Source organism: Pinus tabuliformis, chromosome Q (genome assembly GCF_031772625.1).
Source record: "Pinus tabuliformis cultivar Carrire ecotype Pingquan chromosome Q, CPIR1, whole genome shotgun sequence".
Classification (NCBI taxonomy): Eukaryota; Viridiplantae; Streptophyta; class Pinopsida; order Pinales; family Pinaceae; genus Pinus; species Pinus tabuliformis.
Genome location: NC_142296.1, coordinates 1,086,833,096 through 1,086,977,274, shown reverse-complemented (window position 1 = coordinate 1,086,977,274; position 144,179 = coordinate 1,086,833,096).

Sequence of the window (144,179 nt, the reverse complement as noted above, 5' to 3'; positions counted from 1 at the left end):
TTTGTTCTATTATCAGTTAAGAAAAGTATCTATAACAAAGCAAGGACTTTCTACAAAGAAGCATCTTTAACTCTATAACTGTCATCGAGAAACACTTAGTGAGTCAATGATTCTCCCCATCTAGTAAGCTTTCACTTTTTAGAGTGTAATTCTAAAATATTCTTAAAACTTAAAGGATAAGAGGTCTCATCAAGAGCCGACTTACCATGATCATAGGGAAGTAACAAGCTAACATTACCAATACTATGTATCAAAAACAGGGTAATGGCTTGAGATTATGTTAATCAAAAGACAAGGGATCTCATGACGAGCTAGCTTGTTCAGTTAAAGTTACAACCAGTGAATGGCGTTGTCAATTTTGGCCGCCAAACCAAGATAATGACCTTCAAGAAGAAAATGAAAATTTTAAGAAAAAGGAATTGTTTAGAAAAGAATGAGAAAGAAAGTAAGTATATGAATCTGAATTTATCTTTAAAAATTGTACTCTTATCTAGATGGGACACTGAATCATTGTTGGTTAAAAGGTAACCCTGTCAAGGCTATGGACGTCTGTTGGCAGCAGAGGCTCTACCTATGATAACTGAGTATATCTAAAAGCTAAATTGCGAGAGCCCCATGTTTTATCTTTAAAACCAAGTAATGACTGATGTAGACAAAGCAATTTTCATATTGAAGAGGATAATAAAATGGATGATAATTAGGTAGATTTTGTTTTTATTATTCATAGAAATGTTACTTATCTTATATTTCATGTATTTTTATTTTTGAACTACCTTTATTTTGGAAGTTTTTAGAAATTTCAAAAAATTGTCAGAGATAACTGGTTCTTCCAGCGAATCGCCAATTGTTGTGCTATTCAACAACCCCCCATTTATTGATATAATATCTAATATTCTATTAATAAATAGGGACCCTTGATAAAATCCTTCAAAAAATAAATTTAGCACTTAGACACTTTCTTTTAATTTTTTCAAGAATAAAGCAAGATATCAAGTCAAAACCCTTTGAAAACTAGCAATTCTTGCCTTTTCGCATACTGCTAGACTAGGTGTGTCAAAAGCCTTGATAACAAGGAAAACTCCTGAATTGCAATCAAAAGGATCACCACGCCTAAATTAAATATCATTAGGTTTTTCATTTAAACCTAGGACCTATGACATTTCCTATTTAATAAAGCCCATATCGCAATCGCACATCAATGCTCATAAAGGATGCAAACCTACAAAGCATGTTGAAAGGTGTGAAATGCGATATCACGATAGGACACGTCAACCTTACCGCATCGCGACAAGGTACTTAAAAAAGGACTAAAAATTACAAATTGTGCGATCTTGCGAAAATGCGATAGAAGCCCGGACCTGATAGAAGCCAATGTCATAAATGGTACTTAAATCTGCCACGTAGTGAAAAGCGCTTATAAGGTAATTACTCTTTCAAACAAACTATGCTCTAAGTAAAAAGAATATACTGCTTATCTCGCATCTCGCATCCCACAGAATTATAAAGAACTTTGAGAAAGCGCACAGACAAATATGTGATAATGCGATTTGCAATATTGCATCGCAATCACAAAATCTGCATTCTCACAACTTAAGTCTACCACCTTAAAAGTTGTCCTTCCCATTTTGCGATGTGGTACATTAATGAGCAATAAAGGCAGCGATAAGGGACCTGTTATCACTAGGAACTATAGTTCATGTATATAAGATTGTCCATAAGTTTTTATAAAGTCTTGAGGTCTTGTAAATAGGTTTATTAGTATATGTCAATTTCAAATTTGAAATTCAAGAGTTATTGATGTGAATTCGTGTAAAGGAAAAATCATTAGACACCCTCCATCATTGTTAGTTAAAGCATGTCATGTCATTGGTACTTTGCGCAGTTTCGCAGCGCGGGTATGATGTCTTTGGTACTTGCGCAGTTTCGCAGCGCGGGTGTGATTGGTCAGTTTAGCTGTGAAATAATGTTTTCGCGTTTTCGTAGCGCTCTGTTTGTCAGCGATTTCGTAGCGCATCCTGTTAAATTTGAACTGCCCGCGCTACGAAATCGGGGTTTCAGGGTTTTTTGCAGCGTTTTTCTCTGAATGTCTAATCCGAGAGTAATGAGTCACAAGTCCGTTCATGATTGTCATTTCACACCCTCTCCATGTCATGATAAGCCATTATTTTACCATGAGGTCCGAAGTCATGTAGTTGTGTGTCAGTTTAGAGGACGTTATAGGAAGTGGTCATTTCATAATGAGTCCTTCATATCATATGAACGTGTTTGCTATATGAAAAGCTTAAGCTTTGATTTAAACGGACTACTGCAAGCGAGCCTGCTCTACAAAGCTGAAGATTGTTTTCGTGTTGCAAGCCACCATCAGTCCCTTGTGTAAAAATATTCAAAGAAGCATGGAAAGAAAGGAACATCGTTCTGGTAAATGTGTGAGAACAGAGCCGGAGGGGTTAGATATTACTCTCAGGGATGAGGAGGTAGCAAAGGCATTTCGAAGTGCTGGCTGCTGGCGATTTTGTGAAAAATTGAAGGGTGGACATGCAGAAGTGACCAAGGCTTTCGCATTAAACTTCGCGGGACTGAATTCGAAGGTGGCCATGTTGGAGTTTCCGGTGTCCCCTGAAGTTATTTCCACTGTCACAGAAATCCCGAGGGGTGGCCAAGAATGGTTCAAGAACTTCAAGTTTGACATGGGTCCATGCAAGGAGTTTTTGAAGGCACCTTATGTAGATGAAGATCTCACTAAAGCTGTCCCAAGGAGCTATCTAAAGGAGAATTATGCTATGCTATTGACCTGTATCCAGAAGTATCTGACATGTGAGGGTAGGTACAATAAAGTTTACTCCTACCACTTCAAGCTTCTGCTACACTTCACTGGTAAGAGTTCAATAGACATACATTTTTACTTGTTCAGGAGTATTAGCAAAATGTGTGATAAGATTCAGTTAAAGAAAGATGCTTATGAAACATCCCTTTTTCATCATGGTTTAGTAAAATTGTTGGTGTTGGATAGTTTACAAAAAATTGGTAAAGACTGGGATTCATTTGTGTTTATGGCCGGTTTCCCAAGTAAAACAGGCCTCACTCCATTACCTGTAAGAGAAAGAGAAGAAAGGAGTGAGGAAACTACTTTGGCTGAAATTAGGAGAGAAGTAACAGACCATAAGAAGCCCAAAGCTAAAACAAAGAAATCAGAGAGGTTTGTAGCAGTTAAAGAAACACCTGAAGCATCAATGAAGAAAACTCCTAAGCCAGCAGTTAAAGAGATACTTGAAGCATCAGTAGATAAAACTCCAAAATCATCTAGAGTATCTGAAAAGGAAACCCCTAAGTCATCTCCTAAGGAAACACCTCAGTCATCAAAACAGAAGACTCACAAAAGAAAAGATGAAGCTAAATCCAGTGAAGTTGAAAGGGTTTCAAGGGTGAGAACTAGAGGCCAACTAAGCAAAGAAAAAGGAAAGTCAGTCCCTGTGGAAGAAAGTCCTATTTCAAAGGGTAGTTTAAATGACTTACTTGAAGCCATTGAATTGGAACAAGATCATCCAATCCAAATTGAACCACTTGAACTTGAGCAAGATCAATTGGTACCACCAGTGCATGTTGATCTAACACAATCTTCACCTGAAAGTTCTAAAAAGTCAAGGGCTTCTAAAAGGTTAAAGTTTGAAGAACCAAGTGAAGAATATGCCTTTAAACCACGTAGACCAGTGACTAGAAGGCAAATTAAAGAAGTGGAGAGAGCTCAGAAAGAGAAAGCACCTTCGGAAATGCCTAGGACAGAGGCACTTGAAATCTTCTCTGAAATAGTCCAAGCAGCTAACAGCAAGAACAAGGATAATAAGGTTGTTATCAGTCAAAGTGGAAATGTGATTGCCATTAAGAAACAAGCTGGAGCATCAAAGGAAGAAATACCTCAGGTTCAAAATGTTTTTAAAGAAAAGGCAGTAAGATATACAAGTTACAAGAAAGCTGTAATGAAGGGTAAAACAAGTTTGATCAGTCAGGCTAGCTCGGTATCTGATGCATATGTATGGACAGTGCCAGCTCTGAAGCAGGCAAAGATTATGAAACAAATGAATGCAAGTTTAAGAGCAGAGAACAAGATGTTAAAAGAAGAAGTCATCAGCCTGAAAGGGAAGCTAGACAAACTAGCTAAATGATCCAAGGAGGAATGTGCTTTCCAAATTTTGATATATTTTGGTTATCATCTTTTTAAAGCTTTTTGAGACTTTTTGATGTCCTTGCACCTGTATAGAATGACTGAAGAAATCACAGACTTGAGTTATTGTTGCTGTAAGGTTCATGTGTTTAATTTTGATGACCTACAGCAGTTTCGTAGCGCGCTACGAAACTGCTGTAGATGACTGTTTATATTGAAAACTTGAGTTTGAATGCTGAGGTCAGCAAATGTTTAAAGAGATGACTTAATGCCAGCATGAAGACTATAGAAAGTCAGTCAGATGTTTAAAAAAGGATGCCAGGTGTAAGTATTCGAAGAAAAGGTGAAGTTTTATCTTTTGTTGAAAGTTTCACTTTATGTCCGAATTTTTAGGGTTATGATAGAGCTGCCGAGGTGTTAAATGGTACACCTGTCCAGTTATGGGATGACCAGATCATTAGTTTTCTTCAGTCACACGGGACTATCAAGGGATTAAATGGCTTGAAATTGGATCATTAATGCATGAACATCAATGGGAGGCAAAAATCGTGAATATAGGGTTCATATTCTTATTGGTTGATGAATCATTTGTGCATCAGGCATCCGAGGCTGTTCATCCATTGAATATGCTTTCAGTTTGGATTGGTTATTATTGTAATGCTACAGGTGGCAAGCTCCAAGAACGCAGCAAAGTATACGAGGAGATAGACTTAAAGTGCCAATGTGATGGAGTCCTCTGTTTTCGTAGCATCATATCTCTTGTAATTAATTAGCTTGTTTATGTTATAGTTAAGGTCATTAATGACAGAATTCCGAGCTCCCTTCATGCTTGTTGAGGAGTCTCAGGCAGTAGTTTTTGATGGGCTATATATAGAAATAACTCATATGTAAAAAAGGTTGGATATTTTATAGAAAAACAGAGTTGTTTTGGGCCATTGTAAGACCTTTTTGACAGTAATAGTAAAACAGTGTTATTCTCTTCTCAAGATTCTCGATGGATTATGTTGTTCAAGTGTGATAGTGGTTTAGTTTCTTAATGTTCTTTTTACAGCCTTGTTATAGCACAATCACTCAGAATTCATATTATATGCTCTGACTTCCTGTGTGTTTGGCAAGCTGTGGGTTTTGGTGAAGCATGTCTGAACATCACTCAGAATTCATTTTTAATGCTCTGACTTCCTGTATGTTTAGCAAGCTTTGGTTTAGGTAAAATATGTTTGAACATCTGATGTAGAGAGCCTTGACTTCCATGAGATGACTGTGATTTTGTCTATTAAATGTGAGAGACTCCATAGCCCAATGAAGACTTATTTCATATGTGTCCAACCAGCTATATTTTCATAAGTGTGTGAAGAGTTAGCCCTCTGTTGTTGTGATTAATTCTCTATCAAAAGCCTGTGAGAGAGCCCTCTCTGATTAGGAAGGCTAATTCCTAGTCTAAAGTCTGGTCTGAAACAGTTACATGAAATCTTGCTTGGTTGCAGCCCCTCAGTAGTGATTTTGTGATAACAGGACCATTAGTGGATATTTAATATAGGTTGATGGAATTTATGTTAAAAATTGGCTCGAATGATATGATGTCTTTTCATCTGCGTTTCATTAAAACTCCTTTGTTGTCACCTTTTCAAGTTATCTATATCATTCATTCTCAATGTCGTTCTTACTTGTGTTTATCCAATAACTTCCGCTTTGCTCCATTTCAGGAAAAATTCACAGGGAGCATTGTTTGAAACAATGGGAAAGAAGGGAAAGGAAACTGCGTCTGAGAAATCAGAAATGATTCCTCTTTTCTCTGATACTACGTGTAGCAGAGACAGAGGAACTACGACCTCGGAGGCCATGTACAATTTGTTAGAAGAGGAGCACCCCAGGCCACTGGAAACAAAGGCCACGGTAGATTCCTAGGAGTCATCTGATGCCTCCTATTTCGAAACGACATGCTCTTTCTTGCACCGCATAATTGCACGACCAAAGATAATCCCATATACAGACATGGTCAAATGGGTAATTAACGAGGCAGACATTGCAGACCGAACATTCAGGAATCATAGGAAAGAGGTCATGGGGTCTTTTTCAACAGACAGGCTATGACTCATGTACCAGTTACTAGAGCCATAGAAGCTCTACAATAAACAGTTCCTTGAGCAATTTTCCAAGGAAAATGAAGACCCAGCTAACGTCACGCAAATATGGACAGCAATCGAAGGCAAGCTCAAACGGGATAAAATGAGTATGTACTCTACGACATCTATTTCTCCCCCTCCTAGTTTCGCAACAACAATGTTATGTAGATTGTTCGGTAAACCTGATAGCACCAAGTTTTCCCCATAATGGCTCCCATTGATAGATGCAGCAGTGAATGCAACAATAATGAATTGGGCTCAAATTCTATCAGACAATTTGGCTAAGGCTATTATAGAATATAGAAGGAAGAGAAATTCTTCTCTAAGAGTGTTTCCCCCTTTTTTCATGAGTGCTTTTGTAATGGATGCAATCTATTTTAGTTATAAATTTCCCAATATGGGATGGAAGTGGATTGTACAAGACCCACTTCACATCCATATGTACCATAATATTTTGTGGGAATCTCAATTTCAACCCCATTTTTATAAAATCTGTCAAGAAGTTATGTTACCCATCCATAAATAAGTGTACAATAGAACCACCCTAGGTTTTCTAAAGAGGCCGAGATAGATATTTTGCCAGTAGCCAGATGGTTTGGGGAAGAAACTTTTACCTACATCAGAGTATTCGAGAGCATCGCTTCACCGCATGTTCTCCCATATTACGTCCTCGACAAATTAATGGCCGGAGAAATAACCTACTAAACAACAGGGGAAGGTGGATTAAGTAGAGGACTGAAAGAGCAGATGAAGGCCATTTGGCCTACATTCCCATTACAATGTGGTGCATTTGCACTACATGATTTTGGACATGCATGCAAAGAAGCAGAGGTTATTAATTCTCTGAAATTAGCTACACTTCCGGGAAGGCAGTATGACCCAAACAACACTGTTAATAATTTCACTACTATGGTAAAATTAAAGTTGTTCACCCACGAAGGGGACGCCTTTGATGACCTCTTCCTACAGGCAGAAACATATTCACAAGTGTTTCATTTGGCATCGGAACGTTTAACCCCATATGATCTTAGGGATTTCCATGTATATAGGGAAAAAAGATTATTGAAGGTTGCATTAGGCCTATTGCAGATAGAATCAATGAGGGAGCCAACTCCCATTGTAAGCTTGGAGGACAGGTCCAAAGAAAACTCTAAAGAAGATACCCAAGAGAGATCTACGCATGAGTCAGAGCACTCAGAGAAGCATTCTCAAAATGGAGGAGGAAAATAAAGAGTTTGAGAAGGACACAATTGGAACTACAGAAGAAACGGCCAAGCAAATCTCAGCAAAGAAACAAGCAGAAATTGTCTCTACATCAACTCAGTCAAGTAAAAGCCCAATTGTTGATTTGGAACAGGAATGGGAACAATTCAACAAAAAACTTGACACAAATTCAAACCCTGAGAAAACATCTGAGATACAGACTCCTAAACAAACCCAGCACAAGTCAAATCTAGAAACAACAGAGGAAGCAGCTAAGGGCACTCCACAGGGGCTTCACTTGGGGAGAAATACAATACCACATGGGTTCATATTGGGGGATAAATATTGAGGAAAAAATGACATAATATATTGGGGGATATATAGGGCGTAAAGGGTTTTTATAATGACAAGTATAAAAAATGGAGCTCAAAGTTAATGAAAAGATATAAGGGGGTATACAAAATGTTAATGAAAAGATGGATACCTACAATATCTAGTGAAATTAGGGTTTTTTTAAATTGGGAAGGTGTTTTGGGTTTGTATTGTTAGGGGGTTAAATAATGTGACTTTTAGACGTATTTTCCAATATGTAGTCAAATTAAGGGTATTGTTTAACATGCCATGAATGCACGTGATATGTCGGAGGTTCATTGAGTGAAGCCCCCATGGGGCACTCAAGATGTTGAAATCATTCATGTTACTCCTACTTCAGAAATTGTTTTGAGAGTTGAATAAATACCTCCACTAGATGTATTTTATAGTCCTACCCACAAAGTTGTAGTCAAGAGACAGAGAAATAAAAGAAAGTTGGATGCTCTAACTGTTACAACTTTTGAAAATGAACCAATGGACATCGTTTGGAAGGACTCGCCCATGGACCCATCTGAAAACCTCACAAAATTGTTGCAATACGCAGGAGCCTATGCCACAGAAACTATTGACAAAGCTACAGAGGTCAAATGATGCTCAAGGAAAAAGAACAAAGAATTTTGTAGTTAGAACATCAATTAGCCTTGGAAAAATCTAATCAACAAGTATAATTACAAGTAGCCCAGCTCTAGTAGGAATTTGAACAGATGAGAATACAACATTAGGCCAGCTTAGTAGAAAGATGTGCGCGGATACAAGCCATGACAGACAAGTTTAATGAAAATACGCAAATAGATGAGTTCATAAAGGAAGCACTCAGTCTTAATTCACAACTAATGCAGCAGAAGGAAGTACTTTGCCAAAAAATCTCACAGATAAGTCCTTACTGTGAAACCAGTGATAAGATAACAAACCAGTCCATTGACATGAGACTTGAGTATGACGAAATCAATGAGAGGGTTTCCAACTTAATCACATGCCAAGAAACAGAGGATGGGAGAAAGGCTGGCCTACCAAAGCTGGAAGAATCTCATAAAGACATCTTGTTCACAAATTGGGATTCTCGGTTGAAACAAGCGGAAAGGTCAACGGCGATAGCAGCGACAACAGCAAAAAGCATAGTAGAAGCCACTAATGAAAATCTTCATGGTGCCAATTTGGTTAAGGAATGTATACCAGGATTTCTTCCGAATGTCAAATAGTTAGAACAGCAGTGGAGATAGGAAGCACAGGAAAAGGAGCCAATCAGACAGCTAAGCAGGCTGAATTGGGAAGCATACTGGAAGTTTTTAGTGAAACCATACAATCAGTGGATGACTTTGAGGTGCTTAACAACCTAAACACAAAAGATGGTGTCAGCACTAACAGATTCTATATTTGCGGGGCAGTTAAAATCTGCGATCGACCAACTGACCTAGCTCAAGCCAATGATTGATATTTTCGATCTTAGAGATCAAGTCAAAAGGAGTTAGTCATTTACTTTATTTTTCTTTTAGTTTTATTTTTTCATATTCTGAGGAAGGTCGTTTAAACCTCCTCAATTACTTTTTGTAATAATCTATTTTAGGACCTATAGTTTAGTATTTAAACCCCTCTCATGCATTTAGAGTGAGGTCCGGAAATTTTGTCAAAAACATTTCCCTTCTGTACTTTTAAGGAGGTTCTGATGGAATGAATGGAACGAGATTTATTTTCTTTCAAATATCTAGCATGCTCTACTGAAATTCACTTTTGTACTCTTAGAATGTGTTGGATTGATTAAGATTGGATTAATATTGTTGAATCACATGAGCAGGACTCGTCATATATGGTAGTTTTATCTTATGATCTTGTTTTAATTATGTTTCAAGCAATACTTCTTCTTAAATTGTTTTATGTGTGAAATTCTGAATTATAGTTTAGCATTATTGCACTTTTATATGATGTTAGATTTGACTCTATTCTGAATACATGAACGATTTTGTATGTTATATATCTTCCTCGATCTTTTTGTCTAACTATTTATCCAAAACGATTAATGGTAAAAGCTTTCACTTCTTATTGCAATTGAATGATCTTTATTACCAATTGTTGTAGGACATCATTGTAGATCGCATATTGTATTTAATTCCTGGGTATATTTATATCTAGATAGTGTTAAACTAGGATATATGCATATGTTTATTAGTTAGATTAGATTACACTTAGCTTAGTTATTTTCCCATTACATCATATATCACCCCACTAACACTATCAAAATCTTTTCTAGGAAATTGGTCCCATTATCCCCAGTCGAAGCCACTACACCAAACGGAAAAGGAGTTGCTACCCAAGGTCCGGATCAGGTGGTTTTCCTCCATGTTGTCACAACAATTTTCGAGGCTTCAACATAACTCCTAAGCGGGCCCTAACCTCATAATATCATCATGTACATATCAACAAAGCAAAAAAAACACCATTTGTTTCCCTCATAATAACCCCTAGGCAAGCCCACCCAAAGGCGCCTCAAGCCCAACTGACTCAACCACAAAGCCTAACCATGATGGACCCAAGGAGAATTGAACCAGCACCTCATGATAGAGGGCCAAAGACTTGGTAGGGGTGGGCTTCAACCGCTTGGGCTAACCATCAGGGATGTAAGCAAAAATACACAATCGATATGCTAATGTTTAAATGAGCTTATTTTGCTCTTACCCTGCGATTACTAACACACCAGGTAAGGTTGTTAGTTTAAATCAAATATTCAAAGTAGCCACCTCAACACCTCTTCAATCGACTATTCTTTTGCCTTGTGGTTGATCATCAAGTAAAACAGGGACACATTGAAAATCAAATGCTTGTGGGCTAGAATATTTATGAGTGCTAGGTTGAATTCTAGCCTTTTCGCATATCGCTAGACTAGGTGTGTCAAAAGCCTTGATAACAAGGAAAAATCGTGAATTGTGATCAAAAGGATCACCACGCCTAACTTAAATATCATTAGGCTTTTCATTTAAAGCTAAGACCTATGACATTTCCTATTTAATAAAGCCCATATCACAATCGCACATCAATGCTCATAAAGGATGCAAACCCGCAAAGCATGTTGAAATGTGTGAAATGCGATATCACGATAGGACACATCAACCTTACCGCATCGCGACAAGATACTTAAAAAAGGACTAAAAATTACAAACTGCGCGATCTTGCAAAATGCGATAGAAGCCCAGACCCGATAGAAGCCAATGTCATAAATGGTACTTAAATCTGCCACGTAGTGAAAAGCGCTTTATAAGGTAATTACTCTTTCAAACAAACTACGCTCTAAGTAAAAAGAATATACTGCTTATCTCGCATCTCGCATCCCACAGAATCCTAAAGAACTTTGAGAAAGCGCACAGACAAATATGTGATAATGCGATTTGCGATATTGCATCGCAATCGTAAAATCGGCATTCTCGCAACTTAAGTCCGCCACCTTAAAATTTGTCCTTCCCATTTTGCGATGCAGTACATTAATGAGCAATAAAGGTAGCGATAAGGGACCATTAGTGGATATTTAATATAGGTTAATGGAATTTATGTTAAAAATCGGCTCAACGTGATACGATGTCTTTTCATCTGTGTTTAATTAAAACTCCTTTGTTGTCACCTTTTCAAGTTATCTGTATCATTCATTCTCAATGTCATTCTTACATGTGTTTATCCGATAACTTCCGCTTTGCTCCATTTTAGGAAAAATCCACAGGGAGCATTGTTTGAAACAATGGAAAAGAAGGGAAAGGAAACTGCGTCTGAGAAATCAGAAATGATTCCTCTTTTCTCTGATACTACATGTAGTAGAGATGGAGGAACTACGACCTCGGAGGCCATGTACAATTTGTTAGAAGAGGAGCACCCTAGGCCACTGGAAGAAAAGGCCACGGAAAATTCCTAGGAGTCATCTGATGCCTCCTATTTCGAAACGACATGCTCTTACCTTCACCGCATAGTTGCGCAACCAAAGATAATCCCATATACAGGCATGGTCAAATGGGTAATTGACAAGGTAGACATTGCAGATCAAACATTCACGAATCATAGGAAATAGGTCATGGGGTCTTTTTCAGTAGAGAGGCTACGACTCATGTACTAGTTACTAGAACCATAGAAGCTCTACAATAATAGTTCCTTGAGCAATTTTCCAAGGAAAATGAATACCAACCTAATTTCACGCAAATCTGGACAGCAATCGAAGGCAAGCTCAAACGGGATAAAACAATTATGTACTCTATGACATCTATTTCTCCCCCTCCTAGTTTCGCAACAACAATTTTATGTAGATTGTTTGGTAAACCTGATAGCACCAATTTTTCCCCATAATGGCTCCCATTTATAGATGCAGGAGTGAATGCAACAATAATGAATTGGTCTCAAATTCTATTAGACAATTTGGCTAAGGCTATTATAGAATATTGAAGGAAGAGAAATTCTTCTCTAAGAGTGTTTCCCCCTTTTTTCATGAGTGCTTTTGTAATGGATGCAATCTATTTTAGTTCTAAATTTCCTAATATGGAATGGAAGTGGATTGTACAAGACCCACTTCCCATCCATATGTACCATAATATTTTGTGGGAATCTCAATTTCACCCCCATTTTTATAAAATCTGTCAAGGAGTTATGCTACCCATCCATAAATAAGTGTACAATAGAACCGCCCCTAGGTTTTCTAAAGAGGCCGAGATAGATATTTTGCCAGTAGCCAGATGGTTTAGGGAAGAAACTTTTACCTACATCAGAGTATTCGAGAGCATCGCTTCACCGCATGTTCTCCCATATTACGTCCCCGACAAATTAATGGCCAGAGAAATAGCCTACCAAACAACAAGGGAAGGTGGATTAAGTAGAGGACTGAAAGAGCAGAAGAAGGCCATTTGGCCTACATTCCCATTACAATGTGGTGCATTTACGCTACATGATTTTGGACATGCATGCAAAGAAGTAGAGGTTATTAAATCTCTGAAATTAGCTACACTTCCGGGAAGGCAGTATGACCCAAACGGCACTATTAAGAATTTTACTACTATGGTAAAATTAAAGTTTTTCACCCACGAAGGGGACGCCTTTGATGACCTCTTCCTACAGCCAGAAACATATTCACAAGTGTTTCATTTGGCATCAGAACGTTTAACCCCAGATGACCTTAGGGCTTTCCATGTATATAGGTAAAAAAGATTATTGAAGGTCATATTGGACCTATTGCAGATAGAATCAATAAGGGATCCAACTCCCATTCTAAGCTTGGAGGAGAGCTCCAAAGAAAACTCTGAAGAAGATACCCAAGAGAGATCTACGCATGAGTCGGAGCACTCAAAGCCACATTCTCAAAATGGAGGAGGAAAATAAAGAGTCTGAGAAGGACACAATTGGAACTACAGAAGAAACGGCCAAGCAAATCTCAGCAAAGAAACAAGCAGAAATTGTCTCTACATCAACTCAATCAAGTAAAAGCCCAATTATTGATTTGGAACACGAATGGGAACAGTTCAACAAAAAGCTTGACACAAATTCAAACCCTAAGAAAACATCTGAGATACAGACTCCTAAACAAACCCAGCACAAGTCAAATCTAGAAACGACAGAGGAAGGAGCTAAGGGCACTCCACAGGGGCTTCACTGGGGGAGAAATACAATACCACGTGGGTTCATATTTGGGGATATATATTGAGGAAAAACTGACATAATATATTGGGGGATATATAGGGCGTAAAGGGTTTTTATAATGACAAGTATAAAAAATGGAGCTCAAAGTTAATGAAAAGATATAAAAGGGTATACAAAATGTTAATGAAAAGATGGATACCTACAATATCTAGTGAAATTAGGGTTTTTTTAAATTGGGAAGGTGTATTGGGTTTGTATTGGTAGGGGGTTAAATAATGTGACTTTTAGACGTATTTTCCAATATGTAGTCAAATTAATGGTATTGTTTAATATGCCATGAATGCACGTGATATGTCGGAGGTTCATTGAGTGAAGCCCCCATGGGGCACTCAAGATGTTGAAATAATTCATGTTACTCCTACTTCAGAAATTATTTTGAGAGTTAAATAAATACCTCCACTAGATGCATTTTATAGTCCTACCCACAAAGTTATAGTCAAGAGACAGAGAAATAAAAGAAATTTGGACGCTCTAACTGTTACAACTTTTGAAAATGAACCAATGGACATCGTTTGGAAGGACTCGCCCATGGAACCATCTGAAAACCTCACAAAATTGTCGCAATACGCAGGAGCATATGCCACAGAGACTATTGACAAGGCGACAGAGGTCCAAATGATGCTCAAGGAAAAATAACAAAGAATTTTGTAGTTAGAACATCAATTAGCCCTGGAAAAATCTAATCAACAAGTAGAATTACAAGTAGCCCAGCTCTAGCAGGAATTTGAACAGATGAGAATACAACATCAGGCCAACTTAGCAGAAAGATGTGGGCGGATACAAGCCATGACAGACAAGTTTAATGAAAATCCGCAAATAGATGAGTTCATAAAGGAAGCACTCAGTCTTAATTCCCAACTAATGAGCAGAAGGAAGTACTTTGACAAAAAATCTCACAGATAAGTCCTTACTGCGAAACCAGTGATAAGCTAACAAACTAGTCCATTGACATGAGACTTGAGTATGACGAAATCCATTAAAGGATTTCCAACTTAATCACATGCCAAGAAACAGAGGATCGGAGAAAGGTTGGCCTACCAAAGCTGGAAGAATCTCATAAAGACATCTTGTACACAGATTGGGATTCTCGGTTGAAACAAGCGGAAAGGGCAACAACGATAGCAGCGACAACAGCAAACAGCATAGTAGAAGCCATCAATGAAAATCTTCATGGTGCCAATCTAGTTAAGGAATGTATACCAGGATTTCTTCCGAATGTCAAATAGTTACAACAGCAGTGGAGACAAGAAGCACAAGAAAAGGAGGAGGCAATCAGACAGCTAAGCAGGCTGAATTGGGAAGCATACTGGAAGTTTTTAGTGAAACCATATAATCAATGGATGACTTTGAGGTGCTTAACAACCTCAACACAAAATATGGTGTCAGCACTAACAGATGATATATTTGCGGAGCAGTTAAAATCTATGATCGACCAACTGACCTAGCTCAAGCCAATGACTGATATTTGCGATCTTAGAGATCAAGTCCAAAGGAGTTAGTCATTTACTTTATTTTTCTTTTAGTTTTATTTTTTCATATTCTGAGGAATGTTGTTTAAACCTCCTCAGTTACTTTTTGTAATAATCTATTTTAGGACCTATAGTTTAGTATTTAAACCCCTCTCATGCATTTTGAGAGAGGTCCAGAAATTTTATCAAAAACATTTCCCTTCTGTACTTTTGAGGAGGTTCTGATGGAATGAATGGAACAGGATTTATTTTCTTTCAAATATCTAGTATGCTCTACTGAAATTCACTTTTGTACTCTTAGAATGTGTTGGATTGATTGAGATTGGATTAATATTGTTGAAGCACACGAGCAGGACTCGTCATATATGGTAGTTTTATCTTATGATCTTGTTTTAATTATGTTTCAAGCAATACTTCTTCTTAAATTGTTTTATGTGTGAAAGTCTGAATTATAGTTTAGCATTATTGCACTTTTATATGATGTTAGATTTGATTCTATTCTGAATACATGACCGATTTTGCAGTTGAATGATCTTTATTACCAATTGTTGTAGGACATCATTATAGATCGCATATTATATTTAATTCTTGGGTATATTTATATCTAGATAGTGTTAAACTAGGATATATGCATATGTTTATTAGTTTGTTTAGATTACACTTAGCTTAGTCATTTTCCCGTTACATCATATATCACCCCACTAACACTATCAAAATATTTTCTAGGAAATTGGTCCCATTATCCCCAGTCAAAGCCACTACACCAAACGGAAAAGGAGTTTCTACCCAAGGTCTGGATCAGGTGGTTTTCCTCCATGTTGTCGCAACAATTTTCGAGGCTTCAACATAACTCCTAAGCGGGCCCTAACCTCATAATATCATCATGTACATATCAACAAAGCAAAAAAACACCATTTTCTTCCCTCATAATAACCCTTAGGCGAGCCCACCCAAAGGCCCCTCAAGCCCAACTGACTCAACCACAAAGCCTAACCATGATGGACCCAAGGAGATTTGAACTAGCACCTCATGATAGAGGGCCAAAGACTTGGTAGGGGTGGGCTTCAACTGCTTTGGCTAACCGTTAGGGATGTAAGCAAAAAAAACACAATCGATATGCTAATGTTTAAATGAGCTTATTTTGCTCCTACCCTGCAATTACTAACACACCGGGTAAGGTTGCTAGTTTAAATCAAATATTCAAAGTAGCCACATCAACATCTCTTCAATTGACTATTCTTTTACCTTGTGGTTGATCATCATGTAAAACAGGGACACATTGAAAATCAAATGCGTGTGGGCTGGAATATTTATGAGTGCTAGGTTGAATACCTGTAACTCAAGCATAGCATTTAAAGGATTAGGCTGGTAATGACTAATTCATAGCACGTTTATCAACTCTAAACAGGGTTTTTGTAGGCTCTGCCAAGCGCTATATTGTCTCCTTCTTCAAAATTCCTTCTTCACTTTCACATAAGAGTACATGATAGTGCTCCAACTTCTGTTGGTGCAAATCTATTGAAGTAGGGGGCTGAGATATCGACATGGTATATTCCAAAACAAACTTCTTTTTCTTTGGAAACATGGTATTACCCTTATCCAAATAGTCTAGTAACCTTCAAGTGAGACTACCTACCACAGTCAGCTCTACCAACTTGTGTATCTTTCTGGGAGATGGTGAAATTGATCTCACCCTTCAAAACTTGTAAAAAGGTGTGATAAATTTCATTCCTTATATTAGCTCCAGAATTCTTGTCTATGGTAGCTTTCCACAGTTATAAAGAAAAGTTACCAGCCAATCTGTGGAAGTCTTGTATGAGTGTTATTGGAAAATTATTTTCATCCAGCTTGCATTCATAACTTTTGATGGATACTTCAAGTCGCAAATTGGACTGTGCACCAAATTGAAAAATGAAATGTGATCCTAGAAATGTGGTGCTCTCCCAGAGCTCGATCAGACACAGGTGCCTCCAGTGGTAAAAGGCCATAGTTCATTATTATAACAAAGCTGGTGAAAATTCCATGTAATAAAAGTTAGTAAAGGAAAAATAATAACCACAATTGATGGGACACTTATTCCAAGTTGAATGTTGTGCAAGACATCCTAGTGTGGATGTTCGTTGGTTTATTATGGCTAAGGAAATTGGTAAAGGCAATGGTTAAGGCTTTGGAAAAGAAAAATGGAAATTTTAGCACATTTATTTAAGAAATAATGGAAATTAGGAGAAAAGGAAGGTGAAAGGTCACAGGTTGCATGTGAGGAGGAAAATGAAGAAAATAGAGACCTAATAGATAATAAGGCTTCTGAGGAATCATTGGTACATTTTGTTAGTTAGGTTTTGGATCTCTCTCATTATTCTCTCTCTCTCTCTCTCTCTCTCTCTCTCTCTCTCTCTCTCACACACACACACACACACACACTCTTAGACACTTAGAGTTTTCTTGGAGCACTTTGGCATTGGATCAAGAAAGGAAAAGAAGGCAAGAGGAAGGAAGGAGCAAGCAAGGAAGAGAAGGATCAAGCAGCTACAACAGGATTCTTTGCAGGTATCGATTTGCATGTGTGTTTTCCTTGCTAGATTTGGCATGCATGGTATTGCATGTGGTTCTTTGCTATTATGGCATGGGTTTTGCCAGGTGTGATAGTGTTTTCAGCCTAGCCTTTCCATTTCCAGATAGCCATGGTCTGATGGGCTTATCATGTTTTCGTTGAGTTGGATTGCCGAATGGATTCAAAGTTGAGTGAGGTTGATCTCTGAAAGAAAGAACACATGTCCTAGTGATCCCTGAAACGTACTGTGGATTGTGGTAAATCCATTGGCCTAGTGACCCCTGAACCATATTGTGGGGTGTGGTAAATCCATTAGCCTACTGACCCCTGAACCATATTGTGAGGTGTGGTAAAGCCACGTATTATGTGCCTTGGTGGGCCTAGGAATCTTTGACTTGTTAATGGGGGGGGTATACGGTAAAGCCTAGAGGTGGTTGCCCTTAATTAGGCCTAGGATTCATTGTCGATGAATGGCAGGATATACGATAAAGCCTAGAGGGTGAAGTCTCGGTTTAGGGCCTAGTGATCCCTAGATCAGACTGTGGATTGCAGTAAATCCTGAGAGACTAGGAGATAGGAAATTCCTCACGGTGTAGGTGGAGAAATCTGGTGGCATCCATGCTTGTTTTGGCCTAGTGATTTGGTGGAGATCATGGTAAAGCCTATTATTACATGTTTATTTTTTTGGCCTACTAATCCAGTGTGGATTGTGGTAAAGCCTGGTTTCTATTGATGAGGGTGAGGTTGTTTAGCCTCAGGATGCCCTGGTTGGTTCTTTTGGTTTGAGTCCCACATTCATGCTTGAAATATGTAACAGGGGTGATTGGCTCAAGAGAGATTTGGCTCAGCCAATTTGTGGTCGGGTGGAACGTGGTGGTCCCATCCCGAGTTGGCTTTTGAATTTATTAATAAGAGGTTCTTTCCTTGACATCTTATGTGTAAATGTATTGGTTTATATGTGGATTCTATGGCTAATGTATCCTTGATATTTATGTTGTTATTATGTTGGTTATAAGCATGTATTATGACAGTGATGATGTATGGCTCTCCTCATGTTTTGATTTGTAAATGAATGAACAATGTATATATAACCTAATAGATGATATTGCAGCTAATGATATAAGGGAACGATGTGTCTTAGTTATTCTTAGATAAGTATGAGACCCTTATGCTCAGATATGTTGTTTAAACCTACATATTACATATTTGTGGCATGTTTGACGAAATGCCTGTCATGGCTAGTAGGGGTCTAATCAAGTCCTTGTTCAAGTAGTTGCATTTGCATCCTTATTCTATTGTTATCTTTCAGTTTTGAAAGTGTCATTGAGTTTTATGCAGTGACCTGGGCTCTGGACCTAAAATGTGGCACAAATTTCAGAGTTGCAAGCATGGGTCTGAGGAGAAAAGTCCCCAGACGCATGCATACCCATGTCGTGGGAGCACCTAGAGCCTTTTGGACGCATGCATGTCCATATCAAGGGAGTGTTCAGGGGTTTAATGGTCTAAATTTTCAGTTGGTCTCAGGGGCTGGTTACCTAAGTGGTTGGGATGGCTCTTGGGAGTTTTGTTGCTGATGTGGAAGGTCTGTGTGGTGTGTTTTCATCGATTCCACTTCCTTAAGGTCACCTAGGAGGTTGAATTCCATTATAGTGTCCTCTTATCACATATTTACCCTAATTGGCTGGTTACTTGGGTAGATGTGGGACGAGGGTGTTACAGAGTGGTATCAAAGCATGGTTCATCCCTTAGATTGCATGGGCAGTGTGCGTTGGTCGTGCATTCATGTCGATTACTCATGTGTTAATCATCCTTGTGGTCTATATGCTTGTTGCATATGCATGGTTTCGGTCATGGTTGTAGTGATGTCACCATGTGAAAGAGGATGTTGTTTTTGTGAAGTTTGTCGTCATGAGTGTATGATTGGTTACATGTTGTTTATGCTTGTGTATTATTAGTGTACAGTGGTATGGTGGTTGTTTTCTTGCATGAGGTCATGGTATGTGTAGTTGATATGGTCATGAATTGATGATTGGACTCTAGCTAGAATGATGTTTATGTGTTGATACACCTATTTGTTATATGTATATATGTTGTCATGGTTATGTTATACATGTACTAAGCTGATTGGTTGATCTTGCAGATGAGATATCCTCCCCAAATTTTGCTAAGGAACATTGGTTTATTATGAATTGGTTTTGCTGACATAGTATGCCTTACAGGAAAGAGATCAAAATGACTAGCAAGATGGTACACTACAGATATTCTCCCTTGAATTACATGAGCATTGTGGTGTTGGGCACTCTTCTAACTTGGCCAACACATTGAGAAGCTTAAAGGAAGAAATAAGGAGTTGTAAGGTAGACAATGACAAAATCATGCAGGCACAAGAGAAATACGCATAGGTTAATGCAATACTCCTTCAGAGTTTGTCAAAATTGTAGCAATAGGGACCACTTTGGATCAGCCATGGGCAAGAGGACATAAATAATGGGGCATATGGCAATAGGTCTCATGGTGGTCACAGGTCAGATAGAGATGACACAGTGACAGATGGTAGGTTATTAGATACTCTAGATAGGATATGTGATAGACACAGGTATTATTCTAGTTCTGGTTCTGATAGGCATCATGAGTGTCATCATTATCACCCTTACAGGAGGAGTGATAGGGTATACTTGCTAGATGAGTTTAAGAAAGCAAAGCCAACTACTTTTGATGGATACTTGAAGAAACTAGAAGATGCAGAGGCTTGGATACTTGGGATGAACAAGTTATTTGAGTTGCATGAGTACATAGAAAACATGAAGGCCATAATTGCTATCTTCAGCCTGAAAGGTAAAGAAAATATATGGTGGGAAGATGTCAAGTAGCTCAGAGACATCAGGATGGAGGACTTGAGTTGGCATGAGTTCAAGAGGATTTTTAGGAAGAAGTACTTGTCAGAGAGGTACTACGATGGTAAGGCCAAAGAATTATATGAGCTAAATATGGGATCGTTGAGAGATGAAGAGTACACGACTAAATTCCTAGAGCTATTGAGGTATGTGTCGTATCTTAAATATGAGAAGGCTAAAGTTCAGGAATTTGTCAGTGGTTTTCCATTAACATTTAGACATTGGATTGAGTATGATGAGCCTCGGTCACTTGAGGAGATTATTGGAAAATTGAAACATTGCTATGAGCAGTAAAAGCATAAGAATGAATCTTGACAAGGATAGACAGTGAAGGATAAGGATAGAGGTAAGGGTAAATGGAAACTGAAAAGAGCAAGGCCTCAGAATCCAAAAGAGAAAGAAAATGTGGCACCACAAAAGAAGTTCAATGCAGCTAGACAGGGACATGGATCACAGCAACAGCATAGAGGTGATGGTACTATATGGTTGGAGTGTTGGACATGCAGTAAGGAACACCTTGAGAGAGATTTTCCACAAAATCAAGGTGGTAGGCATCAGATCTGTAGTGCACAGGAGGCATAGACTGTTGTGGGTGTTGGATAGAGTATTCCTAGGATCTATGTAGCATTGGATAATAGACAGTCGGACCATCATGAATCTATCATTGAGATGGACGGTAAGCTTTGTGATCAAGTTGTTTCTATTTTGTTTGACCCTGGATCTAATTATAGTTATGTTAGTCCTGATTTGGTGGATATGTGTGGTTTGAATAAAGAAGTGCATGCAGAATCTTGGTTAGTGCAATTTTCTACATGTAAAATAAAAGGGTTCACCATTGGGTAAGAGCTTGTGCATTTGAATTGAATGGCATGTCTACAACAACACACTTGAACATATTTCCATTGTGATCATATAATATGTTATTGGGTATGGACTAGCTATACCTTCATAGGACTAAGGTGGATTGTTATGACAAATCCATTGAGTGCTTGGATGACAATGCGGAACCAAGAGTCTTACAGGGAAAGAAGAAATCCACATAAGGTAGGATGGGGACAGCTATGCAGGCCAAGCGTAGTCACAGGAAAGAGTGTGTGTTATTTGTTTTTCATATTTCTAGCGACAAAGGTAAGGAAGTTGAAGATGTGGATGTTTTGAGCAAGTACTCAGTTCTATAGCAGTTTCAGGATGTGTTTCCTGCAGATATTTCAAAGTTGCCACCTCACAGGGAAGTAGACTTTGCTATTGAGTTGGTGCTAGGCGCAGCTCCAACATCAAAATAACCTTACAGGATGAGCACACCTGAGTTGGTAGAGTTAAAGTTGCAGTTGAAAGAGATGCCTGACAAGGGATACATTAGACTAAGTGTATCACCTTGTGGCGCATCGGTATTTTTGTGAAGAAGAAGGATGGTACTTTTAGATTATGTATTAACTACAGGAAGTTGAAAAAAGTGACCATCAAGAACAAGTATCCATTGTCGAGGATTAATGAATTTTTTGATCAACTGAAGGGAGCAGCAGTTTTCTCGAAGATTGATCTGAGATCTGTATATCATCAAGTACGCATTAAAGAGGAGGACATTTACAAAATAGATTTCCAGACCAGGTATGGGCATTATGAGTTTGTTGTAGTTCCATTCGGTTTGACTAGTGCTCCAACTACCTTTATGTGTTTGATGAATAGTGCGTTGCATCCCTATTTGGACAAGTTCATTATTGTGTTCATTAATGACATATTGGTATATTCTAAAAATGAGGAAGAGAATATCGAGCATTTGACAACAATGTTGAGGTTGTTGAGAGAGCATCAGTTGTGTTCTAAGCTCAACAAGGGAAGCTTCTTTCAAACTAAGGTACATTACTTGGGACACGTTGTCTCCAAGGAGGGCATAACAGTGGATCTAGAGAATATAGGAGCTATCATGGAGTGGGAATTTCCTCGGAATGTAGACGAGATGAGATCCTTCATGGGATTGACAGGTTATTCCAGGAGGTTCATCAAGAAATTCTCACATATTTCTTATCCTATTACATCATTGCGGAGGAAATTTAAGAAGTTTGAATGGACATAGGAGTGTGAGGCTAGTTTTGAGTAGCTTAAGCAGTTGTTGACACATTCTCCAGCGTTAAATATCATAGATCCGGACAAGGAATTTGTAGTATGTACAGATGCTTACAAGAGAGGACTTGTTATGAAACTAGCTCAAGAAAATATAGAAAAGATAGATCAACGCCTTAGAATTCAGCCTCTTCGAGGGGGCAACCTCCTTTACATTACATAAATGAACAATTCTTGGATGATACAAATGAAAATACCTCCTTTCTATATATAGGAGTCTAAGGGGTCATAACATAATCAGAGCCGACATAACAATAATAATGTAAGGGCACAATAATAACAATAGTGGGCTTCTATGGGGCACAATAGTAACAATATGGGCACTAAATGGGTACATCAATATAATAATTGGGGTATACTAATAACAATTAGGGGTTACACTAGTAGTATAGGGGCCTAACATGCCCCTCTCCTTCAAAAAGCGTTGTCCTCAACGCTTGAGTAGTTCTTGATGCTTATGTATAAAATTCTTGTCCTCCCATGTGGAATATTCAGTGGGTAAGTTCTTCCACTTGATGAGATACTCTGAAATTGATCGATTTCGTAGCTGTCGGGTTCTTGTTTCTGTGACTGCTCCAGGTTCCAATATGATTTTTCCTTCCTCTTTAATTTCTGGCAATATTGTTTGAATTGGGATCTTTTGCAACTTTTGAATAAGTGGCCATACTTCTTCGTCCTTCTTCCATTCATCCCTTGCTTCGTTTATCCATTTTGGTTGGATAATATAAATAGCACAAAACAATGCTTCCACATCCTCATCCTTGAAGAGTCTTCCCATTCGGTAAGGTCGCCATTTTTTAAGTGCCTGTTGTTTCGTTTGATTTTGCACCGAAGTGGCGTTATCCTTTAAAAGTTGGAGAACTTGTTGTTGATGCTTGATGTGATCTTTCACTACTTGAACCTTTTTCTTCTTGATATTTCCTTCTATCTCTAGAGTTTGAGGAGTGGTAATTTCTTCCAATCCTTTATGAGATATGGTCGGATTTATTTCTTGATGCTCGATGTGATCTTTCACTTCTTGAACATTTTTCTTCTTTAAATGTCCTTCTATCTTGATAGTTTGAGGAGTGGTAATTTCGAACAATGAATTACAAGATATGGTTGGATTAATTTCTTCTTTCTCGATGTGATCTTTCACTTCTTGCACCTTTTTTTTCTTGATATGTCCTTCTATCTTGAGAGTTTGAGGAGTGGTAATTCTTGCCAACGCTTTACAAGATATGGTCTGATTCATTTCTTCTTTCTTTGGGGTGGGGTCCTGGCGTATATCTTCTTCTTTTGTTGTTTCTTGATCCTTTTCTTCCTCCTCTTCATATTCTATGTAAAATAATTTCTTCTCAGCACACTTATGACCTTTAGTGCATTTGCTATCACAATTGTAACAAAGCCCTTTTTCTCTTTTTTCTTCCAATTGTTGTGGTGTAACCCTTGTAGGTTGTGGAAGGCTAGGAGAAACAACACTTCCATCTTTATAGTTGTGAGGGGTACACTTCCTGGTTTCCATAATTTTGCTTTCCACTATGTCACAAAGCCCTTTTACTCTTTCCAATTGTTGTGGTGTTGCTCTAAAGGAGGTGTTTCTCTTTGTATCCTCATAATGTGCTATCATTTCCTCCGTGAAAATTGACCACGTAACAAGTTGTTTACGAGAACAAAGCCCTTTGTACCATAAAAATTGATCTGGTTCTAAATATGAAGATGCAATACATACCTTTTGTAACAGTTGTACACCATGTATATCAAAATATTGCTCCATTGGAAGTATCCAATTTACCGGATCCTTGCCATCAAACTTCTTCATCTTGCTTTTTCTTGATTTTAGGAGCTCTACCTTAAAACGACTGTAACTCTGTAATTTCGGATCTTTAAGTTCTGAAATTGTGACCTGTAGTATCCCTCTGTGTCCTCTTTCCAATGCCACCAGTCTGATCCAAATTGGATTCTCCAAGAAAGAGTTATGCACAATCTCCCAAGATGACCTGATTATAGACTAGTTCAGTAGATCAAACTTGTACGACGTGCCACGAGTCACTGTTTCAACATTTGGATCTGAAAAATGCATACAAGAAACTACAGTCTGTCCTCTTTCTGTAACTTCTTACGAAATTTCAATCCGATCCCCAGAGAGAAAGTTATGACGATTTTCCCCAGGTCACCTATTTTGAATGTAATTCAGGAGTCTGGAAAAAGAACAACTTCCTCAGATCATATCTCCGCAAATATCGCGTGAAAAGCTCTGAAATTCGAACCCAAGGTTCAGCACAATTTCTTCTCAAATGGGTTTTTTTTGCGACTTCTGAAACATCACCGAAAAAACGTTATAGCGAAAATGCCACGATGACCTGTTTGGAGCAGCGAAACCCTAAAATCCAAAGCTCTGATACCAAATGTTATGAAACTAGCTCAAGAAAATATAAAAAAGATAGATCAACGCCTTATAATTCAGCCTCTTCGAGGGGGCAACCTCCTTTACATTACATAAATGAACAATTCTTGGATGATACAAATGAAAAGACCTCCTTTCTATATATAGGAGTCTAAGGGGTCATAACATAATCAGCGCCGACATAACAATAATAATGTAAGGGCACAATAATAACAATAGTGGGCTTCTATGGGGCACAATAGTAACAATATGGGCACTACATGGGTACATCAATATAATAAGTGGGTTATACTAATAACAATAAGGGGTTACACTAGTAGTATAGGGGCCTAACAGGACTTGTTGGAATTCTTATCCAGGAAGGATAGGTTGTGTGCTATGAGTCACAAAAACTGAATGAGCACGAGTAGAACTATCTAACACATGATCTTGAGTTGGCAGTTACCATTCATACATTGAAGATGTGGAGGCATTATCTTCTTGGCAGGAGGTTTGTGATGAGTGATCACAGTGGATTGAGGTATCTATTTGACCAGCCAAATCTGAACTCTAGGCAAGCTAGATGCTTGGCCATGATCAGTGAGTTTGATTTTGACATCAAATATATCAAAGGAAAGGAGAACAAGGTTGCAGATGCTCTTAGTAAGCAGATACAGGTAAATCATAAAGCAGCTATGAGTTCCTATGAGACAGATCTACAGGATAGGATCTTGTAGGTGGACCAGCAGGATGGCAGGTATAAAGAGCTTGTGCACAAGTTACAGTAGAGTATAGGTACATGTACAGGTATAGTTAGTGGTACATGTACAAGTGTAGGTATAGTTTTACAGGATGTGGACTACTGTCTCACGACAGTTGGATTGATCATATTTAGAGATAGGATATATGTGACAGACAACAATGAACTCAAGAAGGTGATATTGAGGGAGTTTCATTTGAACCATATTCAGGTCACCCAGGCTATCAGAAGATGCTGACAGCAGTGAAGAAATTCTATTATTGGTCGAATTTGAAGAAGGTTGTAGCAGAGTTTGTGGCTAGGTGTTTGAATTTTCAGCAGGTGAAGGAAAAATGTAAGCATCCAGGTGGACTGCTACACCTGATTGCGATTCCATAGTGGAAATCGGAGGTCATTTCCATGGACTTCATCACAAGTTTTCCCAAGACATCTAGATAGCATTATTCCATCATGGTTGTTGTGGACAGGTTGATAAAGGTTGTGCACTTCATTCCAGTGAATATTATGTATTCATCTAGTGATGTGGCATAAGTCTTAATCAAATGTGTGGTTAGATTGCATGGTGTTTCAAAGAAGATTATGGCAGACAGGGATGAAAAGATCACTTCAAATTTTTGGGAGTTGTTTGCAGGTTTGGGTACATAGTTTTCCTTAATACAGTTTATCATCCGCAGATAGACGGACATACAGAGAAGGTCAACAAGATCCTGGAGGATATGTTGAGGATGTACGTGATGCACCAACAGAGAAGATGGGAGGAGTATCTTCCATTGGTTGAGTTTTCATACAACAATGGTTATCAAAATTTATTGAGGATCAGTCCTTTCGAGGCATTGTATGGGTGGAGTTGTGATACTCTCGTCAGTTGGAGTGCTCCAGTTAACAAGGTGTTGATTGGACTGGACATGTTGGTAGGCATGGAGCGGGAAATGCAGGTAATCAAGAAGAATCTGAAAGCAACACAGGATAGGTAGAAAAGCTATGAATATCAGAATAGGGTTGGGCTAGTAGCATATCGACTTGCACTACCTCCGAAAGTGAAATTCCATGATGTTTTCCATGTGTCATTACTTAATAATTATGTTAAAGATGTTAATCATGTGATTGACTTGTCTATATTGCAAGTGGAGCCAGATGGAGAATTCCAGTCGGAGCCTTAGTGTATATTGCAGAGAAAGGTGCTCATGCTCCGGAACCGAGCAATCGAGCAAGTTAAAGTGTAGTGGAAGCAATTTGGGCCCAATGAAGCTCAATGGGAGATGGTGGATCAGCTGCAGGCTATATATCCTTCATTGTTTGTCAGTTGAGACAAGGTAGTTTTGGTATGATGTTTGGTATATGTTTTGACATATGTTTTGATATATGTAGATATGTATGTGGATGTAAATACCTCCATGAGCTAATTTATAAAGCTTAAATAAGTGGCATGGGTGTCATGTTATTATGATGTTATGTTGTCATGTTGGTTTGCTTCTCAACAGGGTGATCATTGCAAATACTACATCCAGCTATGTTATAAAGCTCCATGGGCAATATGTTTTCTTTTCAGTGGTTTTGCTGAGGTATAGGTGTGGTTGAAGACCAAGGACGATGTCCCCCAAGGGGGGGGTTCTATAATAGCCCTGGTGAAAATGCCATGTAATAAAAGTTAATAAAGAAAAAATAATAACCACGGTTGATGGGACACTTATTCCAAGTTGAATGGCGGGCAAGACATCCCACTGTGGGTATTCATTGGTTTATTATGGCTAAGGAAATTGGAAAAGGAAAATGGTTAAGGATTTAGGAAGGAAAAATGGCATTTTTGGCACATTTATTTATGAAAATAATGGAAAGTAGGATAAAAGGAAGGTGAAAGGTCACAGTTTTCATGTGAGGAGGAAAATGAATCAAAATAATTGAAAATGAAGAAAATAGGGGCCTAATTGATAAAAATGCTTTTGAGGATCCGTTGGTACCTTTTGTCGGTTTAGTTTTGGAGCTCTCTCATTATTCTCTCTCTCTCTCTCTCTCTCTCTCTCTTGGACACACTAATTTTTCTTGGAGCACTTTGGCATTGAATCAAGAAAGGAAAAGAAGGCAAGAGGAATGAAGGAGCAAGCAAGGAAGAGTGGGATCAAGCAGCTACAACAGGATGCTCTGCAGGTATCGAATTACATGTATGTTTTCCTTGCTATATTTGGCATGCATGGTGTTGCATGTGGTTCTTTGCTATTATGGCATGGGTTTTTCCAAATGTGACAATTTTTTCAGCCTAGCCTTTCCATTTCCTAACAACCATGGTGTGATGGGGTTCTCATGTTTTGGTTCATCTGGATTTCTGGATGGATTTGAAGCTGAGTGAGGTGGATCTCTGAAAGAAAGAACACATGGCCTAGTGATCCCTTAATCGGACTGTGGATTGTGGTAAATCCACTGGCCTAGTGACCCTTGAACTAGACTGTGGGTTGCGGTAAAGCCAGGTATTGTGTGCCTCTATGAGCTTAGGAATTGTCGACTAGTTAATGGTGGTATATATGGTAACGCATAGATTTGGTTGCCCTTAATTAGGCTTAGGAATCCTTGTCGATGAATGGTGGGATATACGATAAAGACTAGAGGATGGAGTCTCAATTTAGGGCCTAGTGGTCCCTAGATCGGTGATGAGCCTCGATATTGCAACAAGAATGCTACAACTCCCAACACTACCGAATTTAAATTATCAACCCGAGGTTCATACAAACTTAAGAGGTATCGGAACTATATGTGCAGCATACAATGTGTCCTTCCTTTACTGTCATGATGTAATGGAGTGGATGTACTGAAATCAAACCCTAAACTAATTGTAGAAAATGAATTGAAATGGAAACCCTAATCTATTGCAAGAAATAAAGTACAAGGAAATAAACATATTCTAATTGCATAAAGATTATGAACTAAATGTAAAAGAAACCTAACTTAACCATATTTATCACATGTGATGATTTAAGCTAACAAAGCATGAAATCTGATCTAGAGAGTGCTAACTTCTTGTGCATGAATAAATAAAAAATAAGTTTTTCCTTTTTATCTTTCTACTTAAAAAATCTAAATGCTAATCTTGCTTGGTTCTTTGGCAGGGGAGACAGGTGTGGAGGAAAAGGAGTATAATGGTTCAGATGGCTTGGAGGGAAAGTAAGGGCCTAATCCTAGCTTCTAGTGATGATTTTTCTCAATTCGGGCTCAAAACAAGCCACTACAGGTTTTCCTATAGGATGTCTATAGGAAGTACTAGTTCCTACAGGATGTCTACAAGATCCCCTGTTTTATTACAAAAAGCAAGCCGAAAGCTTAGGAAGTGGTCTATAAGGTGGAATGGAGCTTGGGAAAGGTGGATAATGGAAGAATAACACATGGAGGTGGTGGAAACTACCCAGAACTCAAGCAAGGCCTTCAATATGGGTAGATTTGCTCAATGGAAATGGCAATTTTTGCTTATAAAACAAGAATTCAAATTGAGACTTTAGTGGATTTTGGCGACATGGGTGGATGAGGAGAGATGAGGTCTCCTTGCAATGTAGAATATCTTGCAACAACACACATTATTATCTACATCTATCCACAAATTCCTCTATACATGGGAAAGATTTATTAAATAACGGAAAATTACTAGTCTAAAAATCAGAAATTCGAGAACTAGTGAGCTAGTAAATCTATCAAATGCCTAACTTAATCAAGTGCAAATGCAATCGGGTAATTTTTTTTATTAAATATAATGTTAAGGAATTTAGACTTCTGTGATCCATAACATTGTTTAGATAATCTTCGGCGAAATCACATAACCAATCTTTTGTCGACGCGTTTCGAACCAACCAGTGTGGTTCATCGTCAGGACAAGTTGATCTAACGCAAGTGGAACCAACTTGATTGAAGCTCGTTAGCATGCTCTAAAAAATAGAAGAAATTTACTATTCTTCACTACAAAGGAGTTCCAGAAATCTAGATTTTGGAATAAGAAGACTAATCAAAGTAGCTCAATGATTACTATGACCTTCCAAATATTTTCCAAGGATGAAATTATGTTTGTGATCCTAAAAATGAACTTACATCAACCATTTAACCCAATCCTACAACAAGAAATCATTAATACTAAATGCAGAAATAGAAAGAAACAAGAACAAGAGATGCATATGAATAAGAAGTGAAAAGAATAAAAACAAATGATACAAAAGGGATCTAAGGCTCCTAAGATGGAAAAGCCCAAGGAAACTCAGATACCTATGGAGGAGAACAAGATTTAGAAGCTTAACATGACACCAATCTTCATTATTTTCATCAGTACAATTACATCCCTGCAAGAAAATACAATGGAGCTGCAAAAATACGAGTTATCTTCACAAGAAGACTAATAAAAATCTATCCCTAGAGGAAAATTTGGCTTTCTACTTATACAAAATGATTAGAATCATTCTCCATGAAAGGAGGAAGCTTTCCCCACCAAAATCCCTTGATTAGTGGATCTGGTTCCCAATACTAGGAATCTACATTAAATGGTAGGGAACACATTCCTAGATTTTCTCAATCATTGGAGTTTCACAATTTGTGCCATAATTCCATAATATCTTGTTGATTTATTATTTAATATTGATCCTCATGTAGTAGGGAGCAAGTCCCTAAATTATCTCCTCCTCCAAATCTTCATAATCTGCCCAATATTCTCATAATATTCCACAAAAATAAATAATATTAGGCACAAATATGCAATTATTCATAAATGTTCCTAATGAACATATTAAAGTTAAAAATACATTATCTTATGCAAAAAGAGAGGTTTAATATGCTGAAGGATGGTTAGATGGGCCTTAATTTATGTTTAATTTAGAGGCATGGGTCTTAATTTATGTCTAATTTAGAGGCCCATTAATCTGACTATGGATTGCGGTAAAGCCTTAGAAACTAGGAGAGGAAAATTCCTCATGGTATCGGTGGAGAAATATGGTGGCATTCATGCTTGTTTTGGCCTAGTGATCAGGTGGAGATCATGGTAAATCCTGTTATTACATGTTTATTGTTTTGGCCTAGTGATCTGGTGTGGATTGCGGTAAATCTTGGTTTCTATTGATGAGGGTGAGGTGGTTTAGCCTTGGGATTCCCTCGTTGGTTCTTTTGGTTTGAGTCCCACATTCATGCTTGGAATATGGCACGAATTTGATTGGCTGAAGAGATATTTGGCTCAGCCAATCTATGGTCGGGTGGAACGTGGTAGTCCCATCCCATGTTGGCTTTTGCATTCATCAATAAGAGGTTCTTTCCTTGACATCTTATGTGTAAATGTATTGGTTTATATGTGGATTATATGTTTGATGTATCCTTTATATTTATGTTGTTATTATGTTGGTTATAAGCATGTATTATGACAACGATGATGTATAACTCTCCTCATGCTTTGATTTGTAAATGAATGAACAATGTATCTATGACCTAATATATGATAATGCAGCTAATGATATAAGGGAACAATGCTTCTTAGAAATTCTCAGATAAGTATGAGACCCCTATGCTCAAATCTGTTATTTAAACCTATAGATTACATATTTACGACATGTTTGACGAAATTCCTGTCATGGCTAGTAGGGGTCTAGTCAAGTCCTTATTCAAGTAATTACATTTGTATCCTTATTCTATTGTTATCTTTCAATTCTGAAATTGTCATTGAGTTATGGGCAGTGACCTAGGCTCTGGGCTTGAAAAAGCGGCACAAACCCCGGAGTCACGAGCACAGATCTGAGGAGAAAATTCTCCAAACGCATGCATACCCATGCTGTGGGAGCATCTGGAGCCTCCTAAACTAATGCATTTCCATATCAAGGGAGCATCTGGGGGTTTAATGGTCTCAGGGGTTATTATCTGAGTGGTTGGGATGTCTCATGGGAGTTTTTTTGTTGATGTGGAAGGTCTGTGTGGTGTGTTTCTATCTATTCCACTTCCTTAAGGTCACATAGGCGGTATAATCCCATTATAGTGGCCTCTCATTGTATATTTACCATAATTGGTCTGTTACTTGGGTAGATGTGGGATGAGGGTCTTAAAATTATCCTCTTTAAATATGATAATTCATGCCCAGATTCATTTGCAGCTGCAATGTTATCCTTTTTCTTGGAGGAATCTTCGAACTCACCCATTTTCTCATCACATTTTAAAGCATAGATCCACTTCATTGTGACAATCGTTATGAAAATCTTGATGTATATGTCAATTATCCTTATCATAGTCTCGTTTGGATTCTTCATTACTATGAGACCCTATATTCTCTTTGAATTTGCTCTCTATCAGGAAAAATTCAGGTAAACTTCAACCTCTAGAATTTGCTAAGAAGTTTACTCATCTTCATCAATTTGCGTAAAATTTGTACTCAATATATCACTAATTTCCCCACTATTTCTTTATGCTCCTAAGTACAAATCCAGGTTTCCGAGTGAATCTCGAGCAGAGATAAGATCTATAAAATAGCCGGCAATGGTCTCAAGTTCCTCAGAAAATTCCCTGTCTACATAGAATGTGTTTTCTCTATAGCTTTCATGAATTGTTCACCATCAACGTGGAAAGTTGTGTTATCCTCTTTATGATTGGAAAGGTTGTTGCCATATCCATTTTCTGCCCAACCAGCATGATGAAGTGACTTTTCAAAAAATGTTTGTATTCCAAACTCAAAAAGGGTTCATATTCCAAACTTGGGTGTCATCAAACCAGCTCACAAAAAGATAGAAAAGATAGGTGAACGCCTTAGAAATAAGCCTCTTCGAGGGGGCAACCTCCTTTACATTACACAAATGAACAATTCTTGGATGATTCAAATGACAAAACCTCCTTTCTATATATAGGAGTCTAAGGGGTCACAATATAACCAAGCCAACCTAACAATAATAATATAAAGGCACAAAAATAACAATAGAGGGATTCTATGGGGCACAATAATAACAATATGGGGACAATAGGCGCACAACAATATTAATAAGGAATACAACTACAATATTAATGGGGGCATCACTAGTATTATAGGGACCTAACATGCCCCTCTCCTTCAAAAAAGTGTTGTGTTCAACGCTTGAGTAGTTCTGGATGCTTCTGTATAAAATTCTCATCCTCCCATGTGGAATCTTCAGCGGATAAGTTCTTCCACTTAATGAGATACTCTGAAATGGATCGATTTCGTAGTTGTCGAGTTCTTGTTTCTATGACTGCTTCCGGTTCCAATATAATTTTTGCTTCATCATCAAGTTCTGGAAATATTGTTTGAACTAGGAGCTTGTCGCCTATAACCTTCTTTAAACATGAAACATGTAAAACTGGGTGCACTCAAGAAGCTGCAGGAAGCTCCAATTTGTATGCCATAGTACCAATCTTTTGCAACACCTTGTACGGACCATAATACTTTGGTGACAATTTGTTATCCTTCTTAGCTTGCTTAAGGACATTTGTTTATATGGTTGTTGTTGGAAATAATACTGAGAGGGGGGGTGAATCAGTGTTAGCAAATCAATAAAACTTTTTCATTTCCATACGTAGATACATATACGCTACTTCAGTTAATGGAACCCGCGTGTATACGCAACTGTGTCTAATGTAACTAGCGTATATCCAGAATACTTATGATTCAGTTAATCCATTAAATGTTGATCTTTAGTTAGTGCATCAAAAATTCATTATCCATATGAACAGTAAGCAAGTGTAGTAAAACAAAACAGATCATCACACACAAGAAGCACACATGAACACCATGATATAAGGTGGAAACTCAATGTGGGAGAAAACCACCTGCTACAAGTTGTCTCTATCTTCTTTTAAAACGAAACTTTTTACAATAGTTCTGTACTAGTGCAGTTTTATACCAGTACGCAGGCTTCTACCTGCAGAAGGCTACAACCTTCTCTCGTTCTCCAGACTCTCTTTGAAGGGAGCTACAACCCCCTTAGCTCTTGTACTAGCTGATCCATTTACTAGTACGTAGGTGCCGGCATACTGAAATGCTCCAATCTTTACTCGTCTTCCAGCTGCTACTGGAAGGGAGCTACCACCCCCTTAGCTCTTGTACTAGCTGATGTACTAGTACGTAGGTGCCGACCTACAGAAGGCTACAGAAGGCTACAACCTTCTCTTTATTACTCCAGGTACCACGTTTCATACATTTTCAGACTGCATACTCCTGAAGCACAACACAATAATCTGAAGACCACATTTCATCCAATTTTCATACTGGACCCATCAATATCATTGAAGCACAAAATAAATCAATACTAGCATCATCAATCTCTTAATCACTAAAACACTGAAACCCTGTCAACAACATAGTCACCAGAACACAGAACAAATAATAGAACTCTGCAACAATAACCAAATCCAACTGCAACTTCAAATATCATATATCATAATGTATACGCTACTATGACGAACCAAAACCGTGTACATACGCGCTTTCACCAAAGCCAACCCGCGTACAAATCTACAAATATTTTCTCATAACTTTGCAGATGTTCCAGACATCAGTCATACCCATATCATAACATTTACAGAACATTACATGCGTCAGTATACAGATCTAGACTAAACAAGATCAAACCATATAGATATGATTCATTCCAAGCCATTAGATCCCGATCGATCCTTAAATCTTGTTCTCCATCAACTGTTGAGATTCCTCCTTAGCTTAGATCAAGAAATGCATCATAAACCCATAACCTTCATACTGGATCTCATACTTCATCAGATATTCAAGACTTTCTCAATGCCTTTGCCTAATGATCTTCTTCTCCTTTTATAGTCTTAGGCCTTACTCAATACCATGGTCCAAAACCATAACAAATCAATACCATGGACCCAATACTTGGGATCAACACTTCTGACGAGATACCATGGTCCAAAACCATAGGTTCAAGTACCACGGACCAAAAATAAGTTCTCCCACATGTACGCGCATTTCCTTGCGTGAAAGTGCGTGTATACGCATACGCACCTTTTGATCGATGATCCCGCGTGTATACGCGACTTTGCTAAGAGGAACCTGCGTATACCTTATTTTCTTCATTCTTTGTACTCTGGTCATCAACTCTTTGCTACTGACTTGCTACACTATGATCTGTCATCCGTGTGAGTTTCCATCAAGGACAATACTTGTATCATAATGCCAACAATCTCCCCCTTTGGACTTGATGGCAAAGCTAGCTTGTCATACTGAGAATTGTCATCTGATTCCCATGTATTCTGTCACATCTGATATCTCTTTTGTAGATTCATATGTAAGTGAGCTGTTCTTCTACGAGTGGGTTGCCATCAAGTACAACACATGCATCATAATGCCAACAATCTCCCCCTTTGGACTTGATGGTAACAACACCAAATCGCTCTCCCCCTTTGACATCAAGGGCAAAGGGCAGACCAAGATATTCTCTTTCCTTGATAATCATTCCGTTTTCCATACTCCCCCTGAGTACCTGTTGAATTCTCTGAATGAGCTCCCCCTTTGTATATGCCAAGGTGTACCAATCTGTCCATGCTTCCTATGTTGAAGTCTCTGCTCTGCTGAAGAGTGATGTTCATGCTCCCCCTGACTGTAAGCAGGGTCTGCAAAAATATGTTCTATAAGAAGAGCATGACTCTATCATAAATGACCTTCCTATCACTAAAGACTCATACATACATCCATCTCCCATCCTAGTGGGGATATACCAATATTGACTCATCTACCCAACCAAGTGGGGATACACCAGAAGTTTACATATGACAAATAATTACATTACATTATTCATCCCAGGCATAGTGGGGAAACCAGCATAGGCCGTTACATGACCTTGATAAGAAAAGATATACATGACATAGAGACGAAATATTTAAAACAATTCTATGAAAGTCATCAGCAGCATCTGTCAATCATCATTCAGATCAGCAACCATGTTCTCCTTCTACACCTGTTCCACCTGAAATCAAATCAAACCAACATATACGCGATTGTATCCACAGAAACAGGCATATATACACGGATGTTCTTCATAAAACTCGCGTACAACCACTTCCAGATCAGCAACCTATAAATGTCCTGTAACAAGGTATGTCTGCATATAGATATCAACTCATCCTTTTGAACATCATCATAAAATCATTCACATTATATCATATGTGAAAAACACCATAGTCATCTCATCATCATCAAGATCTGCATGATCTTATATACCATCCATGTAACATTACACGGGAATATCCCTTATCTGACAATCATCAATCAACATATGTGAGTATCAACCTATCATCATATAGGTAAGAACTCATCATCATCATATCTCCAACAATGCAACTCCATGTATCCAACACTATGTATCTAGAGCTCAAGACTTCTTGATATCATCAACAGCCACAATCCTCATCCATGTGAGTGCCAGGAACTATAGTAATCCTGCATCATAACTGTATTGTATGATCTTTATGCATATGACAACAGCAACATATGAGTGGCTCATCACCAAGTACTTTGTACTTCTCCTTATCCTTATGAAGATCACCATATAAGCACCATATATGCATCATCAAAGAATCAACCACAAATATGATCTGAAAATCAACTATGTAACCCCAAGAATCATATGAGATGGACAACTCATAACCATATCATAGCAAGATATATCATTTAGCCATACAAGCATCATCACCAAGGACTACTAACCATAATGCCAACAATGCATTATTAAAGGCATATTCTCTCCCTGAACCTGTGCCAACTGTCAGATCTGATCATGCATATATCAGCAAGAAGTATCAAGGCATCATCATCAACAAGTTAGGATCAAAACACTTCTAAACATCTTTCAAGTATCAAGACATTTCCACACATCATCAGCAGATTGTAACCATTATTAAACAGAGCAAATAATGGACTGAATCGTATCAAACCCTTTTTCTAAGCCTATCCCACTGCTTTTCTTCAAACTGACATATACGCTACTGTGCACTGTCTAACTCACGTATATAAGCGACTTCCCTTTATGAAACTTGCATATGAGATTTAGGATACTGAAGTTTTACAATTTCAGCTCCCTTTGAGTTGATTATGTCTGTACATTGTGTTGTGCCACATCTTTCTGACTGTACTTCCTTCTTCTTCCATATCTTCAAGTGTGATGATGATGTTTTCTCCTTTTCGTATGGTGCCCATACTTTGTTCCTGCATTCCTTTGTTGTATGTCCAAGCTTGTTACATGCATAACATCTTACATGCTTCATATTCCTCCTGTAGCAATCAGCAACTTTGTGACCAAACATATTGCAAGAAAAACAATATCCCTTAAAGTACCTGGAACGTGATGATCTTTCTGTGTGATGGTCTTGAACCATTCTACTTCTGCATCTGGCTGCAACATGGCCAAGATAATAACATTCAACATTATTCATCGGAGGAGTAAAATATTTTCTTTCAAGAGTTTCTTTCCTTGGTTGTTGATGGGATTAACCTCTCATCTCCTTGTTGAGTATTTCAGATTGTGCATTAGAGTTTCTTGTCTTATTTTGAGAACTAGATTCACCCTTAACAGATTCATGAAAACCAAGACCAGTTTTGATAGCAGGAGACGTTTGACTAATAAGAATATCATCCAAGATCTTAGTACTATCTTGAAATTGTAAGAGCTTATCCTTTTCTTCTAAGTTATATCTTAGAATATTTACCTCAGTCTGATGTTGCTCTTCCTTTTCACGATACTGCTTCTTCATGTTTTCTTCAGCTTTTCTTCCTTCTTCCAATTGATGTCTTAATTCAAGAACTTCGTTTTCTTGTTTTTCAAGAGCTTGGAGTAGTCCTTTATTCTGCTTATTTGATTCTTCAAGATCTTCTTTTAGCGAGAGGATCGTAGCTTCAAGACTTACATAGTAACTGGATCTTTCTCTGAGTTTCTTGATTGTTGTGCTCCTTTCATTTACTTCATTTCTTAATGATGTCACTTCATCCTGCAACTTTTGACATTTTTCCTTGAATAGCTTCCTTACCTTGTTTCCTTCCTCTAGTTGTTCTTTTAGTTTGGTAGATTCTTCTTTGAAGGCACATTCCCTTTTGTTCAACAGATCTTGTTGATCTCTAATTTTGTCTGTAAGCCTTTTAAATACTGCCTCTATTTGATATCTTTCTTGCTCACCCATAAGAGCAAATTCAGTTGTTTCGCTATCACTTTCATCATCTTCACATGGATGGATAAATGTATCACCAGAGGATAAAAAATTCATACCTGATAGTTCTTGTTCATCTTCATTCTGAAGTGATTCTGAATCTGAAGTGCTTCTTCCACATATTCCCCAATCGATGCTCCCACTGTCATAGTTCTTCTGAGATGTCTTCTTTTTCTTAGGCGCTTTCTTCCTAAGCTTCTTTCCCATTGATCTATGGATCTCCTTCAAGCAATCAAGCTTCTACCAAAGGACCTGCTCTGATACCAATTTTTGGAAATAATACTGAGAGGAGGGGTGAATCAGTATTAGCAAATCAATAAAACTTTTTCATTTCCATACTTAGATACATATACACTACTTCAGTTAATGGAACCCGCGTGTATATGCAACTGTGTCTAATGCAACTAGCGTATATCCAGAATACTTATGATTTAGTTAATCCATTAAATGTTGATCTTTAGTTAGTGCATTAGAACTATCTTATCCATATGAATAGTAAGCAAGTGCAGTAAAATAGAACAGATCATCACACACAAGAAGCACACATGAACACCATGATATAAGGTGGAAACCCAATGTGGGTGAAAACCACCAGCTGCAAGTTGTCTCTATCTTCTTTTAAAAAGAAACTTTTTACAATAGTTCTGTATTGGTGCAGTCTTATACCAGTACGCAGGCTTCTACCTGCAGAAGGCTACTACCTTCTCTCGTTCTCCAGACTCTCTTTGAAGGGAGCTACAACCCCCTTAGCTCTTGTACTAGCCGATCCATTTAGTAGTATGTAGGTGCCGGCCTACTGAAATGCTCCAATATTTACTCATTTTCCAGTTGCTACCACCCCCTTAGCTCTTGTACTAGCTGATGTACTAGTATGTAGATGTCGACCTACAGAAGGTTACAACCTTCTCTTTATTCCTCCAGGTACCACGTTTCATACATTTTCAGACTGGATACTCCTGAAGCACAACACAATAATCTGAAGACCACGTTTCATCCAATTTTCATACTGGACCCATCAATATCATTGAAGCACAAAATCAATCAATACTAGCATCATCAATCTCTGAATCACTGAAACATTGAAACCCTGTCAACAACACAGTCACCAGAACACAGAACAAACAATAGAACTCTACAACAATAACCAGATCCAACTACAACTTCAAATATCATATATCATAATGTATACGCTACTATGACGAACCAAAACCGTGTACATACGCGCTTTCACCAAAGCCAACCCGCGTACAGATCTACAAATATTTTCTCATAACTTTGCAGATGTTCCAGACATCAATCATACCCATATCATAACATTTACAGAACATTACATGCGTCAGTATACAGATCTAGACTAAACAAGATCAAACCGTATAGAGATGATTCATTCCAAGCCATTAGATCTCGATCTATCCTTAGATCTTGTTCTCCATCAACCATTGAGATTCCTCCTTAGCTTAGATCAAGCAATGCATCATAAACCCATAACCTGCATACTAGATCTCATACTTCATCAGATATTCAAGACTTTCTCAATGCCTTTGCCTAATGATCTTCTTCTCCTTTTATAGTCTTAGGCCTTACTCAATACCATGGTCCAAAACCATAACAAATCAATACCATGGACCCAATACTTGGGATCAACACTTCTGACGAGATACCATGGTCCAAAACCATAGGTTCAAGTACCAAGGACTAAATACCACAGACCAAAAATAAGTTCTCCCACATGTACGAGATTTTCCTTGCGTGAAAGTGCGTGTATACGCATACGCGCCTTTTGATCGATGATCCCACGTGTATACGCGACTTTGCTAAGAGGAACCTGCATATACCTTATTTTCTTCATTCTTTGTAGTCTGATCATCAACTCTTTGCTACTGACTTGCTGCACTATGATCTGTCATCTGTGTGAGTTGCCATCAAGGACAATACTTGTATCATAATGCCAACAATCTCCCCCTTTGGACTTGATGGAAAAGCTAGCTTGTCATACTGAGAACTGTCATCTGATTCCCATGTATTCTGTCACATCTGATATCTCTTCTGTAGATTCATATGTAAGTGAGTTGTTCTTCTACGAGTGGGTTGCCATCAAGTACAACACATGCATCATAATGCCAACAGTTGTAGCCATAGGAATACCCAATCACCTACATCAAAACTTCTTTCGTTGCAATGTTGATCTGCCTGTTGTTTCATTCCATTCTGCGCCAACATGAGGTTATCCTTTAAGAGTTGGAGAACTTGTCGTTGATGCTCGATGTGATGTTCCACTACTTGAACCTTAGAATTTTCTCTTAAATATGATGTGATGGATGGTGGTTGATATCCATAAAGTGCCATAAATGGGGTCATTTTTGTTGCAGTATGGAAGGAAGTGTTATACCACCATTCAGCCAGAGGCAACCATTTGACCCATTGTGTCTGTTTATCAAATACAAAGCAACGAAGATATCCTTCAAAATATTTGTTTACTATCTCTGTTTGCCCATCAGATTGAGGATGATAAGATGAGCTATGAGCTAACTGAGTACCAAGACAAGAAAATAATTATGTCCAAAAATTTCCTGTAAAAATGGGATCTCTGTCACTTACATTAATCTTTGGGTTTCCATGTAGCTTTTGAATTGTTTCCATAAATGTCGTGGAAACTGTACTGGCTTTAAATGGATGTGATAATGCACAAAAGTGTGCATACTTGGTAAGTTTGTCAACTACCACCATGATGACACTATTTCCATCAGACTTGGGTAAACCTGTGATAAAATCCATTGAAACCTCCTCCCAACGTTGGCTTGGAATGGATAAAGGTTGTAATAGACCTGGTGTCTTAATTGTTTCAGTTTTATTTTGTTGGCATACCAAACATTCCGCCACAAACTTTTGAATATCCGATTTAAGGCCATCCCCAAAAAATTCCTTCTTAACCCTGTGGTAAGATTTTAAAAATCCTGAGGGCCCTCCTAAGGGAGAAGCGTGCAATTCCAGAAGAATCTTTTGTTTGAGTTGGGAATTCTTACAGAGGTATAAGCGATCTTTGTACCATAACGAATCATTTTTCCAGCTAAATGTCTCAGATGTACTAGAATCTTGTTGTAACTTTCGAATAAGTTCCCACACTTCTTCGTCATTCTTCCATTCCTCCCTTCTTCATTTATCCAATCTGGTTGGATAATAGAAATAGCGCACAACAATGCTCCCACATCCTCATCCTTTCTTGAGAGTGCATCTGCCACAACATTTTTCTTCCCTTTTTTGTATATGATTTCAAAGTCATAACCCAACATCTTTGTGACCCATTTTTGTTGTTCTTCAAAGGATAATCTTTGTTCTAAAAAGTATTTAAGGCTATCATGATCCGTTTTTACCTTCAAGTGTCTTCCCATTAGGTAGGGTCGCCATTTCTTAAGTGCATGTAGTATTGCCAACATTTCCTTCTCATCAATAGCTTTTTGTAAATACTTTCCCTTGATTGGACGACTTTCGAAAGCAATGGGTATTTCATCTTCCATTAAAACAGCACCAATTCCATTTCCAGAACCATCACATTCCACAATAAAGGTTTTTGTGAAGTCTAGTGTAACTAAGACCGGTGCTTGGCACATTGCCTCTTTAAGATCTTCGAAGGCCTTTGGTGCTTCTGGAGTCCATGAAAATGCATCTTTCTTCAACAATGTTGTTAGAGGTGCTACTATTTTCCCATAATTCTTAACAAACTTGCGATAAGACCCTGTCAACCCGAGAAATCCTCGCAAATGCTTTATGGATGTGGGGATTTCCCATTCCTTAATGGCTTTAATTTTTCTAGGGTCTACCTTAACTCCTTCATGAGATACAATATGACCCAAATATTCCATCTCTTGTACTCCAAATAAACATTTGGATCTTTTTGCATATAATTTTTTCTCCTCCAATAGTTGTAGCACCCTATCAACGTGTTCAACATGATCCTTCCAAGACTTGCTGTAGATTAGTATATCATCAAAAAATACTAACACAAATTTTCTAAGGAAGGGTTTGAAAATGGAATTCATCAAACCTTGAAATGTAGAAGGTGCATTGGTAAGGCCAAAAAGCATGACCAAAAACTCATAGTGACCCTCATGAGTTCTAAATGTTGTTTTCAGAATGTCTTGAGCCTTCATTTTGATTTGATGATATCCTGAACGAAGATCTAACTTGGTGAAGTAAATTGATCCATGCAATTCATCCAATAATTCATCAATGACAGGAATGGGAAACTTATCTTTAATAGTGAGCTTGTTGAGCTTCCTATAATCCGGACACGTGTGCCATGATCCATCCTTCTTGTGCACCAATACTACTGGAGCAGAGAGAGAACTTTGGCTAGGTTGAATTATACCAACCTCAAGCATTTATGCAACCATATGTTCAATTTCACTCTTTTGGGCATAGGGATATATGTATGGCCTTATGTTTGGAGGAACACTTCCTGGAATCAAATGAATAGCATGATCATGATCACGAATAGGTGGAAGACCTTTGGGAGTCTCAAATACCTTGGAATGATTGTCCAAGACTTTTTGGAGATCTGGAGCAATAGATGATTTCGATGTGGAAACATCTAGCGAACATAATTGTGCAATTACACCTTGTTGTTCCTTTTTTAGAAGCTTTGTCATACCGTTAAAGCTTATTATCTTTCCCGGTTTCCCTACAGTACCCCTTAATTCAACTTCCTTTCCTTCCGCATAAAATTTCATGAAAATTTCTTGAAAGTTAAAAGCTATTGTACCCAAGGATTGTAGCCATTGGACTCCTAGTACAACATCAACACCTCCCATTGGAATGGAAAGCATTGGGCTTTTCAATACATATTCTCCCATGGATAGCTTGATATTATGGCACTTTCCAAAGCAATTTATCGTTCCTCCATTTGCAACCATCACTTGACACTCTGGTGTTGGATATAGGAAGCAATTCAATTCTTTTTCTATCTTACAATGAATAAAATTGTGGGTACTTCCTGAATCAATCAACACTATTACCTTTTTCTTCTTGATTTGTCCTTCTATCTTGATGGTTTGAGGAGTGGTAATTCCAGCCAATGCATTACAAGATATGGTCGGATTCATTTCTTCTTTATCTAGGCTTTGTTCCTGGAGTATATCCTCTTCTTTTGACCTTTCTTGCTCCTTTTCTTCTTCCTCTTCACAATCTATGTAGAATAATTTCTTCTCAGCACACTTATGACCTTTAGTGTATTTACTATCACAACTGTAACAAAGCCCTTTTGCTCTTTTTTCTTCCAATTGTTGTGGTGTCAACCTTATAGGTTGTGGAAGGCTAGGGGCAACAACACTTCCATCTTTATAGTTGTGAGTGGTATGCTTCCTGGTTGCCATAATTTTGCTTTCCATTTTTCTTGTTAACCTGAATGCCTTCTCTGATGAATCAGGTTCCCAAAGGCGAACATCATGTTGGATATTATCCTTTAAAGTCCCTATGAACACATCAATCCTATGCTCCTCTAGAATATTTTTTACCCTTATGTTCAATTTTTGGAACTCCTCAATGTGATCCATTATTGAACCCTTTTGTTTGAGACTTATCAATTGGCTAAAAAAAGTGTTGCTTTTTGTATCCTCATAATGTGCTGTCAATTCTTCCGTAAAAATTGCCCAAGTGATAATTTGTTTATGAGAGCAAAGCCATTGATACCATACAAACTGATTTGGTTCCAAATATAAAGTTGCAATACATACCTTTTGTGTGTTTTGCACATTATTGAGATCAAAAAATTACTCCATCTGTAATATCCATGTTGCGGGATCCTTGCCATCAAACTTCCTCATATCGATTTTTGGAATATGGTGGGTCTTTGATTCAACATTAGAGTCTATGGAATCATGATTAACATTTCTTTTGTTCTCATCATGAGTTTCCTTTACTATCCTTTCACCATTAGTGACCATTTCTTGTAGCAACTTATTCATATTTATCTTCAATTCTTCCATCTTATCATCCATGCCATCCATTTTAGCATCAATGCCATTCATTTTAGCTTCCATGCCATCCATCTTAGCTTCCATGCCATCCATCTTAGCTTCTATGCCTTTCCTTAGACAATCCATCTTAGCTTCTACACCTTTCTTTAAACCATCCATCTTAGCTTCTACACCTTTCTTTAAACCATCCATCTTAGATTCTATTACTTTTTGTGCAAGTGGCACTTGTTGCACTTGGTCTCGTAATTTTGATATATCATGTTGCATTTCTTCCTCTTCTTCATGATTCATGCTAGAGCTTTCAAGTTGCTTACTAGGTGTTTGCATTTTCTTTCCTCGGGGCATCAATTACCGATAATAATGCTTTACTATGCCTGTTGAATTCCTTCAAACTAATTTTTCAAACCAAGCTTATGCAAAAATTTAAAAAAAACTACACACATTTTTTCACTTTGTAGCAGCTTGATATTGAATCTGATGTATCTTTGTAATTTTAGATCATCTAGTGCTGAAATTGCGACCTATAGTAGCCCTCTGCGTCCTCTTTCCAATGCCACTAGTCTGATCCAAATTGGATTCTCCAAGGAATAGTTATACACAATCTCCCAAGATGACCTGATTATAGACCTTTCCAGAAGATCGAACTTGTATTAAGTGCCACGTGTCATTGTTTCAACCTTTGGCTCTGAAAAATATATACAAGAAACTACAGTCCTTCCTCTTTTTGTACCTTCTTACAAAATTTCAATCTGATGCTCAGAGAGAAAGTTATGACAATTTTCCCCAGGTCACCTGTTTGGAATGTAATTTAGGAGTCTGCAAAAAGACCAACTTACTCAAATCATATCTCCGCAAATATAGCGCGAAAAGCTCTGAAATTCGGACCCGAGGTTCAGTGTGATTGCTTCTCAAATGGGTTTTTTTCGCTTCTGAAACGCCGCAGAAAAAAGTTATAGAGAAAATGCCACGATGACCTATTTGGAGCAGTGAAACCCTAGAATCCAAAGCTCTAATACCAAATGTTATGAAACTAGCTCACAAAAATATAGAAAAGATAGATGAACGCCTTAGAAATAAGCCTCTTCAAGGAGGCAACCTCCTTTACATTACACAAATGAACAATTCTTGGATGATTCAAATGACAAAACCTCCTTTCTATATATAGGAGTCTAAGGGGTCACAATATAACCAAGCCGACCTAACAATAATATATAAAGGCACAAAAATAACAATAGAGGGATTTTATGGGGCACAGTAATAACAATATGGGGACAATAGGGGCACAACAATATTAGTAAGGGATACAATTACAATATTAATGGGGGCATCACTAGTATTATAGGGACCTAACATTGGGATATTTTCCCTAGCATTGCCCTAGGCATCATTGACGTCATTAACTTAAGGGGTGCATCAAACCAACATTCCTCATCTTTAGACATGTTCAGGATGCAATTTAGTTAGATTTCCAACAAGATGACTACCATCTTTATCACCATGTACTTATTATGTACTTGTTATTTTGATGTAGCACTATCCTCCAATAGCTCCCCTTTGGTTGGGATGAGGTATGTTATAGGTATAGAAACATCCATAGTTTGTCCACATAACTTATCATCCATGTCATTGATTGGAGTGTCTTGATCTGGCTGTAGGAATTTATTTACTACAACATCCACTAGTACATTGCATGCCTCATATATCTCAGCCAACCTATTAAACATCAATCATGTGGGATTGTTTTAGTAGGCCAACCATGTGTCATCAAATCCTTTCCTCCTTTGAACACCAAGTCCTAGTAGGAAATATCTAACATAAAATTCCTCGAGCACCTACTCACAACCATAGAACCTACAAAAATATTTGATAAAATTTGGGATTGAACTTTTGCCTCTTTATTGATATTCATAAAATCACTTCTTTGCAATTCCCCTTAATGCGGGGAGAAATAATTTCATCATAATGTCTTCATGAATAGTACTTTTGTTTGTTATAAATCCATGTGGTTTTGAACATGTTGAATATCCTCATGAGGATGTCCCATGAAAATCAAGATTTGCCTAGGATATCCAAAAGATGGAAACCAATTCAGGTATCCAAATATTTTGGAGAATTCCAAATGTTCCCATGATCCATATTTTACAGATCTTCGATATTAGCAAATAAAATATGAAAATACAATGCACACTATAAAATACCATGTGAGTCATTAAGATGAGCTCGTTTCAATGAGTCTTCACAATCAATGTATGTGCTCACCTCTACATCCAACAATGTCTTGAAAATTTGTAAGGAACAAGGGCTTTATCCCTTTATGGAGTCACTATGTGAGAATGATATCTTCAATGAAAGACTCTCACAAATATATTTTCATCTTTCTTGGGAGAATGGGCTTTGTCTTCGACAACGACACAAAAAACTATTACCACCCAAATTGTATGTAATAATGAATGCCCTAATCCACAAGGTACAATATGAGGGGCAACATCTATGAAGTTCAAAACTATCACCTTAACAACCTACCCTTTGTGCTTTAGGTAGGCTCTACCTCAACTCAAGTGGGGGTATCCTTACTAGGATTACAAAGGCCAAGCACTGAAGCACAAGGTGAAGTTGAGAGTAACCTTAATAAAATGGGGTTTGGAGCTTTTTAGGGTTTTTTGAATAAGTGATGGATAGATATTAATGCCAAATCTAGCTAGGGAAATGGAGTCATGTTGAATCAAATGGAAATGATTCCAAGAATAAACCCTCCAAAGAGTTGGATTATTTTCTTCAAGAATCAAGGTTTCAACTAGAACCACAAGGCTAAATAATCCCTCACCAAATTAAGATCAACAATGAATTCAAGGTCTACAAGAAAGGGGCTTCAATGGAAAACAACCTTTATCATTCAAAAGCAATTATGACTTGATGAAATCACTTAATACTTTAGCCAAGGAACCATAAGGAAGGACAAAATCATGGTATCAAATACTCATCAAATCAACAAAGGAAGAAAGAGGACAAAACCTAAACTTGTTCCTTCCCAAGGATAAGTTTATCCTTCCTTGGATCGACCTTGAAAAGCTTATAGAAGACTCGAACATTCCACCATTAATCTTCATGCACCAAAATGAAGCCAAGTAGGGAAAGATTCAAGAATTGACAACATTCATCCACAAAGATAGAACCCTTTACATCATAAACACTCTAAGAAAGATATGTCAATTAAGCTCTAACGAAAGAGAGAAAGCTCCCCAACTATCCAACTATTATTAGATAAATCCCTCCTGCAGATAGGTGAGAGCTCTTGCAAGTGTGCCCATGACCCACAACAGACAAAGGTATGGAAAAATATACAATAACTCCTATACTTAAAGTAGCAATCAACAAAGCATGCAAAGAGGTTGTCTTCGGATAGTCTTAACAAGAGAAACTATGAGATCCTAGATCTATCTCATGCAACCTATTTCCTACACACTAAGAAACAATGAACTTTCCAAACTCCTTCCAATGATCAACTCTTAGTATCAATATAAGCCTAATATGTTCAAATGCGTTAGATTGACCATTAAAATATCACACATGTAAACAACATGAAATAATGAGGTGAAATTTGTACAAATCCATTTCATTCATTAAAGAATCAATAATACTACAATGTATGTATCAAGTTTTACCTTGACCTTGTTGAAGTTCTCCCTTGCTCCTTATCCTATTTCTTACTCGAGCCTCATAGTAAAAATCATAGCAATGTGAGTTTGCTTCTCCCTTCTCTCCCTCTTTCCCTTGGTATGGCCTTCATTATATATATGGAGGATATGTTATTTTGGGGTGAATGGATGAGCTTGAAGGCTTGAGTGAACTTGGTGAAGCTTGAGTCTGAAGGCTAGTTAGTGGTGATATGCACAAGGTGTTCATATTATCCCATGTAGAGTCTCCTTGGGATTGTAAATTTCAAAAGTTGGGAGGGTGATCATGGTCTAGCAGTAGTGCAAATAAGGATCATCACATGCTGCAGGTGTTGTAACCAATGACTAGTCACACTCTATCATAAAGGATGAGTGAAACTGTGCTCAAAAATAATTTGTCAAGGAAAAAAGTCATAATGTCTTAGTGTATGATATAGAGATCCTCAAAGATCCATTACGATGGTTTTAAGGCTATAATATATTCCCCCTAATATGTGAGGTCAAAAGAGAATCCAATTTCTGAAACACATTACAAATCTAGTAAGAAGAGGCAGCACAAGGAAGGAGTTAGGAGTCTAGAACCAAAGAGAACCTGCATCTAATCATGAATCTATATAATATATCATCCCCGAGGTACACATACCCATGCTCAAGGGAAATATAAAATATGGCATCCAATAATACAATAAAAAACAATGGGAAGAAGTGTAAGATCATAACTACAAAGGAATGCATGATGGGTCCATATGAAACTCAAATAGATCATATCCATAAAAAACCATGGTATGGATTGATGGAACAACAGATATCAGGATGATGGTTGGAAAGTATAAGAATGCCCCTATAGTCTTCATAGTACAACTCCATTACAATTTGGGGGGAAGAATGCATAAGTGATGTGTCCTTGTGATGACCCAAGGTCCTCGTCTCAAACATAATGGTATAATACCAACCCGCATGAAAGATGTGTTGAAGTTGAATATGGCAGGATTTTTCTAAGCACTAGTCAATGATGTAAGTTATTAATAATGCAAGGGAGTCCACCATTGAAGAATATGGATCCCAAGGTACCAAGCATAAATCAGTGAGTGAGTGAATGAGCTAATGTCGGACACTCGTAACATTGATCGATCAAGAACCAATAGTGAAAACCCATTGCTGGTCATGAGAAAAATTGCTAGTAAGGTCTACATTTCCCAATATATTATATGTTTTCTATACACTATTCCTATATAAAGAGTTTATGTCGGTAGGAAGAGTAATTTTGAAGGAAAGCATTGATGTACCCCCCATCAATCGACACAAAACATAGACTCAATGTGTACGTGAAGTAATAGAGTTGTAGTAATCAACTAATATAGAGATGGTTGATGGAGAAGGTCAATAAAAAAATAGATGGTTTACTCAAGCATAACTTTCCCTTGAACATATGAACGACTTTCCAGCAAGGCCCAAGAGAATGATTGTATAATGCAACAATGTGGAAGGCAGAGAAGCACTCTTCGTAGTGATTGGGAAGATGACTGGAAAGGAGGAGTAGAAGACTCATGAGGAAACTCCTAGGTAGGCTATAACCCAACTGTAAGATTGATGTGAACATATGTTGTGTTCAGGGGCAACATGATTGACTATGGTCATGAAATAGAAACAGAGATGTATGATTTCCCTCATTTTTTTGTGGGGAGGGTAGGGAGAGGTATAAGTCTCCTTCATGATTTTACAAGCACAAAAAAGAGTTTTAAAGTAAGCTCGGAAGCATATTTTTTATTCAATTTTAATGAACCTGAAAAAAGAGATAAAGGATACTTAATGGTGTCTTTTTCACAGTTTCTTAACAAGTGAGAAATAGAGATAAACCGATGATCACGAGAAAACTTCAACTAGGTCAAGGTTAAACTTGATACAAACATTGTACTATTATTGCTTCTTTAATGAATGAAATGGATTTGTATGGTTTCCCCATTTTAATTTCATGTTGTTTACATGCATGATATTCTTATGGTCGAAATAATGCAATTGAATAGATTAGGCTTACATTACTGCAAACAACCGATCATTTGAAGGATTTTGGAAAGTTTTGTTGTCTCTTTCTATGAAAGAAATAGGTCACATGAGCTAGAGCTAGGATCTCTAAGTTTCTCGTGTCAAGACTACATAAGGACAACCATTAGTGTAAAGGTACACCGCCTTTCTAAACCTCTTTTCATGCTTTCTCGATTGTTGCTTTAAGTCTAGGAGTTGTTATACATTTTTCCATACTTATAACTATTGCAGGTCACAGGATAGCCTATAAGAAGTCTCGCCTGTTTGTAGAAGGTTTGTGACTCCACTAGGGAAAGAAACTCATTTTCTTTCTCCAAGAGTTTGTAACCTTGTCCTTTCCTTTCCTAGGTCTTATGTGATTCTATCAATTTTCTATGTTCTTTTTGTTGATTGTCATATTTGATAGTCTTGAACTTGCATTTGTAGACTTCATTTAATGTTACATGGTAGCATGTTAAGTGTTCACACCAATGTGACCAATTGCAAGTTGCATAATTTTACAAGTGAAACCATCATCTTACGATCACTTGTGGGACACTATCCAGGTGCAACTACACATATAGGTCACTACTTAGGATCTATATCCCTCCTAGGTCTGAGATACAAGTTTGATGCTTTGAATACCCATCCCTTACCTAGTTATTGAGTTGTTTTGACTATCCCCAAACCATTGTTTCTTCCTTTTCCTAATATTTACTTTTGTGAACATAAGGATTTGTTTTAAGTTTTCATGAGCTATGGAAAATGATTCAAATTGCTTTGGCGTTACTTTCTTTGCTTTTAACAGTCTTGTGCTTTCACATTTATCTAACAAGTTCTTTTTTTCACAATTACTGTATCTTCAAGATTGATTTTAATATGTTTTTGAACATTGGATTTCTTATTATTGTCTTTATTTATTTTGATTCCTTGTACACCCGTTGAGGAGCTCTACATGCTATATTTTTCATTGTGGTACATTTGGAGTGGTTGCTTATTAATGTTTTTCAAATTTTGTTTATTTTCCCATTAAGTAAACATAAAACTTTCTACATTCTCGCGAGCATATTTTTTTTGAAAACAAAAAAAAAAATTGTATCATTGGAATTGATACATTAAGGTATATGTTCATTCATCACATGTTCATGCATTAAAGACATTTGGAGTAGTGTTGTCTTCATATTTTAAAAGGAAAGAAAAAACAAGAAACCTCTTACCTCCCTGTTGACAATGTTGGACCCGCCAACATTCAGGGGATCTCCCCGATATGAAGTCCCAACTAGACCTCACATTGTTTGGAGTAGGAGTCCCAACAGTGGGTGGTAATGTTATGCCTTGACTATGGAAATGCGCAAAGGGAAGTATGATAACTTTGGGTGAGAGAAAATGTGTGACCCTGCAGAGAGTCAAGTGTGATGCATGAAGGTTCCAACACACAAATGGAAGAGGAAGTGCACCCCTTGGAAGCTTGTAATAATACACAGATTTAAAGGAACACACGAGTGAAATGACATCACAAGCCAAGATGTTGAATAGTCCACAAGTTAAAATGATGAGTTAATACAACAACACACATTCAACAAGATTCATACAAATGCAAACGAAATAGTTCATAAGCATAAGCATAAGTTAAATAACATACATTGCAAATACAATAATAATAGTCCTACTATATTCACAACATATGCATGAAATTGTGTTGGCTCTAATTTTATTATTATAAGTGAAATTTCCATTCATACATACACCATTGATGACCACTAGCCCCAATAGTGGAACATTACAGTCAAGAACACCTGCTCCTCCAAAGAAGTATACTCACTCTACGCTACGGAGAAGCTAAGGCTCTTCACAATACTCCCGAGCTTTTTCTAAACTTGAGCCTAGCCAAAAGTTTGGCTCCCAAAAGCCCCTTACATGAGTTATAAGGTTATATTTATAATAAGAGGGGGGTGACTCTTCAACTCCCCTTTGTGACCTTTGGACTACCCTCATGACTCTTCAATGTATTTACAAAATGACTCATTACATTACATATCGACTCTTCATATTCCAATATTGACACTTTGAATTTCACTTACAACATAATTACAAATAATATTACAATTTACACATACCCATATAGGAAAAAATAGGGTAGAGACAACTTGACAACCTAACAAGACAAAACACTATGATTCTTGAGTTTGGGAACACTCTAGCTCGCCAAATACCACTTGATGCTTCTCGATCATGTATCGATGCCAAGCTTTGTACTGTGTGATGACATCCCCAAACTGCATGATGGTGTCAAGCTGGAAGCGGACTCTAGCCTCCATAGCATCTGGGTACAATGATTTGGAACCAGTCTTAACTTATTTCTTGAGCAGGAGCAACATGGTTATGATCTGGACATGACCACCAATGTAGTTTTGCATGTTCTTTTTGTTTAGCTCTAAATCCTCCTTGGTGGAAAATTGTCTCAGCTGCTCTAAGTACTCTTCAATCTCCTACCTAACTTGCTATTTGTGTTTAGCTTTGGTGAGTGAGCTGACTGATGGGATCTTGTGGGTTCTCACCATGAAATACAAATTGTTGTACAACTGTACATATGAGGCCTGAATGTTTGCAATGAATGAGGTGAGTTTCTTGTTGTTTCGAATCAACATTCAAACTCTTTCTTTCTCCAGCTCTACATGTGGCTTCATCTTCTTTACCAAAATAAGTGGTGCCCCTTTGTATCGCATTGTCCACTCTTGCACAATGGTGATGGAAGTTTCCACATTCCTAAGAGTCTTGGAAAATTACTTGCTTTACTGTTGGAAGCTATGCAAGTGGACAACTACCTTGTATACAGTCACGAGCTCCTCATAGAAGTCCCGTGTGGTCTCTTCGAGTGTTGATACTTGACAAAGTATTGTTGCTCTCATTTCCCCCAAGTAGACCTGTGTGGATATTGTGTTCTGTGTTGTTCCACGGATCTGTTTTATGTCTTGTCGGGAAACCTGTAATTTTTGTGCCAGTTTCTTATTCTTGGTCATCAAATACTGAGTGTTTGATCTTGTTGCACTTGCAAAGGCCAAGTTGGCTCCGATAATGGAATTTGGATTCTTGTTGGTGTCCACCACTATCACCCTTTCTCTAATGAATGCAGGGGATGCATGATCATCTGGAAAATGCTTTCTCCGCATTTATACAATTCTCATCTGAAGTTCATTATATGGAAAATTATACACATCCATTACTGGATCATCATCAAGGGGAAGTATGTCCCCTTCCTTGCTCGGGGCTAACTCTACAGCTAGAGGTAGTGGAGATTGAATGATGACCTACGAGGCATTCAACATCATATCAATATCTTCATCTTGTGGTTCTTATACCATCTCCATTTCCACAACTTCAATCAAATATTCTATAGGCTGAGCAAGCTCCCGATCCTGCATTTGTTTGTTCTTTCCCTCTACTGTTGGATGGTTTTGTTCTTGAATCAGTGTTGTTTCTTTTTTCATTGCACCTTTCCTTTCTTCTTCTTCCTTCTTCTTCTTCTCTTCCGGTGCTTTCATCCTTGGCTCTCATTCTTCCTTCAGTTCTTGTTTTGCTTGTTGCGCCCTCAGTTCTGCTTCCTGAAAGATCTACTTTTCTCTCTTCCTCTGTTCTACTCTCTGTCTCCTATGCTTCCTCTTCCCAAGTTGCTTACATAAGGATTGAATTTTCTTTCACTCTGTAGCTTTTCACTCCCTATATTCTACTAGCAACCTTTCTCTTTCCCTGATCTTGTACTAGATTGTTTCCTTCTGCTATTGTTGTTGGACTTGCTGCCATGTTAGTGTTGACTCCTTTTCTATAAATAGTTGAGTGTTCGAATATATTGGAAAGTTAACTGAAGCTTTTTCAACTGCTTCCCCAGTACTTCTTTCAATGGTTTCTCTTGAAGCAACTCTCTTTTGTGCCATGGTAACAATGACTGTTGGAGAGAAGTGCTTCACAAGTTTGGTACCTGTGGGACAAAAAGGACACTCATGGCAAGCAAATATTAACTTCAACAAATCAACTTTCAAGGCATGATCAAGAAGAAAATTGGGCATCTGATGGGAAGGATTGCGCAATTTTCATTGGAAAGAGGGATTCGTTGCCTACGAGAACTATGCATTCCACAGTCCCAATAGCCAAGGATGAAGCTTCTGGCCTGACACTGCACAATGTGCAGTCCTAGCCTAGGCAAAGATTTGGAGAGACTGCACATTGCGTAGTCTTAGTGGCCAAACTGACAGGCTGACCCATGGAAGTGCACATTTTACAGTTGGAGCCAGCCTATACTACACATTGTGTAGTTCAAGAGGCCAAACCTGTGGCTTGAGACTTAGGATTGCACAGTGCCCAGCTGGGCAAGGCAAAATCTGGCCAAGGGAAGTATAGATATTCCCGGTAGAAGTGTGAAAAAATAGCAGAATTGAATGATAATGTGAGATTGAGTACAAAAATTAATAAGTGTGAATGAATCAATGTGGATCAAGTGCAGAAACTGATCAAACAAAAGGAAAATCAAGTATGTGAGAAGAGTCACCGCAACGACAACCATTAGTGCAAAAATAGGAAAATCGATCTGACATTTATGAAAGGCAAGAGATAACTTGAAACACCACCTATACAAGATAAAACAAGTTGAAACACCAGCAACCATGAAGAGAAATAAGCAAAACATCACTCACACAAGAGAAACAACAAAAAGCGACAGAAAAGGTGGCAAAAGGCGATTAAAAAAAAACTCACCCAGAAAAGCGATGATGAGCCCACCGAAGGTTCCTTGATGTCTTCAGGAATGCTAGCTCTCCAATATCGAATGCTCAAATGAGCTTTAGAGGCATCGATTAACTAGATTTGAGCAAATGAGGTTTTATGACACGCATGCCTGAGATCAAGGACAATGGTGACACTTGGCAGATTAAAGACTACTCAATTCTGGGGAACCAGGTAACTTTTCGTCTCATTGTGCACTATGCAGTTTCTAAGCTTAGTTTCTAGGCTCAGTGTTGGGTTTCCTTCCATGACTGCATACTTTTTGGAGCTCAAGGCTGACTACCAGTCAGGACTGCGCAATTCCTATCATCGAGGTTGCTTTCCCTCAAGGATTACACAGTTTCTGGAGGCAAGCCCAGAACTGCTGTGAGACCAAGTTGGGAGATCAGATTGTGACTTAGAAACATATGCTAAGTGTGAAAACAAGAAAACACAAGCACAAATGAAAAAGATAAGTCTCAATCGAAGCATGAATACCTGGATCAGTGCAAGATGAGCTCTTGTGGATAAGAAGGAAGGCTCCAAAATTGAAGCATAGGTAACATTTTGGAGGGTGGTTGTAGTCGCTACAACACTCCCCTAAATAGAATTCATTGAAATGAAACATTTACATCAATTTCATTATTTTTAATTCTTATATTGTGCATCTTCAATTGCACAATATATCCCCTTTTGGTTAAATAATAACAACTAGAGGGAATGACAATTAAAGTTCATTAGACATTTTCATTTATAAAAAACCAACAAACTTCGGATTATAGGGCCTTAGAACAGGATTAGAGAGTAAACTCTTTAACTTCATAAAACAAAATATAGTTCTACTACTGACTGCAAAATCCACCACCATGTTAGATTCATGTTGGAAATCTCCTCTCACATAGGAGTTAAACATAATGTCTCATTAGAGGCTTGTCGAGTGACATCTCCACTCCATTGATTTCTGGTGCTTGTTGGATTATGTGCATTGAGGGTCTCATGAGGGCACATAGTTCATCGTGAACAATCCCCCTTTGATGTTTCAAGCTTAGTATCCTTACCAATGCACATGGTCCAATTTGATGACTGTTCTGTTGGACATTTGGTAGTGAGGTGGTAACCTTAGTGGTTTTTTTAAGGATATCCAACCTAGGTGACTATGGGAGGGAAGTCCCCATGGTACATGACGTAGACATCAATCACCATATCAATATTGTTGGGGGGTGATGCTCCATTCCCCCTAAGAGGTCACTTGTGTCGTTAAAGGAATTTATCAAAAGGGTGAGGTAATTGCTTCTCATCATTTGCTAGTTGGGGATCTTGGGGATTTCATCACCACAAGTTTTTTGGTTCTTATAAGGCCCTAGTATACTTTCCAATTTGCTAGTTGTTGTCTCAATTTTTTTTTGTTAGTCCATGCTCTTTGATCTAGTGTAACATCTTTTTTTTTGTAAGCTTAGTATGACTACATCTTCATCATGTCCATATTCTCACCTCAATCGGGGGGGGGAGCACAAGATTTGAACCCAAGACTTCTAGTTCAGTGAGACTTCATTTCCACGGCCATTGCCAATTGAGCTACCCCAAGCGGATGGTCTAGTGTAACATTTAATTTTCTCCTCTATTCTTTTTCACTCTCTAACTCCAACATCATGTCTAAACCAACAACTCATCAATCATAGATACAACATGGTCTCTCTCTCATCACAAAAGAGTAACCCGTTGTTCAAAGGTAAGAGTCATTACTAGATAATACTCCTTCAAACCACCTTAAGGCACACACCACCAGTTCAAGAGGAACTCCTAAAATAGATACTATAAAATATACTTCTTTACATCAATTCAGTCCTCGTTTGACTGACCCATTTGGACCCATATTGCAACAAGTTGACCACACAATTTCAGACTCTTTTTCCCTTTTCTATAATTTCCCTATGATGTTAGGAGTTTGTTGTAGCAACTGCAACACCCTCCAAAATGTTCACTCACATCCAAATTTCAGAGCTTTCCTTGGTTTTTCTGTTGATGGTTGCAAATGCTCGAGCTCATACTGTTGGGTCTAAAATGCAGATGCAAGTTAGAGTTTCATTTACTATCAACCTAGGAAATTAAAACTTCGAGGAACATCCACCGTATGTGGACTTAGAGACAAACTAAACAGAGCTAGGTGAAGAAATGCCAAAGCTCCCTTACAGAAGGTTTTTCATTGGGATTTCCAACATCTATTTAGTCATTTAACAAAATGAAATCTAAAAATTAAAATACATTGTGACAAGTGTAAGAAATATTAAAGCTCCTTTACAGGAGACTGTTCATTAATATTTCTAATCATCTTAATCAATAAACTATTTAAACTAATGAAATTAAAGCACTTAAACATAATTCTGATCGATTGCATGAAATATAAAGCTTTCTTACGAAAGACTATTCGTTTATATCTCAAACATATAAATCATAAACTTAAACTAATGAAATTAAACATTAAATAACAAATCAGATTCATTGAAGGAAACATTAATACTTTCTTACGAAAGGTCATCCATTAATATTTCAAACATATGACCCAATAATTTAATCTAATGAAATTCACAAACAAACATAAAATGAAAGTTTACCGAAACAAAATAAGTATGCAAGTGAGGCAATGGGGGCCCTCCATAGCTCCACAAGCGCACCTAGAAAGAAATCAAATGTAGAAGAAAATCCAATCCACTTTATTTATCATCAATTGCAAATTGCAATTACAAGCTCCAAGTTCTACATTCCAAGAGGTTCTAAACTCTCTATTACAATGATTCTAAAATCTAAAATTACAAATGAAGGACTAAGTTTCAATGAAGGAGATAACACTCCTATTTATACAACAAGATATGATAACAAACTCATAAATGTAGATCCACTATTCCCTCCTTTGATCCACATATTTCTCAACCAATGGTGACACATAACCTTATCTTCCATTATCTCCTCCATGAGGTATATCTTCTCAAATTCGAATTTAACCTTCGGAGGCTACATAAGAGGCTTTTGGAAGCTTCCTTTTAACCTACACATGTCAACAAACTCATTCCAATTGTTAGGTATAAGTATAAGCATATTATTTTCTAAAGTTTAACCACAAATTCACTTAAAAATACTAAGAATTAATAATGTTTTGGAAAACACAAAGGTAACCCATATAATGATGAAAGTGAAGTGGATGTGATGACATGGTGGTGGAATAGAGGTGAGAAAATGTGTAAATGGAGTGAAAGTGGATGTATTTTAAGGATAATTCTTAGGCCCAACATACCCCCAAACTGAAGGTATTGCATGTCCTCATGCAATCTATTACATTACTTTTGATACTTGAGCTTTGGCTTAAACTTTGCATGATATCATTTACTTAACTTTTGCAAAGTGTGTTTGTTGAATTGCAACTTGGTTGGTTCTTGTGTTTCAACTGTATTTTGTTTGTTGCATTCAAATTCAATGTATGATCTTTGCATAATGATAATGTGATTTTTATTGCAAAGTATTTTTTTGGAATGCATCATGGTTGGTTCTTGTGTAACAACCATGATTGTGTTTGCATCTAATTAGCTTTTAAGTAATTTTTACAAAGCCATTTATATGCTCATGATGATGTAATAGTAAATATATTTTGAAAGTATGTGGGTTTTAGAATGTGATATATGAATATGGAAAAATATGAATGTGACAAAGTATGAATGTAAATGTGTCACCCCCCCAAAATTATGGTTTTGGAAATTTTGTGCAATGAGAAAAGGAAGTTTTTCCAAAAATTATTGACTTCCCCCCCAGCCTTATTTATTGACTTGTCCTCAAGTCATTTACATCAAAAGCTGAAAAGTAATGAAAGTAAATCTGCTTCCTCTGCTACAAAATGATGGATCTTCAAGTCTTCAACACTCGTTGGCCTAATTCTTGTCATGTGAATAAATGTTTCAGTGTCGAACATAACAAGAAATTGTTAACTTAGTGGCCATTAATGGATGCCACTAGTCAACACAAGAGCTCCCATATTTGATGTGGATAAGAGTAAAGTTGACCCTAACACATATTTCTAAGTATGAATGAATTTTTTGTTGTCAAATACTTAGAAGATCCGATGAACAAGGGACATTGATGTATTCCCTTTGTTTATCGGCATGATAGATTTCCCTTAAGGCATGCAATCTTCAAGGTGTTTTTAGAAAAATATTTAGACTCAAGGACTATGGTCTCTATAGTGTATGGAAGCAAGGTTTTATTTGCAAGGGTAAGAAAATGGAAACTGACAATGAATATTTAAAGTGGAACAAAAAGCTTGTAAATGAGCTTCGTTGCTTTTATTGGTGGGTTAAGATTGAAGAAAATGTAATGAAGTGTATGTGGATAATGAGAAATGGATAATGAGTCTTGCTGGGAAAAAGTGAATTATGGCATGAAAAATCTCAAAAATAGCAAATCTGCTCATTAATTCTGGAATTTCTGCTAAAATAGCTGAGTTTGACCAACGTTGACCAGCCACCTGTAGAATTCAAATTCAAGTGTGGATAGGTATTTCACCATCCTTGGACATTTAGGAACAAACCCCAGATCTTTGAATTTGCTAATCTGTCATGCAACATGTCAAACCATTAAGCTATTACAGGAAGTTGCAAGAAATTGTAATTTTCTGGAAATTTCGTTTACGATCATGGCCTTTTTATTTAGAATTTCTCATGAAATTAGTCTTTTGAAGACCAATCGTCGGCACAATTTAATCTCCTTAATGATGAGTTGATCACCCAAAACCTATAAACAAACAAAAAAACTTGGCATAAAGAACATAAGTGTGTTCAAGAAGAAATGGCCATTCCCTTCCTGATTCTTACGCAAAAATTGTATGCCAAAATGAAACAGATTAAGGAAAATCAAAAGCATAATTTTAGTCCAATTCATGATGTTGATAACAGTCCATTTTTAATAAATATCCATGAAAAATCCCTATTTGTGTCAGAGGACTCATGGAATGTGCATGGCAAAAAGCTTGGCATTATAGATTTGTTGTGTCCTGCAGATTAGTACGTCACATAAAAGCATACAACAAGAAGAAGTTATAATTTTAATGCCAACTCTAAGCTGCAGGAATTTCATCTTCCAGGTAGTTATCCCGCAAGTATAATGCTCTCAGCTCTGTGCATTTGCCTATATTTGGAGGGATAAGTCCATGCTAATCTGTGCAGCTTTTAAAATATATATATATATATATATATAAAAAATAAAACCAATAAGAAAACAAATCCGAAATACCAAAAACAGGACTGGTGAAACCACGTCATGTTAACACAATTCTGATATCCTAAACCCTCGACCTTTAAGCAGCAAACAGAATACTAGACATAATATCTTAAATATGGTTTTGAAGTGAAAATTCCATGTAATATCTTCTTCCTCCCACAGAGAGCATGAACAGAGGCCGAAGATTGCAAAATGATTAAGCTCTACGAAAGAGAATAATCACACTCACCACAAACTGTAAAACCATTCACCGATCATCATATGCATAAAATTTTCGCTTGCTAACAGAAATAATAAAAGCATTTGTCTTGGCTCTTATTCGTCTGAGATTTCATTACACCAATTTCCAGCATCCGTGAAGGAGAATATGTGCAATCCCAGAGCTTTTCTTCGACCCCGCTATCAAATTTGGTCGCAGGGGACCTTTGCATTCGATTCACGCGCCTCACTTTTGTTTTCGAAGTGGAAAAGATTGAAATAATTTGAGTTGATTTCGATGTTGGGTGGCCGAACTCAACCTGTGGATAAAACTCAACCTCGGAGAGAGTCAATGTGCTTGACCTGTTGAGGGTCAATTCGGATAGCAATGAAAACAGAATATGTGGAAACCACTTGTTCCCCTACCGGAGAGACAAAGCCCTACCAGGGATTACTCTGATGGATGATGGCCCTACTGAATGGAGGTAAGCTTGAACTGGTCATGGTCGTATCCTTAGGTTTTCCCTCGACCTCGTTAAGAGATAAGCGCTCAACCCGAGGTCTTCAATAAGCACTTGACCACTTCAAGTTCAAGGGTTGAAACGCTCTCTATCTATAATGCTGAGAGGGTTCTTCCTGATAACAGCTTGAAATAAAGATAGAGAGCATACTTTTCTTTCTGAATAAGAAGAGCTCGGAAATGAGGATAGATAGGGGTCGGTTGAGTGTAGTTCTCAAGCTCTTTCACCCCCACTTGGATAAGGATAAGCGCTCCCTTAAGAAGGTTTCAACTTTTTGATTGTGTAAGTTGAATTTTTGGTGGAGCGTAAAGGCCAAGTGCACTTGTGAAGTACGCATAAAACCAAATTAAATACCTAAGCGCATAGATGCCAAGGGTGTGGAGTAAGGTAAGAATGTGAATTTTCCTAAATTGAATGCAGCGCGTTAGTATGACACGATTCTGTGCAGAGTTAGTATAAGATCTGAGAAACAAGTGCGATGGACAGAGTGTGTGTTCTGATTGATGGTGAATGTGACAATATGCTAGGAGGGTTCTATAGAAATAAAAAGAAATTTCTCAGTCGTTTGCTCCGCCAAATGATCAAAATGATTTCCACCACGATAGAGTGAACAAAATAATTTCCACTATGATAGGATGATCGAAATGATTTTTTTGTTTTCTGGTTATAACGACTGTCATATCCATGTGGACTACTCCGTTGGGTGGTGTACATGTTGTCCCCTTCACGTCGATTTTAACGATTCCACATCTGTTGTGGACTATTCCACTAGGTACTGGACAGTCTTTTCTAGTTCACATGTGTCTCTTCCTCGGTGGTACTACTATCTCTCATTTAGAGGATCACTTTACTCTCCACCTTTGTAGTAAGAGAACCTTGACACGGTTACATTATGCACTCACCAAGCACACGTACCTTGCTATTTGACGATACTAATGTAACACTCTCATGTGCTGACAGCTAGAGCCAAGGAAGATCTCTAAGTATATGGAAACTAGGCCTTCATACCGGATGGGACTCCTACACCAAACGGTGTGAGGTCTAGTTGGGACTTCACATCGGGGAGATCCCCTTTGTTGGTGGGTCCAGCACTGTCAACAAAATGGCACTAGAAGGAGGGCCAGACGATAGGTTGTGCCCGTAGAGTCTAGTTTGAATCTCTTATTTAAAAATGGCTCTTCCTGACATCATAATCTTGGGATGTCTTTCTACAAAGTTTGAATGTACCATCCCCGCGAAAGTTATCCATGACCTGTCCAAGTTAAATTTCAGTGGTGAGGGTGAACCATCTTTTCGTGCACATGTGCGCCAAGTTATAAACTTTTTCCTACACCACAAGATAGAGTACGAAGATGTTTGGACTGTATTACTCACCCTCACATTCGAAGGTTGTGCTCAACGCTAGTGTTACACATTACCCTTTGCCTCTATCAATTCATTTGGTCAACTTGTCGAAATGATGATTAAAACGTTCAATGAGTATATCCACCAGGATTTCCGTGAAAAATTATTATGTTTAAGTATGGAGCCTGACGAATCAGTTGAGGACTTTGCTAATTGCTTCCTTCACCTTTGTTATGAAATTCCTGAACATCTTGTGAACTTTGACTTCTTGAGAGGAGTTTAAATGCTTGGTTCATAGTTCTCAATACGGTGAACCTCCTGATTTCCCTTCCTCCCCAACTCTTGCAGATCATGAGGCACCTCATATTGCAGAGGAGGAGCCCAACACCCTATTTGTTCCTTGTCCTCCTCCCTTTCCGGTCCCAATGTGGGTGCCCCCTTGCGGTGATTGCAAAGCTAAGAAATCTGTGTAGCATGTCCCTAGCCCATCTTCTCATTCATCTCCCACTTCAATGGAGGAAATTCCAGAATGGCTCAGGAAGCCTACAACGAAGACCCACTCCTCCATACTGCAAGAGGACATCACCATACATAACTCAAGACTCGAATTTGATCTGCATCTCTACCATCCTCTATCATCTACAAGCCATGACTCCCTGTACCATGACTCACTTAATCAATCCACTTCACCAATCAGTTGTTCGCATTCACTTGATTCTCAAGATGTTGGCTCAAATTATGATCAATCGCAAGGCAGTCACATTACACAGGCAGAGGAGCAGAAAGGTGAGGACACTATCAATATTCCCTCTCTATTTCAAAATTGTGCACATCAAAACAATGAGCTTCCATTCTCGAATGATACTCAATTTTCTAATCTTGGTGGAACATCTTGTACAATCAATTCTTTCAATCAACCCCCAGCCTTGGGCAGTCATCACTCCCATGTTTCCATATGTCATGACGAACACCCAAGCACATCACATGATTTTTCGTTTTCTCGTTAAGGCTTTAACTCAAATCTAGATATGCTTCAGTCAAAGAAGACATTCGTATCGAAACTTCCTCTTCACCTCACTTTCCCTTGTGTCCTACCATTCACGACGCATCTACATGTGGTGGAGATACTCCATGTTCTCTTGCTTCTCCATCCGATGAGTTATCTCCTCGATTGACACAAGGCAGTGAGTTTATCCATGATGAAGTTGAAAACAACCTAATCACAAAGTGTTCTTCCCTTTCCTCATCATCTCTTTGTGTGCATTAAGATGACTCTTAAAATCATCTTGTTGAAGCTTAAAAATATGGTGCAACCTATGACAGAGATGGTTGCCATCTTGAGAGAAGTTTTTAAATCAGCAACAACAGGCATCCTCAAGCCATGCATGATCTAGTTCAAGCTTCAAAATACGATTATGCAATTCTGGAAAATTTTGGGACATGCCAGGGATTCGAGGCACTTAAACATCCATTGATGGTTATGTCAAGACCTCGCAACTCTGGTAAGCCCCCGAACCCAATCAGATATGGTTTCTCACACACAATCCATCTATCTGCATGGTCTCAATCAATGTGGATTCCCGTGTAAAAAAATTTTGGTATTCTGGGTGTGATCTTTCAAATTTTCAAAATTTCATTTATGAATGAATCCATAAATCTGTTACAGTGCACCCATCTTCATGCACATTTATTACATCAAACTTGGGTTGGGAGTGTCCATCCCTCATGAAATCATGGAATTGTGAAGTTGATCATCTCAAAGACTGTCTTTGCCTGCAATCATACTTATCGAATTTTCCCTCTCATGATCAGCTCCTTGGTCTTCTTGTGATCCTTGCACTGCAAATTTGTCTGCTCATCACACCAAAAATCTCCCTGGATGATGGGGATTGAACAAGCTATCACACGAATCAATTTCCTATCCATTCACCATGCCCCAACTAGTTTCACGCATTCACAGTGATGGAATCCTTTTTAAATTCCTGTGATGACCATGATGCCTACACAATTTTTCACCAGTTGCAGGAAGGTGTTCCGTCATGTCTAGCTCACAGCAAACTTGGTTCCATTGTTCAGAGCGTTCACAAGATTTTTCAAATAAATTTTTCTTTGTTCATTGCAAAATGGGAATCTAATGTCTCAATTAATTCATCTGGTCATTACTCTGCCTTGGGTGACTGTCATTCATCTTATCATCTTCCCATCAGCACACCCAATGACAGTTGTTCTCACACTCTAGTATTCATTGTTTACCATCTTTCTCTTCAGACTTATGTCAAGCAGGTGAGGCACTTCAATCTTCGCTGATGGCTATGACAGGTCCTCATTGTCTTGGCATGACTGATAAGAATGATCGAATTTATCTTTCCTTCCCAAATTCCCATCGTGTTCCTATCTCTCGAATCAGAAATCCATATTTTCAAAGATCACGAGTCTTTCCAAACAACCATCATGGATTTTATGATCTAATCGTTGAAGGGTTGAAACAATATTACTTGGCAAGCCATGTTGTAGACAACAAATTTCAATCTTTCCTTGTGCTTGCTAAGAATCTTGGTGCAGACAAGGACGCATCCACAAGAAGCTTTCGAGGTTTGTTTAGAAAGGGTATCCATAAAAAAGGTAAGCACATGTATTGGGTGGTTGTGACACATATTTCTTCCCACATGCAAGACCTTCCTTTCCATGTGCAGCTTGTTCAAGTTTTTGTATTTTCTGTTGCACACTACTTTTTATTTGTTTTAATCATTTGTATCTTTGTGGATGTAGGTCGGGAGCGACTACGGTGGCTTCACTAGAAATTTCATTTCACGTAACCCCGGATGTTTAGCTATTAGGATTGGAGTAGGATTAGTTGCATCTCAGTTTTACCTTCCTTGCACTCATCTTGCACTCGTAGTCCGTCATGGTTTTCTTATTCTTGTTTTACATCCTATTTGCATTGGTCATTTTGTTTTCTGGTCTTTTGGTTTTGTTTCCTTGTTGTGTATACCTTTCCTCTCATCTTGTTTTTCCCTTCGTGTTGAGTTGTTTGTTTTTTTGCACTACAAAATAAGTGTTGTGCCTGGACCTATGTTCTGGCTTCTGAATGCGTATGTGGGTGAAGTTTAAAGAGTCTTGTGACACTACAGCGCTTGGCCAGTCTTGCGTTCATCTTCTTTGTGCTTGGTTGTAATTTTTGGTCGATGAAGTCTTGACAGAAAATATGATCTGTCTGTAAGGAAATTTTTGGTTGAACCATGAACCCATGTCCAGTCTAGGAAACCTCATGCCTATACTCATTTTTCTGCTCTAGTGTGTTCAAGCTTATCCAACTAGTAGAAACGGAGAAGGGGAAAATCTAAACAAGCAACCCTGAATCATACTCACACAAAAAGTTGTAAGCGTTGTCGCGCAAGTGTCATCATGGTTGTCCAAGGTCTATCTCAAGTGTCACACTTGTCGCTTTCAACTCTAAGATAGTCTCACCAAGGGCATGTTTTGTCTTGTTGTACTAGTGCTCTGTGTTATCTTGTCATCGAAGTATGCTAAGCGTATGATCAAAATGTCAAGTCTACACAAGTTCACTTGCTCTCAACACTTAGCCATTTTCCTAAAAATCTGTCTGACCGGACAACCTTCTTCCACCGGATCCCGATTGAGTTGCACTACACAGTCTCAACCCTCAATGACCTTGCTCTACTGCACAGTGCTTGAGGTTGTCCTCCAGGCCAATTTCACTACGCAATCTCGGAGGTAAGCATCCTGTCTGCCTCCCAGAACTCCGCAGAAACTGCCTCCATGTCTGAACTGAACTGCGCATTTCTGAAGCATAGTCATCAAGCCTCCTTCTGGTTTTTTGGAACCTTATACTACACCAAGACTTGGGTCTACACTGATCTCAAAAACTACGTAGAAATGTCTTGTCGGTCCTCTACTGCTTTTATCTGCACTGCATTCAGAAACTGCGCAGACATGTCCAACAGGCCTCCTATTGCCTATCCTGCACTGTTCTCCAAAACTACGTAGTCATGCTCAGCAAGTCCCTTACAACCCTGTCATGCCTTGCTCTTGAAAACTGCACAGAATTTCCCAGTAGGTCCCCTGCAACCTTGTCTTTCCTTCCCTCTAGGAACTGCGAAGAACTGCTCAGTAGGTCCCCTACAACCCTGTCTTGCCTTCCCTCCAGGAACTGCGCAGAGGTGCCCCTCAGGATCCCACCTTGCAGTTGCCATTGGTGTCCTTCACTACACAATTCTGCCTCCCAGTGGTTACTACATAGGTTTTCTCGATAGTGCAGGTTGTCCTCCCTGAGTTCCTCATTCCATCCTGAGCTTCTCTTTGCGTTGTCTCAGTGAGTTTTCCTCCCTCCCTGTCACCCGAAACACGATAACAATGCATCATGCTAGACTAAGATGTTTTGGATTTGATGTTGTCCAATCATGAGTGAATTGCAAGAACGGGTACACTAATACATCATGGCAAGATGACGAACGAGATGAAGAAGGAGCGCACATGCTAGAAGACTTGCTTGCAGTTGGACGGATGTACCAAGCACATCAAGCAACAAGCGAAAGGAACATATGCATTGAACCATCATGCAAGACCAAGACCATTGAAGACCCTGCAACACTATGCCATGCGGAGGAGAAGACAAAGCACACCAAGAGTACATCCATCACTCAATAGCTCAACAACTTGACACAGACACCATAGTCAGCGAGTACATGTTAGTAGTTTCATGTCAAGTTGTGTCATGAGTTGCCTTGGCAACATCACCACTATGGTCCATATCCGTTGTAACTCAATGTAATGTAAAGTGAAGTCCAATGGACGCACACAAGAAGTTGAAGAGTCATGTCAGTAGAAAAGTCATTGGAAGTTGAACGGTCATGAGGGTAGTGTAAGAGCCCTATCATAGGGTCTTCTAATAGATCTATTTATGATGAATTTAAATGCAATTAGAGGCAATAGTTTACTTTCTTACAAGACTTTTAAACAAACAAAATTTTACCATTTACATTCTAATCCTTATAACTTATGGTGAACATTTCATTTTAATAAATTTACATGAGTAATCTATAGAGGAATACCTGTACCGGTGGTTGGTGGAGATGTCTTTGAGCTGTTGCACCTGTTGAACGCTCCTCTTGACTGACCCAACCGGATTTACCTCCCAGTGAACTAGGAAATAATTCCTAGCCCAAGAAACCTCCACAGATTCCCTAGCCCTCCGAGCCCAAATCCAACCAGATGTAGTGTGTGTGTGCAAGATGACTGATCCAGACCAAGATGAATAATAATTCCCTACTCTCAACAACCCAAGAAACCTCCACGGATTCCTAAGATCTCCAAAAATCACATCAAATCCTAAAATCACAGCCAACCCAAATCACAGTCTTTCCCAAAATCAAGCAAGACCCCACATGCCCTTTTCTCCCTTCCCCCTTCCCTTTTTATACCCTCCCTCTCTTCTCCATCTCAACCACCTCTCATTAATGTCATTAACTTCTCATCCATCCTTACTATTGACTTCTCTTCTCCCAAGTAAAGTTGGGAGTACATTTGGAAATGTGATATGAATATAAAATTGGGAAATTAATGAGAGAGGACCATGTCTTCTCCCAAGTAAATCTAAAAGTACATTTGGGAATGTGAGATATATATATATATATATATATATATATATATATATATATATTGATAATTAAATGGAGAGGACTATGTCTTCTCCCAAGTAAATGTGAGAGTACATTTGGAAATGTGAGGTGTAATTAAATGGAGGGGACCATGTCTTCTCCCAAGTAAATGTGAGGGTACATTGGGGAATGTGAGATGAATATATATATTGATAATTAGTTGGAAAGGACCATGTCTTCTCCCAAGTAAATGTGAGGGTACATTGGGGAATGTGAGATGAATATGTATATTATTTGAAATAATGGAAGGAGACCATATCCTACCTAAGATTCAATTTGAGAAGGAAAGTTGGGAATTTGAATAATAGAAATCATGAATTTTATATTAGACCAATATTTCTCAATATTTTCAGATAATGCAAGCATTAATAAAATTTGCAAGATAAGATTTAAGTGGGGCATTACATGTAGCCCAAGAATCACAAGGGTCAAGCATCACCCTTAGCTATATATATACCCCTCCCATTGTATGAGGGAGGACTTTTCACCTTGGCTCCTCCCACATAGCCTTGAGAGTCTATAGTCTGTTCTTTGAGGAGCGAGGAGTGGCTCCAATGTCCCACTATTGGGACTAGTGATGTATGATGTACAGATGTGTCTTGGGACTTTTTCTTAATTCAGAATCCTGTTAAGGCCAACACATTTTCACACATGTTTTGTATATGTTTGTAAGACTACTCTTTAAACATTTGTAATGCATGTTTGCTTTACTTGTACTAAGATAGTTGAACTACTTTGGTTGTTTTAGTACTTACATTATTAAAGATGTGTTGTATTCCTTATCACCGTTGTCTCATCCCCGTGGACTACTTCATGGGATACTAGACAACCACCTTTGTGTATTGACTATCACCACTATCACATCCTTGTGGACTACTCCGCAGGATACTCGACAGACCATCTTTGTTTTCTGCTTATAACGACTATCACATCCATGTGGACTACTCCACTAGGTGGTGTACGTGTTGTCCCCTTTACCTCGGTTTTAACGACTGGCGCATCCGTTGTGGACTATTCCACTAGGTATTGGACAAGCCTTTTTGCTTTGTGTGTGTCTCTTCTTAGGTGGTACTACTACCTCTCATTTAGAGGCTCACTTTACTCTCCCCCTTTGTAGTAAGAGAACCTTGACACGGTTACATTACACACTCACCAGGCACACGTACCTTATTCTTTGAAGATACCAGTATAACGCTCTCATGCGCTGACAACTAGAGCCAAGGTAGATATCTAATTATATGGAAATCGGGTCTTCATACCAGATGGGACTCCTACACCAAACGGTGTGAGGTCTAGTTGGGACTCCACATCGAGGAGATCCCCTTTGTTGGTGGGTCCAGCGCCGTCAACAAAGTCACCAAGTCATAAAGCATAGGAATGTTCCCCTTTCACCTTCAACCACCATGGGGGGGCCTACTTTTCTCCCTCCTATAGCGTCATTAAGTGGGATCAGTGCTTCTGTCTCTTTGTTGAGTGCTCTTGGATTCTTTATCTAAAGACAAATGTTGATATCTTCAATCATGTTTGCAGTTGTTCCTATGGTCACTACACCTTTGCCATTAATGGCATCTACCATGATGACCTTCTCTTATAATGGGGAGCCTCCTTTCACTATCACTGTTGGGACTAGAACTTCCACATTTTCTAATCCTTTCAATAGCAACCCATATATTTTTCTTAGTCCCCCCTCAACCTCTTCAAATAGTCTAGTAAGATCAAGACACACCCCACACAGCTAGAGGCAATACCACTTATCGAGGGAAACACTCTACAAGAACCCCAAACCTATATGGAAACACTCATCTCTTCGGGGGCACTTCAACAGCCAAAGGCGATTTCCCTTTCAATACCCTTCCAACTTACAATGAAAACTTGTTGGAAACTTTTCAAGATTCGGTAACCCCTTCATCCAAGGAGTTCCACCTCCCGGTGGGACGCTTCCCATTAGAGGTGTCCCTTGAGGAAACTTCTTCCCCTTTATTAATCATGTCATGCCTAGACTCTACCACTCTCGTATACAACCTCGACCCACCATCCCTTTTTCCCTAGACATTATAATGCCATAATACCACCAACTTCACCTAGGTTTCCCAACTCCCTGACTCAAACTTTTGCCTCATCATAGATACCTTTTATGGCATCTCTTGATTTTCCAGATTTGGGTAAGCTAACAAATTACCCTATTTTCCATAATACGTTGCGACCACCAATGTGATATGAGGTTCCTTTCAACATTGCCAAGTTCCACGACAAGTTGGGCGAAAATCCCAAAACACATATCACCACTTATCATTTGTGGTGTTCATCCAATTACCTAGTTAACGATAGTATTCACCTGCACCTTTACTAATTCACTCTTATCATAGATGTTGCAAAGTCATAGATCGAACTCACTAGCGATTCTTATCATGAGTTTGCAATATTAGAGATGACCTTCTTAACTCATTTTTAGTTGTTGATTCACTAAACCTTTAGGATGGATATCCTATAACACATCCATGAAGACACTTCCACCCACATATTTGATCACATCCATGAGCCGAGACAATGACAACATGCATTGCGCATAGAAATCCTAGATCATATCCTATGGGATTGATTTACCTAATCCTTGGAGAAATCCCTCCTGCGGATAGGTAAAACCTCTCACATGCATGCTTGTGACCTGTGTCAAATAGAGGTATTGAAAACTATACGATAACTCCTAGAATTAAAGCAACAATCAACAAAGCATCTAAAGAGGTTTAGAAAGATTGGGTGGTGTACCTTTACACTAAAGATTGTCCTCGTGTAGTCTTGAAAGAAGCAACTCATATATCCTAGCATTGGCTCATGCGACATGTTTTCTACACAAAAAGAGACAACAAAACTTTCCAAACTGCTTTGAATTATTTATTATTATCAGTAATATAACCCTAATATGTTCAGTTACATTAGATTGACCATAGAAATATCACACATGTAAACAACATGAAATAATGAGGGGGAATCATATAAATCCATTTCATTCATTTAAAGAAGAAATAACAATATAATTTATGTATCTGATCCAGGTGGATATTGGTGGCCACCTACCTATTCCACCTAGACCTCCAGTTGCTTTCATCATTTTCCTTGATTATAGCACAATTTACTATTTTTAGCAGTTTTTCGAGTCCTAAACTTCCAGAACTCTTTTGACCCCCCTAAACGACATGTTTTTTTCGAGATCTGCACCTACAAGGTTATAGGACTACTACAAATCCTGTAGTACTCAGAGATACCTTTCTAACGTGGTATCGTATGTGCCAAATGAAGATCATATGACCAAGTTAGGACCCCGGAAAGTTGGCTGCCCAACTAACCCCAACAAGACCCACAAACTCTTGGTGTTCCATCTCCTAGGGTTAGGGTTTTGGTTGTTTAGTGTTTACCTTCATTCTTTAATAATAAAAAGGCCCTCGAGCCTCATTGTAACACATTTCATAGGCATGCAACTGCCACATCTCTTCTCACAGATAAGCTACCATCACCTGAGCTAGTTTATTTCCATTTTGTATGTAAGCATCTTTCAGTTCTTTGATAGTAATGAAATGAAGATTTATTTCTGTTGCATCTCTATGTTTATGTTTATATCTATATTCCATCTCGTTCCTACATAATTCTGGATCAATGATATCAAAGCAGTCTTCCCTTTCTCTATTTTTTTGTGCATGTCCTTGTTATCAGCCCAAGAAACTCTCCTAGGTTGTATCTTAGAGATGCTCGGGAACATTACAAACTCAAAAAAATGTTGGAAATGGATGAATGGAAGGAATGATGCCTGTTCAAGCCAGATAACCACTTCTACTATGCTTCACTCCAGACATGGGTGAACACCCCCAGGTTACAAGGCTTTAGACCACCAATTACTCATAGTTTGAGGATTAGGTGAACATGGAGAACACTGACCACACCAGCAGATGCATAAGACCATGTGATGGCCGGCTACAACTAGTAAAGAGGTCTGCAAATCTATTTCCTAATGCACAGATAGGATGACAGCTCTCTGGCACTAAGTAAATAGAAACCTGCATAACACATTCAATGTTACATACTAGACTTCAACATAGAGGTGGGATGACAGCCCCTCTAATGCTAAATATCAAGAGCACATGGACAAATGCATAACAGGCACAACCTAGAATAGAGTAGAAATGGAAAGTGAGCAATTAACAGCAAAAGAAGCTTGTATTAGCTAAAAATGAAGACCAGACACTACAAGTATCAAAGTAGTTACAGTCTCCAGAAGTTGAACCTTACATCAAAAGAACAACCATCAACCCCGACTACATCTGTTTTTTGGGTATATATAGAGGTTGATTACAAAAATGCTCTACTATTCTATGCATGGAGGGGTCATAATGGTCCACCAACCACTTTAACTATCTAAAATGGGCCTCTGCTACGACCTGCTACTTCAATGAATGAATTTGACATTCTCTGGTACTCTGTTGTACTCCTCGAGCAAGTGAAGTGTTATATTGAAGAAGTTCCATAACTAATAAATGCCATAATATGCTTGAGGCATGTCCTTCTCATCCTTCGGCCATACTGCTCTTGAATCCAGAGGTTGAGGATTAACTGCGCAGAGCGCTAAATACGGGCCGCCTTCTTCCTTCAGATGCACGGGATAAGCCAAAGACATGAAAATTGCATGGGGAATGAATGGAGGGCAGGGAATAAATGTTAGTCGTTGGATCACATGGATGGACGGCGGAGATCTATCGGCGGAAGACATTGGGAGGAAGCGGGGCGCACTGCTTATGAGCCGTTGGATCACATGGATGGACGGTGGAGATCGGTTTACATGAATGTTGTGGGTAAAAATGCCTATGCAGGACGATCCTATCCACCTAAGGTGTGACAGTGCCTTAGCAACAAACAGAAATAGCTATTCTAGTATTCTTCCTTTATGAATTAAGAATGAAGAGAGATGGATGGACTAACCGGTGTCTTCCGTTTGTCCCTCGATCCGGTTTCTCTTCTCTTTGAGAGTTCCCAGCTACTTGCCTTCTCGCTCGCCCAGCTTCAACAGGTTTCTGCAAGATCACAAGAAGAGAACACTACACAAAGACACAGATCCATATTCATAACTAGTTCAGGATTAGAAATAAACTAAATACACTAATGTAATCATACATCAAAGACACATCAGCATATAGGAGAAACCAAGATAGCTTTATTGATGAATAACAAGGTTCAGGAAGAGATACAACCCAGAGGGCTCCAATCCAGCATCTCCTTCCCAGCAAATGAAATTCCTATCTTCCCCTTCCTTCAAAGCATTAAGCACCCAATGATTCCAATCTCAAACCAACAGCAATTCTTTGCAATAACAAAAATCCAGCCCCTAGATCTCATGGAGGAGAGATCCATATATAGATGTTTGGAGAGAGGATGAGTCATCTTGAGATCTGACTAGTGTCCTCTCCCTCTGTCAGTTCTTGCTTCCACTTGGAGGTTCTTGCTTCCACTTGGAGATTGAGAACCTCTTACTCATCACTAGTCGATTTCACTGAGGCAAGTGTCATTGAGGAAGATTCTGGAAGCTTCCAGGGTCTTAACACCTTGTTGAATGAACTTGCCATTTGTCAATTCCCGCTCAGCGCACCCTGGTAGTGCTTCTACCTGCGTTGCAGTGCAGGTAGCCAGTGTAGACTTTGCATTTCAGCGTAGACAGCTAGTGGAGCCTCTGAACTGATCCTGAATTGACTTGTTTTTGAGCAGTTTCTGGTGGAGAACTTATGTGAATTGCTGTGGTTTGTTAGCCTTGTTCCTCTAGGGGTAGGAACAACATGTTTAGGGACTTTGGATCCCTTGGATTATGGACATTTCATGCTCAATGCTGTAAGGCACAAAAATGTCTATAACAGTTGCCCCCTAAAGTATGAGGCCGTTTATCGGGTGAAATGCTTTATCAGGAGGATCCGAAGTTCATTCATTGTTGGGAGGAGACCTGTAATACAATACAATACAATACATTATTTTTCATACTGCTTTCATGATCTAGCTGAGGCGGGCATTCCCATGCTCAGCTTTATAAATTCATTTTTCTGTACATAGAACATACAATCGTCTGATGGTAGACTGATAATTTTGATGAAATTATCATCCTTTGGGTAGGATGATTATCTGCTGCAATGATGTACATGTCAATGTCTTTATCTTTCCTGAATATATATCGCAGCCCGGACGGATGAAACTAGATCCGGGGTCTTCCAACTCGTTCGATCTTCACTCTAAGTACAAGTCGATCCATGTGAGAAATGTTCTGAAGTCGAACATGGAAAGACATCGCTTGATTACCGGTCAATGAGGTAAACCGTTAACAAGCGCGAGAGGAATCATCGATAATGATAATGACCCTCAAGGTACTGCAGTACAATACACGTGGTGTGAATAAAGGACTTGGCGTCGAACACCACGCAAAATCTTTCGGTCGAAGGTCATTGATGTATACCTGTCGCGGGAAGTGAGAAACTTGCCATTGAGGCATGCAAGCTTCAAAGTACTGAAGGGATTGTTCCTAGATCAACTTCTTGGATAATGAGCTGATGTCGACAAGAAGCGATCCGTCAAAGGAGGGCCTTAATGAATCCCACATCAGTGACACGGAACGGAGCAAATGATTTTGATGGAGGTGAAAACGATCTGATGACATATGATTCAGGGTGGCGGTCATGAAAGGATGAAGGATAATGTATGGCAGTGGATGGGACACGGTTGACTTCTCTGAACGACTTCTCTTGAACATATGGCGACACTTATGCGATGGATCGGTAGCATTACCCCAAATATGGATGGTATGGCGAGACCATGGTGATGTGACCGGTGAATGAAACAACCCAACCCGACTGTGGTACGGAGGAAAAGTGTCATGTTCAAGAGCGACTTGCTACCATCAAAGTTTTCTTGAGTTTCTCCCAATTTTTCCCCAGTCATTGCTGACCAGTACCTCTTTATTTTTGTCAAGCTTGAGGAGGATAACATATGCTTGTTCTATAACTCGCCCTTCGGGCAAGCCCATCGCTATGTTTTAACGAGCCTAGCGATAGTGAAACTCGTTCTCGTCTAAAGACAAGTTTGTCGCCATTTAATGCATTTAACGAGTCTAACGACAAGGATAACTCGGTCCTTTTCATTTTTAGAGAGTCTAAAAAGGTACATAAAGTTAACTCCAAAAGTCATTTTTCGTCATCTAATCCCTTAAGTCCGAAAAAGTATAAAACAATACAGAAGGGATGAGTTTTCGATAGTTTTAACAAGCCGAACAAAACAAGCGCTCGATCTTTTTGTGCAATAATCCCTCAGGTCCAAAAAGATTAAAATCTAGAGGAGGGATAGCTCTTCCGGTCGCTTTAACGAGTTGGAAGGCCAAAACTTGGCCATCTTTTCATATTTTACGAGTCAGATGAAAAGAGCTTAAAGAAGACTCGTCTTTTGAGGAACGAGTGATGAAACGGGTTAGCAGCTGATTCCAGGTAAGGTTTGGAATTTTCCAATCACGGCAGTGTCACAAGGATGGCTAGTGAAATCACTCTTCGCAGTTGTTCCTCAAAATGGGTAAACAATCATATGGAGGTGAACGATCGGCCAATGGAAAAGTGGAGGTGACGGTGCAAACACGACCAAGGCTTTAATGGCTGATGATATTACATTCACTGTGGTTATTTACCGGGATAGTTCATTTTTTAACGAGCTTAAACGCGGGTGGAAACATTTGCTCGATCTTATGTTTATTTTTTAACGAGCATGAACTATGCGCTAAAACTGCTCGGATCTTGCGTTTATTTTTTAACGAGCATGAACTGTGTGCTAAAACTGCTCGATTATATGGTCAAATTTTGATTTTTTACCATGACTAGCTTTTCCCTTTTCAAAGATAGTACTGTATCCTCAATTGCTGCATCAAACTAGTTAGAAATGAATAACATTTACTTGAAAATGAGATTAAACCCTAATATTTCGCTTTGAACTACGTAAAAAGCAATTAAAAAGTGTTTTTACCTCTCATTTTACCATTTCATTTGAACTTGGTTTGTTGGAGCTTTGGAGGTGCCTCTTTCCCCTTGATTTTCATCAGCTGATTCCGGGAGATTCTGCGGACGATTTTCGGCGCCGTCTGGACCAGGTAGGAGCTAAACTTGAGCTCTTTCATTTCATGGTTTCTTTTCTGCATTCTATGCTTGTTTTCCTATTTTCCTGAGCTCCTGGGGTTTTATTGGGTCGCTCTGCCATCAGCGCACCTGGTTCACTCGAAACCTGCGCTGAATGTCAAGCTGCATGAAGGCAGTTTGACCTTCAACGCAGGTGGAACACTGGCTGGTTGCGCTGGGCACAGAAAAATAGTTTTGTTGCACAGTTTTTGATGAAAATTTTGCCAGTTTCTCATCAAATCCAGGATCTAACTCCTCTCATGTTTGTTTTTCAGAGATTATTGGAGCAAAATGACCCTTACATGGCGAGAACGAGAACATGAAGAAGAGGACATGATTGCCTTACATGACCCTGTCACGGTGAACGCGCTGCGGAACTGTGGTCTGCTGAAGTTCTTCCGTATCTCTAGTATGAGACAGCAGATCTCCTTATTGTAGTATATGCTTGATGCTTGGGATCCTATCAACCAAGTATTTCAGATTAGGAGCAAATCTATCCCTTTGACCGTGGTAGACATTTACTTCTTGACTGGCTTGTCGAGGCGGGGTGCCCCCATTTCTTTGTCAGGTTCGGCCCGAGGGAGTGACTCTGTGAGAGATTATGTCCGCCAGTATTGCAGGGAAGGATCTCAGCCGAGCAGAGACGGCAAGATAGTTATCCGTGAGATTGCTGACAGGTCTCTCAGGTCCATTCTGTATACTATTGGTAGGATGGCCGGTAGTGCATCTCTTCATGTTGCCAACAGATCCTATGTGCAGCACGCCTTGGAGTGCCTCCAACCGAAAATATTCAACTGGTGTGATGCAGTACTTCTTTAGATGAAAAGTCAGTTGACCAAGGTAAAGGACGGGAAGTTGAAGAACTTTGGATTTGGTTCTATTTTCACTGCCTTTGCCTTGGAGAAGATACCACTGATGTAGCCTCAGTACATTGCACTCGACTTGCCTTCTCCTACCGAGCCACGCATGCAGAGATGGGTTGACCACATGTCTAGGCATGTTGGTCATTCTCAGATTTCTTTTACTGATACCTTCTTTAGGTGGTTCGAGCGTCAGGAGATGGTCTATTCCGAGTATCCATATGTTGGCATGGATTTCCGAGGTGATCCGGATTTGGTACTGCCGGATGGCGAACAGTGGGGCGCTATTGGTAAAATCTTCGACCATATCATTGTTTACTATTTTTATTTGTAATGTCCTTGTGCTTTATTCTATCAAGACTTTAATCAAACTCATGTGTGCATGCAGATGTTGGTCCTGTTCGTCCAGCAGTTCGCCCGAGAGCGCCAGTCGCTGCCCCAGCAGGGGAGACTGCTGGGAGGGTTATTCTTCGCGACCTTGATGTGGCCGAGACCCTTACAGCTGTGCAGGAGCAGGTTGAGAGCCTTACTCTTGGCATTCCAGATGTGAGGATCGACGAGTTACCTCTACAGTTGCAGCGGCATACTACTGGTGTGCCTAGACGATGGACTCGTCTCTTACGCATGATCGCACAGGCTGTGACGTGCTATCATGAGCATCACTAGACTAGGGTGCCCCCTAGCATTTTTGAGTTTTTGGGTCATGTGACTGATTTTGTCTTGGTTACAGAACATTATATGTAAACCATAAACAGCTTATATATATATATTTTGATTTTTGGGGTTTTATTCTGGTTGAGTTATGTGATCCATATGTACAACATTGATGATGTGTTTCTTTTTATAAATGTCGCAAATGTCTGTCTAACACATAGTTTGCTAATGAGTCGGTTAATGTGTTTAAGTTTCTGGAAATATGTTGGTATTGAATTAAATCAAACCGTCTTTCCAAAATCTTAACCCTTAGGAACATACGATAAATAGCTGGGTTGCGGACGGAATATATACCATTGAGTTGTAGAATTACGAGTTGTGAGTCTAGCCTGACGATTAGTCAGCGTATACCATGGGTGATGGCATCAGAGAGTAGTTCTATCAACGCACTATACTCAGCGATGTTATTCGTTGATTGCCCAATACATACACCTCTGAAACTTACTAACTCGCCGCTTGGATCAAAAATGGCCCAGGCTGCGGAGGACAGGTTCCGCGAACTACGACTCGCTCCGTCGGCATATCCAACACATATCTCCACAGAGTTTGACATCTGCAATAAATGTGAAAAGGTGGATTACTCGACCAAAACAAACACTTTAGCGAAAACAAAATACAACAAAAGCATACAAGTTACTATTTAAGCATAGTAACGCTTGAGGTACAACCCATTACGGGGTTGCGTCAGTGGAATTCCATCATAATCCATTAACTCGTAGGCTCCTTTTGCTAACACTCGTTTAACAATATAGGGGCCCATCCATAAAGAATTAAATTTACCTGCTCCCAATTTATCGGATTCTTGGTCGTAAAGCAAGACCAAGTCACCTTCCGAGAAGACACGGGGTTTGACATTTTTGTCGAACTGCGCCTTGACTCGTTTCTTATGGGCTTCATTAGCCACAGTGGCATCACGATGGGTTTCATCCAATTGGATTAATTCCAAGAAATGAGCCTCTTCTTCTGAAGTTCCGGGGAGGAGATCAATTGCGAGTTTAAGAGACGAGATTTCACACTAGATTGGTAGGACTGCTTCCAGGCCATACACCAGTTGGAAAGGTGTGAACCCGGTCGCATTCCTTACCGATGTTCGGTAAGCCCACAAGGCTGAGTACAGGATTAAGTGCCACCTTCTTTTGTGAACTCCGATCATCCTTTGCAACATACGCTTCAGGACTTTGTTGATTGCTTCAACCTGTCCGTTGGCTTGCGGATAATACGGGGTAGAGCTGTCGTGAGATAGCCCTAGCTTGGCAGCTAATTCAACCATCATGTGATTGCGAAAATGCGATCCATGATCCGTAACTATAGCCTGTGGTATGTCGAATCTGGCGACTACATGATTGAAAAAGAAAAGGGCAGCTGTTTCACCAGTGTTATCTAATGTAGGCATCGCCTTGGCCCATTTGGTAAAATAGTCAACGGCGACTATAATATACCCATGTCCCCCGGTCGAGGTGGGGTTACATGTCATGAAATCGATGCCCCATTTGGCGAAAGGCCCAACAGCAACTATCGGTTGTAAAGGTGCGGGTGGTCTTCTGGTTTTGCTATCAAAAATTTGACAAGCATGGCAACTTCTGACTGCGGTTATGCAATCTTTGAACATGGTTGGCCAGAAGTATCCTGCTCGTAAGATTTTCTGTGTTGTAGCATATCCAGATTGATGCCCCCCACACGCTCCTGAATGACACTCATTCAGGGCTTTTTCGGCCTCCTCATGGGTGAGGCACCTTCACAGAACTGTATCGATACCACGACGGTAAAGCGTATTACCGACGATCATGTAGTCTTTTGCTTGGTATCGTATACGTTTCTGTTCTGAGTGAGAAGTGTTAGGACTGAATTTTTAGGTTTGGAGATAAACGATTATATCTCCATATCACTCATCGCTTGTGGATATCAGAAACAAACTTTCGTCCATGATTGATTCTTGGGATGTTTCATCGTTGGACGACGATGGGAGATCGCATAATAATTCTGCGAAAACCAAAGCTTTCTTTGATTTGGATTTTACAAATTCCAGATCAAACTCTTGAAGGATCGCTATCCATTTTGAATATTTGCCCCCCAGCAACTATCGCGACAATATATAAGTCATGGGGTTGCAATCTGATAGAATGGTAGTCTTCCGAAAGAGGACATAATGTCAAAATCTTTGTATCGCTTGAACAGCAGCGAGTGCTATCTTTTCAACGTAAGAATATTTGCTTTCTGTATCATTCAAGTTTTTACTTAAATAATATATAGGATTTTCAATTCCATCGACTTCTTGAACTAAAACCATCGCAATGGTCGTATCCGCTGCAGCCAGATACAAGTTAAAATCTCTTTGATAGTCCGGGGCATACATTAATGATGCTTTTACTAGAGAATCTTTCAGAGCGTCAAAGGAAGCTTGCGCCACCTGATCCCAGACAAAAGGTACATCCTTTTTCAAAAGACGAGTATAACCTTTAGCAAGTTCTGCGTAATTCGGAATGAACCTCCTCAGAAAGTTTGCTTTCCCTTGGAGTTTCTGAATCTGAAGAAAATTTGAAGGTGGAGGCAAATTTATGATTGCCTGAACCTTACAGGGGTCGAGACGAATCCCGTCCTTGGAGACTACAAAGCCAAGTAAACGACCAGAGCTGATGCAAAATACACATTTGTGTGGATTGAGTCGTATCTTGTAGTGTCGGCAAAGTAGAAATATCGCTCTTAAATGCTGCGGATGATCAGTCCGCTTTCGCGAATGAGCCGGAAGGTCGTCGAGGTATGGTTGAACGATGTTCTTGATGTTGTGGAAGGCATAATTCATTGCCCTCTGAAACGTCGCCCCAGCATTCTTTAAACCAAAGGGTAATTTTCGATATGCGAATGTGCCCCACGGACAAATGAATGCAGTCTTCGACTGGTCCTGTGGGCGGATATTTATTTGATTATACCCGGAAAATCCATCCATGAATGAAAAGATTTCACATCCGGCGCATTCATCAATTATCTGGTCAATGAAGGGTGTAGGGTAGTTATCTTTTGGACAAGCTTGATTTACATCCCTATAATCGACACACACTCTAATTGTTCCTTGTTTTTTCATAACATGGACAATATTTGATACCCAATCGGTTAGAGGAACCGGGTAGATGAAACCAGCATGGAGAAGTTTTTCAACTTCTGCCTTAATTGCAGCGGATTTCTTGGGGTGCACCTGCCGAAGCCGTTGTCTTACTGGTTTGACATCAGGATACATCTTAATTTCATGTTCAACGATACTCGAGTCGATGCCTGGCATTTCATCATATGACCAAGCAAAGACATCTCTGAATTCATGGAAAAGAGCGTTATATATTTCCAGTTCTGAAGGAGAACAACATTTGCCAACATAAATATTCTCTACAACATCTGCTTTGGTTGAGATATTTATGGCTATAGTCTCTTCAATATTGGATAGGTTCCGCTCGGAATCCACCGTATTTACAGTATTTGATAGGAATTCAAAGACTGAAGGATGATAAAGGTTATCCTGAGTATCTACCCAAACGCTTGATGAGCATTGATTTGGGTTCGCCTCCCATGCCAGAAACATTGATTGCTACAAAATTTCTATTGGGCTTGGGGGCAAAACCATTGCATGATCCATGTCGATATCGTCTTCTGAGATCTTCGTGGAAGATATCATATTGCAGGCTCCCACCAACGCTACTTCTCCTATATAGATTGGAGGTGGAAGTGCGAAAGTTCCCATTAATGTGGGGTCTTTCAGTAGGCCTACTCCAATATCTTGAAGCGAATGGTTGCTCCCATGGATCATTGGAATGCTTCCCGTAACTTGAGAACCATTAGGGAGGAAGTTTTGTTGGTCGACGATCGTAATCCCCCCTTGAAAGGGGAATGCGATCTTTCTAAAATAGGTCGACACAACAGCTGCCATGGCGTAGATCCACGGTCTTCCTAGTAGGATGTTGTAATCAAGATTCCCATCAATGACTTCAACATCTATTTCTACCGTTTTTCCCCCTAGTTCAACCTTCAAGTTATTTAGGATACCATACGGGGTATATATCCTTTCGTCGAATGCTTTTAATGTTGTCGAAGATCGCGACAAGGTTGGAGATCCTAAAGTTTTCCAGCAACTCATCGACATAATACATGTAGATGCCCCCTCATCAATAATTGTTCGATGAACAGTTTTGTTGAGGGCTTTCACTTGGATAAGGAAAGCTAGTTGAGCTGGTAACTGAGGATCGTATCCTTTATGGTCAAAGGATACAAGATTGGAATCCTTAGGATCAACCCCACCAATGGCTGATAACAAAGCCTGCCTTTGGGATGGGCAATTTTGCAGTACTTCGAGAGTCGACATAGCGGATGGCGATTGGGCCAGATCTTCCACTATGTTATAATGTTGCGCTGCTCTGGCATGAGGATTAAATGTCAACTTGTGTACTACTCCCTTTGGCGGTTTTATTGTTAATTCAGGAATGATGGGTGGTACAACTTCTGTCGAAGTTGTTGTCGAACTGCTCGGTTGATCTTTATCCTTGCCATTCGACAGCTGCGGATTCCCGTAATCTTTGTTCCTTGTCGAAATCAAAGCATCATTTTGTTGCTTTGAAATCGACAACATAAGCACTTGCGACGGGGAAGCATTTCCACTATCAACCAGATTTTGACCTGGATTTGGAAACGGATCAGTTAACACAGCTGAGGTTTGCGAACTTTTGAAGAATTTCTTCAGCTCAGCTTTGTATGGACATTCGCTTGTCCAATGACGCTCGTCACATATCTGACACCCTGTGGTAGGGGGTTTCCTATTTCCAGGAGGGTTTGAAGAAGTTTTTTCAGGGGATGACTCACCTTGTTTCTTCTTCTTCCCTTTGTTTTGCTTCTTCTTGCCTCCTGGTTGATTGGTTTCTTTGCCTTTATCTGCTGATACGGAATTTACTTCCGAAGCAAGAATTTCGTCTTTTGCATTTTGATCTGAAATCTTACGGGCTTTCTTGGACGAAGCCTTTGTCGATTTCGCGTTTGTCGTGCCAATCGCGCCATCGCCGGCATGAGAGTCATTATTTGATTTAGGAGGAGGAGGAATTGAGAATTCCGGTCTAGGGGCGTCAGGTATTTTGTCGTAGAGCGTGCCAGACTAAGTGTAGACTAAGTCTAGATATTGGGCACGAGCAATAACTTGCTCTTCCGTTACGACTCCCCCCTTGGCCACATCTTCTGTTATGGCAGGAAGTAACGACTTGATAAACCATTCAGCTAATAGCTGATCGGGAAAGTACGTTTTTACCATCCTATGACGATGACGCCACTCATGTATATGATCGGATATATGAGTGGCCATCGTCTGTTTGAAGTTGGTTAAGATTTCCGTTCCCGTTTCATACCTTATCGGTAATTGAAAATGGGTTAAGAAAGTCGTGGCTAGGGAGCTGAAATTGTCGAACGAAGCTCTAGGTAATTCAATATACCATTTTGCCGCTAGACCCGTTAACGTCCTCTGAAAAAGGTGAAGCCTTATCGAATCATCGTTTAGGGTGTTTGATGAACACCACAGATGAAAAGTCATCACGTGATTCGATGGGTCTTCACCTGTATTTCCATTAAATTTAGGAATGTCCGACGGAAGTTTGTGAGGAATCGCTGGCCACCAAGGGGCGTAAGCAATTGGATCGTTTGTTAACCGGTGTAAATCGGGTAATTCTAAAGTTGCCACGAATGGTAACTGTTGATTCAGGTTAGGTGAAGCATACCCAGGGTATGATGGAATTGCCTGAGCAGTTGGCCTTTGCATACCAGCATAATGCAATTGATGTTGGTATGACTGATACGGTTGGTGGACTTGACCACTGTAAAGTGGTTGATTTTGACCGTTTTGAATGTACGGTTGTCCACTGTTCGCAAAGATCTGCTGCTCAGAACCTTGGTATACTTGTTGGAATTGTGGTTGTTGATATTGCACCAGCCACGGTTGCGAAGCCATGTTCTGTTGCGCTATACTAACCGTTGGACCAAGGTGTGGGGTAATTGTACCCGTTTGGACCTGTGTCGCCCCACCAGTAGGCGATTGTGGTTGAGTCACAGGGTCAAGGGGCTGTTGCATTACAACCTGAGAAATCTGAGGTTGACATACAACAGGTAACGTTTGAACCTGCGACACTGTCACAATAGCCAGTGTGGTCGGGATGTTCGATATAGGTACACATTGTTGCATAGAATACACAACCCTTGGTTTTTGAGGTAGCATAGGTACCCAACCACTTGATGTAATTCCAGTATAACCTGAATACTGTTGTGAACTCCCGTATGGATATCCTCCCGAAGGGGGTAACGAAAATGCATACTGCCCCCCATACGGGGCAATCCAGAACTCAAGGGGATAGGTACCCAACCACTTGATGTAATTCCAGTATAACCTGAATACTGTTGTGAACTCCCGTATGGATATCCTCCCGAAGGGGGTAATGAAAAGGCATACTGCCCCCCATACGGGGCAATCCAGAACTCAAGGGGATTGTTTGTCCTTGGGGACTGGATTGCCCAAATTGACCTCCAAATGGATCAATCTGGCGAGTCTCAACATAAGAGTTGCCGGATATTATTCCGGAGGAACAAACTGGAACGGACCACACTGTCGAAATAGTCCCTGGGTGGACTCCTTCTAGCGGTTGTGAGCTAGTCGGGACAGATGGTATGCCGGCAAACATTGTCGGAGTGACGGCAGGGAGTTCTGCTGTCGCTGTGTCATTCGACACAGTCCTAGATGTTGACGGTTGTTCAGACATTTTGAGTCTATCCAAGAGATTACCTAGCGATTCTACAGGAACTTCCAGTTGTGGTAGACTAACTTCTGATGTCGAAGGAAATAGAGTGACCCCGCCTCCAAAATGTGTTGGAGTACTTGCTTGCGGATCTTCTACAATTTCCTCTATCGCAATCAAACCAGGTGGAAGGGGAAGACCGTCAGGTCCGTAAAATATTTCTGGTGCCGAAGAAGGGGTTGAATCAACAGCGACAAATGTTTGAAGAACAAGACTCTCTGAACCGGTTACAGATGGAACTGGTTCAGTAACACAAGTGTTTGTTCTCAGACTAGGATCAGTATCACTGTCCCTCTGTGATTGTTGAACTTCTTCTGTAGAGGCAGGGTTTCTAGAAATGTTTGGAGTAACCGGAATCTCAGATGTTGTTGGAACACCTGTTCTAACTTTGATAGGAGATTTCGAACCGGTTAAACAAGTTCGCTTTGTCCATACTGTTTTCGATTTCGGAGACAAAGACGGTTGACTCGTAAGTCTCCGCGAACGACGGGGTTTCAATTGACTTTCTTCCACGATTGCGGATTACTCGATCAACCAAAATACAAAAGGGGAAAGTATGTTTCCGAATTAAATGAATTTTTAGACGCTTTTAGACACAACTTGCTTTTTCAATTTTAAAGAGTCGAGAAAAAGCTAAAGATGACTCTAGTCTCCTTCGATGTTTTAACGAGCCCGAAGTGACAAATGCTCGGATGGACTTTTTCCGTTATAGAGTCTGAAAAAGGCCAAAAGGAACTGCTCTGGAGTTCTAGGTAGAGGGTGTGCCAAACTTTTCGCAAAACCGCAGAATATTTTTAAGGTACGGGCGGTCGATCTTCCTGAATGCTGTGTTCAGTGCATTGCGATCAGTAGGGCGGCCGACACGGCTTCCTAAGGATAAAGGTTTTATGCCTATAGGGGTCTCCCAATATATACTCGACGGTACGTGGGAGCACAATCCGTACTGGCACTATCGTCCCTCAGGAGGAATCACCCACCATCAATGAGATCGACAGTCACCAGGATTTACGACGCCGGAACACGTCTCTAGCCTAGACCTCTATGTTGTGCGTTAAGTTACAAAGCGTTGTTAAGTTCATTCAATTTATTTTAGGTTGATCTTTTTAGAAGTTTGCCTTTTGGGGTTCACCACGAGATGTATGATACAATTCCTAAATGCAGTCTAAAGATGATAAGCAAGCTTTTCTATCTTTTCAACAATGAAAATCCTAGCTACAAAGGGAAAAGAAAGACACCATCTTTTCTCAAAGAGCAATCAGCGCACTCTAATGCACTTTTCCTAAATCAAGCATGCAAACTATCAAGATGCAAATGCACAATGCAGGTGTTTGTTTTCCGCTTTCTTAATATTGATGCCTAAAAAGAAAGCTTTTTGTACAACTTTGAATTTGCTTTTAAATGACAAATACAAACAAGTTTACTTTTTCGAAATCAGAAAGGGTAGAAGAGATTACAACACTTAACGATTTTCGAAATGAATACTTGTTTTGACACTCAAAAGAGACAAACTCAAACCAAAAGCAAAAATGAATGTATAACCAACTGTAAACAGCCAATGAACTCTCTCCTAAGATCACAATCAACAGGTCTGAATCAAGGGCTACAGGATGATTATTTCACTCTTGCAAAGGAAAACTGTAAATGACGCCACAAACACATAAAAACACTCACAGTCTTTTTGCACAAAAGGAGGCGGAATCTAAGAAGAGAAAAGGGGTTATCAGACAGGTACCTATGCTGGTTACAGGCTGCAAAAATCAGAGATCAAAATAAGGCAAAACAGAGCAGAGAACCCCAGCTGCACAAGGCCTAACTGGATCAACGCACCCTCAACACAGAGGTTTTGAAATTCAGCGCAGGTAGCCTTCACGGGACCTGCGTTGAAATGCAGAACCTCTTCACAGGGTCTGCGCTGAAGGAGAAACGAGAGTTTCTCACTGGGCTCTGGGTCACAGTTTGCTATTTAATCTACAGTTTCAGGCCAAATCAAAGCAACAAGCAAGGTACAATCAAAGGGATGCTTTGAGGAAGGGCTAAGATCTATCACAAAGGATCATCAAATCATTTTTGAGTCCATTGTTCAGATCATAGACAAATCCAAGGATTGGATCAAAACAGCAGCTGTCTACTTTGCATCTGAGAATAGCAGATGCAGTTCGATTGTTGCTGTTGAGTCTATGAAACAAACAATGATAGAAACACAAATAAAATGACTAAACAGATGTCCCCAGTGGAGTCGCCAATTTGTTGTGGGGAAAAATACCTATGCAGGACGATCCTATCCACCTAAGGTGTGACAGTGCCTTAGCAACAAACAGAAACAGTTATTCTAGTATTCTTCCTTTATGAATTAAGAATGAAGAGAGATGGATGGACTAACCGGTGTCTTTCGTTTGTCCCTCGATCCGGTTTCTCTTCTCTTTGAGAGTTCCCAGCTACTTGCCTTCTCGCTCGCCCAGCTTCAACAGGTTTCTGCAAGATCACAAGAAGAGAACACTACACAAAGACACAGATCCATATTCATAACTAGTTCAGGATTAGAAATAAACTAAATACACTAATGCAATCATACATCAAAGACACATCAGCATATAGGAGAAACCAAGATAGCTTTATTGATGAATAACAAGGTTCAGGAAGAGATACAACCCAGAGGGCTCCAATCCAGCATCTCCTTCCCAGCAAATGAAATTCCTATCTTCCCCTTCCTTCAAAGCATTAAGCACCCAATGATTCCAATCTCAAACCAACAGCAATTCTTTGCAATAACAAAATTCCAGCCCCTAGATCTCATGGAGGAGAGATCCATATATAGATGTTTGGAGAGAGGATGAGTCAGCTTGAGATCTGACTAGTGTCCTCTCCCTCTGTCAGTTCTTGCTTCCACTTGGAGGTTCTTGCTTCCACTTGGAGATTGAGAACCTCTTACTCATCACTAGTCGAATTCACTGAGGCAAGTGTCATTGAGGAAGATTCTGGAAGCTTCCAGGGTCTTGACACCTTGTTGAATGAACTTGCCATTTGTCAATTCCCGCTCAGCGCACCCTGGTAGTGCTTCTACCTGCATTGCAATGCAGGTAGCCAGTGCAGACTTTGCATTTCAGCGCAGACAGCTAGTGGAGCCTCTGAACTGATCCTGAATTGACTTGTTTTTTAGCATTTTTTGGTGGAGAACTTCTGTGAATTGCTGTGGTTTGTTAGCCTTGTTCCTCTAGGGGTAGGAACAACATGTTTAGGGACTTTGGATCCCTTGGATTATGGACATTTCATGCTCAATGCTGTAAGGCACAAAAATGTCTATAACAATGAGGCATTGGGCGGAAACGGGCATGGACGCCTGTGACCCGTCGGATCGCGAGCAGACAGATCCGACGGCTATCGGGTGGAAGAGATGCGCGGGAATTGACGGTCGGGGACAGGCGAGTAGGCGGTAAGCAGTATTGCCCACACCGCTTTTGGAGGTGAGCGGTAATCGTACGCGGGGGAGCGATGCGAGTCAGCGGGCGACGCGTGGCGGACGTGACGAGAGGGAAACCACTTTCCCCGCGGGTTAAAGCGTGGGCATGTTTCAGCGGCAGGGGAAGTGGATGATGTCCGATCATTCCAGAGATGATCGGACGGTGGAAGATTAGTGCACATGTTTTCTGTCGGATGCGGCCGGGGACCGTTAGATCGGGGTGCAACGATCAACGGTTGCGATTAAAGCGATGAGTTATGAAAGCGCCAAGTTATATGGTCGGGTCTTAAGGTAGGTTTGAACTTCGCGCTTAGGACTGGGGCTAAAAAGGGGCTTTGTCAGATTTCAGAGGGTTTATTCAGGGAATGGAGAAGTTCTATGGAAGAAAACAGAGATAGTGGGGCTAGGGGAGTATAAGGGAAATGAAGGAGAAGGGAGGAAAAGACTGCTGCGATCTGCCTTCTGAGCGCAAACACACGGCCAAGCTGATATTTGGTCTTCCAAATGCTGAAGTATGTAGCAGAGCTAACAGTCCCCAACGAGGTTGGGGTATAAGGAGTTAGGGCTTGAACTATTTGAACCTTTTCAAGACCGAACTCGTCGACCCCGATGGCCTCCCATGATGGAAGAAATGAAAGACGAGGGAGCAAGAGATCCTTTCAAAATACTACTCAAAGAGGCCCTTGAGTGACAAAGTAACACGATGAAGGACAACTTTGCCCATATCCTTCGGTGGATACCCATAGGAGACGCATCTTCATCCAACAGCCACCCTGGAGGCTCCACTCCCTTTAAGGTACAAGTCAACTTTGACATTACCATATTTGAAGGCCAGATAGATGTAGATATCATACATAAATGGTTAAATCTATTGGAAGGATATTTTTCGGTTCATGATTTTTCCAATAGGGAGAAGATTAATTTTGCACTCCTCAAAGACGCCCCCCACATCAAGGACTAGTGGGAAACCTATTGTGAGTAGAGGGACAAGAGGGAACCCTAATTATTTCAATCACCCCCAATTGGAATTCTTTCCACGAGTCCATCAAGGAACTTTATTACCCTGTCGGAAGCTATTAAGATAAGTACATATAATGGATTACGTTGCGGCAACAAAGGGATAAAGATGTGCATGAGCTGATGAATATTTTCCATACCCTACGCACAAAGTTGGGTATCAAATATTCTGAGAAACATCTGGTGCTCAAGTACCACAGTTGTTTGCACAAATACATTCAGGAGGAAATGGAGTTCCTATACATCTCCTCTCTTATTTTAGCATACCGATATGCTTCCAAGATTGAGCAAAAATTCAAGCAGAAGAAGCGAGACTTTGGATCTGTGAACCCAAAGTCGAGCAAAGGTGCCCCAAGTCACCAAGGAAAGGGAAGAACCAAGCCACGACCCTCCAGGACAACTCCTTGAAGCCACAAGACAAGAATAATAGGAAGGCAAAGAAGGACATTGACAAGTGGTGCGAGTTCAATAAAATTCCCACTCAAAACATGAACGAATGTCACGCAAAGCAGGAACTGGTGGCCGAGCTAAAAGACTCAAAGACAAATGCATGCTTTGTTTTTGAGTCGAAACTTGAAAAGGGAACTTACAAGGAAAATCAAATCATTTTTGTAGAACCCACTATGATGGTAGCCACTACTAAGCTCCAAAAGGTGGAATGTGAGGATCCAAAGGAGGGGGAGCGCCTCTTCCACTCGCAAATGTGGGTAAAGGGTTCATCGATGCAGTTCATCATTCATAGTGGGAGCTAGAAGAACTTGATCTCAGTCGAGGTCGTTAATAGATTGAAGCTTCCAACAATTTCACACCCACAGTCATACACCATCTAGTGGCTCCACCAAGGGCAAGATCTCTGTGTCAACCAGTAGTGTCGCCTACCTTATAGCATCAAGCCATTTGCAGATGAGGTATTGTATGATTTTGCCCCTCTGGAAGTTTATGATGTTTTATTAGGTCATCCATATCTATGAGAGCTTCATGTTGTATATGAATCCAAACCTCGTTATGTTATTATTACTTTGGGTTAGAAATTGTACAGGATACCAAAGGTAGCGCTGCCTGCCGCCTTTTATTTGATCTCTCCTAAACAATGTAGTAAGATCATTTCCTAGACTCGGAAATTTGTCTTCCTCATGATTCACCCTTAGAGCAAGAGGAATATTTTGGCCACATCCACATCCTCCAGATAGGGCTCCTTTGCACGGCAACAACAAATGGATAAGGTTATGGAGTAATACAAGGACATCTTCACCTCATCCACAGGGGTACCCCTACACTGTTAGGTCTAGCACTTCATCAATATGACCCTAAGCACGTTGCTACCCAATGTACTGATCTACTGATTCTCTACTATGGATAACAATGAAATCAAGAGGCATATTCAGGAGTTGTTGCAGAAAAAGCACATCAGGCCAAGTTCCTCACCCTGTGGGAGCCCGATCATGTTGGTACAAAAGAAGGACGAAACCTAGAGGCTCTTTATTGATTATCGGGCGTTGAATAAGATCATTGTCCAGAATAGATATCTAATCCCATGGATTGATGACCTTCTGGGCTAGCTCAAGGGGCCCAAGTATTTTAACAAGATTGACTTGAAGTCTGGTTACAAGTACCGATCAAGCCCTCTGATGTGTGGAAGACTACCTTCAAATCCAAGGAGGGACTTTTCGAATGGTTGGTCATGCCTTTTGGGTTGACTAATGCCCCCACAACCTTCATGAGGTTGATGGACAACATATTGCACCCCTTAACCAACTCATTCGTGGTAGTATAATTGGACGACATCCTAATCTTCATACATAGTTGGGAAGAGCACCTACACCACATTCGACAGGTCCTCCAAACCCTACAATAACACCAATTGTGTGCCAATTTGGAGAAATGCACTTTTGGTATGACCCACATTCAATATCTGGGGTACATCATTGATGAGCAGGGTGTGCATGTGACCCAGCCAAGATAAAAGTTATTCGAGATTGGCCAGCCCAAACCACTCTAACAGAGCTATGCAGCTTTCTGGGTCCTCCAAATTTCTATCGTAGGTTCATGTTGGGATTCTCTAATATAACTTGGCCTTTGATTAAAATCACCAAGTGCAGAGCGAAAGAAAATTTCTTTTGGTCTGAATCCCAACAAAAGGCATTTTCTGAGTTGAAGCATTGCCTCTGCTCTGCACTAGTGCTCACATTGCCAGACCTACAACAACCATTTGAAATTGACACACATGCCTCTGACTATGCTATTGGTGTAGTTCTTACCCAGCAGGGGCATCTAGTGGCATATCACAGTGAGACACTTTCAGATACAGTTTGAAAGTATCTTACCTATGACAAAGAGATGTATTCCATTGTGTAGACCTGTCGATAATGGACGCATTACATTCTAGGGAAGGAAACAGTCATCCACACATACTACTGACCCCTGCAGTTCATACAAACACAAGGAAGTTGCAGAATGATAGCCATCATAAATGGTCCACATACCTACAACAATTTCATTTGAATATTAAGTACAATAATGGAAACACCAATAATGTTGCATACTTCCTCAATCGACCGTCGGTTATGGCATTGACTATCGTGCTCAACTCTTATGGACACAAGACTTTGAGATGGCCACATCTTTACAAGAGTGATCCAAAATTAGGCACCACATACCATATGCTCCTGGAAGGCAAGCAAGTTCCATACTTTCCCCTCTAGGACACACTATTATGCCACCTAGGACACCTCTATGCTCCTTCAAACGAGCGTGCCAAGATGATTTGGGAGGCACACTACAGTTGACTCATTGGACATTTTGGGGTAGAGAAAATAGTGGCAGTGCTGCAAAAGTATATTTATTGGCCGAAGCTTCGACAAGATGTTGGGAAGTACATCAGATATTGCATTGTCTATACCATTGCCAAACCTACAATCAAGAAGCAAGGCATGTATACTCCTCTACCTACTCCTAGCCGGCCATGGGAATCCATCTCCATGGACTACATGTTAGGCCTTCCTTCTACCAAGCATGGTAATGACTTTGTTTTCACGGTCGTCGACAAATTCTCTAATATGGCCATTATGGCGGCTTGCAAGAATAACATCACAATAAAAACCACTGCCAATCTCTTCTTTAAACAAGTATGGGTACACTTTGGGATCCCACAGTCCATTATCTCAGATCAAGACAATATGTTCCTAAGTACATTCTATTCAAGCCTCCATTCATTGTTGGATACCAAGCTCATGAAGTCCACAACCTTCCACCCCAAAATTGATGGGCAGATAGAGGTCCTCAACACGATGATCGTGCACATACTATGCATGTACAACTTGAAATTGGATGAAAGTCTCCCCTATGTCCAAGACAACTACAACAGAGCTCTCCACAACTCAACTGGCCACAACCCCTTTCGGGTGGGATTGGGATTCCAGCCATTATGTCCCATTGATGTTGGCATACCACTTACAACTTCCCAGGCAGATTCGGCTCATGTCCATTCCGAAGCGTACAAAGCTACCAACCTCTTGAGTGCATTCAGCACATCCGCTAGCAGTTCCATGACATATTGGATAGAGTAAATGCTAAGTACAAACAACGTTAGAAGGAGTGCCTCGCTGGGGCCCACTACAAGATTCATCCACTTTGATATGGGTCTTACACCATCACTAAGGTTGTAGGGGATAATTCTTTTGAGCTCATCATTCCACCGTTCCTTGGCATCCACCCAATATTCAATGTGGACTGGCCACAGCCATATTTTCCCCCGTTGTTGGACACATCTGACATTTCTGAGCAACAAACACCAACATAGCTCAAGCCAAGCTATATCGAATAGGCCACAAGTGATAGGATCATGGAAACACACATCAGGAACACCCTCCAGCAGAGGATACAACTATATCAAGTTGTCAAAGCAGGCCAACTCCTTCACCAGGGCAAGTGGTTCACTAGGGACTAGGTTAAACAGAGATTTCCTCACCTTATGGAGGATTTGCATGCAATGGGGACCATTGATTCCTAAGGAGGGAGGATTGATCCAGGTGCATATTGGTGGCCACCCACCTATTCCACCGTACCTCCAATTAGTTTCATCAGTTTCCTTGATTATAACACAATTTACTATTTTTAGAATTTTTTCAGGTCCTCAACTTCCAAAGTTGTTTTGACCCCTTAAATGGCATTTTTTTGAGGTCCACAATAGGCCCATAGTCATTGGAAAGGACCTACCACAATTTTGCAGTACTCATAAAGACCGTTTGTTATCAAACTAGCTCACAAAAAGATAGAAAAGATAGATGAACGCCTTAGAATTCAGCCTCTTCGAGGAGGCAACCTCCTTTACATTACACAAATGAACAATTCTTCGATGATTCAAGTGACAAAACCTCCTTTCTATATATAGGAGTCTAGGGGGTCACAATATAACCAAGCCAACCTAACAATAATAATATAAAGGCACAAAAATAACAATAGAGGGATTCTATGGGGCACAGTAATAACAATATGGGGACAATAGGGGCACAACAATATTAATAAGGGATACAACTACAATATTAATGGGGACATCACTAGTATTATAGGGACCTAACATGCCCCTCTCCTTCAAAAAGTGTTGTCCTCAACGCTTGAGTAGTTTTGGATGCTTCTGTATAAAATTCTCATCCTTCCATGTGGAATCTTCAGCGGATAAGTTCTTCCACTTGATGAGATACTCTGAAATGGATCGATTTCGTAGTTGTCGAGTTCTTATTTCTAAGACTGCTTTCGGTTCCAATATAATTTTTCCTTCCTCGTCAAGTTCTGGCAATATTGTTTGAACTGGGAGCTTGTCGCCTATAACCTTCTTTAAACATGAAACATGGAAAACTGGGTGCACTCAAGAAGCTGCAGGAAGCTCCAATTTGTATGCCATAGTACCAATATTTTGCAACACCTTGTACGGACCATAATACTTTGGTGACAATTTGTTATCCTTCTTTCCTTGCTTGAGGGACATTTGTTTATATGGTTGTAGTCGTAGGAATACCCAATCACCTACATCAAAACTTCTTTCACTACGATGTTGATATGCCTGTTGTTTCATTCTATTATGCGCCAACACGAGGGTATCCTTTAAGAGTTGGAGAACTTGTTGTTGATGCTCGATGTGATGTTCCATTGCTTGAACCTTAGAATTTTCTCTCAAATATGATGTGATGGATGGTGGCTGATATCCATAAAGTGCCATAAATGGGGTCAATTTTGTTGCAATATGGAAGGAAGTGTTATACCACCATTCAGCCAAAGGCAACCATTTGACCCATTGTGTCTGTTTATCAAATACAAAGAAATGAAGATATCCTTCCAAACATTTGTTTACTATCTCTGTTTGCCCATCAGATTGGGGATGATAAGATGAGTTATGAGCTAACTAAGTACCAAGACAAGAAAATAATTTGTCTAAAAATTTCCTGTAAAAATGGGATCTCTGTCACTTACAATAATCTTTGGGTTTCCATGTAGCTTTTGAATTGTTTCCATAAATACCGTAGAAACTGTACTGGCTTTAAATGGATGTGATAATGCACAAAAGTGTGCATACTTGGTAAGTCTGTCAACTACCACCATGATAAAACTCTTTTTCTCAAACTTGGGTAAACCTGTGATAAAATTCATTGAAACCTCCTCCCAACATTGGCTTGGAATGGATAAAGGTTGTAATAAACCTGGTGTCTTAATTGTTTCAACTTTATTTTGTTGGCATACCAAACATTCCGCCACAAACTTTTGAATATCCTATTTAAGGTCATCCCAAAAAAATTCCTTCTTAACCTTGTGGTAAGTTTTTAAAAATCTTGAGTGCCCTCCTAAGGGAGAAGCGTGCAATTCCAGAAGAATCTTTTGTTTGAGTTGGGAATTCTTACAAAGGTATAAGCGATCTTTGTACCATAATGAATCATTTTTCCAGCTAAATGTATCAGATGTACTGGAATCTTGTTGTAACTTTCGAATAAGTTCCCACACTTCTTCGTCATTCTTCCATTCCTCCCTTGCTTCGTTTATCCAATCTGGTTGGATAATAGAAATGGCGCACAACAATGCTTCCACATCCTCATCCTTTCTTGAGAGTGCATCTGCCACAACATTTTGCTTCCCTTTTTTGTATATGATTTCAAAGTCATAACCCAACATCTTTGTGACCCATTTTTGTTGTTCTTCAAAGGATAATCTTTGTTCTAAAAAGTATTTAAGGCTATCATGATCTGTTTTTACCTTGAAGTGTCTTCCCATTAGGTAGGGTCACCATTTCTTAAGTGCATGTAGTATTGCCAACATTTCCTTCTCATAAATAGCTTTGTGTAAATACTTTCCCTTGATTGGACGACTTTTGAAAGCAATGGGTCTTTCATCTTGCATTAAAACAGCACCAATTCCATTTCCGGAAGCATCACATTCCACAATAAAGGTTTTTGTGAAGTCTAGTGTAGCTAAGACCGGTGCTTGGCACATTGCCTCTTTAAGATATTCAAAGGTATTTGTTGCTTTTGGAGTCCATGAAAATGCATCTTTCTTCAACAATGTTGTTAGAGGTTGTAGTGACAAACCTAGGGTGCTAGATTAGGCTAAATTTATTATCGACCAGGGTAAGTAAACTTCGAGGCACGCGTCTAAAATCTATAGACATAAAGGATTCCTAACTAAGTGTTCATTGTGGTAGGTTACAGTACTTCTTTACGGAAGGTTAAGATATGTTCCCTATCACTTTAACACTCAGGTCACTCAACTCATCTAACTGTCCTAAAGACACTGTGTATTGCTTAGACCGAGATTTTAATCCCCTTACAAGGATGTTGTGCGTAAAAGCTCTGTCTAGTTAACACTCAGCATTTAACACTCAACATTCATGAAAGATCAAAAGCATACTACAAATTTAAATACATGCAAACAGAGTTTATGAAGATGCTTTAAAAATATAACGATGGATCAGATCTCTTACGAGATACGGTTCAATGATCTTAACGATAAATCCTTTAAGCTATCACCATAAACACCATTCATAAGGATTGCTAATTGAATCAACGAAATCATAAGCATAACTCTAATCACTATGCATGCTATTCAATATTCAAAAGCTGCTAATGAAATGGAAAATGACAGTATACTCATCCACGCAGGGCCCGTCCGCATTTCAACGGTATACTGGAATACGCTCAAGCAACTAAGGTATTAATGCATGAACAATGTTATAATGAAACACTGACTGTAATCAAGTTCTGGTATTAAGTTCTGAAGATCATACAAAAGCTTTGTTTTCAAAACGATATATAGAGATCAACAACCATGTAACTGTAACTATATCTATGTTTTTAAAAACAAATTATACATGGCTTTCATTTGGATTGAATGTACATTCATGTCACACGGAATAAGTCGATCTTGTGGACAAGATAGACCTTCCTAGAATCTAAAGAAGACCTAATGACAAGCAAACCAACCAGACACTATCTTTCTCTAAATATGCTTTAATAAACAATGGCAAACAAGTGTTTTTAGGGCCTACCTTAGGTCCAACGCAAGTTTGTAGATGCCCTCGCTCCTTTGATCCAAATGAGCTCCTTTGTCGCGAATCTGCAAACACAAACAAGGCAAACAAATTAAATAACACCTGAAAAGCCAAAATCATAAAACATATTTAACATGAAAGTCAAGGAGTCCATGAAACAAATAACATGAGATACTTGTTGAGAAAAATGAGTTTGATTGTATTAATTCAAAAGAAGAAGAACTTTACAACCTTTGACTTGACGTTGTACAAGCTCCTCCCAGGGTCCAGCAAGAAGTCTCCTCTACTTTGACAAGTTTCACTCACTCCCCAATGAAGCCAAAAAGGTATGTGATCTCTCCTCTTAAGCTCAACTAGGAAGTCTTGATTTCACCAGCATTTACCCTCAAAAATGTTCAGCTTCTAACCTCCTCAGCAACCAGCCCAATGCTTGTATTTATAGTGCAATGGAGGGAGGTTACTAAGTCCTCCTTCAAAGGGATAAAGCCCTCCTTCAAAGGGATAGCTCCTCTCATCAAGGGATTAGCTCCTTCTCTTTTGGGATGCATGAACCACCTCAGAGCGAACAATCCACGTCAAAATTCCTTCTAGAATCCTCTAGAATTAACCCAAAGTGAGTTTTTTAAGATAAAACTTGCGCCTTTTGACTTTCACAGGGGTCCGCACCCACACCGTTAGGGACAGAGTGGGCAGGTCCGCAGTTTTTTTAAACAGAAGGTGCGGGACCGCAGGTGATAGTGAGAGAAAGTGCGGAACCAGAGTTACATTGATTTTTAATGTCTTTCTCTCATTTCCAAAGCTTGACTTGAAGAGTTGAGGTCTGAGACTTGCTTAGGAGGATAGTACAAGTGATGATAGACCCATATTGAATGCAAATAATCATGGTCACGATATTTTTGTGTAACAGATTTCCCCCTAAAGTGCAAAGTCTGTAGTAGATGAGGATTTCATTGATCATTTAGGAAGAGTGAAGTACTTTATCATTTCGAGGATCATCTTGTGGAGAGCCCGGTTGGAACCTGTAAAAACATTCAATGCAAGATATATATATATGAGATCATATCATCGCTGAGGTAGGCATTCCCATACTCAGATCAAAACTGACTAGAAAAACTAACTACTGCTCTGATATAGGAATGATCTTGTAAAACATCACAAGTATAGACTCAGGTGGACACAGTATGGACGCAGCCATCTGTTTATGAATAGTCCATTATATAATGAATACAAAATTCCTCGCAGCCTGGATTATGGAAACTAGATCCAGGGTCTTCATTTCTACTTCCCGAAACAGTACGATTCTATCCATGAGAATGAATGTGTTGATGTCGAACATGGTAGAAACCACTTGATTACCAGTCAATGATGTAAACTGTTAACAAGTGTGAGAGAAACCACCAGTGATGTCAATGGCTCTCAAAGTACCCAGTACAATCCATGAGATGCGAATAAATGTGTTGATGTCGAACATGTCACGGAATCCTTTGATCGAAATTCAATGATGCAAACTGTCGTCAAAGGCGAGAAACCTGCCATTGAGGCATGCAGATCTCAAGGTACTGACGATTTCTAGATCATCTTTCTAGATAATGAGCTGATGTCGATAGAAAGCGATCCGTCGTAGGCAAGCCCACAACACGAAATCATAGATCAAGTTGAAGAAATTTAGTTGCAAGGACTGACTCAGGGATGGTCAAGATGGATGACAGATATTTTGCAGATGAATGGCTTATTGGCAGTGACCTCTTGAACACATAACGACACGACAAATTGTTTGGTGACAATTGACCCAAAGTTAATACCCAGAAACCGGTTGAAGACTTTCAATGTGGTTTGATCAATTGTTAGGCAAAGGATTTCCCAACCCAGGTGAATAAAAGTGTCGTGTTCAAGAGTGGTTACGAAGTATGACAAACAGGCTCATTTTTCTCTCTTTTCCCCCACCATTTCTGGCAAGTACCTCTTTATTTTTGACAAGTTTGAGGAGGATAACATTTGCTTGATTATAAGCTCATCCTTCGGATGAGTCCAACTTAGTTTAAATTCGAACCCTAAGAAGGAGTGGTTCGTTCCTGTTTGTAATTGAACAGGTCCTTTACTGTGAGATTTTAACGAGTCCAGTATAGGAGAAACTCGGCGTTTTTCAATTTTAGAGAGTCTGAAAAAACTTAAGAAGACTCCAGGGTTGACCTTTTTCGTAAATTTGTGTCTCCCAAGCCCGAAAAAGTATAAAATAATACTTGAGAGAACCGCTTGATCTTTTACGACCAAGGAGTACTTTTCTTCATTAGTGCCCTTGATCCGAAAAAATAAAAAAGCGATCAACGACACGTCGTTTTATAACCAATATCGAATTTGAAACGACAAAAATCCAGCAATCTTTTCATGTTTTTACGGTCAGAAAAGAGCTGTAAGTGGACCGTCTTTTAATTCCATTTTAACGAGTTAAAAAGAAGAACTCGGCAATCTTTTCATGTTTCAGGAGTCAAAAAAGAGCTTAAAGGTGACTCTAAATGTTTTTTTTTTCGTCGAAAATGATAGATTTCGCCTGAATAATCCGTTATCCTGCACAAAAACACAAACATTACTCATACCTATTTGAAATGGATAAAAATGTCGCAAAAATACCTTTTCAAAGTGAAACATAAACAAATTTGCAATTTATTTACTCAAAAAACTTATAAAAAGGGCCTTCGTCAATTCAATTTTACCGTTTGAGTTTGGGTGAGAAAATAGTGCTTTTGCTCAGAAAACTTCCCGTGAAGATTGCGGAAAATCCAACCGTCGGAATCGAATGCCATCTTCTCTAGGTAATCCACATCATCCTACTCTTCATTTTTAACCGTTTCATTTTTGGGAGGGTTTTTAGGCATAAAACCCGCGCGCGGGGGCCCGCAGGTTTACCACTGCTGGCCTGCGGACCCTGACTTTTTCTCCATTGGGAAAAAGCTCGGGGTCCGCACCTTCCATGTAGACAAAGTGCGGTCCCACGCACTGTGTCTAACCCGGAGGGTGCGGTCCCCGTTGCAAGGGTTTTTAACCCAAAAATTCTCAAAAATGGACCAATCAAAATAATTTCTAGCAATTTAATTTATCCTTATGCTTGATGCAGAGAGTACATCATGCTAGATTGGCGTGAACGAGAGCATGAGGACGTGGATGCCGCCGCATGGAATCATCAGCCTTCACTTGATGCTTTGAGGGCGTGCGGCTTGTACAAATTCTGGGCCATTCCTGGCATGAGGGCTCAGGTGGATTTCTTACAGTGGTTGGTTGACAGATGGAGCATACAGGACCAGTGCTTCTTCATTGGCGGCCACCAGCTCGAAATCGAGCCGATGGACATATATTTCTTGACTGGTTTGCCTAAGAGAGGTGAAGACTTGACTCTGTTTGGGGCTAGGGCAGGTGGCCAGTCTGTCGATAGCCTCAGGCTAGAGTACTGCAACAACCAGGCTAGAGAAAAGGAATAGACATAAAGACCATATCCCGCCCTGAATTCATGGTGATTGCATTTACTGTCACCAGACTTTGCGGGGTTGCCGCATTACATATTGCCACCAGATCCCAGATGCGTATGGCAGTTGATTGCTTTCGAGGCACCATCTTCAACTGGTGCGATGCTGTGTTGGCCAATGTGAAAGGCCAACTGACCAGGGCCAAGAACGAACAACTAAAGACCTTTGGTTATGGGGCTTTGGTTGTGAGTTTTGGCCTGGAGAGGGTTCCTATGTTGATCCCGCAGCACCTTACTGTTGGAGCTGGGCTTCCTCGAGAGCCCAAACTGATGCGATGGGTCACAGTTATGGCCCGTCACCCGGACGAGAGGACAGAGGTTGCTCGATTCAAACCTGAGTATTTCCAATGGTTGGAAAACCAGGTATTTTCTATTCAGGACTTCCCTTACGCTGGGATAGATTTTCGTGGTGACCCAGACATGGCTCTTCCACCAGGAGAGCAGTGGGATGATTCAGGTAAAATCATTTTCAACATTTTTCCTATTTTAATTTTTTTATTATTTTTCCATCGTCTCAAAACTGATAGCAAAAGTTCCAAATGCAGATGTGGGTCCACAGCGACCAGTTGCTCTCCGGCTTTACGAGAGGAAACAACCAGTTGCACCCGTGCCAGCCCCACAGGACGAATCAGCAGAGGTTTTGGCCGAGTTGGAGGGTCATCTCGAGCGCTTGACAGGAGATATTCCGGAGACCACTATAGATGACATTCCTCGTCGACTTCAGCGCTATGTGATTGGGGTCCCGGGACCTTTTAGGAGGTTCCTTTGCAAGGTGGCCCGTGCAGTGGTTTCTTATAGAGATCATCACCAGTGATAGGATGATCGCCTATTGTGGGCACATGTGACATTTTTGTTTTTTGTACTTATCATTTTTGCCGATCATAAGGTGTTTTTCAACCTATGATCGAGGACGATGTATTTTTTGACACACTCCTATATATATATATATCATTATTACCGGCTTATCTTGTAAATCATGTTATGGAATGGTTTTAAATTTACATGTATGATTATTGCAAATGTCTATTTAACATTCGAGAAGCAATTGCATCTGCTAATGTATTTAAAGATCTTGGAATATGCTGATATTCAATATAATCAAATTCATGTTCCAAGAGACGCACTCTCAAAAATAATCTTAATAACACTGGATTTCTAATGGCATACACTCTATTAAGCTGTAATACAACGAGTTCAGAATCTAACCTCACTATCAAACTCCAAATCCCAAATGAAATAGATTCAGATAATAACTCAATCACTGCACTATACTCGGCAATGTTGTTCGTTGTTTGACCGAGGCTTACCCCATGCATAGATACTAACTCGTCAGAGGGCGAATAGATAACCCAAGCTGCGGAAGAGATGTTCCGTGTATTACGACAAGCACCATCAGCGAAACCAATGTATGTTTGGAGAGGCATCGACATCTGCAATATCAAGAGTAAAACCAAGATAAGCAGGAATAATGACGAAAAAACACTCTCTAATCTAAGCACACTGTTTAAACTAAAACACACCAGCTAGAAAGAAAAACTATCCTAACTAAAAATCTCCATACCCATTCTTTTAAGCATAATACCTCTTCAAGTAAAGGCCATTTCTGGGTTTACCCAAAGAGTCCCCGTCAAAGTCTACCAATTCATAAGCCCCTTTTGCTAGCTTTCGCTTGACAACATAGGGACCATGCCACATAGGAACGAATTTTCCAGCGCCTAATTTATCATTAGCTTGATCGTAAACTAAGACTAGATCTCCTTCCGAAAAATTTCGAGGGGTCACATTTCGATCATACTGAGCTTTCATGCGTTTTGCGTGAGTCTCGATCGCCAATGCAGCATCACGTCGATTCTCATCTAATTGAGCCAAGTATAACAAACGCTTTTCCTCTTCGGAAGTGGCTGGAAGTAACTCGATGGCCATTTGCAGTGACGGGATTTCGCATTCAATGGGTAACACAGCTTCCAAACCATAGACTAGTTGGAAAGGAGTGAACCCTGTTGATGTTTTTACTGAAGTTCGGTATGCCCAAAGCGCTGAAAATAGCATGTTATGCCAATTCGACCGATGAATCCCAATGATTCGTCGGATCATGATAACTAAAACTTTGTTGATGGATTCAACCAGACCATTAGCTTGTGGATAATAAGGGGTTGAACTATCGTGACGTAAACCAAGCTGGCCTGTAAGTTCGGTCATCATAATGTTTCGAAAATGACGCCCATGATCAGTGATTATCGCTTGTGGGACACCAAACCTAGCAATTATATGATTGAACACGAAAATTGCAGCTGTCTTGTCGACTGCCTCAAATGTAGGCATCGCCTCGGCCCACTTGGTAAAATAATCTACCGCAAGGATGATATACGCATGCCCCGTGGCCGAGTGAGGGTTACATGTAATAAAATCGATACCCCATTTGGCAAAAGGACCAATGGCAATTATAGGGTGGAGAGGAGCAGGTGGAGCGCGCATCTTTCGATCAAAAATTTGGCAGTTGTGGCATTTTCAGACCGCCGTAATACAATCTTTAAATAAAGACGGCCAGAAGTAGCCAGCGCGCAATATCTTTTGGGCTGTGGCAAACCCAGACATATGACCGCCACACACTCCAGAGTGACAGTCATTTAGAACCCTTTCAGCTTCCTTGTGTGTTAAGCAACGTCGAAAAACAGAGTCCGCCCCACGGCGATAAAGAGTATCTCCAATAATCCTGAATTGTTGGGACTGGAATCGAATTTTTTGACGTTCTGACCTTGAAATTTCTGGCCGAAAGGATTGGGTCTAGAGATAAACGATGATATCCCCATACCACGGATCTAAAGTGCTGATTAGAAACAAGGATTCGTCCGCAATGGGCTCCTCCGCCACAGTTTCCGTGTCAGCACGCGGGAAGTCACACAATAATTCTGCAAAAACTAAAGATTTCTTAGACTTGGATTTCTCAAATTCCAAGTCGAACTCCTGCAGGATAACGATCCATTTAGAGTACTTGCCCCCTAGCAATTGCTTGGTCAAAATGTAGATCATAGGGTTGCAATCCGAAATTACTGTAGTTTTACGTAGTAAAATGTAGTGACGAAAACGTTGGACAGCTTGAACGGCTGCCAATGCCAATTTCTCCACATGTGAGTATTTTAGCTCAGTTGGATTTAAAGTTCGACTAAGGTAATATATCACATGTTCAATCCCAAATTCATCTTCCTGAACTAAGACCATTCCAATGGTGGAATGAGAGGCGGCGAGATACAAGAAGTAATCTTGGTTGTAGTTGGGAGGATGCAATAACGGTGCATGGGTCAACGCGTGTTTGAGTGCATCAAAAGATTTCTGAGCTATCTCATCCCAATAGAATGGAGTATTCTGCTTCAACAACCAGGTAAAACCCTTTGTAACCTCGGTGTAGTTAGGAATGAATCGTCGTAAAAAGTTTGCTTTCCCTTGCAAACTTTGGAGTTGGCGAAGACTCGAAGGAGGAGGCAATTTGATGATAGCTTCGACCTTCGAGGGATCAACGCGAATTCCGGCTTTCGAAACTACAAACCCCAGCAATCGACCCGTTTCTATACAGAAGACACATTTGTGTGGGTTCAAACGAATCCGATAATGCCTACACCTCATAAAGATTGCTCGTAAATGGACGAGGTGATCAGCTCGATGTAATGAATGAGCAGGCAAGTCATCGAGATACGGTTGCACAATGTGCTTGATGTCATGAAACGCATAAGACATCGCCCTTTGAAAATTTTCTCTGGCATTCTTGAGCCCAAAAGGTAATTTGCAATAAGCAAATGTCCCCCATGGACAAATGAAAGCCGTTTTTGGTTGATCGGCAGGTAGAATATTGATTTGATTGTATCCGGAAAAACCGTCCATAAAGGAGAATATTTCGTTGTCGGCACAATCATCAATAATTTGATCGATATAGGGAGTTGGGTAATTTTCCTTTGGACAGGCTCGATTAATGTCCCTATAATCGATGCATATTCTTATTGTTCCCTGCTTTTTGTTAACCGGAACAATATTCGATACCCAATCCATTAACGGGATTGGATAAATGAAACCTGCTTTCATCATTTTTCAACTTCTGCTTTAATTGCAGCAGCTTTTCGTGGGTGAATCTGACGCAAACATTGCCGGACGGGTTTAGCGTCCGGGTAAGTCTTGATCTCATGAACAACAATCACAGGATCAATTCCTGGCATTTCCTCATAGGACCAGGCAAACACGTCACGGAATTCTTGAAATAGGGCCTTATATAGCTGAATTTCGTCATCTGTACACGAGGCACCTATATGAATGTTCTCAACAATTCCGGGTTTAACCGAAATGTCAATAGGAATAGTTCGAGAGATGTTTCCCAAATTTAACTCTGAATCGGGATGTTTCATTGGATTCTGAGGTTCCTTGACATATTCAGTTGTAAAAATTGATGAGAAATCATTTTCAAAACGATCATCCTCGGGTAAAAACGAAGATCTGTGATGGAGATCTTCCCATGGTAAATCATCTACACATAGGATTTCACAAATTTGCTCATCAAAGTGAACAAGTTCAGAAAACGTGATTAAATCCGAGCTTGATGTGAAAATTGATTCCTCACGGACCACATTCATGAAGTCATTTTCGGTTGAAGATGGGTCGGCAAACGACTGCACGGCTTCATAGGCAATTTCATATGGACTCAAAGGCATGGCATTACCAAATGAGTCTGTCTCAGATTCAGAAGGAATGATCCAAGGATCATCATAAATAATGGTGTCTGATGTAATCATATGAATGGTTGCGAATGAGGACGATGCATTGATTGGAGGAAAAGGAAAAGTTCCCAGTAAACCAGCATCTTTAACTAGTCCTACTCCAACATCCTTATATGGGATAGTCATTTTACCGACATGCTGAATACTCTCAGAAGAGGCTGGGTCGGATGAAAAGTAAGCCAGCTAGTCTATTGTTACGATCTTTCCATTATGTGGAAACTTTATTACTTGAAAGACTGATGAAACGACCGTTGTCATAGCGTAAGACCAACTTCGACCCAAGAGAAGGCTGTAATCTAGAGGGGTATCAACCACCTCCACATCTAGACTAACGGTTTTTCCTTCAACCCCTATAGGAAAATCCTGTAGAATGCCAAAAGGATGAAACCCATGGCCGTCAAAGGTCTTTAGAATCGTCGGGGATTGATTTAGCGAAGGAGAACCAAGCGATCTCCAACACTGTATCGACATAATACACGTTGAGGCTCCCTCTTCAATTACAGTCCGATGAATAGGCCTGTTTTTTACTATCACTGGAATCTGGAAAGCCATTTGATGAGGCAAACATGGTGTACTATTTTCTAGATCGAAAATTATTAGGTTCGAGTCATGAACGTCAACAGCTCCTATAGCCGACAGAAGTGATTTACGTTGTGCTGGACATGATTGCAGCACTTCCAAAGCCGACATTGCTGAGGGTGAAACAGCTAAATCCTCAACAATGTTATAATTTTGAGCCGCTCTCGCATGTGGATTGAAAGCGGACTTTCGAAGTATACCCTTGGCGGGCGTTTTGATTACCAAGTATGGATTAGGTTTCTCGATCTGTAGTGGATCGGAACCGGGAGCTGAGGTTGATGGATTAGAATGAGAAGATTCTGCTTCTTTACCATCAACAGGACTTTTACTACCATAATCTTGCGATCGAGTTGCAATCCTAACATGGGACATCATCAGTATGGGTTCTTCATTGGCACTCGAGGACGAACCTATTATCTTACTGTCTTGAGCTGGAAAAGGATCCTTCAAAATAGCAGGAGTTTGGGAACCTTTGACAATCTTCGCAACCTCTACACGATGAGGGCAGTCTCTTGTAAAATGTTCATCGTCACAAATGAGACAAGGATAACGAGGTTTGCGCTTTTCATCATTGGATTCTGCCTTTTCAGGTTTCTCCTTTGAACTTTTGTCCGTTTTATTCTTCTTCTTTCCTTTCTTCTTCCCACCGGATTTTCATTTGGCTGTAGATGACTCTACAACGTGAATATCGGAGGAAATCTCTGCAGAAGAATCTCCTGTTGGGGAATCAGGCAAGGTTATGATAGGGGAAGAATTCTTGGAAGACTTCTTCTTACTTTTAGTGTTAACCGTACCAATCATACCATCGGTGGCATGAGATCCCGAAGGAGCTGCAGTGATTTGATTTTGCTTGGGAAGATCGGGGATTTTCTCGTGTAGCGTACCTGACTGAGTATAGACCAAGTCAAGGTACTGTGCTTGAGCAATTACTTGCTCCTCAGTAACAACTTCGGCTTTAGCTACATCTTCAGTGATCTTTGGCAACAAAGATTTTACAAACCACTCGGCCAAGATCTGATCTGGAATAAATACCTTCACTAAACGCCGTCGACGTCTCCACTCATGAATATGATCTCAAATGTAAGTGGATGTCGATTGTTTTAGCGAAGTTAGCAATTCCGTGCCATTGTCGTACAGACTGGCAACTGAAAATGAGTTAAAAACGAGGTAGCTAACTGACTAAAATTATAAAAAGTGCCTCGTGGTAACTCAATGTACCATTTGGCCGCGAGACCAATTAGAGTGCGTTAGAAAAGTCTAAGACGGATTGAATCATCTGAAATGGAGTTAGACGCACACCAGAGGTGGTAAGTCATCACATGGTTCAACGGGTCCTCTCCTGATTTAGCTTCAAACTTAGGAATGTCACTGGGCAACTTATTCGGCATTGGCGGCCAAAACAGAAGATAATTAATGGAATCGTTCGTTAGGCGCGACAAGTCAGGTAAGTCCAAAGTTGCGATAAATGGTAACTGCCGATTGGGATCCCTAAAACTCTGGGTCATGAGACCAGCCCCAGGAGGAGGATATCTAGGATAACTAGGATAGGAATTGCGTTTGGGATATTGTATCCTCCCGAAAAACCAGGATTAATCGGACCGTACTGGGGTTGTTGAGGTTGTTGATAAGTGTACCTAGGATACGGTTGATACTGATAGACTGGCTGCTGCACAGCAGGACCGAATTAGTACTGTCCCTGGTACGGTTGATAAGTAAATTGTGGTTGACTTGTGACAACCGTACTTGAACCAGGTTATCCTACAGGCATCTGAACCGAAGTTTGAATCGTAGATCCGGACGGTGGTAAAGATGTCTGAGGAGTAGATACAGGAACAGTAGAAACCGGAGTTGTCGATACTCCAGAAGTAGGTGAGGTAGATTTAACAGATGTTGCGGCAGTTGTAGCAGTCGTTTGAGGCGGAGTACAAGGTGTACTAGGCCCAGGCTGAGAAACTACCGAAGCTACAGAAGTTTGAATGTTAGACTGGACTGGTTGCTGGGGTGTACCAAAAACTAAGGGTTGTCCAGTTTGAGATGACAACTGTACATTTGGCTGCAACACCTGTTGGGTTTGCAATGGATCCCACACTATATTCATTCTGGGGTACTAACCCATAACAGGTTGAGAATACTGAGGACCATAACCAGGTTGAGGGTAGGATTGATAATTGAAAGGTACATTTCCCGTTCCTTGAACATACGTTTGACCGAAGGGTGGTTGGAAGTATTGACCTTGGGGTTGATACCCTTGAGGCACGTACTGATACTGGGGTTGACCTTGAGGTATAAATTGGTACTGGGGTTGACCTTGGGGTACATATTGAGTCTAGGGTTGACCTTGAGGAACGTACTGTCCCGTAGGTATGTATTGTCCTTGAGGTTGCCCCCCAGATGCAAATTGGGTACCTTGAGGTTGCCCCCCAGGCGAGAATTGAGGCTGCCCCCCAGGCGGTAACTGGCCACCTTGAGGTTGAGGATTGGGAATAGAACCTGACATCATGAGAATGTCTTCTACGCTCAACAGCTTAGTACCATTGCTTCCAGTTAATAACCCTTGCTCAATGGGTTGAGTAGATGCTCCCGAAAAAGTACCAAAAAGGGACTGATACCCGGAGGGAACAGAAGGACCGTCGTACATAAAGGATTCAGGCGATTGAGTAAACATGGATGACTGTCCTGACATATTTACGGGAGTATAATAACCTCTAGGTGTTGGGTGATAAGGAGCGCGAGGTGGTGAAAAACTTAACCCTGAGTTTTCTAAAAAATTAGTCAAAGAAAGATACCAAGAACTGCTCCTAGGTGGACTGTAAAAAATTGATTCACACTCCCTTAGCTCAACAACAGGTTGATTTTCAGGGATATGGATGCCTACTTCTTCTTCCGGAGTAGCAAGTTCTTCAATAGCAATAAGTCCAGAAGGAAGATCTTGGGTAATTACTCTTTCTACCCTAGGTGAACCAGGACCACTAGAAGTTGGAGAAACAAACCCCGATGTCGGAGTAGCAGCAAATTCACTTTCAGGCTCGGATATTTTAGGTTCCTCACCTATATCACTAGTAGATGAAAAGCTACCAGTAACTTCGGAAACAGACACTGACTGTGGATTATAATCTGCCACTAACGGTTGAAAATCAGGATGTACTATCAAATAAGATTCTCCTTCTTCAGGTGACCCAACTCTACTGTCTCTAGGAGTTACGAGGACTTTCAAGCCTTCAAGTTGGCTCGGTACTTCCTTAGGAGGTTGGCCCCGAAGTCTACGGGACTTCCTCAGTAACTCAGCCACATTTACAAACTCAGGAGATTGGCCCCGAAGTCTACGGGACTGCCTTGGTAATTCAGCCACAGTTAAAAACTTTTAACTACTTCACACGCAAACAAAGTAAAATCTCAATGAAAAGCACCTAAAGTCTCTAAAGAACCAAACAAATTTGAATCACACGCCTAAAGAATCTAGGAAATCAAACACACACAAACAGTAACTTTCCGTACTGAAAACACTAATTGGTGATGAAATCCAACGTCGCAGAGTTCAATACAGAAATGGCGGTTGGAACAGTTACCCCGGCAACCTGCTTAATGAATAGACTGGCACAAGTTCCTCCACTTAACCGTCTCGAGTGAAGAGAACCCCCCAGAAAATCCGAGTCTAGCCGACGCCTGCTCCAGGTACAGTGGGATCTTCCCACCACTGTCACCTCAGGAAGAGTCCTAAAGAATATGGCCACTAAGGTTACCAACTGAAACAAATATACCTGGGCGAACAGTCTACGATCCGATACGCACGCAAGGGCAGAGTAGCAAGCTCAATCCCCTTGAAGGCTCCTTGACATAATCCAAGGTTTACCAACAAGTGACCCCAGGCTCCTCGACAATGGTTAATCCGAGGTTTACCGTTTTTAATACGTGAATATCTGGCGTCGTTACCAATGAGGAAGGATTGATTCCCACACTGGTTCGGACACGATCTCGTGCTTCTCCTTTAAGAGGAGCTTTCCCAGAGAATAAATGCAACAATTGGATTTCTTCCCTACCACAAGATACAGCTACTTGTTTGTTTTTTACTGTCTTGGAGAGTTAATTACTCTCCTACTCCAAGACACTAGCCTAAGCTAAGTTGGTGTATCAGAGCCCTAGAAATAAAAAATGTTACTAGATGAATTTTACTTTAAGCGTTATTTTTTATTGTTTTTTCTTAAGTCAAAAGGTGTGGAGATGAAACTCGTGGTATGAAGACTTGACTCAAAATCACTAAAAATGCACCTAAGATGATTTAAACAATCTTTTTCTCTTCGATGAACTTCTAACTAAGAAAGAGTTTGAGAATGCAAATACTTTATAAACACAAATCTTTCTCAATCAAACAAATTAAAAGAAGAGTTTTTGGCTTTTCCAATGCACTCAAAACGAGACAACTAGTTATTTCACAAAAATTTCCCTTTTTCGTTTCAAAGCACTCAATCACTACAAAAAACAAACTTTTTTCAAAAGAGATTTTTTGTATTTTTTATAAAACACTCAAAACTATGGAAATGACTAACTTTGAGATCTATAAACTATAAAAACCTATTTGAAGTCAAAGCCTACTAGATGTCTTTTTTAAGGATGTTTTACTTAGCTAGATGTAAGCTAAGGAACAATTTATGCAGAATCACAAATAAGTCAAGAACAACCAATTTTGTTTTCTTTTTGAAAATGAGAATCCAAACTTTTAAACACAAGCTTTTCGAAGTTTTGTAAAGAGAAAACTCAAAGCGGATTCCTCAACAAGGGGAGATTTCATAAATGGTTAGACTCATAAGAAGGCTGGTAGACACTAAGGTGATCTGAAGTCCCTACAGCTTCTAAGCTCAGAGCCACTACACAACCAAAATCAAAAACAAACCCAAAAAGCAAAACTCCTAGGAATTTCACCTAAAACCCTAACACTAACGAAATCAACCTAAGGAAAGCTTCTGACAAGTTATATGCAGGTCTGGGCAGTGGATAACAATTTCTAAACAAAAACTAAGCTGACTAACAGAGGAAATCTTAGGTTTTTCAAAATTTTGACAGGGTCCGCAGGCCCACAGTTGACACAGGTGCGGTCCCGCTCTGTGCTAAAAGCAAAGGTGCGGATAGGTACGCACTGTGTCAAACGGCTAGGGTGCGGTCCTCTCCCAAAGCTATGAAAAACAAAAAATAACCCTAGATCTACAAACTCTACCCAATTTTACACACAACAAGCCAAAAACAGAAACAAAAACACAGTTTCTCAGGTCAAAGTAAAAACAAGGAAAACAATCAAGTCCCCAGTGGAGTCGCCATTTTGTCACACGGAATAAGTCGATCTTGCGGACAAGATAGACCTTCCTAGAATCTAAAGAAGACCTAATGACAAGCAAACCAACCAGACACTATCTTTCTCTAAATATGCTTTAATAAACAATGGCAAACAAGTGTTTTTAGGGCCTACCTTAGGTCCAACGCAAGTTTGTGGATGCCCTCGCTCCTTCGATCCAAATGAGCTCCTTTGTTGTGAATATGCAAACACAAACAAGGCAAACAAATTAAATAGCACCTGAAAAGCCAAAATCATAAAACATATTTAACATGAAAGTCAAGGAGTCCATGAAACAAATAACATGAGATACTTGTTGAGAAAAATGAGTTTGATTGTATTAATTCAAAAGAAGAAGAACTTTACAACCTTTGCCTTTACGCTGTACAAGCTCCTCCCAGGGTCCAGCAAGAAGTCTCCTCTACTTTGACAAGTTTCACTCACTCCCCAATGAAGCCAAAAAGGTATGTGATCTCTCCTCTTAAGCTCAACTAGGAAGTCCTGAATTCACCAGCATTTACCCTCAAAAATGTTCAGCTTCTAACCTCCTCAACAACCAGCCCAATGCCTGTATTTATAGTGCAATGGAGAGAGGTTACTAAGTCCTCCTTCAAAGGGATAAAGCCCTCCTTCAAAGGGATAGCTCCTCTCATCAAGGGATTAGCTCCTTCTCTTTTGGGATGCATGAACCACCTCAGAGCGAACAATCCACGTCAAAATTCCTTCTAGAATCCTCTAGAATTAACCCAAAGTGAGTTTTTTAAGATAAAACTTGCGCCTTTTGACTTTCACAGGGGTCCGCACCCACACCGTTAGGGACAGAGCGGGCAGGTCCGTAGTTTTTGTAAACAGAAGGTGCGGGACCGCAGGTGATAGTGAGAGAAAGTGCGGAACCAGAGTTACATTGATTTTTAATGTCTTTCTCTCATTTCTAAAGCTTGACTTGAAGAGCTGAGGTCTGAGACTTGCTTAGGAGGACAGTACAAGTGATGATAGACCCATACTGACTGCAAATAATCATGGTGACGATATTTTTGTGCAACAATTCACTATGTTGTTGTTTCCGCTTTTACTATGGAATGATTTTTGGGTCATTTCCATTCAAAACTGATTTCCAAAAAGAAACAAAACAAAACCGGTTTGGAAACCTATGGTTGTTGCTGCGTTTGTCACCAAAAGGCTGGGGCTTTGACCAGCGTTGACCACATAACAAGGAGTGTTGGATTCGTTGTAGGATCGATGTTTCTCCATGCTTGTACATTCTAGTTTTTGTTCCTATTCCTTGCTTTAGCTTGCCTGTCATGCCACGTGTCAGATGATGAACCATTTACAAGATGTTGTAACTTCTTGTAACCTTTTTATTAAAAACTCCTAATTTCTAACATAAAAACTCATAAACTAACTTTAATGCAAACTAACAACTATAATACTGTTAACTAATCAATTTCAAGGAATATAAGGGATCTATGGAGGGAAAAGGTAGACAAATGATGTGTTTCAAGAGGAAAAAGAAGGTCATGGAATGGTACCAACATCTCCCCCAAGCTTAATGAATTAGCATGTCCTCATGCTAATCCTGATGTTTTGCTCTAAACTCTGTCCCTGCTTGCACCTCTCCTGCTTTCAACAATGCATCCATGTTCTTCTTAGCTTGGGCATCTTTCTGACTGTGGAGCTCATGCTTTAAACTCTTGTACTTCTCCTTGAGGGCTTTCTTTTGGTTATACCATTTAGTTGCCCACTTGAAAATGTCAGTTTGTTCAGCCTCGAGTTCCTTGATTTGCTCCCTCAACTTCTCATTTTTCTGTTGAGTCTCTTTACTCTGTGCTCTTAGCATTTCATTCTCTTTCTTGATGACTTTTTCCAGCATGTTGGCCTCCATCAGTTCTTCCTTTAACTTCTCAATTTGCTTTTCCAGCTTCCTTTGTTTCTTAATGGCGGGTGGTGACTCTTTTTCTTACCTATTGTTGCTCTCAACCTCCATCTCAGCTTCTAGTCCAGGTTGTGAGTGAGCACTACTCTCAATGTCCATTGGTGCAGGTGCATTCGATTCTGGTTGGTCTTCTTGTAGCTGAGTCTTTTGTGCTCTCCTGGATCTTCTTGTATAGGTAGTAAAAATTTTATCTTGCTCTGCTTTCTGGGCATCCTCTTTTCTCATTTTCCTTGTCCTCACACTACTAATGGGTGGAGGTACATGGCTTGATTTGTGCACAGGAATCTCCTCATCAATGTCGTGCATAAATCCCGAGTGTTCTTGTTGTTCTTGCTCATCCTCTTCATCTTTAATTTGGTTGGCAGCCAAGAATTCCTTCCACGTTCTTCCTCTTCTCTGTAATTCATACTCAATAAGAATTTTAATTAGCCCGAAATGATATAAGCTCTTGTCCTCGTTACCTTTTTGCTTTTGGATGGTTTTCGACATTTTGGTTAGGCTCTGCAAGAGGAAGTATGGTAAGCTAATAGTGCACTGCCCTTTCAAATGTAGCAATAGTTTGATGTGGTATAAGTAAATGATGTTGTAGCGGCCCTCACAAGTTACAAATTTTTGGATGATATACACCATTTCGTCCCATCGATGCATCAGCCAGCTCCTATGGACACCTTTCTTCCAGTTAACGGATGAGACCCTCGATCTTGACATGAATTGGGTCCATGATTTTTCTTTGAACTGTTTTGTCTTGAAGTATTTCTCCCCTTCTGGGCTGATCCCTAAGGACTGTGCTATGGTGTATTATGAAACCCTATCAAGGCTTTCTCCCCATTGAATGTAAAGGCAAATTGTTTAGTGACTTCCTCATTGCTTCCATGAAACTTCTCCAAGAAGGGTAGCCATTGTTTTTCTTTTAGAATTGCAATGCAGTCATCGTGGTATTGAGAACTGTTGAATGTGCTTGGCTCTACCCTATTAGTCATTTTGACAGAGAAATTTTGCTCTAACCCTCTTCGTTTATGCCTACGAATTCAACAAAGGTATTTTGGTTTGTTACCTTTGTCTTTTGCTCCACACTGTTGACCTGATGGCGCCCTCTGTTCTTCGAAACTAGCTCCTTCAGTGAGTTAAGTGATGCCCAGATGACTGTCTTGTAATTATGGTGGAGGTCAAAACTTGTAAACCCAAATGACTGTGTTTTCCTTTCGTAGCACTTGCTACTCTCAGTCTTTGCTGTTGAAATCACAGAAGTCGAATTGCTAATATAGAACACTGAGAATGAAATGAATTTTTTTTTTTTAATAACCGACCCGACTCAATTCATAGCATATTCATATTTTATGACAGAGGAGTAGCTGTACCGGGTCGTATGAATACCATCATGAGAACGCTGGAAGGATATATGGAGTACTGGAGCATGATATCAGATAGTCGTTTGCATCATTCGACTTCGTCGGGTGGTTATGTTATAATTCGGCTGATTCAAACATAATGAACAAAACCGTATAGCATTTGGCTTTCAAACAATTCACCACATGTCCCTCGTTCATTGGTACCTGGCCGAATAGAGATGTTGGACCGGCAGTAGGGTTTGATTGGCCGATAAAGAGTTAATAAAAAAAAGGCTGGAAGGGTGATATGAGAGGGGATTGAGAAATCGTATGGAGAGTATGGGGATTTTAAAAATCGTATGAATATGGGATAGGTTAGAGTGTTGGGAGATGATAGGGATTAAGAATATGATAAGGGGTGATAGGTATGTAGGTGTTTTTGAAATTGATCGTAGCAGTTGTTAGCGCTTGGAATTCACCTAGGCTGAGATAGACAAACTCTCAAGGCTACATCAAACCATTTCACCTCGTAGCTAGCCCTACGAGGTATGAGAAGGCTCTCTCGGGTCAGATTTGATAGATCTTATAATATAATAAGCTGACCAATTAGGATCAAAGATATTAGGCTAGTAAATTGATAAGGGGGGTTGATTTAATGATTTTTGGGGTTTTTGGTGGCAATTGGAGGGAGTGCAATTCAGGGTGCGGGGATTGGGCTCAGTTTTTGCAGGGGGTTCTTTGGGGCAAGGTAGGAACTTGTGCTGATGCCTTTGGCTTGGATGAGTGATCAGGGAAGAAAGAGAGGAGGTTAAAGAGGGCAAACAAGGACTTTGAATCCTCTTTAAACAGTGGAAAACATAGAATTTAAACAAAATTGAAAGCTGAGCATGGCATGCATGAATTCAAACTTTATCACTTCTTTTGTTTAAATAGCAGCAAGAGATTAAGAAATGGAACACATAAACACACTTACAATAACAGTAGGAGACACACCATCAACATAATAATCCACAAGAATCCACAATGAAGTCTGCAAAATCCTGGCCTTCCTTTTCCTCAAATTGCAGAAAATACAAGTCAATAATACAATAGCACTTCTCCCTCTAGAGTCCAACCATCAAAATGAGAAAGAGAAGGCATAATATAGAAGGTCAAACCTCTTTCCCCACCTCTAGGGGTCGAGCTCAGCTTCCTAGGAGCTGTTGCAACTAATTCTAAATCAGTCACTAGATAATAGGCCAGCTCAACAACCTACCTCTAAAACTTAGGAAGCTTATCCATGCATTAAATATTTACTATTTACATCAAAGAAGCTTCTAGAAGTGGTAAAGAAGAGTAAAAGTATCTAATGCCATGAAATTTACACAATAATCCATCATTTACATTCCCAAATAGTCAACCAAAGTGAAAATAGTGCTTTTCTGGCCGAACTAGTCAAAAATTGGCAAATCTGGAGGTTTTGGTCGCGCCCCTGGAAGTTCTGGTCGCGCCCCTTTGCAGCTACTTTTGAGTGGGTTCCACTGATCCAAATCAGGTGCAAGATGGCTCATTGGAAAGCTTGGCCTGTCTACTTTCCATCCCAAGTGGAATTTCTGGATTTGGTGTTGATTTGACCCCTCAAAAACCATTTCTCCCAAGGTCACTTTCTGCAACTCAAAAAGTGGGCAGAAAGTCATTTTTAAGGTGTATTTTGAGCTTTTGGAGGCTCAAAACTCAAAATTAGGCTGCCCCCAAGTACTGGTAATTTTTCTTTTTGCATGCCCTTTCCAAAAATGCCAAGTTTGCAAAATTCCGAGCAGCCCTTCAAAATGGTCTCACCCGGGGTGAGACCAAACCGTGGGCAAAACCTGTAATTTTACCAAAAATTTGCAAAATGCTCCAAAATTCTCAAAATTTTCAGATTTTGATGTTAGATCAAGGCTGATCAGTACCATGATGAGTGAGGGATGCCTCAGCCAAGATGCGGAGTGGATTTGTCCTTTTCTTCTTCTTCCGGGCCTCTGACAGCTCTCTTTGGAGAATTTTCATTCTCGCCTTGCAAACATGTAATCTTGCCCAGTAGTGTGTCTTCATGTTCCGGAGCAGCTCTTTGTCACGGTTTGCCTTCTCTAACAGTCCCTCCAAGCGCCAATTTGCTCGGATGAGCAATAACTCTCTATCCTTGGGCAATGGGTCCCCAGGCCTCCTGCGGTTGATGTCTCGGTCGAATCGAATCCTCCATAACTCATCCAACTCCTTCTCGGTCTCCAGCTGTTTGGTCCGCTGCTCTAAATAAGTGATAGTCCACTGAGCCATCTCAAGCTTCCGCTGCAACACAAGGTTCTCTTCCTTGAGCTCATAGAAATCTGAAGAAGGAGGAGAATGAGCATCACGACCAGTGAAATCATCATGTGCCTCGCCAACTGCCTCATCCTCAACCATGGGCTGCTTGCCCTCTCGTACTGCCTGTGCCGATGAAGAAAGCGAGGCCCCTTCCACCTGATGTGGAGATAACACTCGCTGCTCTGATGATGAAGACGAGACCCCTTCCACTGGCTGTAGAGAAAGTACTCGTCGGGCTGCTGCAAATAAGGTCCTGTGACCTCTCTGATATGTGACCCGAGGAGAAGAAGCCATGTGTCTCGGGATGCTGGTCTCGGGCTGATGTGATGGCCCTCTCTCCTCATGAACTGCCACAGGCCCTGAATGTGGCTGTGTGAAAACATCTCGGGAGATGAAATCCGCCCAAGGGATGCCCTGCTGGCTCAGCTGATGGGAAACTACTAGCTGAATAAGACCATGATGGCATAGGCTCCGGAGCTGCTGTACTGGAGTCTGTCTCCGAAAGGTAGTGGCTATCCTCTGAATGTCATGAAATAAGTATGCCGAGATGTTCATCATCCTCACTCTGGTGAAGTGCATCATCATGCGGATATGACAAGAAAATACTCGTGAGAATCTCCCCTCGCATGTGAAGTAGTGCATAATGAGTCTCATGGTGTCTATATATTCTGCTCGGAGGAACTTGATAGGAAAGTTCCTTGTCAAGTGATGCACATAGGCAGGCCTAACATATGGCTCATAGTATACCAGGTCTACCCATTTGCGCTTTGGCCATACCTCACCCACATTGGGTATCCCGGTAGCATCTGTGATAGCCTCTGGAGAAAACACAAAATTTACCCCTGCAAGGGTGACCTGCCTGTCATGGAGATGGAGGACAAACAACCGGGCCAAGTCTCTGTGATGCTGGATGTGTGATAGCCTCTCACAAAATTGAAAACAAGCCATATGCTGAAAACAAGACACTGCCAATGGGCAAGCCTGCAACTCTGTCAATGATGTGGGCTCTTCCCTCCTGTGATGACCACCCTTGCCTCCCCTACGAGGCCTCTGCTGTGTATGAATCTCAGAAGATGATGATCGGTCATCACCTTGCTCATTAGTCTCAGTGGTTGACATGGTGTTATTGAGCAAGGTGGAAAAAACAAGTCAAATTGACCGCTGCCCTGCCTGCAAAATGCTGTGAAGTATGCTGTTTTCAAGGGGAAACATCATGAGGGATATGTTAGGGGAGGGAATTTACATATAGGAAAGGGAAAAAATATATATATAAGCAGGGAATTCTGAAGGAAAACATCACATAATGTTAAACATGCCATCTCATCTTTCATCATTTGCAAATCAATACTTTATTTAGGGAAACTGTGATTTTTAATCACCAAGGGAAAGGACAATATAGAATTTTCATCATGATGGAAGGAAGGATGTCATGGGCATAGGGGGATAAGGCAGCATCAAATATCAACATTTAACAGGCTGCTCATTTCATTTTGTCTTTGAATGTCTATTAAGAGCATACTCTGTTTTTTATAACTTTTAGAATGGCCATTCAATGCTTTTGGGAAACAGTGATTTTGTATGTTTGATCACCAAGGGAGGGAAGGGTTACGGTGATAGGTTTGCAATGGAAATAGAGTATGATGTCTTGTGAGTTAGGGAGATGAGGGGATATAGAGAAATAGGTTTAAGGAGACAATAAAACCCATCACCAAAATCTGCCAAACAATTTTCATAACAGCAGTCTTTCCATGGTGCTGGCAGTTTCCATCATGCTTTACCATAGGGAATTAGGGTTTCACTATGTGCTTTGATCATAGGGAGGGACATTCAATTGCATAAGGAGTTTTAATGAAGGGAAATGCAATTGAATTAGGGTTTTAATATAAGGAATGGATAGGGAAAAATAGAGTTTTATGGATAGAGAGATGATACCATGCTAATGAGAAACCCTAACACAACAAAACTATTTCCTTTGACAATTATGCAGCTGTATTTTTGATGAATTTTGTGATGACTTTAACACAGCTTTGAATCTTTGACATATACACAGCAAGATGACACTTTTCTTTATTTTTTTATAAGGCTATGCAAATGACATTTTCACTGTTTTTACAATTTCTTATGTGCATGCCTTGTCATCACTTTTCTTTTTGTTTTTTTTTTACAATGTTTTCTTTTTTACTTTGCTGTGTATTAATGTATGCAAATTTGTTGTGTAGAGAGGGTAGGGTTTTAATCATATAACATGGGGAAAAGGTAGGGTTTGTAGGGTTTGAAAGGACTAGGGTTTGCACATGATTTAGGGGTAGGATTTGATAGGATTTAAGGGGCAGGTTTGGTATGACTAATTTGCAAATGAGATTAACAAATATAACATGTTAACATATGTAATTTAATTTTGGGAAAATGAATGGAGGGATATAAGGAAAAAAAATTGCCTTGAAAAACAAACAAACTGTCATACATATTGCTTGCAAAACATCAAGTCATTTAGCTTATTCTCTATTGATTCCTTGCATAAAATCATGAGCATTACCTTCCTTTGCAACCACAAAACCATCACACAACACGTGGAAGAGACATACCTCAACAAAATTGAGCAAATTTGAGGGAGATTTGGCGTTTGGGTGAGTTTTTAGGGCGGGCAGACTTTTTGGTCGCGCAAGCTGCCAGTTTGGTCTCACCCCTCCGTTTGGTCGCGCCTGTGTAATTTAACACAGCGCGTTGGCCTTTTTTTGGTCGCGCCCACCCACGTGGTCGCGCAACAGAATTACCCTTGTAATTTGCAGAATTTTGCCCGAGTTGCCTCCTCTTGCCTCTAACATGAATTTTTGACCTTCATATGCACAATAAGAGTAACTAAAGAGGGAAAATTGCTTTTATAGGTTCATTTCAAAAAAATTTAACTTTAGAACCCACTTTCTAATGTTTCCACTTGGACATTTTTTTTAACACTGTTTTGGAGTCATTTTGTCCTGAAATGAGCCTTTTGATGCGTTTGACTCCTTTCTTTTTGCAGGTTGACCGCCTGAGGGACTGTAGTGAAGGAACCAGGGTTATTGCCGGCACTTTTACAAATTTTTGAGAATTTCTTTATTTTTTCAAATTTCCACATGGCCTTGGACTTAAAAACAGGGTTTTTAAACCCAAGGCATAAAATGAGCTATAGCTGAAGAAAATGATAATGAAACGTATGTACAAGACTCCTTCCGGCTTGCTGGGCACCTACTGACCATGACTCATGACCTTGAAATGATTTTGACTCAAAACCCTAGACCTAAGACCATGGGACCTTAAGACAAAAACAAGAACAAGCCTGACTCAATTACATTGTTGTATGACCTGATCCAGCAAAGCCAAGAAGACAAAGACCAGCTCCTCCATTCAGTGTTATGGCATGCCTAGCGGGATGCAAAACTGACACTGATGAGACACCTATAAATGCATATGCAAAGAGTTATTGATCACTGATGGAGGGCTCAAGACCGACACTAACAGCAGTCATAGTCATCACATTTAACATTAAAAATTAATCTAAGAATTTAAATGTTAAAAATAAAGAATACATTACACTTTTATTGGTTGATCAAGCGTTGAATTGGCATGCTAGGTAGGACTAGTCTTTCTTGACTAATCTTTGTTGTTCATGACAGGTCCCTCTAAGATGGATTTGAATGCAACAGGTCCCTCTGAGATCTGGAAAATGTTTGTGCAGCTTCTTTGAAATCTGGAAAAGAATTATATGTGTGCAGGTTCCTCGATCTTTGGTGTTTGATGAAGCCTCGGTGACAAGCAACCTTTGAATCTCTGTTGAAACTTTGTTGAAGCTTTGCTGAAGTAACTTGAGATAACAGTCTCTTAACAGGTCCCTTTTATGTATGTTGAACAGGTCCCACTACTGTTGGTGCTGGTAACATGGTCTTCTGGACAGAACAGGTCCCACTGCATAGTGTTTTTAAATAGGTCCCTCTGATTAAAACAAAGACAAAAACAACTTCTTTATTGAAATCTGGAGTGCTGAAACAAACTCTTTGGAAATTTACAGTGAGGAGATGAGATAAGAAATCTTTGAGAATTTACAATGAGGAGATGAGATAAGAAATCTTTGAGAATTTACAATGAGGAGATGAGATAAGAAAACAAAATGTTGATGCTTCTCCCCCACTAAAGCGTTGACTTGTCCTCAAGTCATTATTCAATTGATGAATCAAACAGGAAAGAAAAAGAAAAGGAATTCTTACCAGCCAACGAATTGGTTTTCAAGTAAGAATTCTGGGTTAGAGTGTGCCAGAGTCTGGTTTTCACATCTAACCCATTTTTATTATTATTATTTTTTATTGTTTTTTTTTAATTATTTTTTATTTTATTTTTTAATTTATTTTGAATTTCTGAATTGAAATGAAATGAACTAAGGCAGAGGTACTACAGCTGAAGGCTTCAATATCTCAACCTCTCTCTGTTGAGATACAGTTTGAAGAAAATTTTGCTTGCTGATGGGCTTATTGTAAAGTTTCAAGCGATGACCATTGACAGTAAAGGAGTGGCCTTCTCCGTCAATAGTTATGAGCTTGACTGATCCATTGTCATAAACTTTAATGATTTCGTATGGGCCCATCCAATGTGTGGTAAACTTGGCTTTATGATCTCTGAATTTAGAATCAAAGAGTAAAGCCCAGTCTCCTTCCTTGAACTGCTTCTTCTTGATATGTGCATCATGCCACTGCTTCCTTTGTTTTTGCATGAGGATTGTTGTTTCCTCTGCTTGCTGCCTCATTTCATCCAGCTGGTTCAACTGCTGAATTCTTTCTTGTTGTGCTTCATTCAGATCAATTCCCAAATCTGCAGCCATCTTAAAAGTATGTATTTGAAACTCAATAGGAAGCATTACCTCTTTGCCATACACCAACTGATATGGTGTAAATCCTGTAGTATTCTTCCACGTGATTCTATAAGCGCAGAGTGCATCTTTGAGCTTCTCTTCCCAATTCTTTTGGTTCATTGCCACAGTTTTAGTGATAATTCCTTCCAAAGTTTTATTCCACCTGGCCATTGGCCTATGGATGGTAAGGTGTATTTCTTCTGTGCTTGATTTGACATTTTTCTGTGATGCCCTTAACTAACTTTGAAGTAAACTGAGTACCTTGATTAATCACTATCTTCCTTGGTACTCCATACCTTACAAAAATCTCTTCAAAAAGGAAGTTTACCACTGTTTGTTCAGTTGCTCTAACTAGTGCTTTTGCTTCAGCCCATTTTGTTACGTAATCGGTACATACTAAGATGTACTTCTTACCATTGGAGGTTGGATTAATGGGTCCTATGAAATCTAGAGCCCATTTTTCAAATGGCTCTAGGTGCACTTGGGGCTGAAGTGGCATCTCATCTGTAGCTGTTGGCCTGCCCATTCTTTGGCAGCTATCACAACTCTTCACGTACTTCTTGGAATCCTTAAAAATGGATGGCCAGTAGTATCCAAGACTAAGAATCTTGAATGTTGTTCGCTTAGCTGCAAAATGCCCACCACACGGCTCATCATGGCAAGATTTTAAAATATCAATTATCTCATCATTTCTTACACATCGTCTAATAATCATATCATAACCAGTGTAAAATAAATCGCCATTAATCCATGAGTATCGAGCACTTTGTTTGACTAGCCTCTTCTTTTCCTTTGGAGTAAAGTATGGAGGTGTTCTTCCTGTAGACAAATAATTGGCCAAGTCAGCATACCAAGGATTCACTATTGAAATTGCAAATAGATTTTCATCTGGAAAAGAATCTTCAGCCGGAACAACCTCACCTTTGATTTTGCAGTCTATAAAGAAAATTTGCCACCTGATTCTCCTTACCTGGTCTATCTAACACTGTGATGTTAAATTCCTGCAACAATAATAACCATCTGGTAACTCTGCCACTAGTTACTAGTTTATTCATTAAATGCCTAATGGCAGAATGGTCAGTATGTACAAAAACTTCATAACCAGTTATATAATGTCAGAATTTATTTACAACATATATGATGGCAAGCATTTCTTTTTCTGTGACTGTGTAGTTTAATTCTGCAGGTATTAGATTTTTGCTAATGAAATAGATGGCATAATGACAAGACTCCTCTTTTTGGCCCAATGAGGCACCCGCTGCAGTATCAGATGCATCTGTAAAGATGTGAAATGGTAGGTTCCAATTAGGTCCTTTTAAGACTGGTGTGGTTGACAACTTCTTTTTGAGTGTTTCAAATGCTTACTGGCAATTCTCATTCCAGTTGAAAAGTACATCTTTGGCTAGAAGTTTAAACAAAGGTGAAGCTATTTTACTAAAATGTTCAATAAACCTTCTGTAATAGCTTGCATACCCAAGGAAACTTCTCACCTCTTTTTGAGTCTTCGGAATTGGCAAATTGACAATGATCTGGATTTTCGATGGATCAACTTCAATGCCTTGAAAAGAAATATAGTGGCCTAATACTATCCCCTCGTTTAACATCATAAAGCACTTTTCATTGCTCAGGGACAGATTAGCTTCAATACATCTCTTCAAAACTTTTTCAAGATTCTCTAATGCATGCTCAAATGAATCGCCATACACTGAAAAATCATCCATGTAAACTTCAACGCAATCATGAACTAAATCAGTAAAAATAGCTAATACAGCTCTCTGAAATGTAGCTGGAGCATTGCAAAGTCCAAATGGCAAAACATTATAAGCATAAGTGCCCCAGGGACAAGTAAAAGTGGTTTTGTCCTGGTCCTCTAAGGCTATCCTGATTTGGTTGTAGCCATTGAAACCATCAAGAAAAGAGAATGATGATTTCCCAGCTAATGTGTCTAGCACTTGGTCAATAAATGGTAGTGGGAAATAATCTTTGAGCGTTGCTTCGTTCAATTGTCTGTAATCGACACAAATCTGCCACTTGCCATTTTTCTTGGGCACTACTACCAATGGGGATACCCACTGACTGTCTGAGATAGGATAGATAAAATTAACTTTCAACAGTTTTTGTAATTCCTCTCTAACAATATCCTGGAGCATGGGGTTCATTCGTCTCTGCGGTTGCCTCACTGGTTTGATAGTACTATCGGTATAAATATGGTGAGTGCATGTTTCAGGGTGAATCCCGTGCATATCGGTGTAGTCCCAAGCAAATGCTTTCTGGTATTTTCTCAATAATTGAATCAATTTCTCTTGCTGAGATGAGTCTAGGTGAGTGCCAATATTCAGAGTTTTTCCTGGACTAATCTCTATGGTCTGACTCTGTGTGTTTGTGATGGATTGAATGGGAAAAATATTATGGAATGTTGTTTGTAAAGATTGAATGGTGCATGTTTCCTGAAAATTTTGGGCTAAAAGTTCATCTACAGCATGATATTGGTCATTCCTCAAATTTTCGGAAATATCAGGTTGAGAAAGGAACAATTCTATCAAATCATCATTATTATGTTCTTGAAAATCGTAGATTTGGTTGATGCTAAAAACATACTGTACTTCTTCTTTATCATTGTATTTATCGTCAAGCCATAAATTGTGTGCTACTGCTGGTGATTGTGCTGATGGGTAAAGAGTGAGTTATTTTCTTTCAGTTCCTCGTGAAATGATCATATTACCCGATCGACATCCTATGAATGCATCAGTAGTTGCTAACCATGGTCTACCAAGGATGATAGGGTTCCCTCCTAAATTGGATTTGGGTTGAAGAATTAAAAAGTCCACTTGATACTCCCAAGAGTCCAGTGAAACAATTATGTCCTCCAGAATCCCTTCAAGAATCACTTTAGACCTATCAGGAAGTTCTAGAACAATTGTTGTGTGTTGCAAATTTGTGAGCTGGGGTGTTTTCATGGTTTCAAGAGTCATGACATTTATTGCGGCCCCAAGATCTATTAAGGTGTTTGGAATATGTATGTTGTTAATGATTGTAGTGACTCTAGGAATACCAGGATCAACATACTTTTCCATTGAGATGGTGTTTGTCATAAGGCCAGCTAAATGTCCAATAACATGAATGGTTTGTGGATCAACCCTTTTCCTAGTGGGCTTCTTAAGGCACAGTTCTTTGATTGCTTTAGTATATATGGGAATGTCTTTTATGGCTTGTAGTAGTGGAATTTTTATATAGACATTCTTGAGCTCGTCTAAAACATCAAACTATGGTATAGACATTGGAAGTTTTGTTTGAACCAATCGGTCTGGAAAAGGTGGTGGATGCAATGGTTGCATTTGTTTATTTTTGGTGTCATCGTTTTGTTTTCTTTGATTTGCAGTTTCATTTTCATTTTCTTCGTTTTCTTCTTGTTTATCAGTTGTTGGAGATTCTTTGTGAAGTACCTTACTAGACCTCAAATTGATATTTTGCAAGGGTAATGTGGGATATGAGGTTCCCTCATCTACATTGTAGGCTGGCCTCTCTGCTCTGTTATTTGGATTTGGTACAGGTTGAGCAGGGATTTGAGTAAGTCTGGGAGGTTGTGAGTTAGATGGAAGTTGTAATTGTGTTGGATTTATTGGTGGAGGAGCAGGCAATGCTTGTTGAGTGGGTTGAGGTTGATGTGGGTAAACAACTTGCTGCTGAGGATATTGCTGATATGATTGAGGATATGGCGAGTATGGCTGATGATATTGTTGATATGGCTGCGAGTATGGTTGGTATGATTGAGGATATGAATGATATTGTTGAGAGTATTGTTGAGATGGTCTCCATTGTTGTTGGGGGTAATTTTGGTGCTGCCATGGCATGGGTACATTCCATGAATTCTGAGCATACATCTGATCATGTACAGGAAATTGCAAATTCTGATTTGGGAACATACCTTGAGGTGCTGGTTTTGGCTGCCATGGTCTCTTTGCGCCCATGTAATACACATTTTCCATATCTGCATTAGCTGCCACATTACAATTCTGCAAAACCTTGACTTTAGAGCAATGAAATATATCATGATTTTCAGTACAAAAGGCACAAACTTGAATGTTTTCTAATGGGCAGTGTTTTAAGGCATGTTTCTTCCAGCATTTTGGGCAAAAGATAGCCATTATCTGAACTTCCTCTTCTTGTCTCTTCTTAGCTTTTAGAGTGTCAATTTGGGTTCCTAAGGTACTTAACAGATCTGTTTTGAATTCTTCTAACAGGTTCCCTATTTCAGCCCTTGTGACACTTGCTGAAGCAGATTTTGTGGCTTTGGATAATATGGTTTTTTTTCCAATTTTGGCTTTGCTCCTAGAATACTTTTCACATAACTCAGCAATTTCTTCAAAAGGTAAAGTGGAAATATCACCTTTGCCCATCAAGTTAAGATCATCTAAGTATTCCTCTCGAATGCCTTTCAAGAATATTGTTCGAATCAAATCAAGAGGCATGGTTCGGTGTTTTGATTTTTGTAAGTTGTAAACAAATCGTTCTAAGTATTCCTCTAAATTTTCATCCTCTTGTTGGTTCATCCTAAAGATATCATCTTTGGAATCTTTCGATCTACAATAAGGTTGGTATTTCTTTAGGAATATTCTTCTCATGCTATCCCAATCAGTTATCACATGTTCACCAAGCCCCATGAACCATCTTAATGCTGATGCTTTTAATGTTGCTGGGAAGAGTCTAAGCCTATGGGCATCATCTGTGTAACCATATGTTTGACATACAATGTCAAACTCAAACAAGAATGAATCTGGGTCTTCTGAAGCCATGCCATAAAAGTTTGGTAGCACAGATGGAGGTATGTTTTTCATTTTTATTTCATCATCTTCTTGTGGTTCTGTTGTGGCCACCAACAACCCCCCTCCTTCTTTAAGTATTAGCAATAACACTAAAGAAGTGAGGACCCTTAGTAAAAAATTCAAAAAAAATTATAAAATTTTTTGTATTATACTCCTTAAAATATATCGCACGGAGAAGAGTAAAACATTTCTATGAGCACAATAAAAAAACTGCGAAGAAGCGACGTGAAATTCATCGCATTGCATACATTAAGATGCGCCCATAAATGAAACAAATCTCTGATAGCCGATATGCGACATCGCATATCGCAACATCGCATAAACAACACACAATAACTTAACAAATTGCAACGATCTGCGATCTGCGATCTTGCGATAAGCGTGATGCTGCGATTCTGTGATAAACTGATCAGGAAACTCTACGATGACACATCTTGATAATGTGATCCGCGATGCTGCAATGTGAGTCGCAGAAATCACCCATCGCAAATTTTCCTTGGCTCAGCATTCAAGAAAAGCTGTCCCTAAACCAAAAATTGGGCGCGCGCCTTAAAGGAAATTAATGAATGTACGCCAAAGTATTCATGAAGGATAGTTTTGTGTTTTTCGAAGAGTTAGTTCACTGTGGGTGTCATGATTTTATACATTCGTAGAGCTTAAAGCTTTCGTGTCAAAATTTATTATCATTACTCTTTTCCTTTGCGTGAAATGCAGGAATAAAAAACAGGAAACAACATGAAGCAATGTGCAGGAAACATCTAAGGAAAAAGGGAAAGCGTCAATGCTCGGAGAACAAAGAAGAGATGCCCTCATAAACTGATACCGCATGCCACAGAAACGCAGATTTCAGAGTATTACTGAACAGATGTTGATATCAATAGGCGATTCGACACTCAAGTTCAAAAGCTCACAAAAGCAACATGTTTACAAAATTCTGAAGCTTATGCCCAGTAAAGGAAAAAGCGCTAAAGACGGAAAACACATCAGAAAGGCCCGGATCAAAGAATGGAGGCATTCATTTCTAAGAAAATTGTTCAGAAAGCAAAGTCCCTAACTTGCTTAGTCTTCCACGAGTCTGGAAACCGAGATAGCAAAAGCATAAGCAATTTGAGAGAAATTTGGGTTGTTACCAAGTATATATGCAGTAAATTCGCCCAGCCAGAGGATGATTCCCAAAAATATCTTCTAGTTTACTAGAAAGTGGTGCCAGCGCTTGCCATTTCTATTTGCGTAGCTCAAGCAAAAGCAGAAAACAACCAGCCGACTCTTCCTAGGCAAATGTTGCATGCTCGCAACATTAAGGAGAAAATGTAGAAATAGTTAGGAATTAGATTCAATTTTTAGAAATAAGTTTGTTTAGGTAAAGGGCGGTCATTTAAACCGTATCCTAAATTTATGTAATTAAGTTATTTAGTTAGCAGTATTTAAACCCTTCTCATGCATTTAGAGAAGGGTCCAGAAATTTGTCAAAAACTTGTCCTCAGAACATGCACTTCTGCACCCTCAGAGGAGGTTTTGATGAATAAATGGATCAAGGTTTATTAATGTTTGCATTTGATATCTGCCACTGATGTTGCACTTCTGTACTCTTGGTAGATATTAGAACAAGTAGAGATAAATCATTGTTGCTTGAAGCTTATGAGTAGGACCAGTCATAAATGGTACTTTTATCTCTTGGCTATTTCTGCTTATATTCCTAAAGTGATATACAGTTTTAGTTGTTTATATGTTATTGCATGAATGTTTGAGTTACCATTTGGCACTTTTGTACGGTGGAGCTATTTATTTATGTTTGATATATGAATAACTTATTATGCGATATGTTGTTCACAACTGTTTTGCCTAACTTTTTATGCAAAGTGGTTCATCTTCATTGATTTCCATTCTTATGATAGCTGAATGATCTTTATTAACAGTTATTATTTGAAATCTCTTTAGATCGCATAATAGAAGAAATACATCTCGGGTTAGCATAGATTAGATGTGTTGTTTTCATTAGATTACAATAGCATAGAATTAGATTAAAGTAGCTTAGATTAGAACTCTTAGATCAGCATCATCCAACTCTGCACACACACACACCCTTAGATTGGGAAACTGGTCCCATTATCCCCAGTCGGACCCGCTATACCAAACGGATAAGGAGCTGCCAACCAAGGTCCGGACCGGGCGGGTATCCCCCTTGTTGTCGACCCGATTTTCGGGGCTTCAACATATTTGGTGCTAGAAGGAGGGCCTGAACTATGAATGGCACTTAAATCAAAATCTAAATACCATTCTGAGAGTAAAACGCCCTCATCATCTCCCCCGACTTCTCCAGTATATTTAAATCTAGAGTCAGAAGTCGCTCGAGTATCAATCGCTGCTACACGCCCTGATAGTTCAGACCAATCTACCATTAAACCTCCTGGAGTTGAATCTCTGATTCACAAACTTCAGGGATTTTCCATTTCTCCTCAGAGGTTTGATAAATCTCAAAGCAGTGTGACTTCGCAGTACAATCCTGCTCATCCCCTAACCAGGTTAAAGAGTGAAAAATTTGGCATCCAGCCAACTGAGTTGCCTCTTCCCACCAGGAAAAGAGCGAGGAAATCACCACAAGAGTCTGACAGTGAGACTCTTTCGTCTACATCGCCCATTTCAACTACCTCACCGCGAAGTCAACCACCCACACCTCCATTCCAAACCATCATCCATCCATCTACCGGGACTCCCACAACCCCTCTTCAATCATCTACGATCATAGTATCCTCATCTTCCCAGCCACAGAGATCATCTTCTGCACTTTTCTCTACTAGCAGCTCAACGATGGCCCAGTCTCCATGGAACAACCCTGGGGCAGTTTTAATGCCCGCGCCCTTGAGTCAAATACCGGCCCATCCTGAGAAATGGCTGCCCAAATTCAATCCAGAAGCAGGCATGCTAGCGGAAGAGCACATAAACAATTTCATGCTTTCTATCAATCTCAACGGAGTTACTAACGAAGATGTTGTTGTTTGGCTTTTTCCCTATACACTGCAAGGGACAGTCGGGTCATGGTATTTTTCATTACCCTCCGAGTCTATCACAAGTTGGGATATCTTCCACAATCAATTCCTTATCAAGTTTGGTGATGACAGATCAACGGCAACATTAATCAATGACCTATCCAATCTTAAGGCCCAAGCTAAAGAACCTATCAAAGATTTCGATTTACATTTCAATAAAATTCTCAACAAAATTCCCACTGCTTCCCAACCCAGCGAAGAAGTACGATGTGAATGGTATATTACTGCTTTACCATCAAACATAGCAATCTTCGCGGATAGAGCAAATAAAACAACCTTAGTTGAGAACATGACAGAGGTGATAGCAGTAGAGAAACGCGTAATAGCCCTGAAAAGAGATCTGCGATAGAGGAACGCAAGTCTAAAAAAGTCACCTTCAAGGAAGACTCCAAGAAGAAACAAACAAAAGACCCTTTCGATTTGGAAGGATTGCAGAAAGTATTAAATACCATGTCTAATGAGATGATTGACATAAAAAAACAAGTAGTAGAAACTTCTTTAAAAAAGCCCTACAGAGCTTTTAAAAGAGGTCCTTCAACGGATGCAAGACCACCCAATGCCATCTCCAATGCTGAAACTGAAGAAGAGGAAGAAGAAGAAAGTGCCACTGAAGGGCAGACTGATGACGAAGAAGTTGTGGAATTACAAGGAATGTGGGATTTCATCCTCCCACAAGAAGAAGAACAAGAAGTATTTCCGGTTAGCACACGAAGCAAAAATCAACTTGATCCTTCCCAAACTACCCCTAAGCAGAAGAGCGCAAGCCCTACAACAAAAGATAAAGTCGCAACAAAGAAGACAACCACTAAAGCGACTCGATCTAGCCCAGTCCAAGCAGATCAAACAACTCCATCAAAAACACTGATAGTGTCGGATGAAATGGAGTACAATATTATTGATGACATGAAAAAGACTAGGGCTAATATTACCCTTTATGAATTGAGAAAATTGAAGCATCAACAGAAGATAATGATGAAAGAATTACACGTCATGCCTAGTGTACCTTTGCCTACCGCTGTACTCTCTCAAGCTTCCCACAACATGGGAAGACCTCCAACTAACGCGATCAATAAGATTGATCCAAATGATATCGCCTTGATTGGAGGAAGATCAAGATCTCACACTCCCCCGTTTCTTCTCACTTATGAAATTTTCAATAAAAATGTGCACAATTGTTTGGTAGATTCTAGTGCTTCATCGAATATTTTACCCAGATCAATATGTGCTAAGTTAAATGTTCAACCACAAAAATCCGCAGTACACATAGTTCAGCTTGATCGATCTCAAGTCGAAGTGATTGGTGAAATTAATCAAGTAACCATAAGATTGTCATCTAACCCGAAGGTATGTCAGGTTATTGACATTCTAGTGGCTGATATCCCAGAATTCTATGGCTTAATTCTTAGCAGGGATTGGTCCGAGAAACTCCATGGATACTTTGCAACCGACTGGTCGCACATGTGGTTACCCTACAACGGTAAACCGAATCAAAGGTTGAACGAGAGTTACACCAGAAGTACATATTAACGGAATTAGAGGGAGAAAATGAAGTGGTATCGTATAACAGAAGTATCATAGGCAATTACTTGGTAGATTCTTTTCTCGGTAATTTCAATGCTCACCCATCACCTTACTTAGAAAATTCAGTTTTGTCCCAAGACGAAATTTTTTCCCAAACTGATAGTTCAAAGTGTGTTAATTTTGTAGATGAACCTGTAAATACATCTTTGTTTTGGAAATTATATTTCGATGGCTCTAAATCTAACGAAGGAGCAGGAGCAGGATGCGTTCTGATTAGTCCAGAAGGAAACAAGACCATGCTTACGTGTAGACTCGAATTCAATTGCACAAACAATACAGCAGAATATGAGGCCTTGGTGCAAGGTCTATACAAAGCAATCGGGTTAAACGTCAAGTATCTTCAAGTCTTCGGAGACTCTGAGATTATCATCAAACAGGTACGTAACACTATACATTGCCTATCAGGTCATTTAAAGCACTATCAATCTTTAGTACAAGATCTGACTGAGCATTTCATAGCATTTAATATCTCTTCAATCCCGAGACTCCAAAACGCAAGCGCAGACCTTTTGGCTAACGTAACCTCTAGGCTTATTCCCTCCGAAGATTTTAGTCCAGATAGATTCTCAATAGAATTAATCTTTAGACCATCCATCCCTGACAACATTACAAATTGGAGAGTATTCAATGACGATCCTAATATTGTAAATTTCCTCACTTCTGAAGGATCCTACTCCAATCAGATAATTGACGAAGACCATCACGATCGACAAATACAACAAAATAGCACTGATAATGCTATACCTAAATCGGTGGTTAAGTTAGAAGACTTATACGATTTGAAAAATCGGTTTAAAAGGTCTACCAATTCAAAGCTCTATAGTTCAACTCTGAACTACGAATTAGTAAACCTAGGAACCGATGATAAACCACAAAATGTTAATCTAGGCATCGGCCTAGTCCCTGAAGAAAAACTAGCGTATATTCGTCTTTTGAGACAATATAAAAATGTTTTTGCCTGGAATTACGATGAGCTGAAGACGTACGACACTTCTATCATTCAGCATACTATTCCTATGATTGACAATGAAAAACCTGTCCAACAGAAACTGAGAAAGATCCACCCCAATTTAGAAAATCAGATAAAAACTGAGCTAAATAAGTTATTAAGAGCCAGAATAATTTTCCCCGTCAGACATTCCAAATGGGTCTCCAATATGGTACCCGTTAGAAAGAAAAACGGAGATATTAGAATCTGTATCGATTTTCGGAATCTTAACAAAGCCTGTCAAAAAGACAATTTTCCTCTTCCACCTATGGAACAGATATTACAGGCAGTAGCAGGCTCAGAACTAATGTCTTTCTTGGACGGATTTTCAGGATATAATCAAGTGCTGGTGCATCCCAATGATCAGTTGAAAACCACATTCAGAACTAAATGGGGCACATATGCATATCGGAAGATGCCATTTGGTTTGATTAATGTCGGCGCTACATTTCAAAGAGCCATGGACATCGCATTTAAGGGTTTAGTCAATAAATCTGTAGTAATTTATTTGGATGATATAACAGTGTACTCCAAGAAGCGAAACGACCATCTCAAAGATTTAAAACAAATTTTTCAACGATGTTTAAGGTATGGGATTTCACTTAACCCAAAGAAATCTTTTTCCGCATTAAGTGAAGGAAAACTTCTAGGATTCATAGTGTCAAAATCCAGTATTCACATTGATCCTGACAGAATCAAAGAAATCTCTGAAATATCTCTACCTCATAATAAAAAAGCCATGCAATCTTTCCTTGGTCAAATCAATTTTGTAAAGAGATTTGTCCCAGATTTTTCACGAATTGTGTCTCCTTTGCAAACCATGATTAAAAAGAATTCAAATTTCAAATGGGGTCAAGATGAACTTGAAGCATTCAACCTAATCAAACAAGCTATTATTAATGCTCCATCTTTAGCAACCCCGAATTTTTCAGAATCTTTTGTTTTATACACATTTGCCTCAGAGAAATCATATGCTGCAATTCTAACTCAAGCAAATCAAGAAAAAACAGAAGCTCCAATTGCGTTTTTTAGCTCAAATTTACAAGGTGCTGAACTCAATTATTCAGATGTGGAAAAACAGGCCTATGCTGTTTTCAAAGCGGTCAAATATTTCAGACCTTTCTTACTTAAAACCCATACTAAGATCATAGTACCGTTTCCAGCGGTAAGAAATCTTCTAATACAGAAGGATATGGGCGAGAAAAGAGCAAATTGGATCACTGCTTTACAGGAATACGACCTTGAAATCAAACCAGCAAACATTGTAAGAGGTCAAGGCTTCTGCAAAATGTTGGCTGGAGCATCGCAAATCTGTGAAATTTCATCCGAAGAGATACAAATGTATGAGGTAAGCCTAAACGATGTAGAATCATTGTATGCTGATATCATTTATTATCTTAAGAACGGGTATGCTCCATCACACCTAGATCACACTAAGAAAAGATCTCTGAGATTGAAAGCTAAACAATATCAGCTCATAAATGATATTTTTTTAGAAAGAATTATGATTCTGTTCTTCTTAGATGTCTTGAAAAAACTAAAGCTGAAAAAGTTTTGCAGGAACTCCACGATGGACCAGCAGGCGGACACTATGCTGGAGATGCTACTGCACATAAAATTTTACGTGCAGGATATTACTGGCCTACGCTATTCAAAGATTCACACAGTTACGTGAGGAAATGTCAAGTCTACCAAACTACTGCTGGAAGACAAAAGAAGCCGTCCCTGCCACTACAACCGGTAAACATCGAGCAACCATTCAGTCAGTGGGGCTTGGACATAATAGGTGAGATCGTTCCTCACTCTTCTAAGCAGCATAGATACATCCTCATGGCAACAGATTATTTTACTAAATGGGTAGAAGCAGTTCCTCTCAAGACGGCTAATTCTGAAAATATTATCGAATTCATAGATCAATTTATAATCACTAGGTTTGGATTGCCAACGGCTTTAATGTTTGATAATGCATCATACTTTTCTGGAAATGCAATGACTGAGTTTGCACTTAAAAGAGGGTTCAAACTAAAATATTCGGCCAATTACTATCCGCAAGGTAATGGGTTAGTTGAGTCAACAAATAAAACCTAATCAGGATTAACGAAAAAAGCTTCGATCGGCACTTCCCCCTTTAATTTAGTTTATGGGAAAGAAGTGGTTCTTCCAACTCACTTAGTCATTCCCTCTTTGTCTTTAATACAATACATTGATGAAGTACCTACTTCCTCCATACAACTAAGACAAATGGAAATAATTAAATTAGAAGAGCAACGAGAACAAGCTAAGAACCCATGCTCATCATCAAGCGCTAATAAAATCCTCTTTTGATTCAAACATAATGACCAGAAAAAATTTTCAGATGGGAGATTTAGTTTTAAAATGGGATAAGGCTCACGAAGAAAAGGGCAAACATACAAAATTTCAAAAGATGTGGCTTGGTCCTTTTCAAATTGTTGAAGTCTTAGGTCCATCAACGTTTGTCTTACAGGATCTAGCAGGTAGAAGGAATTCTTTGCCTGTTAATGGTCAAATCCTTAAAATATATTTTCCATAGAAGATTATTCTTCTATTTTGTAGAATAGTTTTGTTTTTCTTTTCTTTTTCATAATAAAACCAGTTGTAAATGGTTACTACTGGTATTCACGAAAAGACACCAATTCTCTTTCAGACTTTTAGCTTTTTGCTTGTATAAATAGAAATTTTTTGAAAATCTGACCTTTATTATTGACAGATACAGTTAAAAACTTTAGCCTAGATATGATACTAGTTTAAACTTCAAAAAATTTGATGAAAGCAACCTTTAGCGAAGGAATTGTTTTATATCAGCACAATGAAAGGTATCAATAACAAAATAAAGGTTCATTGTAAAACTGTTGTTTTCAAACTCTATTATTGTCGTCCAGAGCTTTCTTAAGGAAAACAATGATTTCCTCCCTGTTAAAGAAAATCCCAGCATTCAGAGGGACAATCCAAGAAACACTATATCTCAAAGAATAAAAGGTCTCATCACGAGCCGGCTTATCATGATCACAGATATTATAACTTTGCTGACTTTGCCAAACACTGTCCATCAAAATAGGGCAATGACTCAAGATTGTTGAAATCAAAAGACAAGGGGTCTCATCACCAGCCAGCTTGTTCAGTAAAAGTGTAAATCAAGTGAATGACTATGTCATAATTTGGCTACCAAACCAAGACGTTGTTCTTTAAGAATAAAAAAGGAAAAAGTGTCAATATGGATTTTTCTTTGAAGGTTGTAGATAACCTTAAACAGGATAAAGGAACATTGCTGGGTAACAGGTAACCCTGTCGAGGCTATGGACGCCTGCTGGCAGTAGAGGCTCTACCTACGGCAAACGAGCATATTTTAAAGCTAGCACACAGAGAAGACTTTATTTTATCTTTACAAGACCAAGTAATGGCTGATATAAATACAAGGACAAGCCTGAGGAAGCAAACAATTAGAATAGAAAGAGGTTGAAACAAAATATCATTGATAGAATAAGGCATAATGTACTCCATCTATCCATAACAAAGTTTAGATTTATGAAAAAATTTCCGTTTTGGAAGTTTAAAAAATTCAATAGAAAAGCAGAGATAATTGGTTCTTCCAAGTGAATCGCCATTGTTGTGGCCACCAACAACCCCCCTCCTTCTTTAAGTATTAGCAATAACACTAAAGAAGTGGGGACCCTTAGTGAAAAATTCAAAAAAATTTATAAAAATTTTTGTATTATACTCCTTAAAATATATTGCACGGAGAAGAGTAAAACATTTCTTTATGAGCACAATAAAAAAACTGCGAAGAAGCGACGCGAAATTCATCGCATCGCATACATTAAGATGCGCCCATAAATGAAACAAATCTCCGATGGCCGATATGCGACATCGCATATCGCAACATCGCATAAACAGCACACAATAACTTAACAAATTGCAACGATCTGTGATCTGCGATCTTGCGATAAGCGCGATGCTGCGATTCTGTGATAAACTGATCAGGAAACTCTGCGATGACACATCTTGATAATGCGATCTGCGATGCTGCGATGCTGCGATGCGAATCACAGAAATCACCCATCGCAAATTTTCCTTGGCTCAGCATTCAAGAAAAGTTGTCCCTAAACCAAAAATTGGGCGCGCGCCTTAAAGGAAATTAATGAATGTACGCCAAAGTATTCATGAAGGATAGTTTTGTGTTTTTCGAAGAGTCAGTTCACTGTGGGTGTCATGATTTTATACATTCGTAGAGCTTAAAGCTTTCGTGTCAAAATTTATTATCATTACTCTTTTCCTTTGCGTGAACTGCAGGAATAAAAAACAGGAAACAACATGAAGCAATGTGCAGGAAACATCTAAGGAAAAAGGGAAAGCGTCAATGCTCGGAGAACAGAGAAGAGATGCCCTCATAAACGGATATCGCATGCAACAGAAACGCAGATTTCAGAGTATTATTGAATAGATGTTGATATCAATAGGCGATTCGACACTCAAGGTCAAAAGCTCACAAAAGCAGCATGTTTACAAAATTCTGAAGCTTATGCCCAGTAAAGGAAAAAGCGCTAAAGACGGAAAACGCATCAGAAAGGCCCGGATCAAAGAATGGAGGCAATCATTGCTAAGAAAATTGTTCAGAAAGCAAAGTCCCTAACTTGCTTAGTCTTCCACGAGTTCAGAAACCGAGATAGCAAAAGCAGAAGCAATTTGAGAGAAATTTGGGTTGTTACCAAGTATATACGCAGTAAATTCGCCTAGCCAGAGGATGATTCCCAAAAATATCTTCTAGTTTACTAGAAAGTGGTGCTAGCGCTTGCCATTTCTATTTGTGTAGCTCAAGCAAAAGCAGAAAACAACTAGCCGACTCTTCCCATGCAAATGTTGCATGCTCGCAACATTAAGGAGCAAGTGCAGAAATAGTTAGGAATTAGATTCAATTTTTAGAAATAAGTTTGTTTAGGTAAAGGGTGGTCATTTAAACCGTATCCTAAATTTATGTAATTAATTTATTTAGTTAGCAGTGTTTAAACCCTTCTCATGCATTTAGAGAAGGGTCCAGAAATTTGTCAAAAACTTGTCCTCATAACATGCACTTCTGCACCCTCAGAGGAGGTTTTGATGAATGAATGGATCAAGGTTTATTAATGTTTGCATTTGATATCTGCTACTGATGTTGCACTTCTGTACTCTTGGTAGATATTAGAACAAGTAGAGATAAATCATTGTTGCTTGAAGCTTATGAGTAGGACCAGTCATAAATGGTACTTTTATTTCTTGGCTATTTCTGCTTATATTCCTAAAGTGATATACAGTTTTAGTTGTTTATATGTTATTGCATGAATGTTTGAGTTACCATTTGGCACTTTTGTACGGTGGAGCTATTTATTTATGTTTGATATATGAATAACTTATTATGCGATATGCTGTTCACAACTGTTTTGCCTAACTTTTTATGCAAAGTGGTTCATCTTCATTGATTTCCATTCTTATGATAGCTGAATGATCTTTATTACCAGTTATTATTTGAAATCTCTTTAGATCGCATAATAGAATAAATACATCCCGGGTTAGCATAGATTAGATGTGTTGGTTTCATTAGATTACAATAGCATAGAATTAGATTAAAGTAGCTTAGATTAGAACTCTTAGATCAGCATCATCCAACTCTGCACACACACACACCCTTACATTGGGAAACTGGTCCCATTATCCCCAGTCGGACCCGCTATACCAAACGGATAAGGAACTGCCAACCAAGGTCCGGACCGGGCGGGTATCCCCCTTGTTGTCGACCCGATTTTCGGGGCTTCAACAGGTTCTTGAATAGGAAATTTAAAGGTTGACTCTTCCTCGTCTCTTCGACCTTGATTTGGTACTGATCCATCTCCTTCCTCAGCCATTTTGATAGGTTCCTCTGTTCCTTGTTCAGTGTCACTTGTTTCAAAGAGAAGATTAAAGAAAGATTGTTGAGTCACTGTGCTACTTTCTCCTTGTATAGAGGATCCAGGGAAGTGTTTCTTCTGTGATTTGTGTGCTAATAGAATTTGCCTCTCGATGAGTGTGAGTCTTTGCCCTGATTTTTTTTATCCTCTAATTCTCGTATGGTGACTTCCTCAGCAGGTGTGGTGTGTTCAATGTTTCCTAAAGGGTCTGCTCCTGATGGTAGGTTGGTTTTTGGATGGGGGGTTTTTATGAATCTACCTTTATTATCTCTAGATCTAGGCATAAGTAAACATGACTTCTGAATCTATGTTTTTGCTTGTTTTTGTTTATTAAATTTTTTTTCGAAATCCTCTAACTACGCCTCCCCGGCAACGGCGCCAAAATGTAGTGACAAACCTAGGGTGCTAGATTAGGCTAAATTTATTATCGACCAGGGTAAGTAAACTTCGAGGCATGCGTCTAAAATCTATAGACATAAAGGATTCCTAACTAAGTGTTCATTGTGGTAGGTTACAGTACTTCTTTACGGAAGGTTAAGATATGTTCCCTATCACTTTAATGCTCAGGTCACTCAACTCATCTAATTGTCCTAAAGACACTGTGTATTGCTTAGACCGAGATTTTAATCCCCTTACAAGGATGTTGTGCGTAAAATCTCTGTCTAGTTAACACTCAACATTCATGAAATATCAAAAGCATACTACAAATTTAAATACATGCAAACAGAGTTTATGAAGATGCTTTAAAAATATAACGATGGATCAGATCTCTTATGAGATACGGTTCAATGATCTTAACGATAAATCCTTTAAGCTATCACCATAAACACCATTCATAAGGATTGCTAATTGAATCAATGAAATCATAAGCATAACTCTAATCACTATGCATGCTATTCAATATTCAAAAGCTGCTAATGAAATGGAAAATGACAGTATACCTGTCCACGCAGGGCCCGTCCGCGTTTCAACGGTATACTGGAATACGCTCAAGCAACTAAGGTATTAACGCATGAACAATGTTATAATGAAACCGTGACTGTAATCGAGTTCTGGTATTAAGTTCTGAAGATCATACAAAAGCTTTGTTTTCAAAACGATATATAGAGATCAACAACCATGTAACTATAACTATATCCGTGTTTTTAAAAACAAATAATACACGGCTTTCATTTGGATTGAATGTACATTCACTATGTTGTTGTTTCCGCTTTTACTATGGAATGATTTTTGGGTCATTTCCATTCAAAACCGATTTCCAAAAAGAAACAAAACGAAACCGGTTTGGAAACCTATGGTTGTTGTTGTGTTTGTCACCAAAAGGTTGGGGCTTTGACCAGCGTTGACCGCATAACAAGGAGTGTTGGATTCGCTGTAGGATCGATGTTTCTCCATGCTTGTACATTCTAGTTTTCGTTCCTATTCCTTGCTTTAGCTTGCCTGTCATGCCACGTGTCAGATGATGAACCATTTACAGGATGTTGTAACTTCCTGAAACCTTTTTATTAAAAACTCCTAATTTCTATCATAAAAACTCATAAACTAACTTTAATGCAAACTAACAACTATAATATTGTTAACTAATCAATTTCAAGGAATATAAGGGATCTATGGAGGGAAAAGGTAGACAAATGATGTGTTTCAAGAGGAAAAAGAAGGTCATGGAATGTTACCAACAGAGGTGTTGCTAGTTTCCCATAATTCTTAACAAACTTGCGATAATACCCTATCAACCTGAGAAATCCTCGCAAATGCTTTATGGATGTGGGGATTTCCCATGCCTTAATGGTTTTAACTTTGCTAGGGTTTACCTTAACTCCTTCATGAGATACAATATGACCCAGATATTCCACCTCTTGTACTCCAAAGAAACATTTGGATATTTTTGCATCTAATTGTTTCTCCTCCAATAGTTGTAGCACCCTGTTAACGTGTTCAACATGATCCTTCCAAGACTTGTTGTAGATTAGTATATCATCAAAAAATACTAACACAAATTTTCTAAGGAAGGGTTTGAAAATGGAATTCATCAAACCTTGAAATGTAGAAGGTGCATTGGTAAGGCCAAAAGGCATGACCAAAAACTCATAGTGACCCTCATGAGTTCTAAATGTTGTTTTTAGAATGTCTTGAGCCTTCATTGTAATTTGATGATATCCTGAACGAAGATATAACTTGGTGAAGTAAATTGATCCATGAAATTCATCCAATAATTCATCAATGACAGGAATGGGAAACTTATCTTTAATAGTGAGCTTGTTGAGCTCCCTATAATCCGAACACATGCGCCATGATCCATCCTTCTTGTGCACCAATACTACTAGAGCAGAGAAAGAACTTTGGCTAGGTTGAATTATACCAGCCTCAAGCATTTCTGCAACCATACGTTCAATTTCACTCTTTTGGGCATAGGGATATCTGTACGGCCTGATGTTTGGAGGAACACTTCCTGGAATCAAATGAATAGCATGATCATGATCACGAATAGGTGGGAGACCTTTGGGAGTCTCAAATACCTTGGAATGATTATCCAAGACTTTTTGGAGATCTGGAGAAATAGATGATTTCGATGTGGAAACATCTAGCGAACATAATTGTGCAATTACACCTCATTGTTCCTTTTTTAGAAGCTTTGTCATACCGTTAGAGCTTATTATCTTTCCCGGTTTCCCTGTAATACCCCTTAACTCAAATTCCTTTCCTTCCGCATAAAATTTCATGAAAAGTTCTTGAAAGTTAAAAGCTATTGTACCCAAGGATTGTAGCCATTGGACTCCTAATACAACATCGACTCCTCCCATTGGAATGGAAAGCATTGGCCTTTTCAATACATATTCTCCCATGGATTGCTTGATATTATGGCACTTTCCAGAGCAATTTATCGTTCCTCCATTTGCAACCATCACTTGACACTCTGGTGCCGGATATAGGAAGCAATTCAATTCTTTTGCTATCTTACAATGAATAAAATTGTGGGTACTTCCTGAATCAATCAACACTATTACCTTTTTCTTCTTGATTTGTCCTTTTATCTTGATGGTTTGAGGAGTTTTAATTCTAGCCAATGCATTACAAGATATGGTCGGATTCATTTCTTCTGTATCTAGGCCTTGTTCCTGGAGTATATCCTCTTCTTTTGACCTTTCTTGCTCCTTTTCTTCTTCCTCTTCACAATCTATGTAGAATAATTTTTTCTCCGCACACTTATGACCTTTAGTGTATTTGCTATCACAACTATAACAAATCCCTTTTGCTCTTTTTTCTTCCAATTGTTTTGGTGTCAAACTTACAGGTTGTGGAAGGCTAGGGGCAACAACACTTCCATCTTTATAGTTGTGAGTGGTATGCTTCCTGGTTGCCATAATTTTACTTTCCATTTTTCTTGCTAACCTGAATTCCTTCTCTAATGAATCAGGTTCCCAAAGGCGAACATCATGTTGGATATTATCCTTTAAAGTCCCTATGAACACATCAATCCTATGCTCCTCTAAAATATTTTTTACCCTTATGTTCAATTTTTGGAACTCCTCAATGTGCTCCATTATTGAACCCTTTTGTTTGAGACTTATCAATTGGCTAAAAAAAGTGTTGCTTTTGTATCCTCATAATGTGTTGTCAATTCCTCCGTAAAAATTGCCCAAGTGATAATTTGTTTACGAGAGCAAAGCCATTAATACCATACAAACTGATTTGGTTCCAAATATAAAGTTGCAATACGTACCTTTTGTGTGTTTTGCACATTATTGAGATCGAAAAATTGCTCCATCTGTAATATCCATGTTGCAGGATCCTTGCCATCAAAATTCCTCATATCGATTTTTGGAATATGGTGGGTCTTCGATCCAACATTGGAGTCTATGGAATCATGATTAACATTTCTTTTGTTCTCATCATGAGTTTCCTTTACTACCCTTTCACCATTAGTGACCATTTCTTGTATCAACTTATTCAAATTTTTCTTTAATTCTTCCATCTTATCATCCATGCCATCCATTTTAGCTTCCATGCCATTCATCTTAGCTTCCATCTTAGCGTACATGCCATTCATCTTAGCTTCCATGTCATCCATCTTAGCTTCTATGCCTTTATTTAAACAATCCATCTTAGCTTCTACACCTTTCTTTAAACCATCCATCTTAGCTTCTATATCTTTCTTTAAACCATCCATCTTAGATTCTGTTACTTTTTGTCCAAGTGACACTTGTTGCACTTGGTCTCATAATTTTGATATATCATGTTGCATTTCTTCCTCTTCTTCATGAGTCATGCTAGAGCTTTCAGGTTGCTTACTAGGTGTTTGCATTTTCTTTCCTCGAGGCATGAATTACTGATAACAATGTTTTACTATGCCCTTTGAATTCCTTGAAACTAATTTTACAAACCAAGCTTATGCAAAAATTTAAAAAAAAACTACACACCATTTTTCACTTTGTAGGTGCTTGATATTGAATCTGATGTATCTATGTAATTTCGGATCATCGAGTTCTGAAATTTCGACCTGTAGTAGCCCTTTGCGTCCTCTTTCCAATGCCACCAATCTGATCCAAATTGGATTCTCCAAGGAAGAGTTATGCACAATCTCCCTAGATGACCTGATTATAGACCTTTCCAGAAGAGCGAACTTGTATGAAGTGTCACGGGTCACTGTTTCGAGCTTTGGCTCTGAAAAATATATACAAGAAACTACAATCTATCCTCTTTCTGTACCTTCTTACAAAATTTCAATCCGATGCTCAAAGAGAAAGTTATGATGATTTTCCCCGGGTCACCTATTTGGAATGTAATTCAGGAGTTTGCAAAAAGACCAACTTCCTCAGATCATATCTCCGCAAATATAGCGCGAAAAGCTCTAAAATTCGGACCCGACGTTCAGTGTGATTTCATCTCAAATGGTTTTTTTTTTTTTTTTTCTTCTGAAACGTCGCACAAAAATAAATAAATAGATAAAAAGTTATAGCGAAAATGCCATGATGACCTATTTGGAGCAGCGAAACCCTAGAATCCAAAGCTCTGATACCAAATGTTATGAAACCAGCTCACAAAAAGATAGAAAAGATAGATGAACACCTTAAAATTCAGCCTCTTCGAGTGGGTAACCTCCTTTACATTACACAAATGAACAATTCTTGGATGATTCAAATGACAAAACCTCCTTTCTATATATAGGAGTCCAAGGGGTCACAATATAACCAAGTCGACCTAACAATAATAATATAAAGGCACAAAAATAACAATAGAGGGATTCTATGGGGCACAGTAATAACAATATGGGGACAATAGGGGCACAACAATATTAATAAGGGATACAACTACAATATTAATGTGGACATCACTAGTATTATAGGGACCTAACACCTTTCTAACGAGGTATTTCATGTGCCAAACATAGATCATATGACCAAGTTACAACCCCAGGAAGTTGGCTGCCCAACTAACCCCAATAGGGCCCACAAACTCTTGGTGTTCCATTTCCTAAGGTTAGGATTTTGGTTGTTTATGGTTTCCCTTCATTGTTTAATAATAAAAATGCCCGTGAGCCTCATTGTAACACAGTTCGAAGGCATGTAGCCGCGACATCTCTCCTCAGAGATAAGCAACCACCGCCCGAGCTAGTTTATTTATGTATGTAAGCATCTTTCAGTTATTTGATATTAATGAAATGAAGATTTATTTCTACTACATCTTTGTGTTTATGTTTATATATGCATTTCATCTCGTTCTTGGATAAGTTTGGATCAGTGGTATCAGAGTGGTTTTCTCTTTCTCTGTTTTTCTGTGCATGTCCCCAATGAGGTCGGGGTATAAGGAGTTAGGGCTTGAACTGGTTGAACTTTTGCAAGATGGCCTCGCTGACCCTGATGACCTCCCATCGTAGAAGAAAAGAAAGACGAGGGAGCAGGAGATCCTTTCAAAATATTACTTGAAGAGGCCCTCGAGTGACAAAGGAGTGTGATGATGGACAACTTTGCCCAGATCCTCTGGTATAGGCAACACATCTTCATCCAGCAGCCACCCTAGAGGCACCAATCTCTTTAAGGTACAAATAAAATTTGACATTCCAATATTTGAAGGCCAGATAGATGCAAATGTTATGGATAAATGGTTAAATTTGTTAGAAGGATATTTTTCAGTTCATGATTTTTCCAACAGGGAGAAGATTACTTTTAAACTCCTCAAAGTCACCCCCAACGCCAAGGACTGGTGGGAAACCTACTATGAGTAGAGGGATAAGAGGGAACCTTCGTTGTTTTCAGCCGCCCCCACTTGGAATTATTTCTCAGATGCCATCAAGGAACAATATTACCCTGTTGGGAGCTATGAAGATAAGTACATACATTGGACAACGTTGCGGCAGTAAAGGGATCAAGATGTGCATGAGCTAACAAATCTTTCCATACCCTAAGCACAAAGTTGGGTACCAAATATTTTGAGAAACATCTAGTGCTTAGGTATCGTGTTTGTTTGCACAAATACATTCAAGAGTAAGTGGAGTTCCTTGACGTCTCCTCGATTGGTGAAGCATACCGATGCGCTACCAAGATTGAGTAGAAATTCAAGAAGAAGAAGCAACACTTTGGATCTTTGAACCAAAAGGAGAGCAAAGGCACCCCCAAGTCACTGGGCAAAGGGAAAATCTAGGCTACGACCCCTCAGGACAACTCCTTAAAACCGCAAGCCAAGAATAATGGGAAGGCAAAGAAGGACACTGACAAGTGGTGTCAGTTCCATAAAACTCCCACTCACAACATAAACGAATGTCACGTAAAGTAGGCGTTGTTGGTCAAGCCAAAAGACTCAAAGATAGATGTATGCTTTGATTCTGAGTTGAAACCTGATAAGGGAAAGAAAATCATTGACGTAGAACCTATGCAATGGTAGCCAAAACCAAGCTTCAAAAGGTAGATCCTGATGATCCAAAGGAGGGGGAGTGCCTCTTCCACTCACAAACGTGGGTAAAGGGTTCGCCAGTGCAGTTCATTGTTGACAGTGGGAGCCAAAAGAACTTGATCTCAGCCGAGGTCATTAAGAGATTGAAGCTGGAAACAATGTTGCACCCACAGCCATACACCATCAAGTGGCTCCACCAAGGGTGAGATATCCATGTCAGCCAGTAGTGTCACCTGCCTTATAGCATCAAGCCCTTTGCAGATGAGGTATTATGTGATGTTTCCCCTCTGGAAGTCTGTGATGTTTTATTAGGTTAGCCATACTTATGGAAGCATCATGTTGTATATGAATCCATACCTCATTATGTTATTATTACTTTGGGTCAGAAATTGTACAAGATACCAGAGGTAGCATCATCTACCACCTTTTATTTGATCTCTATTAAATAAT